The 144,179-nt window shown below is 45.5% G+C and overlaps 4 protein-coding genes across 6 annotated transcripts in view; 2 read left to right on the top strand and 2 right to left on the bottom strand.

The window, feature by feature from the left end:
• Positions 1-21,791: 21,791 nt before the first annotated feature.
• On the bottom strand, positions 21,792-52,635 carry C12H1orf198 (chromosome 12 C1orf198 homolog). Its single transcript, XM_068131760.2, has 5 exons — positions 52,141-52,635; positions 40,545-40,595; positions 39,957-40,426; positions 33,684-33,855; positions 21,792-23,625 (listed from the first exon to the last, which is right to left on the bottom strand). The coding sequence occupies exons 1-5, from the start codon at positions 52,417-52,419 to the stop codon at positions 23,569-23,571; spliced, it is 1,029 nt and encodes a 342-aa protein (XP_067987861.2). The 5' UTR covers positions 52,420-52,635; the 3' UTR covers positions 21,792-23,568.
• Positions 52,636-62,872: 10,237 nt separating this feature from the next.
• On the top strand, positions 62,873-91,882 carry NAA30 (N-alpha-acetyltransferase 30, NatC catalytic subunit). Of its 3 annotated transcripts, XM_068131761.2 has the most exons (4): positions 62,873-64,572; positions 88,510-88,633; positions 88,868-88,923; positions 90,729-91,882. In XM_068131761.2, exons 1-4 carry the CDS (start codon positions 63,934-63,936, stop codon positions 90,864-90,866), a joined length of 957 nt encoding a protein of 318 aa, XP_067987862.1. In that variant the 5' UTR covers positions 62,873-63,933; the 3' UTR covers positions 90,867-91,882. The 3 variants fall into 3 exon arrangements, with proteins under 3 accessions (XP_067987862.1, XP_067987863.1, XP_067987864.1); XM_068131762.2 differs by lacking the exon at positions 88,868-88,923; XM_068131763.2 differs by lacking the exons at positions 88,510-88,633; positions 88,868-88,923.
• A 12,000-nt stretch (positions 91,883-103,882) lies between these two features.
• Positions 103,883-129,113, bottom strand: TRNT1 (tRNA nucleotidyl transferase 1). The gene is made up of 8 exons (XM_068131758.2): positions 129,040-129,113; positions 128,797-128,929; positions 127,434-127,627; positions 122,669-122,807; positions 121,414-121,540; positions 118,048-118,241; positions 116,886-117,130; positions 103,883-104,393 (listed from the first exon to the last, which is right to left on the bottom strand). The coding sequence occupies exons 2-8, from the start codon at positions 128,915-128,917 to the stop codon at positions 104,145-104,147; spliced, it is 1,269 nt and encodes a 422-aa protein (XP_067987859.1). The 5' UTR covers positions 128,918-128,929; positions 129,040-129,113; the 3' UTR covers positions 103,883-104,144.
• Positions 129,114-136,403: 7,290 nt separating this feature from the next.
• The window catches only part of LOC137437443 (glutamate receptor-interacting protein 2-like), a 283,933-nt gene continuing 276,157 nt past the window's right edge, over positions 136,404-144,179 (top strand). The window contains exon 1 of the mRNA XM_068131766.2: positions 136,404-136,613. The gene's annotated coding sequence lies outside the window, so the exon portion shown is untranslated. The remainder of the gene's footprint in view (positions 136,614-144,179) is intronic.

The raw sequence follows: 144,179 nt of genomic DNA, 5'->3' as shown, positions 1-144,179 counted from the left end.
CCCCTCAAACAACACCTCACTGTGCCTCATCCCATCACCATCAAACCTTTTGTCCTCTTCATCCTTCCCTTTCCCCTATCTATGACACACTATCAACAGCTCTCCCTACCTCCCCCTCCTCTCCCCTGTACCCGATGCTCCCTCTTCCTTAACTGCATGAACCTCAAACATCCGGGGCCTTCGCTCAAACCTGATTGATCTCTCCATACTGGTTGCTTCAGACAAACCAGACTTAATCTGCTTAACAGAAACTTTCTTCCTTCAAGATGAATCTCTGATTCCTTAATATCTCTGCCTGGTTACTCCCTCCTCCGTTATTATAGACCTGAGCCTCGTCCTGGTGGTGAGGTTGCTATCTTTATCAAAAACTCTTCCTCCCTCTTCTTGCACTGCCCTCTCTCCACCACACCCCCAAAAGTACCTCTGGCTACAGCATACCCTCCACTCCCACCTTTTGTTTATATGTGTTCTGTACCGTCCTCCACACAGTGATGACTCCATTTACATCTCGCTGTCTGACAACATGGACCAACTTCTATCCAGTCATCCAAACTCTCTCTTCCTCATATGTGGCGACTTCAACTGTCATCATGCCAGCTGGCTGGGTGTGGGTTCCTCTCTCACCAGCCATGGCACCTCAGCAAAGGACTTCTGTGACTCACTGGGACTGACACAATCTGTCAATTTCCCGATCCGGATCTCAGTCAATGGAATGGAGTATCTTCTCTTCAAGACTTGGTTATGACAAACTTCCATGCAAATGTCTGCTGCTCTTCTTCTGCTCCAATCAGTTCATCTGACCATGTCCTTGTTAAAGTGGACATCTCTCTGGCCATTCTCAGAGAGCCTCCTCAGCGTCGACGAGTCTGGCATTTCACTCAGGCAGACTGGCACGGTCTTCAAGCAGCCAACAATCATCTGGACTGGTCTCCCATCTCCACTGCCTCTGACATCAATTCTTCCTGGGAATTCTTCCAAAGTAAACCGCTCTCTCTCATGCACAGATTTATCCCATCTCGTCTTCAGTTGTCACACCCTTCCTCCAGTCCATGGCACACTGAATCTCGTGGTGAGGCAGTTGCCCTGAAACAACTTGCCTTCACCTCATGGAAGGCTAATCCAACTGAAGGCAATCTCAGCTCCTTTCACAAAGCTCGGAACAAGTGTGTCTACCCTTAGGAGAGCCAGGAAACAATATCTCTCCACTCTCAAACCTATCTCCATCCTCCAAATCCTGGTGGCGTCTGGTCAAACCTGTTTCTGGTGTTTGTTCCCCTTCCATCCCCTCCCTTACCTCAAATGGCTGCACATCTGACACTGCATGTGACAAAGCTGAATGCCTCAACTCTGTGTTTGCCTCAAAATCTTGTGCCCCGAACCCATCTCTCTCTCTGTACACACCTTACCCAGTCAAACCCAGCTGCTCCTGGACTCTGTGTCCTTCTCTCCCGACAAGGTGGGGAGGTTTCTGTCAAACCTCGACTCTGATTCTGCAACTGGACCAGATGGCATCAGCCCACGGGTCCTAAAATCCTGCTCTGCCGCTCTATCTCACCTTCTCTTTGTTCTCTTCACATTCTCTTTTGCTCAAGATCATCTGCCTTCAGCTTTGAAATCAGCCAACATTACCGCTTTACACAAAAAGATGCAAAAACCAGATCCTTGCAACTACAGACCAATCAGCTTGCTCCCAATAATCAGCAAGGTCATGCAATTAATCATTGCTTCTGAGATGAAATCCTTCCTCCTCTAAAATTACATTATCTCAGATCATCAATTTGGATTCAGAGCAGGTCATTCTACTTTGGACATCCTGCTTCTATTGTCTCAACAATAGATGGAGGTCCTTAATGCCAAACAGGAAATCAGAGCTGTCTCCCTTGACATACCACGTGCCTTTGATACGGTCTGGCACCCACTCTGCTCAACAAACTCTCCTCCTACAGTATCCATGGAAATCTCCACGCATGGCTTGCGGACTTCCTCTCTGGTCGTAGTCAACGTGTGGCACTGAATGGATTTCTCTAATCTCCCCTTCCTGTTCAGGCTGGAGTTCCCCAAGGCAGTGTTCTGGGCCCTGTGCTTTTTCTGGTCATCATCAATGATCATCATCAACGTCCTAGCGCAGGGTTTCCTGCGCTAGGACGTGGAGGCCTGAGACGAACCGGGACGATTCCTGACGAGGTTCAAGAGCAGCTCGGAGGAAGAGTTTTTCGGAGCTGTTTTCGGATGACGTGCTGATGTCCTTGGACTTCGCGCCAGGCTCTGGGCCGACAAATGTGATATTCAGCAGCATCGATTCAACGAAAAGCCCGACCGAATATCGTCGCTTCGTGGCTGCTTTCCGCCGCCGAAATCCAGCGCGGCTTGGGTGATTCTGCCCCTGTTTGGAGAACACCCAGCGAGGCCTTCATCGGGGCCGAGCGAGCAAGGCTTCCGCTGCCGAAATCCAGCGCGGCTTGGGCGAATTTGCCCGTTTGGAGAACACCCAGCGAGGCCTTCATCGGGGCCAAGCGAGCAAGGGCGTGTCGGGACCTGGTTCGCGCCATTGAACGAGTGGTTCGCGCCATTGACCGAGTGGTTCGCACCAACCGGCGCTGTTTTCGGATGACGTGCTGATGTCCTTGGACTTCGCGCCAGGCTCTGGGCCGACGTGCATCAAAGTCCTTTCCAAGGGTGTGGTGCTGACCGGGCCGCCGTGGTGCTGACCGGGCAAACGTGGCGTGGTGCTGACGGGGCCCCCGCAGCCGTGATGCCCCCCCCCCCCCCCCCAGAATTTCCATGTCTTAAGCGTTTCCCAGTGTATACCCTGGATTAGAATAGGTACACCGTATCCCTGGGTGTCGTAAGAGACGACTAAGAGGGTTGGCGTCAGGAAGGGCATCCGGCCATAAAAACATTGCCTCAAAAAGAGAACCATGACAATTACAACTACATATGGGCAGGGTACAGCCCGAAGTGGAGATCGGTTTCTGAGGTTTGGGACATGGAATGTAGGGACAATGACAGGGAGATCAGGAGAAGTGGTGGAAGTATTAGTCAGAAGAAGAGTGGACATATGTTGTGTGCAAGAGACGAGATGGAAGGGAAGTGGTGTGAGAGTGGTGAAGGGTAGGCATGGGACAGACGTACAAGTTTGTGTGGCAAGGGTGCCTGGAGGGCATGAATGGTGTTGGTGTCCTGTTTTCTGAGGAGTTTGTAGACAGTGTGGTGAGTGTGAAGAGAGTGAGTGATAGGTTGATGATGGTGAAAATGATGATTGGAAAGCTCTTGGTGAACGTCATCTCGGGATATGCTCAGCAGGTTGGTCGGAGCGATGGAGAAGGACAAGTTCTGGTGTGCGATAGAGAAGCTGATGGAAAACGTGTAAGATGAGGAAGTTGTTGTGGTAGGAGGAGACCTAAATGGACATGTGGGAAGGAGTATGGATGGTTTTGAGGGAGTTCATGGGGGTTACAGATATGGTGTGAGAAATGGAGAAGGTGAAAGGATTTTGGAGTTTGCTGATGGAGCTGATTTATTGATTTGTAATACTCAGTTCCAGAAAGAGGATAATAAGCTTGTTACATACACGGCAGGTGGGTCGACGACAACCGTTGACTACCTGATGGTGCGTACGTGAGACAGTGGGCACCTCCGGGACACAAAGGTGATCCTGGGGAGGAGGCTGTTTCACAGCACCACTTGGTTGTCTGTGACATAAGGGTGAAAGCTGCGAGGAGAGCTCGGTGGGTGAAGTACCAACCGAGAATGAAGGTGTGGAGATTGAAAGAGGCGACGGTGAGGGAGGCATTACAAGAGAGGCTGAGTAGGGTAGAGGATGATGTGGTTGAGCTTGAAAGTGGTTGGATGTCAATGAAAGATAGTCTGTTGGGAGCCGTTGGTGAGGTATGTGGATGGACAAAAGGACCACCGAGGCACTCGGAAACATGATGGTGGGATGATGAAGTTGGAAAGAGGATTGACGAGAAGAGGAAGAAGTTCAAGGAGTGGCAGAAGGCGAAGGGTACGGGAGCAGAAACAGCAGAGCATGAAAGTTATAAGGCAGCCAAGAAGGCTGCAAAGAAAGAGGTAGCAAAGGCGCAGGAGGCATGTCGGAAAATGTTCGGAGAACGCTTGGATTCTGAAGAGGGTCAGAGAGCAGTATTCAGGATTGCAAAGCAGATAGCGAAAGAGGTGTGATGTGATGGGGGTGAGTTGCTTGAAGGATGAAGTGGGACAAATCGTTGTGGACCAAGATGGAATTAAAGGAAGATGGAAAAGATATCTGGAAATGCTGTTGAATACAGAGAATGAATGGGATGGCAACAAAGAGAGTAACCCAGTTTTAGGACCGGCAGAGAAGATAACTGAGAAGGAAGTTGTGGAAGCGATTAAAGCAATGAAGAGTAGAAAAGCGGGAGGGCCGACGGGAGTTGTGGGAGATATGTTGAAGGCAGCAGGAAGTTGGGGTGTGAAGAGAATGACAGAGATCTGTAATCTGGCGGTGAAAGGCCGCATTCAAGTGGATTGGGAACTGAGTACCCTCGTCCCTCTATACAAGAGGAAAAGTGACCCTCAAGAGTGTGGCTCGTACCGAGCGATAAAGTTATTGGAGCATGGAATGAAGGTATTGGAAAGGGTGTTGGAGAGGAGGATAAGGAAGAAAGCAAAGATCGACGAAATGCAGTTTGGATTTATGCCAGGAAGAGGAACGACAGACGCACTTTTTATTGTGAGGCAGTTGCAGGAGAAGTACATGGAGAAGAGGAAGAAGTTGTTTCTTGGGTTTGTTGATCTGGCGAAAGCATTCGATAGGGTTCCACGCAAAGTATTGACATGGGCAATGAGGAAGTTAGGAGTGGAGGAATGGTTGATCAGAGTAGTGATGGCAATGTACAAAAGAGCGCGCACAGCTGTAAGGACGAAGGACGGGAACAGTGGTGAGTTTGAGGTGAAGGTGGGAGTGCATCAGGGGTCGGTACTAAGTCCACTACTATTTGTAGCTGTGATGGAGGTACTGGCTCAGAACGTAAAGGAGGGTTTACCGTGGGAGTTGTTGTATGCAGATGATCTGGTGTTGATTGCGGAAAGTATGGATGAACTGAAGGAAAAGATGAACAAGTGGAAGGAATATATGGAGACAAAAGGTCTGAAGGTGAATATCGGAAAGACGAAGGTGATGGCAAGTGGTAAAGCATGTGGTGAGGTGGAAAGAACTGGGAAGTGGCCCTCTGCTGTGTGCAGGAAGGGTGTCGGAGTGAACTCCATTCAATGTACAATGTGCGCTGAGTGGGTTCATCAAAAATGTAGTGGTCTGAGAGGGTCATTAACCAGTGTGGCAGCTACATTCAAATGTAAGGTGTGCACAGAGGGAGCTGCAGATGGAGGAAATGTTGAGTTGGATCTTGGAGACGGCATGAAGCTGGAAGGTGTGAAAACATTTTGATACCTCGGAGACATGCTGAATGGAGAAGGTGGATCAGACTCGGCAACGGTTGCTGGAGTGAGATGTGCATGGAAGAAGTTTCGGGAACCGAGTGGCATGCTGATGAGGAGGGGAGTGTCGTTGAAGCTGAAGGGAAAGGTGTATGCTGCATGTGTGAGAAGTGTTATGATTTATGGGAGCGAGACATGGGTAATGAACGTAGAGCAGCAACGAAGGCTGGAAAGGGTGGAAATGCGAATGGTTCGATGGATGTGCGTAGTATCGTCGAGAGAGAGGAAGACAAATGATGAATTGCGAAAAATGATGGGAATAGAGCCTGTGATTGATGTTGTGAAGAGGAACAGGTTGAGATGGTTTGGTCATGTGTTGAGGAAGGATGAAAGTGACTGGTTGAGAAGAGTGATGGAAATGAATGGAGAAGGAAGTGGAGGACGGGGAAGACCGAGAAAGACTTGGCCAAAGATGGTGGAAGAAGAAATGCGGGCAAGGGGGTTAACAAGGAGAGATGCAGAAAATAGGCCAAGATGGAGAAGATCGTCATGGGGATCGCAAGGCTAACCCCCGCTCTCGCAGGGAAAATGGCCTTAAAATGCATGTTGATGTTGTTGTATCAATGATCTCTCCGACTCTCTGGAAAATCCTCTCTATCTCTTTGCTGATGACTCCACTCTCTGCCGCTCCATACCTCATCCCTCAGATCGGCAGTCTGCAGCCTCCTCACTCTCTGCAGACCTGGACAAATTCACAGACTGGTCAAAAAAGTGGAACATGTCTTTCAAACCTGACAAATCTCACACTCTCACTACGTCTCTCCGAAAATATCGTCTGGAAAACCTTCCCATCTACTTTCTGAACAATCCTCTCCAAGAAGTTCTGTCACTCAAACGTTTGGGTCTCACTATCTGCCATGATCTTTCCTGGGAAAACCACATTTCCAAGCTGGCCTCCAAAGCCAGACGCCGACTGGGCATCATCCGTCGTGCGAAGTCCTTCCTCGGCACACCTGAACTCATCACCATATACAAGGGTTTCATCTGCAGCTCAATGGAATACTGTTTTCCCCTCTGGGCTGGTGCTCCTGCCTCACACCTCGCTCGGCTTCACGCTGTTGAAACCAAAGCTTTCAGAATCATTGGAATCTCCCGTGATGAAGTTGATTGTGAGGGCCTTTCACTCACCCACCGCAGGCAGGTTGGTGGTCTTTCTGTCTTCTACCAACTCCTCTCCGGCCTAGCTCACCCCGCTCTGTCCCCCAAATATTCCTACAGGTCCGCACAAGATCTGCCAGCAACCCTCATGGTTAAACTGCCAAAATCAAGACTCTCTATTCACCTTCACTCTTTCATTCCTCTTTTCTCCCACCTCTGGAACAAACTCCCTCACTCTATTCAATCCCACTCCTTCCTCCAGGTCTTTAAAGCAGCTGTTCACCACCATCTCTTATCTTGCCCCATCCATAACCTTGATCTTTACTGCCCCCGTTAATTCACCCCAGATCCACTTTTTGAAATGCCGACTTCTTTTCTGGAAGTCCGAGCAGTGTCCATGTGTTTTATATCTCAAAATTCCCAGCCCCCCCCCCCCGACCCCTTCCCATGCCTCCTCCCCCCCACAGATCTCCCTGCTCTCAAATGTTGAACTTGTGTGCTTCCCTCTCTCTCCCCATCTTGTCTCCCACTCCCTTTATCTCCTGTTTTATGTCAGTTTGTCTTTTTGCGATTAATGTTAGCTCTTACACGAGCCTCGATCTTGTATACAAACAAAAAAAAAGCTCGGAAAAAAAGAAAAGAAAAAAAGCTTGGATGAAAACTGATGCTTTTTAGATTAAAATTGATGATTTTAGAAATTTGACCTTTGATCTTTTGACGTCAAAATAAGTTTGTTTCCCGATTTAGTGACGTACAAATGCCGTTTTATTTTCAAGTCAATCGGATTTAAAATGGCGATTTTAGAAACTTGACCTCAAAATCGATAGGCTTCTCAATTATTGTGACGACCTCTAAAACTTGGAGAAGTTTCGTGAAGATCGGTTGAAAATTGTGACCTGTAGGGGACTGATACAAACAGACAGACAGACAGCCACCCTGAAGAACACACAAGACCAACCAATATACTGGTAAAATCTTTGATTTTGCAAGTAAACACTCAACCGGAGTGAAAACTGAGTACTCCCTTTCAGCGAGCGTCATCGCCGGGCCCTCTTCGGTGCCCGGCAAAGACGTCATGCAGCGCCTCGAGATGGAATTGGAAAGGAGCGGTGCACAATAAATAATATCATAAATATTACAAATTAATTTATACAAAATAAATGTTTGTATTATGATTGGTGTAAATCATGACAATACAGCAACTTAAGTTCAGTCCGATCATTATCCTCAGTTTGAACAAGCCCGTGCCTCTGCAGCGACGTGTTGTGAGGTGAGCGTATCAACGCTACTCATGTATATAAAGGTGACTTCATGTCCGTGCAAGCGCCGCCCATTCTCCAGGCCACGCCTTCCCCCTCAGCATCACAAGCACCACCCATTAGCCAGGTACAGCATTTTCCTTCACCAGGCCATAAATCGCCGCTATTTTTGTCGCTCTGCATAGTTCTTTGATTTCATAGGCCTCTGGTGTGCATTTGAAGACTGAACAATGCGTCTTCTAGCATTAAATAAAGGTACCGTTTTGAGGAAACAAAGGTAAGGCATGTTTTGTTCGGAGCGATCGCAGCAGCAGTCTCATATACACCAACCAAACAAGGTACGTTCTCCTTCTCATGACGTACCGGTATCTTCGCAGCATGATAATCTTCATCCTGATGAATCAGCACTTACACAGAAAGAAGGAATGCAGAGGAACAAACCAAATCCACAAAAGTCACCTGAGATAATGTACATTAAAAAAACTAAAACAGTGTTTAAAACTGAATAAGGTACCGTATGTTTTCATTCCAACAAAAATAGTTATGATTAATATTTAAAGTTTTTAATTAAAAATCGATCATTTTGTCAGTGTTTTGTTTGCTGTTGAGTTGTCCGGCGGGGTGGGGGGGGGGGGGGGCGGGCGGGTGTAACAATACCAAGCAGACAGCTAGCGCTTGCCAAGCCATCCGTTCTTTAACGGTTTTGATGAAGCGTTTGCATGAATGCCTCAGTAACTTGGCAAGTGTTCCACAAGAAAGGGTAACTGAACACACCACAGATGAATTACACGGTGACGCCATAAACATGCAGACCGTGAGTGACCTCCTTCGGCCATGTCAACAAGATTTCGACCACACACGTGGCAATTTAAACGAGAGCAATGTGACTGTCGCCAATATGCCTCCACATAGTCCCACAGCGGGTAGATGCCCTTGTTCACTGTCCTAAAAACAAACGAGTTTGATTTAAATCCCTTCAGCTGTTTTCAAGTATCACATTTTCACCAGCCATGACAGGTTTCACATCGATCGGTGAAGCTGTTTCAGAGAAGGGCTTTTTTTTTTTAATATCGGCTTTCAAGCCAATATGGCTGCCATACCACATGACATACGACCTTAAAAATGTACACTCTGCATATGTATGGGTAGGGGATCACGTTTGTGAAGTTTAGTGTTGATCGGATAAGGTTCGTTTTTCTATCCAATATGGCTGCCAAACCACATGACCTATGATGTCATCATTTTCAAACTATGTGCAACAAAGGTGTTAGATGATATTTGTAAAATTTCGCATCAATAGGGTAAGCAGTTTCAGAGATATAATTATTTACTATTTTCCTTCAATCCAATATGGCTGCCACACCATGTGACCAATGATGTTTTCGCGATAATCTTTTAATCGCGATGCCTGGTCAATGACACACAAAGTTTCAAGTCAATCGATTTGATGGTTTGGGAGAAGATTCTTTTTTAAGGTTTTAGGTTAAATCCATTATGGCTGCCAAACCGTGTGACCTATGATGTCATAAATTTAATATTTCAATACAAATGGGTCATAGATCATGTGCATGCAATTTCAGATTTTTAGGATAAGGAATTCGATTGAAGTATTTTGGCTGGTATACCACATCACCTATTATGTCATCATTATCATGCTTTTGTTCCCCATTGTGAGTACTTCACAAAGTGCCAAGTTTCAAATTTTTTCATTTAGCGGTTTCCGAGAAATAATAGATATTTTTTTTTTTATTATTTTTTGTATACAAGATCGAGGTTCGTGTGAGAGTTAACATAATCCCCCCCCCCCCCCCAAAAAAAACGGACACATAAAAAAACAGAATAAAGGGAGCGGGAGACAAGATGATGAGAGAGAGGGAAGCACACAAGTACAACAGCAGAGAACAGGAACATCGGAAGATCAAAGGAGAGGGAGAGGGAATTGTTTGCATTTAATCGAAGATGGCTGCCATACCATGTGACCTATGATGTCACAATTATCATAAAAACATTCTGCATGGGTGTCACTCCTACCCTGAAAGTTTCGTCTCAATTGGACACGTGGTTGCTGAGAAAAACGAGGTTTAGCCCGTATGGATGGCCGGACAACCCGAAAACATAATGCCTCCGGCCACCTTCGGGGCGGAGGCATAAAAAGCTTTATTTACCGTCACCAGAAAATACACCAGAACTGAGATAGTCATCCGGTGTAATAAGTAATAACTGGTCGATTTTTTTATTTTTTTTGTATACATAATCGAGGCTCGTGAAAGAGCTAACATTTATCACACAAACAAATTAAAAAGACAAAGACCCAAAGTATATAAAAAGGGGAGCGGTAGACAAGATGGGGAGAGAAGGGGAGGGACATAAACAACATTTGTGAGGGACATCGGGAATGTATGGGAGGGAGAGGGCTTGGGGGGAGGCGGCGTGGGAAGGGGGGGGGGGGGGTGGGAGAAGTATAAACACAAGGACACCAAGGACTTCCAGGAAATAAGTTGGTATTTCAAAAAAGAGGATTTGGGGTGAAATTAGCGGGGGGAGAAAAGCTCAAGGTTTTGGATGGGGGATGGTGGTGAACATAAGAGATGGTGGTGAACAGCTGTTTTAAAGACCTGGAGGGAGGAGTGGGATTGAAGGGAGTGGGGGAGTTTGTTCCAGAGGTGGGAGAAAAGAGGAATGAAAGAGTGAAGGTGAGCAGAGTCTTGATTTTGGCAGTTTAACCATAAGAGGGTTGCAGGCAGATCTTGTGCGACCTTTAGGAATATTTGGGGGACAGAGCCCAGAGAGAGCTGGAGGAGCAAGGCCGGAGAGGAGTCGGTAGGAGACAGAAAGACCACCAACCTGCCTGCGGTGAGTGAGTGAGAGGCCCTTGGAGTTAGCTTCATCACGGGAGATTCAACGATTCTGAACGCTTTGGTTTCAACAGCATGAAGACGAGCTAGGTGTGAGGCAGGAGCACCAGCCCAGAGGGGAGAGCAGTATTCCATTGAGCTGCGGATGAAAGCCTTGTATGTGGTGAGGAGCTCAGGTGTGCCAAGGAAGGACTTCGCACGACGGAGGATGCCCAGTCGGCGACTGGCGTTGGAGGCCAGATTTGAAATGTGGTTTTCCCAGGAAAGATCATGGCAGATAGTGAGACCCAAAAGCTTGAGTGACAGAACGTCTTGGAGAGGTTTATTCAGAAAGTGGATGGGAGGGTTGCCCAGTCGGTCTTTTCGAAGAGATATCGTAGGAGTGTGAGATTTGTCAGGATTGAAAGACATGTTCCACTTGTTTGCCCAGTCAGTGATTTTGTCCAGGTGTGCAGAGAGTAGGGGGCTGCAGACTGCCGATCTGAGGGATGAGGAATGGAGCGGCAGAGAGTGGAGTCATCAGCAAAGAGATAGAGAGGATTTTCAAGAGAGTCGGAGAGATCATTGATGAAGACCAGAAAAAGCACAGGGCCCAGAACACTGCCTTGGGGAACTCCAGCCTGAACAGGAAGAGGAGATGAGAGAAACCCATTCAGGGCCACACGTTGACTACGACGAGAGAGGAAGTCCGCCAGCCATGCGTGGAGATTTCCATGGATACCAAAGGAGGAGAGTTTGGTGAGCAGAGCGGGGTGCCAGACCGTATCGAAGGCACGTGATATGTCGAGGGAGACAGCTCTAATGTCCTGTTTGGCATTGAGGACCTCCATCCATTGTTGAGACAGCAGAAGCAGCATGTCCAGAGTAGAGTGACCTGATCTGAAACCAAATTGATGATCAGAGATCAAGCCATTGGAGAATGAATGAATGAATGAATGATCGTTTTAAGGCCATTTTCCCCACAAGAGCGGGGGTTAGCCTTGCGGGCCCCATGACAATCATGGTTCCCTGTTTGAGGCAATGTTTTTATGGCCGGATGCCCTTCCTGGCGCCAACCCTTAGTCACCTCTTACGATGTGCAGGGATACGGTGTACCTATTCTAAACCGGGGTACACACCGGGATCATTCCCGCATTGGAGAAGAGGAAAGATTTCATATCCGAAGCAATGATGGATTCCATGACTTTGCTGATAATTGGGGGAAGGCTGATTGGTCTGTAGTTGCTAGGATCTGTTTTTGCACCTTTGTTGTGTAAAGCGGTGATGTTGGCTGATTTCCAAGCAGATGGCAGTTCACCTTGAGCAAAAGAGAGGGTGAAGAGAACAGAGAGAGGGAGTGAAAGAGCGGAAGAACAGGATTTTAGGACCCGTGGGCTGATGCCGTCAGGTCCAGTTGCAGAATCAGAGTCGAGGGTTGACAGAAGCTTTTCCACCTTGTCAGGAGGAAAGGACGCAGAGTCCAGGATCAGCTGGGTGCGGTCGATGGATAAAAGTGCAACATTCGGGCCCTACACGCTCATTGTCCAGTGTCTCGGTGACATTCGGTCCATCCGTTGAGATCACATGTCACCGTTTTGTGTGATCCGATTTGTATTGTATTCTGATCTGCTCCCCCCCCCCCCTCCCCCTCCTCCTCCTCCTCCTCCTCCTCCTCCTCCTCCTCCTCCTCCCTTTTTTTCTTTTTCTTTCTCTTTTTCTTTTTCTCTTTCTTTTTCTCTCTCTCTCTCTCTCTCTCTCTCTCTCTCTCTCTCTCTCTCTCTCTCTCTCTCTCTCTCTCTCTCTCTCTCTCTCTCTGGTATTTATGTATCAAGTACACTTCGTTATACTTTTCTTTGGTGCACGTTTGATGATTGTACCTCGTTTCGAGAAACGTTTGAATCCCCTCGTATGAAACCAAACAATAATATTTACACAATTAATATAAATGTATTCACACTCAAGGTAGAAGGTCTTGTTCTTGCATTGAAACAATGACCCAGGAGTATAGTTTCAAATGTGGAGGATGGCGATGGGATTCTAGACTTTACTGCAGTTCAGATGGTCCAATCTCTCAATCACGATTACTTGAATACCTCAATATATTGTCGTGCGAATACCCTCCGGTTAATACCAGGGCTCGCAAATGACCAAACGGATTTAATTGAGGCGATGACCAACTCGGATTCGACTATAAAAGCATGTGAGAAAGAAATGAAGAGGAAGAGGAAGAGGCGGAAGCGCTTCCTTATAGCGATCCAACCGCAGCTCCGATCCTGCAGGGGAATTAACTCAACGAACACAAGATGTTGAATAGAAAGGGAAAATAATGCAAGGGTTTATTTACAAGGAATCGCAGGACAGGGAAATACGAGCCGGTAATAAAATGTCCTAAATCGGGATCCCGCACACCGACTTCCAAATACGAGACAGGGTAATGAATTGCAAAAATAACTGTCCGTCGTGTACGTGTGAAATGTGGTGCGTCTTAACTGTCTGCAGTCTTGTCCACCGTCCAACGCGGCTCCAAGCTCCGGCGCGAGGAAACACTCCACCCGCTTCGCCCACGCACTCCACCAGGCCCGAGCCAACACCCCACTCCAGGCTCGTCGACCGCCCACGAGGTCCATTCGCTCACAGCACCAAAAGCACTGAGCACCGCTCCAAGCACCACGAAGATGGCGAACCAACGACCACCAGGACCTCTCAAGACGAAGAGCCAAGAGCCAAGGACGAACAACGACAAGCGAAGGGCCAGCACAACTCAATACCAAGAGCTAAGCCTCAGCACGACGCAATCCTAGCACGAACCGTCAGCACGACTCAATCCCCCAGAGTGAAGCTTCCAGAATCCTGCCAGTGAGTCCTTTTGTCACTTGGTATGTGACGTCAGTGTTGGCACGCCACCAACCAGAGCGTCGTAGCTTCCGGCCGTCTCCTGGACCGTCTCGCGCCTTCTGCGCCAACCAATCACACGTTCCCTGTGGCGTGGTTACAGCTCGTCTCACGCGATGTTGCTAGGCCAGCAGGTGGTGCAGCTGGCGGCGGCCATCCGGCGGTGCCCCGATCTGGCTTCCTGCCGGTATTCTTCCAAGGTCATTGTAAGGGAAGGGAATTTAATTACTGTTGCGCACTAAGGACCTATCTAAGTGTTTATATGAGTGCGTTGCCATAAGGGACACAGGTTTGACGACAGAGGGGATGACGAACAATGGAATCTTATCCATAATCCCTACACTATTTAGCACGCCCTGTACCCCTCGTAGCGGGGACATCAATACAGCTTATCCCGACAAACTGGACTACACATATAACTTATTACAGGGTAGATTCCCTATCGCGACAGTCGAAGCATGTTACCTATACAGATCCATCTGGCCCGAGATATTCCTTTACCCTTCGACATAACCCGCCCCCCCCCCCCCCCCCAGAACCATAGCTCCTGCAATGTTTACTGCAGGCGCCACCATTCCAGTCTTAACACTTACGATCTCACACTTAATTAACCTACGAAATAAATCAGGAGGGCTGTGGGAAGTGAGCTGGACTTCCTACCTATTCTCCTTAACATGCTAATGCCCTTAACAATCATGCAAATATGTACAATGATTTCATTTTGTCGCTCCTGTGGTGGGAGGAAACAAACAAACAAATACTCAAAATCTACCATAACCACGAAACTTAACCTTAACGAAAACTTCAAAAATTCCAAAACTCTATTAAACATTAATTTGTACATACCCCAGTGTACAGACCGCATCCCCTGGTGGATGCCACAAGACGCAACCTTACCTGTGGGGCCATCCCAATGCACCCTTAAATTTCCACAGGCCCTGTCCAGGCGTTACAGGCGAGTGACATGGCTCGGTGGATTTCGCCCACATTCATACAACACAACCCCTTAACCACTCATACTCATTCCAAAAATCATTAAGGCACAAAAATCATGACCAGCACTTACTTATTGCACCCCCCCCCCCCAACCCCCTGACATAGATGTCACATACGTATGCGTTAATTTCTCAACTAGGCAGCGGGGAGGTACAGCACAAGTAAGATGGTGGGGGCGCTTCAGGCTGTGGTGCCCGAAGTCCCAAACACAAGTCAACCGAATTACAAGTTCATTGCCCCCCCCCCCCACCCCCTTTACCTCTTGGCCCCATGACAGCCAAACAGCCCTTTCCGCCATTACCCCGCCGGTGAGGGTCTCCACACACCAAGCTCCGTTGCCTCCTGCAACGCAGCTACACGGGTCGCCGGGAGTCTCCTTTACCCCACGGCGCCCGACCAGACCCTCCACCGACGAGCTCCAATTTCCAGATACCACTGGCTGCCAGGGGTAATTTTCGCAGAGGGGGGTGACGGGGGACGCAGGCATCGCTCCTCAGAGCTTGATCTGTACCTGCGGACACACACACCTTCCCCACCCACAAGATCCCAAAAACACATTTCCTCACCCGCTGCCATTCCATTCCCAACACATTTCCATAGATGGTACAAAAGAGTTGCCATGGCCTGCCTCATGTGAAATCCCATTCACAGTTAACCACATATTTCCAAAACACAATAATCACTCATACATTAGGTCGAAAAAAATATATTACTCGTCTCTGGTCAGACCAAAGTTCCAGAATTGATGCGGCGATGCGGTTTTTTTTTTTTTGGAAAAGCATGGATTGCAATTATAAAGGTGTTGTTGTTTGTGTCCTCATGCCTTGCGGTCCTCCTCATCTGCCGTGGTGCCGTCCAGAGAGAAATTAAAGACAGCCAATGGGACTTGTAGGCCTTTTTTTGTAAATAATGAACACAAGCTTAAGTTATTTTAAAATGTATTTATTCTGAAAATTATTAAGTTCTTCAAGCATATTATAGACTGTCATTTCGTTCTCGAGATCACCTCGCCGTACCGTTAAACATCCCAATGCGTCGATCGCGTCAACACTGCGCATGCGCAAGTGGTATAACAGGCCGATGGTCTCTCACGATCCCTTCTCCCAGTCCACCAGATTATCACAGACACTTACAACTTCATGCCAAACGAGATGGGATCCAGGCCTAACTAACGAGACCACCCGCAGCTCTCTTGGCCTTCTGGTTGCTTCACACGAACCCGACAAAGAACGTCTTCGTTTCAATAAATTACAATATCCAGCTGATTGGATTCATGACGTCACAGCACACAACACTACTCATATCTTTGGAACGGCTGGTTGGATTTGAAACAACTAAACGTAGTTTTGTAGGGGAGAACCATGCGCGAACGTCGATACCAATGGCGACCCTCACAGACCCGTATTTCCCGAGATAGCGCGCCGGCCCAGCAACAACAGGCATGCGCTGTTGTAGGTACCGTTGGAAATTTAAAACAAAAAAAAATTGTTGTTGTGCAGGGTCAAAATCGATGCGCGCGCTGACCAGAGACCGCAAATATATTTTTCTCGGCCTTATCTCCAACCTCACGACCACATAAAAACACATCACCTCCACACATAAACAAACGCCACCCACAAGACTCTGGCACACATTCCATCCCCCTCACTGGCCATGTCATCACTCTCACTCGCCCCCAACTCCAAATTACATATCCCCCAATTTTCATAAGCAAGTCCTGAAGCCTGGGACAGTAACCATCAAGGCCTTACCCCTACCTTGATGTGCAGGTAATTACCAGTTGGTCAGGTCCAAAAGTGCCATCCACCCACAAAATCCCCAAATTTCTCATTGGACCAATCAAATTCTTCCAAATTTCACTTTTGTCCCCACTATACTGGCAGGTATGTGGGTCCGCATCCAATGGTGATCATCACTACACAACTACCTGTGGCCACGACAGCTCCGCACCTCTACCATGCAAGGGTCATCGGGACAAGCCGAGCAGTCAAAATGCCAACATGGCCCATGAGTGTCCATAAGGGTGCGACCCACCATCCATCCTTCGGCCCCCCCTGTGAGGAACACAGCGGCACCAGCCCCAGCTGGCCAATGTGGTGAGCACCTGCTGCCAACACCACTACCGCACGCACAGCCTCGGCCCTGGGGGAGACGGTCGCAGTGCGTGGCATTCCCCTCACGTCACCTACGCCGCCCTCGTCCCCCAGTCCACAGAACCGAAGCCCCCAGTGCTCACCCACACTTCACCACACCAAGGTCCAGTCGACAGCCATGCTCCACCAGGAGACCCACCCAGAAGACGTGGTCCACACACCTCAGACACCCATAGCACCACGTTGACCCCCAGACTACCCAACCACATCCCCATGACACCGCGTCCCAAATATCAGCACAGTCGCCCCCGCAACCAGTTGAAGGCTGTGTCCTGCTACCTTGTCAATTTTATTCCAGCCTCCAACACTTTGGTCTAAACACACCTGGATCAATAATGGTGTCACTGCTGTCAGTGACCACCATTTCTCCTTACAAAATCCACCCTTAAATTTGCATCTACCCTCAGATTACACATGCCAAACATTTTTCACATTTTCCTAACCTCACCAAAGAAAGATGCTTTGCCATACACATGCCAGCCGAGCATGGCCCATATGCCTGGCACATTACCAATTCCCAATTCAACAATCCCATGGCTCTCTTCCCAAACCGAGAGTCCATAAATAATAACAGAACATCTGTGGAAGGTCACTCTCACACCATCACGTTCCACAGATGCTCCAATGGTTGTCCAGTAGGCTATGTCCATCCCTGTCCATGCAGATTGACCCGCGTCCATAGACCAGCACGGCATGGCAGGTCACCACATGCCGGCTGTCCCAGTCTCAGGGAGAGGGAGCCAGGCCGCATGCCTGGGTGGTCACTACATCAGGCCCAAGTTGGCCGTCCGCGGTGCCACCATCACAGCGTGACCCACAACACCTCCCCCTAGTGTCCCTCAATAAATGCCATCCCAGGCTTAAGAAACCACCTCGGACCCCCTGACTCCTTTGGAGCTGAGCACCATCCTCCATGGGACTGTCCCAGGTCCCCAGTCGCTGGATCAAATCATGGTCCGGCTCCACTACTCGGACCCCCCCTATTGCACTGCACCATTCCAAATTCATCTCCTGGTTGGGGTGTTGTGGCATCCACCCGGCCCCGATAAACCTCCAGGTCACCATGTGGGAAACATCCCCCATTACAATTTTCACATTCCCCATTCACCTCTTGAATTAATTAATGAATGATCGTTTTAAGGCCATTTTCCCCACGAGAGCAGGGGTTAGCCTTGCGGGCCCCATGACGATCATGGTTCCCTGTTTGAGGCAATGTTGTTATGGCCGGATGCCCTTCCTGACGCCAACCCTTAGTCGCCTCTTACGATGCGCAGGGATACGGTGTACCTATTCTAAACCGGGGTACACACCGGGATCATTCATCCCAGCAAGCTGGTACTCAATTTGCCGACCTCGGAAGGATGACAGGCTGAGTCAACCCCCCTGGTGTTAATTTAGCAATTGACCGGGATTCGAACCCAGGATCCTAAGCCGGCACCCTAAACGCTAAGCCAACACCAGGCTTTTGGCACTCCACATTCACCTGTTGGCATTCCCCATTCACCTCTTCACATGCTGCAATCAAATTTTCCCCATTTAAATTTCTACCTTCCCTTCCTTCCCACTGTGATTCCAATTTTTCCATTCCAGGTGCAATTCCCTGCTCCTGAGTCCCATGTGAGTCATTCCTTTGTTCTTTCTTTATCTCATTCATTTGCTCACATGGGGTTTTCGTTTCTTTCATCTGCGCATCCAATCTTTCACTACATCCCCTTATTAGCTCCCTCAATTCATTCCTTCGGGAGTCCATTTTATTTTCATTTCTCCCATCTCATTACTCATTCCTTCCATCCGCTCACTCTGAGCATCCATTTTGTTTTCCAACCCCTTTTTCATTTCCCGCATATTGTTATTCATTTTCTCACTGCTACCGTTTATTAATTCCCTCATAAATTTCATTGAGGCCTGGGCATATATGGGGGCTGTCCCGACGGCGGGGAAAGCTCCACTCCTGCTCTCTACCCCATCTACCTCCGACTCACCCACAAGGCTCAACGCACCTTCCATTCTCCTTTCTTCCATATTGCTTACCTCTTCCATCCGTTAAGAGGTCGCTTTGCCGCGCGACTTTTACCTCAGATATCGATCTAAATTTAATGACGCACCTTTCGCGTCGTGCAGGCCCAATCGACTATACAAAATTTTCGCCTCAGACTACGAAAATTTTTCATCCAAATGCCGGGCTCGATGTACGCCCGACCGTGTCGATCGTAGCCGCGGACAAAAAAATTTGGCCGTCGAGCCCGTATCCTCACTTCTGACACCAGTTGTCGTACGAATACCCTCCGGTTAATACCAGGGCTCGCGAATGACCAAACGGATTTAATTGAGGTGACGACCAACTCGGATTCGACTATAAAAGCACGGGAGAAAGATATGGAGGAAGAGGCGGAAGCGCTTACCTATAGCGATCCAACCGCAGCTCCGATCCTGCAGGGGAATTGACTCAACGAACACAAGATGTTGAATGGAAATGGAAAATAATGCAAGGGTTTATTTACAAGGAATCACGGGACAGGGAAATATGCGCCGGTAATAAAATGTCCTAAATCGGGATCCCGCACACCGACTTCCAAATACGAGACAGGGGAATTAATTGCAAAAATAACTGTCCATCGTGTACGTGTGAAATGTGGTGCGTCTTAACTGTCTGCAGTCTTGTCCACCGTCCAACGCGGCTCCAAGCTCCGGCGTGAGGAAACCCTCCGTCCGCTCCGCCAGGCCCGAGCCAACGCCCACTCCAGGCTCCTCGTCGACCGCCCACAAGGTCCGTTCGCTCACAGCACCAAAAGCACTGAGCACCGCTCCAAGCACCACGAAGATGGCGAACCAACGACCACCAGGACCTCTCAAGACGAAGAGCCAAGAGCCAAGGACGAACAACGACAAGCGAAGGGCCAGCACAACTCAATACCAAGAGCGAAGCCTCAGCACGACGCAATCCAAGCGTGAACCGTCAGCACGACTCAATCCCCCAGAGCAAAGCTTCCAGAATCCTGCCAGCGAGTCCTTTTGTCACTTGGCATCTGACGTCAGTTTTGGCGTGCCACCAACCAAAGCCTCGTAGCTTCCCGCAGTCTCCTGAACCGTCTCGCGCCTTCCGCGCTGATTGGTTCAAGGTTCGCGCCTTCCACGCCAACCAATCACACGTTACCTGTGGCGTGGTTATAGCTCGTCTCACGCAATGTTGCGGCTGGCGGCGGCCATCCGGCGGTGCCCCGATCTGGCTCCCTGCCGGTATTCTTCCAAGGTCATTGTAAGGGAAGGGAATTTAATTACTGTTGCGCACCAAGGACCTATCTAAGTGTTTATATGAGTGCGTTGCCATAAGGGACACAGGTTTGACGACAGAGGGGACAACGAACAAAGGAATCTTATCCATAATCCCTGCACTATTTAGCACACCCTGCTCCCTCGTAGTGGGGACATCAATACAGCTTATCCCGACAAACTGGACTACACATAGAACTTATTACAGGGAAGATTCCCTATCGCGACCGTCGAAGCATGTTACCTATACAGATATACCTGGCCCTAGATATTCCTTTACCCTCCAACATAATATTTACTGCATTTACTGCACAATCTCAGGAGCTGCTGCCCAGCAAACTACCCCACTGAGGTAGCAAGCAGTCTAGCATGGTCAACAGATGTTCAACAAGACCAAACCACTTGGATTGAAGCAAGAATGTGTAATTTGTTCAGGGTGCCGGCGACAACTCGCCTAAATACACCATGCGTGGGATCTTTAATGTCCAATGGTCAGCATGAGGAGACAGGTCCTCTGGCTTAATGTCCCTCTTACAAATGGCGCACTCACCGATGCGTCGCCCTAAATGGTTAACACCAGGATGGCAGTTTATAGGTGCGTCAGGATGCGAACCCACACGAGGACAGCTGAAAGCCAAATCGAGCTAGGCTGAATGTCTCCCCATAGACTGAATGTCTCCCCATAGACTAAGACCACTCTGGGTTAACCTTGAGTTTCCAGTACAATGTCGCCCCCGAGTGGACAAGAAGAAGTGACTCAATCTTCTGAAGTATGAAAATTCAAATGACAACTCCAAAAGCTGAACTCAATGTTGGTCATGCTACTAAACTACTCTACAAACCAATGCCCTGCTACGAGATGTTTGAATGCAATGCAAGAGCAAAAGCATAACAATTTTTTGAATCGAACAATTATATTTATTAAAACGTGCTTAGAATGGGGAATACAAATAATTTGTTTATGACAGCAAAATACATAATAATCACTGGCAATAAAATAATAGTTAAAAGGTAAATAAGTAGTGTTAGAAAGCTGGTCCAAATGCATAAATGATGCACTTTTGCTTATCAGGGAAGGATGAGCACATTTGTCCATAGTCTTTCGACAACCTTTTGCAAATGGGAAAAAACCAACGAAAATTATTTTGCAAACCATTTAGCTTTTTTAAACCAAGCTTGAGGCTCAGACAGCACAGCAGAGAGGGGGAACAATCCCCAATCCACCCCACAGGTTACAAAAATTCCACCACAACAAGATTAAAATTTACCCACAGGTTACAGACATTCCACCAAAACAAGATTAAAATTTAAAACTTATCTTCATTCGCATGTGGAACGGTCTTCCCGACCGTTGTCGAGCATGTGGACCATTGTCGAGCTCTACGCCCTCCAGGATATCAAGTCTGCCGGCCATCGCCACCTCAAGGTCTTCCATTTCCACACCTTCTTACCGCCTTTCACCTGCAAACTCCTCACCTCGTGCCGTGGCGCATCCGTACCCAGATATTACCTTAGTTGTTTTGTGGTGCTATCCAATAAGCCTCGAATACCCATATAAAAATAGTCAATAGTTGTAGCTTTAGACGCGAGGCCTGTTCAAAACACAGCTTTCTCTTCTACGATACAGTTGGGTTAGATCAAGATTTGATCAATGAACGGGCAATACCGCCGATACCCATCTTTTTACGCAGTAGCTCTTACACAAGCCTGGATTCTGTAAACAAAAAAAAATAAAAAAAGGCTTTTATAATGCAACCTTTTAACTGAATTATGTGTACTTTGATCTCTACAAAGTGGTCATGACACACACATGCCAAAACAGTTATATTTGGTGAAATAAAGTTAAACTGATTGATGATTAATTACAATGCCAGCTACAAACAAATGGCTTTTCAGGAATATAGACTTTTAAGGAACAAGGAATATAGACATAAAACAACAAGTTTGGCTGGTCAGAAATGAATTAAATAATCTTGGGGCACAATGGATAAAAAAAAAAATAAGCATCGACATGTCTCGAGATAAGCCAATATTAAAAGACTACAAATACAGTAAAATGCAGTCACTTGAAACTGGCAGGATGGCCGAGAGGTAAGCACACTCGCCTCGGAGTTGTCTTGCCTCGGTATGAATCCCGACCCAGGTATAAATTGTCATTCTTGTGTTTCACAAGCCGGGTGCTTCATCACCATGTATGCCGGCCCTCGGATGGATGTTAAACTGGGGCGTCATGTCTGCTGACATTAGTTGGTGGCCGTTAAAGTTTCCATGGTGTCCTTCACAAAGAGTAGATGAGTTATCGCCGACACTCCAAACAAATTACAAATTCCTGTCCTGACTTCCTGTGTTGGAGTGACGACCTGTACATGATTGTAAGCCGAGCCAAGAAACTGCTGACATTATAGACGACAGAACATGCGTGGTACATGATCATGATGATACCATGGCAAATAAAGTGCCCCATCCTAACCCTCACCCAATGTATATTTCAAAACTGTGACTTCTTTACGATTATTTCAAATGTCATGTCTACATCAACGATATCATTTTAGTATTCAAGATCCATTAATGATTTTAACACAGATCAAAATGAGCAAGTTAAGTGGGTTGCCAAGGAAGAACACGTTGTTCCATCACCACAACCTCCACAGGCCTTTGTACGCAGCGACTAACATTTTAACTATGCGTAAAGTTACAGAAGCAGAAGTGCTTGGAAGGCATCAATGCAAGCAGGTAGGTTTTCTCGTATGTAAAGAAAGCTTCACTGCGTGCCGAACAGGAGCGGCCGATGAGTGCCAAAAACGGAACAGTGAATTACGGTATCCGCGATAAATAAATAAAAAAATCACATAATGGAAGATTCACTGTGAAACTCACATTCATATTGAAACGACCGAGACAAACATTATATAAAAAGTGCGGCTAACTGGTCAAACAGAGGTTTATTACACAATCAGTATTTATCAAGGTTTGCCAAACAAGGCAAACCATTTATGAAGGTCTTTTTTTTTTTTTTTTGTGGCAAGTGGCAAATGCTCTAATGATCATAAAGATACACAAAACCATTCCAACAAAGACCTTCCCATTGGAATGTTTGATTACACAGTGATCTATGAAAAGGGAATGCAATTAAGAGAGGGAGGAAGGAGTAATTAATGCATGACCAGTGTAGTGTGGGTTAAGAATCTCAAGATCTTCATTAGACACTTCTACTTCCATTAAGATAGATAAACAAAAAGGCAAGCGACACATCGGATGGGTCAAGAGGATGGTTTGAACCCAGTAGAAGTTAAGTGGATGTTAAACGTCCAGTGTCGACACACCAAAACAAATCACAAATACCTGCCTTAGTCGAATGTCAGGCCTGGTCAGATTGCTCCACGAAGATTTGGGGGAGAGTAGCCCCCCCAACACCCAGCCAATGACCTCAAAAGGTGGGAATAATTGGAGCCATTGAAGAAAAAGAAGAAGAGGTAAAAGTAAAGAATAGGCGTGGAAGTAAAGAAAGCAAGAAAAAAATGGAAAGCAGGAAATGGAAAGACAAATGGGTTTGTGTGGAAAACAAACATAGTAATGGCACTTCAACCATTACCAGTTATCGAGGAAATCAAAGCCAGTCTTGAGCGTGACTTTGTCGTTTTGATCCTGCACATGACGGGGAACATAAATTCATAATCACAATCACATCAAGCCCACAATAAGTTGACAAAGCAATGAAAACTACAAAAAAGAGAGATGAAAACGAAAAGACAATGAGATGGAAATGACAAAACAAAGCGATGAAAACTACAAAACAAAGTGATGAAAACTACAAAACAAAGTGATGAAAACTACAAAACAAAGCGATGAAAACTACAAAACAAAGCGATGAAAACTACAAAACAAAGCGATGAAAACTACAAAAAAAGAGATGAAAACAAAAAGACAGATGAAAACTACAAAACAAAGCAATGAAAACTACAAAACAAAGCGATGAAAACTACAAAAAGAGATGAAAACGAAAAGACAAAGATGAAAACGACAAAACAAAGCGATGAAAACAATAAAACAAAGCAATGAAAACTACAAAACAAAGCGATGAAAACTACAAAACAAAGCGATGAAAACTACAAAACAAAGCGATGAAAACTACAAAACAAAGAGATGAAAACTACAAAAAAGAGAGATGAAAACGAAAAGACAATGAGATGAAAACTACAAAACAAAGCGATGAAAACTACAAAACAAAGCGATGAAAACTACAAAACATGGCAATGAAAACTACAAAACAAAGCGATGGAAACTTTAAAAACAAAGCGATAAAAACGACTAAACAAAGCGATGAAAACTACAAAACAAAGCGATGAAAACTACAAAACAAAGCGATGAAAACTACAAAACAAAGCGATGAAAACTACAAAACAAAGCGATGAAAACTACAAAACAAAGCGATGAAAACTACAAAACAAAGCGATGAAAACTACAAAACAAAGCGATGAAAACTACAAAACAAAGCGATGAAAACTACAAAACAAAGCGATGAAAACTACTAAACAAAGCGATGAAAACTACAAACCAAAGCGATGAAAACTACAAACCAAAGCGATGAAAACTACAAAAAAGAGATGAAAATGAAAAGACAATGAGATGAAAACTACAAAACAAAGCGATGAAAACTACAAAAAAAAAGAGATGAAAACGAAAAGAAAGAGATGAAAACTACAAAACAAAGCGATGAAAACAACAAAACAAAGCGATGAAAACTACAAAAAGCGATGAAAACTACAAAACAAAGCGATGAAAACGACAAAACAAAGCGATGAAAACTACAAAACAAGGCGATGAATACTACAAGAAAAAGATGAAAACTACAAAACAGAGATAAACTACAAAACAAAGCAATGAAAACTACAAAATAAAGGTGGAAACTACAAAATAAAGGTGAAAACTACAAAATAAAGGTGAAAACTACAAAATAAAGGTGAAAACTACAAAATAAAGGTGAAAACTACAAAATAAAGGTGAAAACTACAAAATAAAGGTGAAAACTACAAAATAAAGGTGAAAACTACAAAACAGAGATAAACTACAAAACAAAAGCAATGAAAACTACAAAATAAAGGTGGAAACTACAAAATAAAGGTGAAAACTACAAAATAAAGGTGAAAACTACAAAATAAAGGTGAAAACTACAAAATAAAGGTGAAAACTACAAAATAAAGGTGAAAACTACAAAATAAAGGTGCAAACTACAAAATAAAGGGGTGAAAACTACAAAATAAAGGTGAAAACTACAAAATAAAGGTGAAAACTACAAAATAAAGGTGAAAACTACAAAATAAAGAGGTGAAAACTACAAAATAAAGAGGTGAAAACGACAAAACAAAGGGGTGAAAACTACAAGACAAAGCGATGAAAATAAAAAGACAATGAGATGAAAACAACAAAAAAAGTGATGAAAACTAAAAGACAATGAGACTGGAAATCGGTCAGAGACCGAGGACTTGCCGGAATGTACATTTTTTTTCAGGGGTGTTGGTTAGAAGGGAATCGGATAATGTTTGACAGAGTTATTAGTAAAAAAAAAACAATTTTTGACCCTAACCCTAACAACCCTAACCCTAACAACTCAGTTACAGATATGGTGTGAGAAATGGAGAAGGTGAAAGGATTTTGGAGTTTGCTGATGGAGCTGATTTGTAATACTCAGTTCCAGAAAGGGGATAATAAGCTTGTTACATACACGTCAGGTGGGTCGACGACAACTGTTGACTACCTGATGGTGCGTAGGCGAGATAGGGGGCACCTCCGGAACACAAAGGTGATCCCGGGGGAGGAGGCTGTTTCACAGCACCACTTGGTTGTCTGCGACATAAGGGTGAAAGGTGCGAGAAGAGCTCGGCGGGTGAAGTACCAACCGAGAATGAAGGTGTGGAGGTTTAAAGAGGTGACAGTAAGGGAGGCATTAAAAGAGAGGCTGAGTCGGGTCGAGGATGATGTGGTTGAGCTTGAAAGTGTTTGGATGTCCATGAAAGATAGTCTGTTGGGAGCCGTTGGTGAGGTATGTGGATGGACAAAAGGACCACCGAGGCACTCGGAAACATGGTGGTGGGATGATGAAGTTGGAAAGAGGATTGACGAGAAGAGGAAGAAGTTCAAGGAGTGGCAGAAGGCGAAGGGTACGGGAGCAGAAAAAGCAGAGCATGAAAGTTATAAGGCAGCCAAGAAGGCTGCAAAGAAAGAGGTAGCAAAGGCGCAGGAGACATGTAGGAAAATGTTTGGAGAACGCTTGGATTCGGAAGAGGGTCAGAGAGCGGTATTCAGGATTGCAAAGCAGATAGCGAAAGAGAGGTCTGATGTGATGGGGGTGAGTTGCATGAAGGATGAAGTGGGACAAATCGTTGGGGACCCAGATGGAATTAAAGGAAGATGGAAAAGATATATGGAAATGCTGTTGAATACAGAGAATGAATGGGATGGCAACATCGAGAGTAACCCAGTTTTAGGACCGGCAGAGAAGATAACTGAGAAGGAAGTTGAGGAAGCGAGAAAAGCAATGAAGAGTAGAAAAGCGGGAGGGCCGACGGGAGTTGTGGGAGATATGTTGAAGGCAGCAGGAAGTTGGGGTGTGAAGAGAATGACAGAGATCTGTAATCTGGTGAAAGAAGGCCACATTCCAGTGGATTGGGAACCGATTACCCTTGTCCCTCTATACAAGGGGAAAGGTGACCCTCTGGAGTGTGGCTCGTACCGAGCGATAAAGTTATTGGAGCATGGAATGAAGGTATTGGAAAGGGTGTTGGAGAGGAGGATAAGGAAGAAGGTGAAGATCGACGAAATGCAGTTTGGATTTATGCCAGGAAGAGGACCGACAGACGCTCGCTTCCTCTTTATTGTGAGGCAGTTGCAGAAGTACATGGAGAAGAGGAAGAAGTTGTTTCTTGGGTTTGTTGATCTGGAGAAAGCATTCGATAGGGTTCCACGCAAAGTATTGACATGGGCATTGAGGAAGTTAGAAGTGGAGGAATGGTTGATCAGAGTTGTGATGGCAATGTACAAAAGAGCGCGCACAGCTGCAAGGACGAAGGACGGGAACAGTGGTGAGTTTGAGGTGAAGGTGGGAGTGCATCAGGGGTCGGTACGAAGTCCAGTACTATTTGTAGCTGTGATGGAGGTGCTGGCTCAGACCGTAAAGGAGGGTTTACCGTGGGAGTTGTTGTATGCAGATGATCTGGTGTTGATTGCGGAAAGTATGGATGGACTGAAGGAAAAGATGAACAAGTGGAAGGAAAGTATGGAGACAAAAGGTCTGAAGGTGAATATAGGAAAGACAAAGGTGATGGCAAGTGGTAAAGCATGTGGTGAGGTGGAAAGAACTTGGAAGTGGCCATGTGCTGTGTGCAGGAAGGGTGTCGGAGTGAACTCCATTCAATGTACAATGTGCACTGAGTGGGTTCATCAAAAATGTAGTGGTCTGAGAGGGTCATTAACCAGTGTGGCAGCTACATTCAAATGTAAGGTGTGCACAGAGGAAGCTGCAGATGGAGGAAATGTTGAGTTGGATCTTGTAGATGGCGTGAAGTTGGAAGGTGTGAAAACATTTTGCTATCTCGGAGACATGCTGAATGGAGAAGGTGGATCAGACTCGGCAACGGTTGCTGGAGTGAGATGTGCATGGAAGAAGTTTCGGGAACTGAGTGGCATGCTGATGGGGAGGGGAGTGTCGTTGAAGCTGAAGGGAAAGGTGTGTGCTGCATGTGTGAGAAGTGTTATGATTTATGGGAGCGAGACATAGGTCATGAATGTAGAGCAGCAACGAAGGCTGGAAAGGGTGGAAATGCGAATGGTTCGGTGGATGTGCGGAGTGTTGCTGAGAGAGAGGAAGACAAATGATGAATTGCGAAAGATGTGGGAATAGAGCCTGTGATTGATGCTGTGAAGAGGAACAGGTTGAGATGGTTTGGTCATGTGTTGAGGAAGGATTAAAGTGACTGGTTGAGAAGAGTGATGGAAATGAATGTAGAAGGAAGTAGAGGACGGGGAAGACCGAGAAAGATTTGGCTAAAGATGGTGGAAGAAGAAATGCGGGCAAGGGGTTAACAAGGGGAGATGCAGAAAATAGGGCAAAATGGAGAAGATTGTGATGGGGCCCGCAAGGCTAACCCCCACTCTTGCAGGGAAAATGGCCTTAAAATGCATGTTGTTGTTATTGTATTTTGGATCAAGTTTTTCGGTTTTCCCAAGATGGCGGCCGAACCACGTGACCAATGACGTCATCATTTTTTTTCTCCACGAGTTTATGCCGACATGGCGCTCAAGAAATTGCATCTTGATTGGATGAAGTATTGTACTTGTCGAATTATCGATATATGATGTCATAATAGAGGCCTTGGGCCTAGAGAGTTAAAAATTGGGCACAGTCTATTCCAGGGCAAGGCAAATATGTGTGTAAAGTGTGGTGATGCTATGTGCAACGATGTAGACTAGTACTGCGCACAAACAGACAGACAGACAGACAGACAAACAAACCAACCAACATACTTGCCGGAATTTTTTTCCGGCAAGTAATGAAAACGACAAAACAAAACGATGAAAACTAAAAGACAATGAGATGAAAACTACAAAACAAATCGATGAAAACTGCAAGACAAAGCAATGAAAACTGCAAGACAAAGCAATGAAAACTACAAAACAAAGCAATGAAAACTACAAAACAAAGCAATGAAAACTACAAAACAAAGCAATGAAAACTACAAAACAAAGCAATGAAAACTACAAAACAAAGCAATGAAAACTACAAAACAAAGCAATGAAAACTACAATACAAAGTGATGAAAACTACAAAACAAAGCAATGAAAACTACAAAACAAAGCAATGAAAACTACAAAACAAAGCAATGAAAACTACAAAACAAAGCAATGAAAACTACGAAACAAAGCAATGAAAACTACGAAACAAAGCAATGAAAACTACAAGACAAAGCAATGAAAACTACAAAACAAAGCGATGAAAACTACAAGACAAAACCATGAAAACTACAAGACAAAGCAATGGAAACTACAAAACAAAGCCATGAAAACTACAAGACAAAACGATGAAAACTACAAAACAAAGTGATGAAAACTACAAAACAAAGCGATGAAAACTACAAAACAAAGCAATGAAAACTACAAAACAAAGCAATGAAAACTACAAAACAAAGCAATGAAAACTACAAAACAAAGTAATGAAAACTACAAAACAAAGCGATGAAAACTACAAAACAAAGCAATGAAAACTACAAAACAAAGCAATTTTTTTTTTTAAGGCCATTTCGTCCCCGCTAGAGCAGGGGTTGGCCGTGCGGGCCCCATGACAATCATGGTTCCCTGTTTTGAGGCAATGTTTAAACAAAGCAATGAAAACTACAAAACAAAGCGATGAAAACTACAAAACAAAGCAATGAAAACTACAAAACAAAGCCATGAAAACTACAAGACAAAGCGATGAAAACTACAAGACAAAGCAATGAAAACTACAAAACAAAGCAATGAAAACTACAAAACAAAGCAATGAAAACTACAAAACAAAGCAATGAAAACTACAAAACAAAGCAATGAAAACTACAAAACAAAGCGATGAAAACTACAAAACAAAGCCATGAAAACTACAAGACAAAGCAATGAAAACTACAAAACAAAGCCATGAAAACTACAAAACAAAGCCATGAAAACTACAAGACAAAGCAATGAAAACGACAAAACAAAGCGATGAAAACTACAAAACAAAGCCATGAAAACTACAAAACAAAGCCATGAAAACTACAAGACAAAGCAATGAAAACTACAAAACAAAGCCATGAAAACTACAAGACAAAACGATGAAAACTACAAAACAAAGTGATGAAAACTACAAAACAAAGCGATGAAAACTACAAAACAAAGCAATGAAAACTACAAGACAAAGCAATGAAAACTACAAGACAAAGCAATGAAAACTACAAGACAAAGCAATGAAAACTACAAAACAAAGCAATGAAAACTACAAAACAAAGTAATGAAAACTACAAAACAAAGCGATGAAAACTACAAAAAAAAGCAATGAAAACTACAAAACAAAGCAATGAAAACTACAAAACAAAGCAATTTTTTTTTTTTAAGGCCATTTCGTCCCCGCTAGAGCAGGGGTTGGCCGTGCGGGCCCCATGACAATCATGGTTCCCTGTTTTGAGGCAATGTTTAAACAAAGCGATGAAAACTACAAAACAAAGCGATGAAAACTACAAAACAAAGCAATGAAAACTACAAAACAAAGCCATGAAAACTACAAGACAAAGCGATGAAAACTACAAGACAAAACCATGAAAACTACAAAACAAAGCCATGAAAACTACAAGACAAAGCGATGAAAACTACAAGACAAAGCAATGAAAACTACAAAACAAAGCAATGAAAACTACAAAACAAAGCAATGAAAACTACAAAACAAAGCAATGAAAACTACAAAACAAAGCGATGAAAACTACAAAACAAAGCCATGAAAACTACAAGCCAAAGCCATGAAAACTACAAGACAAAGCAATGAAAACTACAAAACAAAGCAATGAAAACTACAAAACAAAGCAATGAAAACTACAAAACAAAGCCATGAAAACTACAAGACAAAACCATGAAAACTACAAGACAAAGCAATGAAAACTACAAAACAAAGCGATGAAAACTACAAAACAAAGCGATGAAAACTACAAAACAAAGCGATGAAAACTACAAAACAAAGCAATGAAAACTACAAGACAAAGCGATGAAAACTACAAAACAAAGCAATGAAAACTACAAGACAAAGCAATGAAAACTACAAAACAAAGCGATGAAAACTACAAAACAAAGCAATGAAAACTACAAAACAAAGCAATGAAAACTACAAAACAAAGCAATGAAAACTACAAGACAAAGCAATGAAAACTACAAGACAAAGCGATGAAAACTACAAAACAAAGCGATGAAAACTACAAAACAAAGCAATGAAAACTACAAAACAAAGCAATGAAAACTACAAAACAAAGCAATGAAAACTACAAGACAAAGCGATGAAAACTACAAAACAAAGCGATGAAAACTACAAAACAAAGCAATGAAAACTACAAGACAAAGCAATGAAAACTACAAAACAAAGCGATGAAAACTACAAAACAAAGCAATGAAAACTACAAAACAAAGCAATGAAAACTACAAAACAAAGCAATGAAAACTACAAAACAAAGCAATGAAAACTACAAGACAAAGCGATGAAAACTACAAAACAAAGCGATGAAAACTACAAAACAAAGCAATGAAAACTACAAGACAAAGCAATGAAAACTACAAAACAAAGAAATGAAAACTACAAAACAAAGCAATTAAAACTACAAAACAAAGCGATGAAAACTACAAAACAAAGCGATGAAAACTACAAAACAAAGCAATGAAAACTACAAAACAAAGCAATGAAAACTACAAAACAAAGCAATGAAAACTACAAAACAAAGCAATTAAAACTACAAAACAAAGCGATGAAAACTACAAAACAAAGCGATGAAAACTACAAAACAAAGCAATGAAAACTACAAAACAAAGCAATGAAAACTACAAAACAAAGCGATGAAAACAACAAAACAAAGCAATGAAAACTACAAGACAAAGCGATGAAAACTACAAAACAAAGCAATGAAAACTACAAAACAAAGCGATGAAAACTACAAAACAAAGCCATGAAAACTAGAAGACAAAGCAATGAAAACTACAAGACAAAGCAATGAAAACCACAAGACAAAGCGATGAAAACTACAAAACAAAGCAATGAAAACTACAAAACAAAGCCATGAAAACTACAAGACAAAGCGATGAAAACTACAAGACAAAGCGATGAAAACTACAAAACAAAGCAATGAAAACTACAAGACAAAGCAATGAAAACTACAAAACAAAGCGATGAAAACTACAAAACAAAGCAATTAAAACTACAAAACAAAGCAATGAAAACTACAAAACAAAGCAATGAAAACTACAAGACAAAGCGATGAAAACTACAAAACAAAGCGATGAAAACTACAAAACAAAGCAATGAAAACTACAAAACAAAGCAATGAAAACTACAAAACAAAGCAATGAAAACTACAAAACAAAGCAATGAAAACTACAAAACAAAGCGATGAAAACTACAAGACAAAGCAATGAAAACTACAAAACAAAGCAATGAAAACTACAAAACAAAGCAATGAAAACTACAAGACAAAGCGATGAAAACTACAAAACAAAGCAATGAAAACTACAAAACAAAGCAATGAAAACTACAAGACAAAGCAATGAAAACTACAAAACAAAGCAATGAAAACTACAATACAAAGTGATGAAAACTACAAAACAAAGCGATGAAAACTACAAGACAAAGCAATGAAAACTACAAAACAAAGCAATGAAAACTACAATACAAAGTGATGAAAACTACAAAACAAAGCGATGAAAACTACAAAACAAAGCGATGAAAACTACAAAACAAAGCAATGAAAACTACAAGACAAAGCAATGAAAACTACAAAACAAAGCGATGAAAACTACAAAACAAAGCAATGAAAACTACAAGACAAAGCAATGAAAACTACAAAACAAAGCCATGAAAACTACAAAACAAAGCAATGAAAACTACAAAACAAAGCAATGAAAACTACAAAACAAAGCAATGAAAACTACAAGACAAAGCGATGAAAACTACAAGACAAAGCGATGAAAACTACAAAACAAAGCGATGAAAACTACAAGACAAAGCAATGAAAACTACAAGACAAAGCAATGAAAACTACAAAACAAAGCAATGAAAACTACAAGACAAAGCAATGAAAACTACAAAACAAAGCAATGAAAACTACAAAACAAAGCAATGAAAACTACAAGACAAAGCGATGAAAACTACAAAACAAAGCGATGAAAACTACAAGACAAAGCAATGAAAACTACAAGACAAAGCAATGAAAACTACAAAACAAAGCAATGAAAACTACAAGACAAAGCAATGAAAACTACAAAACAAAGCGATGAAAACTACAAAACAAAGCGATGAAAACTACAAAACAAAGCAATGAAAACTACAAGACAAAGCGATGAAAACTACAAAACAAAGCAATGAAAACTACAAAACAAAGCGATGAAAACTACAAAACAAAGCAATGAAAACTACAAAACAAAGCGATGAAAACTACAAAACAAAGCGATGAAAACTACAAGACAAAGCAATGAAAACTACAAGACAAAGCGATGAAAACTACAAAACAAAGCGATGAAAACTACAAGACAAAGCAATGAAAACTACAAGACAAAGCAATGAAAACTACAAAACAAAGCAATGAAAACTACAAGACAAAGCAATGAAAACTACAAAACAAAGCAATGAAAACTACAAGACAAAGCCATGAAAACTACAAAACAAAGCAATGAAAACTACAAGACAAAGCCATGAAAACTGCAAACAGTCTCAAATTTCTTTCATACATCACAACGAACAGATGAGCCCGCACTGTCATTTTAGAATCCCAAGATGATCCTCATATCTTTTGCTAACAGAGTTATAATCGTCGCAGAACGTCTCAATGAATTATAAAAAGAATACATTTGTGTTTTTGGCCCACAAATGAAAGCTGTGCCAATACAAGCTAAAATTGCGAGAGCAGTCAAACAAACAAACAGCTACAAAGGTCACGCTCCACAATGCAAACCTCAGAGACGACCGGAGCGAACACATCCTCGCCCTGTCCGAGACCGTCCTGCGAGTCCATCGCAGATTTTGGTGGTGTCGCCAGACGTGGTGGTCTCTGTGGCTCAACTGGAAGTAGATTCTCGGAAAGCATCGGGGGTTCCGACCGAGAGTCCGAGTTTTGCCGATTCCATCTGCAGTGGTTGGAACATTAAAGGTGGGGGGGTGGGGGGGGGGGTAGGGTCAGGTGCTCTACCCTTAACGGTGAGCAAATCCCCACATTTTAAAGCAAGCACACATAACAAAGTTACAGTAGAAATTTTAAAAATTTAAAGTAAAATCACCAATGATGGCAGAGGGAGGATTGTTGCTAATACACTGGAGGAGGCAAATCATGGACCAATCAAGCCGAAGCAGTTTCCATGTTGTTGGTGAGGCAAACTAAAGTGTACAAAATGGAGCCTCGGGAGGTCAGAAGTACTACTCGGTCGATTTGCTTTACTTTTACAACCGAGTCCCTCAGCAATTCATGAGGCGCAACTACACCACACTGGTTCTGAACATAGAGGGAAGAAAGAGAAAATACGTTTTCGTGGGACATTGACGTGCACACGTGTAAGAGGGCGACAGTGACGTGTGTATCAGAGGGTGACGGTCACCCTGGGCACGAGGTGCCACAATCATCAGGAAAAGTATGCAATGTCGATTATGAATGCCATAATTTATGCGCATGTTCGATCTGAATTTTTATTTATTTATTTAAGCACCATTGCTAATTTTTGATGAGATTCAAAATGATGTTCGTGCAATGCACCAATAAATGTTCAAGACACAAGTCGATCATTCGGAAGCTCCATTGCGCTTTGGTGAGCTTTGCGTGAACAAAGTCGGCCCGTCGGTGTTCCCATCTGAACACCTGGCTGTTAGCACCTGCAGGGAACCCGAGTTAAAATCCCATATACCATGCGTGTGTTTATCCAAAGTTTCCCGTCGTCTTTGTAATTCATGCAATACGAGAACGGCACTCAGTAGAGAGCATACCTCCACCTGGTTGGCCATATCACTCAATGGTGAAGAATCAATTTAAAAAATTCTACTAACCGGATCAGGATCTTCACCAAAATTGAATCGATTCTTCCTTGTTAGACGCACAACGTGTCCAACAAGTTTCATCCAAATCCGTCCACAACTTTTTGAGATATTTTGTTTACAAACGGATAGACAGACAGACAGGGGTGAAAACACAACCTCCATCCACCTTTGGTGGCGGAGGTAAAAAGCACATTGATGTCTACGTCCCACAGGCCATACAGGTACAAGCACCTTCGTCAGCTTTAAGAGTTAGATCAATGGAGAGGAAAAATATAGAAATAGATTTTCAAATAGATTGCTAACATTTAACTATGTGTCTGGATAGTCCAATTTATCAAATCAAGGAGAAATGATTCCATTTGAAGCTCTGATTATCACAAAGCGTGCACAGTTAAGGCGAGACACACCCAATGGATTAACCTATTGAAACCAATTGTGCTTCAAACGGGACCTCGACTCGTATCGACACTGGTACAGCAGCTTGTACGTGCATCACACAAATGCGACCTAAACAAACTTTCCAAGGAATTCTCCATCTTTGGACAAGCACTTGTTCCATTGAGTTAGAAGCTTTGCTTTTGTAAACCTTCAGTGTAGAGTTTTTTTATGATGCATAAGATTATATATAATCTTCTTCTTCCCCTCCACGGACTCTTCCTTTTACAAGGGGTGAGGTTCAGTGGCACCAAGAGTCAGCTCCTGCCGTGACCACGATACTCCTCGACTCCCCTACCAACCCCATCTTACTAAAATCCCTCTTCCCACAATCCTCCCATCTCAACCGTGGTTTACCTCCTTTCCTCCTACCTTGCTCCCTCAACCTATCCATTCCCTTTGGCATTCTCTCTTCCTCGTCCGCACCAGGTGTCCAGCCCATCTTAGTAAGCATTTCACCAATCTCCCCGCCAAGCTCATGCCATCTCCTCCCTCAGTTCATCCATTCTCCTTCTATCCACCCTCTTCACCCCCGCAATCTCCCTGACGCGGTTGTTCTCACAAACCTGCAGCCTCTGTCAGTCACCGTCTCCAGACCATGAAGTAGGTCGGCATTACACACGACATCAGAGCCTTCTCTTTCAATTTCCTAGATATTGTTCCGTCTGCCATTACTCCCTCCATGCACTCGCACCCACCTGAATCCTCTTCCGCTCCTCTGTCTTGGACTTACCATCCCCAGTCACTGTCCCCTCCCCTCCTAGCCTCTCCACCTCCCCCAGATATTAAAACATATTTTCCTGTAAGATCTTCTTCGCCTTTAACCTGATATTCATTTATTTTCTCTGCTGCCCAACCCACATCACCTCAGTCTTCTCCATACTCTTCTTCAGCCCCTGCTTCCCAAACGCCTCCTTCCACTCCCCCAGTACTTCCTGCATATCCCGCCTACTCTCCACCACAGCAGCCACATAGTCCACATAAAACATCCTCCCCACCAATACCACTCATGTTTACCAGCTCCATCACCATGATAACACAAGTGGGCCGAGAGCGCTTTCCTACCTCAAACCGATATTCGGACAACTCCAGGACTGAACTCCAGCATCCCAGGACCAACCAAAACTCTTCCTTTCGTTCCCTTGTGCATCCCATCCACCAACCTAACTTCTGCTTTCAGCACTCCCATCCATCTCAGTTTTTTTTTTTTTTTTTGTTTTTTTTTGTATACAAGATCGAGGCTCGTGAAAGAGCTAACATTAATCACACAAAAAGACAAACCGACACACAAAACACAAAAAAACAAGGGGAGCGGTAGACAAGATGGGGAGAGAGGGGGAAGGACACAAAAGAGAGGGGAAAGGACACAAACACAACATTTGAGAGCAGGGACATCGGGAGGACTTGGGGGGAGGTGGGAGAGGATTAAAACATATGAACACTGCAAGGACTCTGGGGTGAATTACCGGGGGTAGAAAAGATCAAGGTTTTCGATGGGGGAAGATAAGAGATGGTGGTGAACAACTGTTTTAAAGACCTGGAGGGAGGAGTGGGATTGAAGGGAGTGGGGGAGTTTGTTCCAGAGGCGGGAGAAAAGGGGAATGAAAGAGTGAAGGTGAGCAGAGAGCCTAGACTTTGGCAGTTTAACCAGAAGAGGGTTGCAGGCAGATCTTGTGCGACCTGAAGGAATATTGGGGGGACAGAGCACAGAGAGAGCTGGGGGAGCAAGGCCGGAGAGGAGTCGGTAGAAGACAGAAAGACCACCAACCTGCCTGCGGTGAGTGAGTGAAAGGCCCTCGGCGTTGACTACATCGCAGGAGATTCCAATGATTCTGAAAGCTTTGGCCTCAACAGCGTGAAGCCGAGCAAGGTGTGAGGCAGGAGCACCAGCCCAGAGGGGGGAACAGTATTCCATTGAGCTGCGGATGAAAGCCTTGTATGTGGTGAGGAGCTCAGGTGTGCCAAGGAAGGACTTCGCACGACGGAGGATGCCCAGTCGGCGACTGGCTTTGGAGGCCAGCTTGGAAATGTGGTTTTCCCAAGAAAGATCATGGCAGATAGTGAGACCCAAAAGCTTGAGCGACAGAACTTCTTGGAGAGGATTGTTGAGAAAGTAGATGGGAGGGTTGTCCAGTCGGTCCTTTCGGAGAGACATTGTAAGAGTGTGAGATTTGTCAGGATTGAAAGACATGTTCCACTTGTTTGACCAGTCTGTGATTTTGTCCAGGTCTGCAGAGAGTGAGGAGGCTGCAGACTGCCGATCTGAGGGATGAGGAATGGAGCGACAGAGAGTAGAGTCGTCAGCAAAGAGATAGAGAGGATTTTCAAGAGAGTCAGAGAGATCATTGATGAAGACCAGAAAAAGCACAGGGCCCAGAACACTACCTTGGGGAACTCCAGCCTGAACAGGAAGAGGAGATGAGAGAAACCCATTCAGGGCCACACGTTGACTACGACCAGAGAGGAAGTCCGCCAGCCATGCGTGGAGATTTCCATGGATACCAAAGGAGGAGAGTTTGGAGAGCAGAGCAGGGTGCCAGACCGTATCGAAGGCACGTGAAATGTCAAGGGAGACAGCTCTAATTTCCTGTTTGGCGTTGAGGACCTCCATCCATTGTTGAGAAAGCAGAAGCAGCATGTCCAGAGTAGAGTGACCAGGTCTGAAACCAAATTGATGATCAGAGATCAAGCCATTGGAGAAGAGGAAAGATTTAATATCTGAAGCAATGATGGATTCCATGACTTTGCTGATAATTGGGAGAAGGCTGATTGGTCTGTAGTTGCTGGGATCTGTTTTTGCACCTTTTTTGTGCAAAGCGGTGATGTTGGCTGATTTCCAAGCAGGTGGCAGATGACCTTGAGCAAAAGAGAGGGTGAAGAGAACAGAAAGAGGGAGTGAAAGTGCAGAAGCACATGATTTTAGGACCCGTGGGCTGATGCCGTCAGGACCAGTTGCAGAATCAGAGTCGAGGGTTGCCAGAAACTTTTCCACCTTGTCAGGAGGAAAGGACACAGAGTCCAGGAGCAGCTGGGTACGACTGGGTACGGTGGGTACAGAGAGGGATGGGTTTGGGACACAAGATTTAGAGGCAAACACAGAGTTGAGGCATTCAGCTTTTTCACGTGCGGAGTCAGCCGTTAAGCCGTTTGAGGTGAGGGAGGGGATGGAGGGGATGGAGGGGGAACAAACACCAGAAACAGATTTGACCAGACGCCACCAGGATTTGGAAGAGGGAGACAGATAAGAGAGTTCGGTCTTGAGAATGGTGAGATATTGTTTCCTGGCTCTCCTGAGGGTGGACACACACTTGTTTCGGGCTTTGTGAAAGGAAATGAGATTTCCTTCCGTTGGATTTGCTTTCCAGGAGACGAAAGCAAGTTGTTTCAGGGCAACAGCCTCACCACAAGATTCCGTGCACCATGGACGGGAGGAAGGGTATGACAACTGAAGACGAGATGGTATAAATCTGTGCATGAGAGAGAGCAATTTACTTTGAAAGAATTCCCAGGATGAGTTGATGTCAGAGGCGGTAGAGATGGGAGACCAGTCCAGATGATTGATGGCTGCTTGAAGACCGTGCCAGTTGGCCTGAGTGAAATGCCAGACTCGTCGACGCTGAGGAGGCTCTCTGAGAATGGTCAGAGAGATGTCCACTTTGACAAGCACATGATCAGATGAGCCGATTGGAGCAGAAGAAGAGCAGCAGACATTTTCAGGGAAGTTTGTCATAACCAAATCCAGAAGAGAAGATGCTCCGTTGACTGAGATCCGGGTCGGGAAATTGACAGATTGTGTCAGTCCCAGTGAGTCGCAGAAGTCCTTTGCTGAAGAGCCATGGCTGGTGAGAGAGGTACCCACACCCAGCCAACTGGCATGGTGACAATTGAAATCACCACATATGAGGAAGAGAGAGTTGGGATGGGTAGATAGAAGTTGGTCCATATTATCAGACAGTGAGATGTAGATGGAGTCATCACTGTTTGGTGGACGGTACAACACACATATGAACAAAAGGTGGGAGCGAAGGGGAAGCCGTAGCCAAAGGTATTCCTGGGGGTGAGGTGGAGAGAGGGCAGTGCAGGGCGAGTGAGGAAGAGAGTTTCATTGTGAGGAAGTGAGGAAGAGGACAGTATCACCAATGAATCGTCATTGTCGCCATTCTTTTCCCATATTGAATGTGGAGCCCAAGTTAATAGTGTTAAGTCATAATAATTCTGTGCAGACAGAAGGCTTTTTATGTGTGGCTTTTCGTGCCCTGTAAACACTTGCATTCCTGAATTATATTCCCATTCAAACCGTCTGGTGGTCAGTTTCCAATGATTACACATAGTAAGCTGGATCAGGGAGGTCACCTTTGCCGTTTCGTCACCGGTAGTTAGACGCCAGCATGTAATCTATGGTAAAGCTCGGCCGTATCCTGGAATCGGTTGCACGGTGGGAAGCACAGAACTCCATCTGGTGGGTTTAATTTGCCGGGAAGATTACGTGGGATTTAGACCCTCTATTCTACCCAAATTCAAACTCTCGGACTACGTCTGTGGGTAGTTAACAATCCGTCGCACCGTGGAGTTATCTGCGGTACTGGCGGCTTCAGTATCGCTATGAAGGAAGTAGATTCAAAAACTCTCCTTGTAATCCACCCTGAGGGGAATCCCTAATAATATAATCCATATCATAGGTCAGCAACGTCAGAGCCAATTTAGTCATCATTTGAACTTTTCTTCCGTCCCGCACCCCTCATCCCCAACTAAATGTCCTATGTCAAACCTCGGCAGTTGTTCGACTTCTGATCCTCCAAGCACCAAAGATCCACCACCTGGGATGGTGATGGGTTGCCTTTTGACCCAGGGTGCTTCTTGTCCGGCCTTCTCCCTCCCAGTACCAGAAGAATCAAACCTTCCATTTCGCTCTTGCCCATCACGTTCCAACAACTTGATCTGGCTCGGAGTAAGCGAAGAGCATTCATAATCATCATCACCATCATCAATGCTGCCACTGCTGCCACCAATTCGCACCGATTCTCCTGCCAATCGAGCAGCCAAAGGACCGCTCAGCCCTTTTCCAAACTCCACGCCGTCAGCACCTCCTCTGCGTGCCGGGGATAGCGTCTCTGTAACTCCACCAGATGGAGCATGGCCACGTGAAGGAGCTGGCCGAGTCACCATGTTTGGAGTGGCCTCGGACAGAGATTGAGAACCGAGAGGAGGAAAGTCTGAGAGCGACAGGTCGATCTGACTCTGCAAAGGAACGAGAGCATATGGGGGGAGGAATTTGAATGGGTCACTCAGGTTGAAGAATCATAAATAAACTGGTACTGTGAATGAAAGTCTACCAAAGGCTGTTCAATCAACAAACCTTTGTTTCCCAAGAGAAAGGGGCAGAGTGTTCATCTTGCCATTTTATATCCTGCAAAGCAAAAATCAGGCAAAAAAGAAAACAAGAATTAAAAAATGAACATTAACCCAAGCAGTTGTGATACATGAAAATGTAGGTTAGAGATTTTATTCAGCAATTTTTTTTTTTTTTTTTAAAGAAGGAGAGGTGAGACAGAAGTGAGAATACACAAACAGGTTGTCGGACAAAAAAAAAAATGCAGGAAACATGCGAGAGAGAGCATTGGACGAGTTATCAGGTTCTACCAGATCAATAGAAAAAACATTTCCCATTAGAGTCCATTTTCTACCAATTTTTTGCAATTAAATGTAAAAAAGAAGAAAAAGAAAATATGATGAACCATTAAACGTGCACGCGAGCTCCAAGACTGTCAGTTGCTCTTTGCTTCCTTCATACAAGCACAAGATAAAACGCATAAACACCGGGAGGTTATCACCCTGTGCACACGAAGCAAAAAGTGGGGTTAAGCAATTGGTTCATGTCCATCTGTCCATCTGTCTGTCCGAGTGTACGTCTTATCAGTTTATGATCAAGGAGCAACTAATTTTTTTAATCGAAAGTTGCATTTTTAACATGAATCGGATCATTAACAGGAAGACATGTCTGTCTTTTTACCGTACCTTGGCTCAGAATTCATTCCGACACATTTGCAGAGAGGAGCGAGATAATATTTTACTCTATCTGCCTGTCTGGCAGTCAAACATCGAAAATCATTCAAAACAGGAAAACTTACTGTTTTTTAAATGTCAAAAAGGACACATACAACAGGCACAAAGAACTAATGTAACGTGTTAGATAGGGTGGTGTAATAGACACTGCGCAAAATGGCGGTAAAACACAGAATTTATTTACTTATCCACCTTTCTACCTCTTTAAACCTTTATTTAAATTGAATTATACACTTTAAGACTGTAGAACACAAATCAATGCGATATATAGCATTAGAGTGTGGAACTTTTATCGGGGTGAAGAAGAGGCTGCCATAATGGCTATAGACCAATCGATAAAGCCTCCAGTGTCTAAATTGTCATTCGACATCGTCTTATTAGTGTACATGGGTGGTTGGTGTATAAGACTGCTTCAGTAGCGCTAAACTTCCGGATTTCTTTTAACGATGTTTAAAATAACCATTTTACTGAAATTGAAGTACAGGAGGACCTTGCCATTCACGGCTTTCCCCTTCGCGGATTCGCTCTGTCGCGATGAATTTATCGAGACGAGGTTTGCGGATTCTGGTCAATGTGCTTGGATTTATAATCGAGAGTTGGCAAACTATTTTCTACATTTATTCACCTCATTAACATGGGCCATAAATACAATAACCCCGTGAAAACCTCCAACATAATCACCAACATCTCCACCAAGTTGTCTTTATCGTCGCCATCAACATCGCCATTGAATTGTTGGATCAAGTTTATCATCATTATTATTAAAGGTAAGTTTCATGATGTTAATAACTCAAGCAAATCAACTTTATTTTATGTTCTTAATACAGGAAAATAATACTATATGTTCTTAACTCCTTTATTCATGAAAAGAAATAGCACAACAACAATGTGCACACGTTAATTAAGGGTACAGTTTGGAAAAAAATTAAAAAGTTGAAGTCACTAACCCTATTTTCCCCATTACCTCTGGTGGAACCGGAAGGGGACTGTGTGCGCGTCGTTGGTTGTTATCTCCATTTGCGGGTTTCAGGAGGTGGAACGGAGTCCTCCCAGAAACCAAAGTATCCACCTCCTCTTCGGTAAGGGATCACGGTTCATGGACCAAACTGTTCAACTTTTGTTCCAAAGGCTCTTTTCAGGATCGCCACCAAACCCCGGATTGCCTCCAGTTGTAGTTCATTTGTGGTAATATTCCCGGGGATGGTTTTTAAAATCTCAGTGAGGTTCTTCTTCATCATTGCTGTTGCTCCAATCATCACTGGTACAATTTTGATGCTCTTCAGCTTCCATGATCTCTTGACCTCATTTTTGAGGTCCTGGTATTTCTGCATTCTTTAGGCCAAAATCACTGGGTACTGATATCTCAATCATCAATGCTGTATTTTCCTTTTTGTTCCTGAGTACAATGTCCGGACGCAATGCTTTGTTTTCCATGTTCACGCTTGATGGAATCATCAGGTCGTACGTGAGCACGACGTCCTCATTTTCAATGATTGTCCTTGGATCGTGTTTCCATGAGTTTTCTGGTTCTGGGATGTTTACATTTTTGCAGATATGCCAATGAATCACTTTGCATACTTTGTTGTGCCGTTGTGTGTAAAGTTGTTCCGATAATAGTTTTTTGCATCCTGAGAGCAGGTGACTAGTACTTTCTGTTTCTGTCTTGCAGAATCTACACTTGTCTGTCCGGCTTAGTCCCGCCATCTTTTAAAATCCATTGGTGTCGTGTCCTTGATCTTGGGCATTTATTATGATTCGTTCTCCGTCCCATTTGAGCTGACCTCTTCTTCACCATTCCAATTTTGCCAGACAAAACAAAAGGGTCAATGTTCGTGTGTGTGTGTGTGTGTGTGTGTGTGTGTGTGTGTGTGTGTGTGTGTGTGTGTGTGTGTGTGTGTGTGTGTGTGTCCATCTGAAAATCATAGAAAAATCATATAAAAACAAAAACAGGGTTGGGCATATCTCACGTGTTGGTAGTCCCCAGGTTCAGGTCATCGACAGCTTAAAATTTTCACCTGTTCATGTGCCACAGTGCAAGTGGTTTACTGACCCCTGCTGGGGGGATTATTAGCCATGATTTAAAAAATCTATTTTCCCCAACTTCCCCACACTTCTCCTGAGCAGGTTTATAGGTAGTTAAAATGTGTAGTTTTCCCTTTTGCTTGTTGGACTCGTGGACAAATAAAATAGAGTTTAAAAGCAAAGTATGGCTTGCACAACAGAATCAATAATACAACAACAACAACAGGCATTTTAAGGCCATTTTCCCTGCAAGAACGGGGGTTAGCCTTGCGGTCCCCATGACAATGTTCTCCATTTTGCCCGATTTTCTGCATCTCCCCTTGTTAACCCCCTTGCCCGCATTTATTCTTCGACCATCTTTAGCCAAGTCTTTCTCGGTCTTCCCCCTTCCTCTACTTCCTTCTACATTCATTTCCATCACTCTTCTCAACCAGTCACTTTCATCCTTCCTCAAAACATGACCAAACCATCTCAACCTGTTTCTCTTCACAGCATCCATCACAGGCTCTATTCCCATCATCTTTCGCAATTCATCATTTGTCGTCCTCTCTCTCAACGATACTCCACACATCCACCGAACCATTCGCATTTCCACCCTTTCCAGCCTTCGTTGCTGCTCTACATTCATTACATATGTCTCGCTCCCATAAATCATAACACTTCTCACACATGCAGCATACACCTTTCCCTTCAGCTTCAACGACACTCCCCTCCTCGTCAGCACACCACTCAGTTCCCGAAACTTCTTCCATGCACATCTCACTCGAGCAACCGTTGCCGAGTCTGATCCACCTTCTCCATTCAGCATGTCTCCTAGGTAACAAAATGTTTTCACACCATCTCCAAGATCCAACTCAACACTTCCTCCATCTGCAGCTCCCTTTGTGCACACCTTACACTTGAATGTAGCTGCCACACTGGTTAATGACCCTCTCAAACCACTACATTTTTGATGAACCCACTCAGCGCACATTGTACATTGAATGGAATTCACTACGACACCCTTCCTGCACACAGCACACGGCCACTTCCCAGTTCTTTCCACCTCACCACATGCGTTACCACTTGCCATCACCTTCGTTTTTCCGATATTCTTCTTCAGACCTTTTGCCTCTATGCATTCCTTCCACTTGTTCATCTTCTCCTTCAGTCCATCCATACTTTCTGCAAACACCACCAGATCATCTGCATACAACAACTCCCATGGTAAACCCTCCTTTACGTTCTGAGCCAGCACCTCAATCACAGCTACAAATAGTAGTGGACTTAGTACCGACCCCTGATGCACTCCCACCTTCACCTCAAACTCACCACTGTTCCAGTCCTTCGTCCTTACAGCTGTGCGCGCTCTTTTGTACATTGCCATCACTACTCTGATCAACCATTCCTCCACTACTAACTTCCTCAATGCCCATGTCACTACTTCACGTGGAACCCTATCGAATGCTTTCTCCAGATCAACAAACCCAAGAAACAACTTCTTCCTCTTCTCCATATACTTCTCCTTCAACTGCCTCACAATAAAAAGCGCGTGTCGTTCCTCTTCCTGGCATAAATCCAAACTGCATTTCGTCAATCTTCACTTTCTTCCTTATCCTCCTCGACAACACCCTTTCCAATACCTTCATTCCATGCTCCAATAACTTTATCGCTCGATACAAGCCGCAGTCCAGAGGCTCACCCTTCCCCTTGTATAGAGGGACGAGGGTACTCAGTTCCCAATCCACTGGAATGCGGCCTTCTTTCACCACCAGATTGCAGATCTTTGTCATTCTCTTCACACCCCAATTTCCCGCTGCCTTCAACATATCTCCCACAACTCCCGTCGGCCCTCCCGCTTTTCTACTCTTTATTGCTTTTATCGCTTCCTCAACTTCCTTCTCGGTTATCTTCTCTGCCGGTCCTAAAACTGGGTTACTCTCTATGTTGCCATCCCATTCATTCTCTGCATTCAACAGTATTTCCATATATCTCTTCCATCTTCCTTAAATTCCATCTGGGTCCACAACGATTTGTCCCACTTCATCCTTCAAGCAACTCACCCCCATCACATCACACCTCTCTTTCGATATCTGCTTTGCAATCCTGAATACCGCTCTCTGACCCTCTTCCAAATCCAAGCGTTCTCCGAACATTTTCCTACATGCCTCCTGCGCCTTTGCTACCTCTTTCTTTGCAGCCTTCTTGGCTGCCTTATAACTTTCATGCTCTGCTTTTTCTGCTCCCGTACCCTTCGCCTTCTGCCACTCCTTGAACTTCTTCCTCTTCTCGTCAATCTTCTTTCCAACTTCATCATCCCACCACCATGTTTCCGAGTGTCTCTGTGGTCCTTTTGTCCATCCACATACCTCACCAACGGCTCCCAACAGACTAGCTTTCATTGACATCCAACCACTTTCAAGCTCAACCACATCATCCTCTACCATACTCAGCCTCTCTTTTAATGCCTCCCTCACTGTCACCTCTTTCAACCTCCACACCTTCGTTCTCGGTTGGTACTTCACCTGCCGAGCTCTCCTCGCACCTTTCACCCTTATGTCGCAGACAACCAAGTGGTGCTGTGAAACAGCCTCCTCCCCCGGGATCACCTTTGTGTCCCGGAGGTGCCCACTGTCTCACGTACGCACCATCAGGTAGTCGACGGTTGTCGTCGACCCACCTGCCGTGTATGTAACAAGCTTATTATCCTCTTTCTGGAACTGAGTATTACAAATCAACAAATCAGCTCCATCAGCAAACTCCAAAATCCTTTCACCTTCTCCATTTCTCACACCATATCCGTAACCCCCATGAACTCCCTCAAAACCATCCATACTCCTTCCCACATGTCCATTTAGGTCTCCTCCTACCACAACAACTTCCTCATCTTTCACGTTTTCCATCAGCTTCTCTATCGCACACCAGAACTTGTCCTTCTCTTCATCGCTCCGACCAACCTGCGGAGCATATCCCGAGATGATGTTCACCAAGAGCTTTCCAATCATCATTTTCACGATCATCAACCTTTCACTCACTCTAGTCACACTCACCACACTGTCTACAAACTCCTCAGAAAACAGGACACCAACACCATTCACGCCCTCCAGGCACCCTTGCCACACAAACTATATATTTCTGTCCCTGCCTACCCTTCACCATTCTCACACCACTTCCCTTCCATCTCATCTCCTGCACACAACATATGTCCACTCTTCTTCTGACCAATACTTCCCCCACTTCTCCTGATCTCCCTGTCATTGTTCCTACATTCCATGTCCCAAACCTCAGAAAACGATGTCCACTTCGGGCTGTACCCTGCCCATATGTAGTCGTAATTGTCATGGTTCTCTTTTTGAGGCAATGTTTTGATGGCCGGATGCCCTTCCTGACGCCAACCCCTTCAGTCGCCTCTTACGACACGAAAGGGATACGGTGTACCTATTCTAAACCGAATCAATAATAAGAATCTTTATTGTTCCATATTCAGGGAAATTATTATTTGGTGACACCACAAGTTTGACCATCATAAAAACATAAAACACAAAGGGAATAAGAAAACAAAATAAAAGATATAAAATATAAAATTATGGAAGATGGACGAACCAGCAAAATGGGTAGGAATTCGAATTTAGCATGGTACAAATGACTTTTTGAACATGTTCTTCTTCATCCTCCAAACACAAAAGCGTTTCCTTGATGGCAGTTTTTCAAAAAGTCCGTTGAAGAAGCGACTTTCATCGGTACACACCTGCACTGACTTCCTTTTCAATGCTCGCAAGTATGGAGACTCCATACTGGTTGAAGGTCCACCCACTTTAAATGCCCACTCACTTCGAATCGAACTAATGTAGCAAAGTAATACCAATCGTGGCTCATAGTTTTCAGCACATTAAGCCATATTTTGTGTCGTGGCGAGCCTTTCTCCGGAAAATCAGAAATTCTAAAAACATATGAGAACCTCAAGCATAGCTCGATGCTCTCCCCTTTAGGCTGGCACCCCTGTCGCAGAGGCCCTTGACATCATTGGAATATCCTGTGAGAAAGCTTAAACTCTGGACGTCGAGGGTGATGACCTCGTATTCATTTACTGCTGTCTTGCATCTTCTGCCCTTTTCAAGCTCAGAACCCCACACCCTTCCCCAGATATCTGTATGGTGCACATGGTCTGCCAATAACCCACTTCTGGTGAAACTCCCAAAATCCAAGCTCACTGGCTCCACCCATTTACTCTTCCCTTTTCCATACTGCGTGGAACCAACTTCCTCGGTCGGTTGATTCTCGTTCATCCTCAAGGGCCGTATGATAACTGTTCACCTCCTCAGGTAAGCCTTGTGTTGGCTTAATGGTCAAGATGGCTGGCTTAAGATCTTAGGGTCTTGAGTTGGAGCCCCCATCGTGCCGATAAATTACACCAGGTGGGTTGTCTCAGCCTGCCATCCTTCTGAAGTCAGCAAAATGAGTAAAGTACCAGCTTACTGGAAACAGTGGGCACTGCATCAGCGGCACAGCCACGCTCTCAGCGGTGATGTAACCAACAGCCGCAGGCTGCATACAAAATAATAAATAACCTCCTCTGGTGATGCACTGTCCCCATCCATACTCATATCCTCTACCCTCATTAGACCTCTGAGCCCACCTTTCAAAATTCCATGCTATTGTCCCCCCCCCCCCCCCCCCCCTCCCTGCACCAACCTTTTCAGCAATTTGGAACCAACCGCCATTTCAATCCCCTTTATTGTGCTTGTATCCAACTTGTTCACTCCGGTATTTTTCCTCTCCTTCAAAATATACCCCACCCTGCTGTTGGTGTGTTTTCTCTCTTTCCACTGTAGTCTCACTCCCACGAGCCTCGTCTTTGTGAACAAAATAAATAATTAATAAAAAAGCCCTCGAAGCTCGAAGGATAACTCGGTCGCAACGATTTCCTCAGAATGACACACTTTAAAAAGAAATCTAAGGCTAGTAATGAAGCTGCCACACAAGCGCATACAGCCCAGTACTGGACATGAGACAACACAGGACTGTTAGACAAGACAAACACAGGTACACGCAGCTTTTGGGAAGTGTCGTCGCTCCCCGCGGTACTCTGGGTATTGACAATGCCACAACAATGGCGCCGTTTTTCTCACTGCACTCAGCGGGGTATTTCCTAAGGAGGAATTTCCTCCTCCCAATGGATGCTAACCGATGCTAATATGGGGATTGTCCGTGCTCAACATAAGCAAGGCAGCAGCACATACCATTTTTAAAGTATGACTCGGGCGGGGTTTGAACCATTGACCTCCCAGACTCCGATTGGACGCTCTAACCATTAAAACCACAGCGTCTGGTAACACCATTTACACGCTAAATTAGAAGCACAAAGGAATGAATGAATGAATGATCGTTTTAAGGCCATTTTCCCCGCTGGAGCGGGGGTTAGCCTTGCGGGCCCCATGACAATCGTGGTTCCCTGTTTGAGGCAATGTTTTTATGGCCGGATGCCCTTCCTGACGCCAACCCTCAGTCGCCTCTTACGATGCGCAGGGATACGGTGTACCTATTCTAAACCGGGGTACACACCATGATCATTCATCCCAGCAAGCTGGTACTCAATTTGCCGACCTCGGAAGGATGACAGGTTGAGTCAACCCCCTGGCGTTAATTCAGCGATCGACCGGGATTCGAACCCAGGATCCGAGGATCCCAAGCCGGCACCCTAACCGCTAAGCCAACACCAGGCTTACAAAGGGATTAGACTATTAGATCAAACAAAAAAACTACAACAACATGTAATCAAAAAATATCCCATGGGTATCTTTCACACGATTTCAGACCAGGACCACGGTCAAATAAATCCTGCCTGTAAAAAAAGAAAAACACAAGAACTTTAAACAGACTGCGTTAATTGGACAGAATTGAATACGAGAGAAACGTTTATTGATCACACAACGGATAAAGATCATTCAACACAGAACAAGGAAAACAAAATGACTCATTGCATCGGAAGCCAATGAGACCCTGCACTCGGACTTCCAGGATCCCGCTTTCTGCACATGGTTCGGTGAAAGCCAGAGAACTTCAGGCCGTTTCCATGGCCTCTGTGGGGAAACATTTTTAAAATATCGTTTCTGGCTCGGCCATTCTCAACATTCCACAGATATTTATAGATTTAAAAATTAAACAAATAAACTTTACATTCCAAGTGGACAGAGTCAGACAGAAGCAAGGCTGGTCAGACAGGCACAGCGGAACAGCAGAAGCAGATGAAGAAACCAGAGCAAAATAAGCACATGTGGAGACAGGAAATGAGAAAGATGAAGATTAGGAATATGGTCAGACAAGGAACAGGAACAAATCATGATCTTCCCCAAACACTGCCTTTCAGAAATAAACACATTCTCCCATACCCAGAATGCACCTCAACATTCCCTTCACCTCATCCAGAAAGGAATATTCCCCATCCACGTTCCCAACAAGAAATCAACATTCCCCAACATAGCTGCCATAGAGAGGGTTCCGTTTGGTCGAGACCGATTCTGGGGTGAGCTAGCTAACAAGTGAGCTAACAACTCAGCCCACTCGTCTATCATGGCGATGGAGCTGGTAAGCAGGAAGGTAAACATGAAAAAGATATTCTGGGGAGGATATCCGTCGTATGCGGATTATCTTGTTGTGGTGGAGAGTGGGAGGGAGATGCAGAAATAACTAAGGGAGTGGAAGGAGGCATTTGAGAAACGTGGACTTAAAATGAGCTGGAGGTGATGATGGAGGTGATGTGGGTTGGGGCAGCAGAGACAAGAAATGAATATCGGGTTCGAAGAGATGGAGATCAGACAAGGAAATAGGTTTGAGTATCTGGGGTGGAACATTGACCCGGGGATGGTAAGTCAGATGCAGAAGGGCGGAGGATTCAGGTGGGTGCGAATGCATGGAAGATGGAGGTGTAATGGCAGACAAAGATTTTAAGAAGATTGAAAGGAAAGGTTCAGATGTCATGCATAATGCTGCTCTACCTTTACGGTCTGGAGACGGTGACACCGACAGAAAGACAACCACAAAGGCTGCAGGTGTGCGAGAACAACTGGGTCAGGGGGATTGTGGGAGTGAAGAGTGTGGATCGAAGGAGATTGGATGAACTGAAGGGGGACCTTGGTGTGCAGATGAGATTGCTGGGAAGATTTGTGAAATGCCGGCTGAGATGGGCTGGACATTCGGTATGGATGGGGGAAGAGAATGGCAAAGAGAGCGGATAGGTTGTGGAAACGAGGTAGGAGGAAAAGAGGTAGACCATGGTTGAGATGGGAGGATTGTGTGAAGAGGAATTTCAGTAAGGTGGGGGAGGTAGAAGAGTGGACCGAGTTGGCCGAAGACAGATTAGAGTGGAGGAGTATCGTGATCAAGCAAGGCAGGTGCTTGGTGCAATCAATCAGACCTTACCCTTATAAAGGGAATAGGAGGAAAACAACTAGACTTACTATGAGGAGCGGCTGAAGGAGACAGGACTTTATACATTAGAAAGGAGGAGATTACAAGCGGATCTGTATATATATATATATTATATATATATATTATATATATATATATATATATATATATATATATATATATATATATATATATATACAAAAAACTAACATCATGCACTCCTCCCCAATCACAAACCAACATCATGCATCCTCCCCAATCACAAACCAACATCATGCATCCTCCCCAATCACAAACCAACATCATGCATCCTCCCCAATCACAACCAACATCATGCATCCTCCCCAATCACAAACAACATCATGCATCCTCCCCAATCACAAACCAACATCATGCACCCTCCCCAATCACAAACCAACATCATGCATCCTCCCCAATCACAAACCAACATCATGCATCTCCCCAATCACAAACCAACATCATGCATCCTCCCCAATCACAAACCAACATCATGCATCCTCCCCAATCACAACCAACATCATGCATCCTCCCCAATCACAAAACCAACATCATGCATCCTCCCCAATCACAAACCAACATCATGCACCCTCCCCAATCACAAACCAACATCATGCATCCTCCCCAATCACAAACCAACATCATGCATCCTCCCCAATCACAAACCAAGATCATGCACCCTCCCCAATCACAAACCAACATCATGCACCCTCCCCAATCACAAACCAACATCATGCACCCTCCCCAATCATACAGCAACATCATGCATCCTCCCCAATCATACAGCAACATCATGCACCCCCCTCAATCACAAACTAACATCATGCACCCTCCCCAATCATACAGCAGCATCATGCACCCTCCCCAATCACAAACCAACATCATGCACCCTCCCCAATCATACACTATACAGAAACATCATGCATCCTCCCCAATCATACACTATACAGCAACATCATGCATCCTCCCCAATCATACAGCAACATCATGCACCCCCCTCAATCTCAAACTAACATCATGCACCCTCCCCAATCATACAGCAGCATCATGCACCCTCCCCAATCACAAACCAACATCATGCACCCTCCCCAATCATACACTATACAGAAACATCATGCATCCTCCCCAATCATACACTATACAGCAACATCATGCATCCTCCCCAATCATACAGCAACATCATGCACCCCCCTCAATCACAAACTAACATCATGCACCCTCCCCAATCATACAGCAGCATCATGCACCCTCCCCAATCACAAACCAACATCATGCACCCTCCCCAATCATACACTATACAGAAACATCATGCATCCTCCCCAATCATACACTATACAGCAACATCATGCACCCCCCCTCCCCCCCCCCCCCCCCCCCCCCAATCATACAGCACCCCCACTTAAGTCCTCCTTTCCCTCTCTTCTTTACTAAAGATCTTTGGGATCTCCACCAGCAGGCTTTACCTCCTCTTTGAAATGCACGATCTTCTGCCCAGGTTGAATTTTCATTCTCGGGAAGCATGGCACCTCGGGCCGTCCGTCACCAAGCAGCTGCGCCCGGGTCTTGTAACGCGCCCTCACATCTTCCCTGATCAGAGCCGCATCAAGCAGATCGTCCTGCTCACGGACGTCCAGCTGCTCCCAGCGCGACCCATAACGCCGCCTGAACTCTTCAATATCGGTCATTATACGATTCGCCATTGGGTTCATCGACGCAAAATATTCGCTCGCTCGGGACTCCATCGCTACGTCCGGACCGATCCACGCCCGCTTCACTCCGACTATGACGCTTCTTCATCAACATCAACTTCCCAAGACTCCTAGGCTTCTTCTTCTTCTTCTTTCAATACAATTCGTCCAACAGCATTTTCGTATCTCAAAAGCTATTTTCACGCCATACATTTACAGTAAACAAAATCATGTATACTATCACACTAATAGGCCATGATTCGGTAGGAAGAGGCGGTATTGCAAAAATAATAATAACAATAACAATCAAAACCTTTGTGAACTATACCACCATGGTTTGTATAAGCTGCAGAATATGCAGCGATGGTGGATTTTCATTTCTGGTTGAATTTTCTTTTTCTGAACCAGATTTAATAGTGTAATCGTCGAGAGTGTCCGCTCTGCGTCTGGGGGATCGGTGGTTTCAACTCAGAATGGCCATTCCGGGAATTTTGGTTTTCGATTCGGTTCCGAATACCGTACTTTTCCGGGAATACGAAGTTTAACGTCCATCCGAAGGGGACGAGGGCTGACCAAGATAGCACCCGGCATCGAGGGCTGACCAATATGGCACCCGGCATCGAGGGCTGACCAATATGGCACCCGGCATCGAGGGCTGACCAATATGGCACCCGGCATCGAGGGCTGACCAATATGGCACCCGGCATCGAGGGCTGACCAAGATGGCGCCCGGCATCGAGGGCTGACCAATATGGCACCCGGCATCGAGGGCTGACCAAGATGGCGCCCGGCATCGAGGGTTGACCAATATGGCACCCGGCATCGAGGGCTGACCAAGATGGCGCCCGGCATCGAGGGCTGACCAATATGGCACCCGGCATCGAGTTCGACCAAGATTGTGCCTGACATCGAGGGCTGACCAAGATGGCGCCCAGTATCGAGTGCTGACCACTGAATTAAAAATACGTATATAGAACGCTCATACTCCGTGAAAAGTGTAGCCGCCGTGTCGCCATCTTGGTTAGCATGACTCAACCGACTCGCTTCGCGGATCTCTTGTTTTGAATGTGTCCCAGATTTTAAAAGCCAGACAATTTATTGTTAAAATGCCATTTTGTGCGGCAATAAACTGCTCCAATCGGTTACTGAAGGGTTGTGGAAAGACGTTTCACAGCTGTTTCAAAGACGTTTAATTCATTGTCCATAGTGCTATGGAAGTTGTGAAAAGGAAAGGATAAAGGAAAGTGTTGTAGTAACTGTGATAGGTTTCCTATTGAAAAACGATCGCACAAAAGGTGAAAAAACGCAATCGCTTTTCGCTCTGAATTACGTGCAAACGCATGACGGAAATCACCATCGCCCAGCATCGAGTGCCAACCAAGATGGCGCCCGGAAGCTACATCTCCATCTGTGTGGTGTTAATGGCAATGGTCATTCTATATATTTTCAGTTCAGTGGTGCTGACCAAGATAGCGCCTGGTAGCTACACCGCTGTCTGTGTGTTGTCAATGAGCATGCCATATACGTTTCTGTTCAGCGCATGGCACCCAGACAAAATAATATGGCAGCCATCTTGGTTTTCTGGTCGGAAACAAACTGCCTGGGTTTTTTGCGTCAGATTTCCATTGGCTTTGTTTGGGTTGAGCGTTACTCACGATGAGTTACCGGTACCCCAAAAAATCTAATCAATGTTGAATAAAATATTTTGGGTAAAGCTTAATCAAGCCCACATCACGCACGCACATGGCTCCCTAAAAGATTACAACACAACAACAACAACAATGCATTTTAAGGCCATTTTCCCTGCTAGAGCGGGGGTTAGCCTTGCGGTCCCCATGACAATGTTCTCCATTTTGCCCTATTTTCTGCATCTCTCCTTGTTAACCCCCTTGCCCGCATTTCTTCTTCCACCATCTTCAGCCAAGTCTTTCTCGGTCTTCCCCGTCCTCGACTTCCTTCTACATTCATTTCCATCACTCTTCTCAACCAGTCACTTTCATCCTTCCTCAACACATGACCAAACCATCTCAACCTGTTCCTCTTCACAGCATCAATCACAGGCTCTATTCCCATCATCTTTCACAATTCATCATTTGTCTTCCTCTCTCTCAACGATACTCTGCACATCCACCGAACCATTCGCATTTCCACCCTTTCCAACCTTCGTTGCTGCTCTACATTCATTACCCATGTCTCGCTCCCATAAATCATAACACTTCTCACACATGCAGCATACACCTTTTCCTTCAGCTTCAACGACACTCCCCTCCTCATCAGCACGCCACTCAGTTCCCGAAACTTCTTCCATGCACATCTCACTCTAGCAACCGTTGCCGAGTCTGATCCCCCTTCTCCATTCAGCATGTCTCTGAGGTAGCAAAATGTTTTCACACCTTCCAGCTTCACGCAGTCTCCAAGATCCAACTCCCTAAAAGAATAGCATTGCATAATTTTAGAGTGGCCTCATATTGGGGTTAAGCAATCCATGACTACATGACGAATCAGCTTGTTCTGATACAACCGTGGGGAGGCTGACATGGATGAGAGTTGTCTAGTTATTTTTTAAATAGCACATTAAATGTGTGTTTCCCAATCGGCCCGTTACCGGATTTTGTCACAGGTTGTGACCACAGTGCGGTCATTCTTGTTTAAAGTTTCTCTTCCTGAATTTTTTTTTGCTACTTGTACGTATCACATCATCAGTTACAGTTCCTTAATTTATAACATCTCCATTCCAGCCTAGCCTTAAAAAATCCTTAATTCCCTCAATTCCCACTGCAAACTTTGCTGCCCCTCTTCTATTTAGCATATGGCCATCAATCTGGAAATACCTGTATTCACTTTGACCCTGAAAATATTCCCAATATTTCTTAAAGCTAAAACCTTGCTGCCTCTATTCTTCTTCCAACCAAAGGTGGACCTTTTTTTTTTTTGTATACTGAATCGAGGCTCGTGAAAGAGCTAACATTTATTTCACAAACAAAATATATAAAAAGAGGGAGCGGAAGACAAGATGGGGAGAGAAGGGGGAAGCACACAAACATAACATTTGAGAGCAGGGAGTTGTGTGGGAGGGAGAGGGCTTGGGGGGAACAGGGCGTGGGAAAGGGGGGGGGGAGGCGTGGGAAGGGGGGGGGGTGGGAGAAGTATAACACACAAGGACACCAAGGACTTTCCGGACAGAAGTTGGTATTTCAAAAAAGTGGATTTGGGGTGAAATTATCGGGGGTAGAAAAGATCAAGGTTTTGGATGGGGGAAGATAAGAGATGGTGGTGAACAGCTGTTTTAAAGACCTGGAGGGTGGAGTGGGATTGAAGAGAGTGAGGGAGTTTGTTCCAGAGGCGGGAGAAAAGAGGAATGAAGGAGAGAAGGTGAGCAGAGAGTTTTGATTTTGGCAGTTAGTGGGGCGGCTTAGCCCAAATATTCAAAAGAATTGTGCATTTTGTGATACAAGCACCAAATTTGGCACAAATGTACATTAATATGTTGCGAACATTTTCAGATATTGGGCCACTTGAAATTCCGTAATTTTGTTTTTCAAATTTTTTCAAATTTCGTAATTTCAAATTTTTCGGGTGACACCGTCACAATTTCGGTCTTCGAGGCCGGCCGATAGGCAAAGTGTGACCGGAAGGGACGAGGTTCTCCTGACCACGTGGCCCTCGATCTGGGAAGCGAGAGGCGTTCCATTAGTGGACGCGCCCCTCACGCCCGACTTTTGGGCGGCCCCGGCAGGCCGTTTGTTTTGACGTTCCGTGACAGGCCCCGCACCCCCACCTCCGGGCCGACCGGAAGCTTGTGCTGAGTACATCATACCTGAACAACTCAGTGAGGCAGAACACAGCAGTGCACACCAGGGTGACCCCTTCAGTGCATAAACCAATTAACCTGTCCACTGCAGGGCATATAGAAATGAAGTTATTTTCTGCATATAATAATAATATAAGTTCAGTTCTATATAACAATTTCTGTTATCACCACTACCACTACAACTACCACTACTACAAGCTTTGTCTGGAATTTTGTGGACTAAGACAAACAGACATACAGACAAGCTGGGATCAAAACATTACCTCCTTCCACCGTTGAGTGTAGAGGTAAACATCATGGAAATTATATCATGCCCTAGATTTAATTCATGCTTACCCATGTATTTGCTTCACTGGTTCACAAGGTCTTTTGCATACATGTAATTCAGACTCTCGTCTTCATTGCTGACCACACAATGTTCGCAACATATTAATGTACATTTGTGCCAAATTTGGTGCTTGTATCACAAAATGCACAATTCTTTTGAATATTTGGGCTAAGCCGCCCCACTATATCGGCCGGCCTCGAAGACCGAAATTGTGACGGTGTCACCCGAAAAATTTGAAATTACGAAATTTGAAAAAATTTGAAAAAAAAAATTACGGAATTTCAAGTGGCCCAATATCTGAAAATGTTCGCAACATATTAATGTACATTTGTGCCAAATTTGGTGCTTGTATCACAAAATGCACAACAGGTTTGCTATGCTGCTACACTAAGTTTATCAAATCCAACCAAATACAGGTATATTCCAACCAAATACTTACTTCAAATACAAATTTGGACTTCCAACCAAATACAGGTATATTGCTCTACTCGTGAATCTTGTTCGATTTCCTACTGTCAGTGGAATATCAGGATAAAATTACATCACCACCATTTCCTTTCAGTCATTTACCCAACATCATATATCTATTTTTCAAATCTTCTGAGTAAACCTTCCCTCTACCATTTGCTCCAACATGTACCACAACCAACCTGTTCATGCCCTGACCCGACATGTCGCCCAACCTTCCTTCGAAACAACACAAAAATCGATGTCTCTGTATGATCGTTGCTGCTGTAGAATGAAGAATCCATATATTTAATAGTTTAATCACTGAGAAAAACCATCTCCTTTGCCTCATTCTCACTCATCTCCCCCACAACCCGCACCACCCGTGCACCCCTCCACCTTCAACCTCCGCAACACAACCCCTACTTGTTCCTCCAGCACCCACACTGTCACCCACATCACAGTTCCCCCCACAACCACTGCAACACACCTGCTCTCACCACAACCCAACACCACCCACACCTGCAGCACCCCCACAGAACAGACCCACCCCACAAACGTGACCAACCCTCAACATATCTCCCACACTCCTAACAACTCTGCAACACTGCTATGCCTTTCCTCCACGCATTAACCACAGTCCCTAGGTGTGCCAAGTATACACATTTCCCACAGCAAGGACCCCCCTATCCCATCCCATTGCCACAAATGTTGTCACTGCGCACATAAAACACCCATCACACTGTTTATAATCACTAATGTACAACATGGTACCAGGAACATCCTCACTCTTTCCTTTTTCTTCTCTCTTTGCATCCTTTTTTTCTTAAATCTTTCTTCTTTTTGGTGTGTCTTGCTTGCTTCCTTCATCATAGACTCACAATGGACCACACAATCACCACAAACGAACCTTGAACACTAACTGGAATACACGACTTTTGAAATGACGTAAACTGTCCAAGAATGCTCAGTGTGCAGAAACTCCTAGCATCCGGGCAGCCAAACCATGTCCATATGGGAGCCAGATAAAGAATGTTACCTAAAATGGTTCCCAAAGCTTCTAAAAGAAGCCAAAAATACTTGGAAACGTACTTGATAAAAAGGTGTGCCTCTGCACATTGAAAGAGTTGGAGAACTTTCTGAACTCATCAAAAAGCTCCCCTTATTGCAAACTCATGAAAATCTGGAACGATGCAAGGCCCGAAGGTTCATAGATGGGCACGTTCTACCCAAACTTTCAACAATCCCTGCCGGTGACTGGACTTTGAACCTTGCTGAATTACCTCATGTGAATGTGGCAGGCTTGGCGATTTATTTATGGAGGTCTTCAATTGGAAAGACGATGCCATCATTACCTACATTCAGGCAGACTTCCCAGAGGTAGACACCATATCTGGTTTGGTTGCTTCTGAACACTGATTGGAAGGTCGTATATGGGGCTTGTCAGTGAACAGGGTAAGTTTAAAATGATTATATTTACTATTAATCATGTCTGGGAGAGGATTGCGGGGGAGGGCATGGTTGGGAGTTGTCTGGGCTGTGGGTGCCGTTATAGATATACGAGTAAAAAGCCCGTCAAATATGATGCATTGGAACAGTATATTCGACGATGCAGCCTCGTAAGCGTGCCAAAGTCTGAAGCCTCATCCTAGTCTGAGGTGTGCTTATATAATCTTTATTTATTAGACATCATGTGGATGTAAATGAACACTCATTTTACCCTGCACACGTTGCACATCAAGTACAGCGAATTTCTCTTCCCTGCACCTTGTATTTATTGTTATAAAAAAACCGCTTCTGTACACCGCCCTTGAGGCTCGGTTTGCAAGCCACCGTCTACAATTCCAGGAGAAGAGACATAATTACTCTTTTATAGGAAATGTTTTTCGAGTTTGTTTTATCCTCTCAAATAGGCTGTAGTGAACACACATTCGTGGTAAAAGATTGACCTTTAAAACCTCCCCTTATGAAGGAGGACAGACATCTGCACAAATACACAAACACACAAATGACTGTGTTTTATATGGAAGATATTTTTTGTTTGGCTTCGGGGCCACAAGAGAAAATATACAAGATTTTTGCATCTGCTGGTAAAAGAAGAAGTATCCGTGTGTGTGTGTGTGTGTGTGTGTGTGTGTGTGTGTGTGTGTGTGTGTGTGTGTGTGTGTGTGTGTACAGGTAATTGTGTTAATAGTGAGAGATGGCAGAGATTGGGCCTTGTCAGATTTCTTAAAGATTTTCTTCAAGGTCTTAACATTTTTATCTGCCGACACATTACTTGCAGGATGATATGGCGGACAGTGTGTGATCTATGTCATTCAGCTTTAAAAAAAAAAGAAGTTTTCAATCAATCTGCCCAAAAGTGCAGCAACTCAAACCTTGCAAACAGAGATCTCAGCACCATGATTGTAAGCACTCACTGTGCTACTTCCTCTAGGAAATACTTCCACTCATTTTGATCAAGTCAACTGTACTACTTAAAATTTTTGACTTGATTTTAGTAAAATCCACATGTGAAGCCTTGGCGTGGTTGTGTCGCCCATGACAACAGTAAAAGCACACCAGTTTCTGGAGATTCTTGATAATCTGCACAATTTGTGCATGTCATAACCAGGTGTCCTTATCAAATCCAGGTCACCATACCAAGGATCTTGCTTGAGCTTTCATCCGACATATACCAGGATGATTTTCCTGCAACCCGGCCAGCATGTATTGCTGTAATGTGGATAGTATTTCTTCTCGTAGGATCGCAGCCATCTGGCTTCAATGGATAGCTCATCTCTTCAACAAAAATCTGGTCTTGGCTTTACGGATGAGGGATCTTAGAGTCCTGTGTTCACTCGGTTTGAGATCGTAGGGTCCTGAGTTCGCTGGTTTGAGATCTTAGGGTCCTGAATTCACTGGTTTGAGATCTTCAGGCCCTGAGTTCGCTGGTTTGAGGTCTTAGGGTCCCGAGTTCGCTGGTTTGAGATCTTAGGGTCCTGAGTTCGCTGGTTTGAGATCTTAGGGTCCTGAGTTCACTAGTCTGAGATATTTGGGTCCTGAGTTACTGAGTCCGCTGGTTTGAGATCTTAGGGTCCTGCGTTCGTTGGTTTGAGATCTTATGGTCCTGAGTTGTTATTATGATTATATTATATATGATTATATTATGTTGTTATTATGAACTTGTTCAGTTGTATTGTTATTACTAGCAACGGTACCTGCCCTAAGGGCGTGGCTTCAATTCGGAGGCCCAAATGAAAAGGCAAAATATCAGAAATTGAAGGCATTTTTTTATTTTAAACGATTTATATAAACATCCATTAAATCATATTACACACAAATCATCAAAATTTAAACAGTATTTGTAGAATTTCAATAAAAGCCACATCACTGTTCATATCGGTAAATATTATTCCATCTTGTTTGGAGAAATTGAAAAATTGGAAAAATTGGGAAAACAATATAGCCTATTTTACTCCAGGGGGTCCCAGGATTACCCACCCAAAATTTCGTTGCGATCGGTTGAGCCGTTTTTGTGGTACCTGGGAACAGAAAGACAGACATTTGATGAATTATAGTAACTAGAGTCTGACTCACATCAATATAGGAGAAAACAAGGAATAGTTAATAAAATAACTCTTGGCAGGTCAAAAAGAAAAATGAAAAGGATATAGCCAAGAATATTTAAAAAAACAGCAAGACATTATTTAAGTATACAGTCATACCCCGTTTTACGCCACTTTGACCTACGTCAAATCCGACTTTACGCCACTCTTCTAGAGTAAATTTCAGTTCAGCGAACGTCATTATGTGCAACTTTACGTCACTCCTACGGACGTGGAAAAAATTTTTTTCCCTTAAAAATATATTTAAAATAAATAAAATAGTACATAAATTAACAATAAAATAAGCTAAAAAACAATTTAAAATACAATAAAAAGTACATTTAAAATATTTTAAAATGTACGTACAGTATACTGTACGTATGCGCAGCTGCTGGTTCTCATTCAAAACAGAGGCGACTTAAAGTCTTCCTTTACTGTTCCTGTTCAACACTGCAGTATCCACCTCCCCTCGCATCCGGAATCTTGGCATCATCTTTGACCAAACCCTCTCCTTCGACAAATACACTAAACAGATCACAAAGACAGCCTTCTTTCACCTGAAAATCATCGCCCGTCTCCGTCCATCCCTCTCCTCCATGGCTGCAGAAACCCTCATCCATGCCTTCATCACCTCCCATCTGGACTACTGCAACAGCCTCCTCTATGGTTCACCCTCACTAATCACCAATAAACTCCAATACATTCAGAACTCCGCTGCCCGTCTACTCACCCATTCCCGGACCCGTGACCACATCACCCCCGTCCTTTATAAGCTTCACTGGCTCCCCATCCCCCAGAGAATCCAGTACAAAATCCTCCTCTTGACCTACAAAGCCCTCCATAACCTGGCCCAATCCTACCTGACTGACCTCCTCTCCAGACACACTCCCACCCGCGACCTCCGCTCTGCTGGTACCAACCTCCTGACCCCCCCCCCCCCATCCGGACCAAATTCAGATCCTGGGGGGACAGGGCCTTCTCCATCGCTACTCCCACCCTCTGGAACTCACTACCTCACACCATCAGAGACTCCTCCTCACTCACCACATTCAAAACATCACTCAAGACACACCTGTTCAACACTGCATTCAACATTTAACCCACAGCATTTAACCCCTGACTATCTCTTCTCCTTCTCCTTCCTTTTGCTTTGATTATATACCTATTGATTTTTGTCTTTTTGCACTTGTTTTTTTGTACTCTGTCAAAGCGCCTTTGGGCTTCTTGAAAAGCGCTATATAAAATAAATGTATTATTATTATTATTATTATTATTATTATTACTGTGTCTGTGTTAGCCATGGGTCCTAAGAAGGATAGTGCTAGTGTTTCCAAGCGTAATGTGGTTACGATGGAAGATAAGTTAAATCTGATTAAAAGGTATGAAAAAGGTGAAAATGTCGGTGATAGCGCATAGACCTTATCGCGAATCGGAACCGTAATGCGTCATGGGATCGGAAAGGGGCAATAGTATTTCGCTTTGGATTAGGACAAAGCACCGTCTCCCAAGTTTTGTTCGCAAGTGTACAGCCAATATGTCAAGACCTACTCTCAAGTGCCTTATTGGTATTACACCTAGCAGAACAATTTCATACATTTCCAAACCTACAGGAGGAAACACGTCGGACAAAAAAATTGTAAAGATGATGAACATTGTGGACAAGTTCCAGCCCGGCGATATTTGTATGGCCGATCGAGGTTTCAACATTGAGGAACTGTTCTTGCATAAGCAGGTTGTTTCTCTTCTCCAATGGGAACCCCCCTTTCCCTCAAATATTTCTTTAAATCGCTGGATTTTAATGCCAAAAAACGCTGAATTTCTTTCACATTAGCCATCTTCCTTTCCATAAACACAGCGTCGACCGTAGACAGACGCTTCCTCTTCTGGGTTCGTGTTTACCTTTGCCCCCTTTTCGATCCCATCATGCTTTGCGGTGGAGCGCCCTCTGTTGATATTTACCGATTCGCGATAAGGTCTATGCCTTAGGGCTGCCACGGTCGACGGTATCGACCATCATTCATGATAGGGAACGTATTCTCACATACGTCACTGAAAAAGCGCCGCCGGCTAAGACTGCTAAAATGTGTGTTTGTGTTCAGAAGAGACGCCATGTTTAAGGTGAATAACATAATCTTATTAATTTTACTTATTATTCTTTACAAATTCATTTATTAATTGTGTTCATTACTCATTAAAAAATATGACTAAAATGTGTTTTTAGTGTTCTTTAAGGTTTAGCGATAGTTATATACTTTCGCGAGTTATTTACTCTCGTTTTACGGTGTTTGTCTTCATTTTAAGGCTTTTTTTTTTTTTTTTTTTTTTTTCAAGATCGAGGCTCGTGAAAGAGCTAAAAGGCATGAGGCCCGGTTTACGTCAAAAACCGAGTTACGTCACGGCTTATGGAACCAATTAATGACGTAGGCCGGAGTATTACTGTACTAGCAACGGTACCCACCCTACGGGCGGGGCTTCAATTGGGAGGCCCAAATGAAAAGGCAAAATATCAGAAATTGAAGGCTTTTTAAATTTTAAACGATTTATATAAACATCCGTTAAATCATATCACACGCAAATCATCAAATTCTATACAGTATTTGTAGAATTTCAATAAAAGCCACATCACTGTTCATATCGGTAAATATTATTCCATCGTGTTTGGAAAAACTGGAAAATTGGAAAAACTGGGAAAACAATTTCGCCTATTTTACTCCAGGGGTCCCAGGATTACCCACCCAAAATTTCGTTGCGATCGGTTGAGCCGTTTTTGCGGTACCTGGGAACGGAAAGACAGACAGAAGGACATTTGGTGAATTATAGTAAGAAGATGAACCTACATGCACTGCATCCCAAACGAGGTCTGTCACGTCATGATGACGTAATGACCTATCTTTCGAGGAATCCCTCCCACCTCAACGAGTGCCGTGACGTAATTTTGCGTTGGAGTTCTGTCTCGCTGTTCTTGTGACACAATTAGATTATGAACGAGGTATTTAAAACATGAATAATTTGCAGCACAAGTTGGCAAAAAAATAAAAGAAACGACGTTTTCACTTGAGCACGTGTGCGCGCTTTACGGCACTTTGCCGTCGAGCTGGCGGACTGTCGCAAAGTCCCGACAGATGAACCGGCCCGCTAGTCGAGGCGGGCCCTGTTCTCGGACCGGGATCGACTTTTTATCAATGCGTTTAAGGTTTACTCCGCACCCTCGGTCCTCTCATCCCATGGCGGTGGTTAAAGGCAAACCCGCTTAAGGCGCCCGCGGCTTCGAGAGGCCGACGCCTGCATCGTGCATGTGCGAGTTCGCGTGACTCGCTTGTCGGACCTCGTTCTCGGACCCCTTTGCCCCGGTCCCGCATCGGCCGCGCGTCCCGTCGACCTCCCAGCGGTCGAGCATGGCCGGGACTCGAGCGGCAGAAGCCCCGGCTCTGGAGGAGCTGAGGTCGGCGCCCAAACGACCCAAGGACGAATCGGAAGCGCGTTTCCTACCTCCACCGATGCATCCGTCGTCCCTTCCACTCCACGATCGTTCGGAGCCGGTCGTCCGCTCCAAACACGCCGCCTCACCCGGGACCTGCGGCTGCAAGGAGCGCCGGAGGCGGCGCGGGATCAACGGATGCGTGGTGTCGGGGACGTGGACCAAGGGGGACGTCCTGCTTCCTCTGAGCCCGTCGGGCGCGTTGCTCCAAAGGTCGGAATCCCCGTCCGAGGCCGACGATAACCGCCAAGAGACGTCGTCCGCTCGGACCGGCCACACGTCACGCTCGGTCACAGAGGCTCCTTCCGATGATGGGTCGGACGGTCTCGGTACCCCGGAAGGTGTGCGGTTATCCCGGGTTTTTGGGGACATGAGCTTGAGAGACCCCTGTGGTAACGGGGACAGCGAGCACCTTGCGCTGGTGCATTACATCGGGTACAGCTCGGAACTGCAGATGCCTGATATCATGAGACTCATAACGAAAGACCTTTCTGAGCCATATTCCATTTACACTTACAGATACTTCATTCACAACTGGCCACAGCTGTGCTTTTTGGTGAGTTCTTCTTCACTATGCACTTTACCCTCTCGAAGTACGTACTGCATCATACTCACGATGACGTAAAGACGTAAACGCTGCGACCGCGACGTCAGATGAAACATAAATAAATAAATAATCCTTTTGAATGCTCTTTTGAGAAACTTTTCTGATTTGGGAACCGCAATGACTTTTGATTCTCTAATTGTGTGCGAGCACTTTCTGTACAGATTAAGTGACGTAATCGAACTCTTCGAAGTGGTATTTTTTCGTGGTACTTGAATTAATGACGTCACGGTTGAATGAGGTTGCGTTTGGATGGCAACGATGATTTAAATCACTGAACTTGGAATTCCTGTTATGAACATTTTTGTCCACTTATGTTATACTTCGTGTTATCTATCGATGTATCGATGTATATATCTATGCATATATGTATCTATATATGTATAAATCGATGCATATATGTATCTATCTATATATGTATATATCTATGCATATATGTATCTATCTATATATCTATCTATATATGTATCAATGTATATATCTATGCATATAATATATGTATCTATCTATATATTTATATATCTATCTATGTATCTATCTATATATGTATAAATCGATGCATATATGTATCTATCTATATATGTATCAATGTATATATCTATGCATATAATATATGTATCTATCTATATATTTATATATCTATCGAAATATGTATCTATCTATGTATCTATCTATATATATCTATGCATATATGTATCTATCTATATATGTATCAATGTATATATATATATATGTATCTATTTATGTATCTATCTATATATGTATATATCTATATAATCTATCGATGTATCAATGTATATATCCATGCATATATGTATCTATCTATATACAGACTTGGCATTTAATATGGAATATATTTTTTTTTCTTGACTTGGGTTTACTTTCTTAACTCAGTATATCAATCTGGTGAGTTTCTTTTACACTTTGGTGATTTATTTGTTAAAAGAACCATGTCACTGATTGTCTGTCTCAGCAAGAAGTCAACAACAGCATTATATCAAAGGTGGCGTGGCAAAATGTACGGACAGGTGCATTTGATGATTGGCTTCACAGTCGGGTATACAAGGGTTGTTGCGTTCTGGATTAGTGGAAAACAACTGCTGCACATCTCCAAAAGTTATTGCCGCTTCCTCTGGAGATGGTCCGTCAACTCGACAATGCTGTTTGTCATGGAGTGGTGCCTTTACGAAATTACGGCATGAAAGAGCGTGCTATTGCTCGGCAGTATGGCATCACAAGCTCAGGTGTCAAAGATCCTGAAACTAAATGGTCAGAGGGGTGTCCCGATTCCAATACCGAGGCCAGGACGTCCCCGCAGAACCACAAGGAGGGATGATCGCCAGCTGCACCGGTTAGTCCGCAATGGCCGTACCAAGTCAGCTAATCGGCTTAGGGCTGAGTGGCAGCAACTGACAAATGTGTGCTGTATCCAGAAGGCGAGTCAACCAACGACTGGTTCAAGCAGGCTATCATGCCAGGCGTCCCCTGAGAAAGCCACGCCTGACCAGACAACACCGCCAGCGCCGATTGCAGTGGGCCAGAGAGCACCGTCAATGGCAGCCAGGACACTGGAATCACGTGATCTTCAGTGACGAGTCTAGATTTCTGGTCTATCGTCAAGATGGCCGCGTCCGAGTGCGCAGACAAGTGCATGAAGCCTACAACAAAGATTGTATAGTGCCAAGAGTCCAAGCTGGAGGTGATGGAGTGACCGTTTGGGCTGCTTTTCATGCAGGGGGGCAAAACTGACCTGGTTGAACTGGTTCAGGTTTCCATTCAGAACAAGTGCAGGACCACTCTGGAAGAAACATTGCTTCCATTTGCTCGTGCAGCCTTTCGAGGAAACTTTGTCTTCCAAGATGACAATGCATGGCCTCATCGTGCTCGCATGATCCAACACTTTCTTGCTGACCGTGGTGTAGAGCATATGGAGTGGCCTGCCATGTCCCCGGATATGAATCCGATAGAGAACTTGTGGACAGAATTAACACGTCAAATCGACCACTTGTACCAGCAGCCGACCGCTGTGCGTGAATTGCAGCAGGCTATTGTCACTGCATGGTAAGCGATTCCTGTCCAAACCTTGGCAAATCTCATGAACAGCATGCCTCAACATGCATGTGCTCTCCTGAATGCTCGTGGGGGTTACACGAAGTGTAAGTAAAACTGTAATTTTACTGTCCGTAATCCCAGTCGTAATTTAACTTTTGTTTTTGTTAAAAAAATTTTTGGCTAATGTGCAAAATAAAGAGATACTTCTGGAAAACGTACAGAAGTTTAACACAGTACTGTCCGTGAATTGAGTTCGATATCAGTTTACATCACTTTCAAGGATCAATTTATTTGTTTCGAAATGTCAAATGTGGTTTTTGTTTCTTTTAAAGGTCACATTAACAAAATCTAGAATAATTTTCAACATAATTCCAATGAACTTTTGGTTCTAAGTCATCTTGAAAAGTAAGTTCACCCCCACAAAAAAATATTCCATATTAAATGCCAAGTCTGTATGTATATATCTATGCATATATGTATCTATCGATCTATATATCTATCGATGTATCAATGTATATATCTGTGCATATATGTATCTATCTATCTATATATCTATCCATCAATGTATATATCTATGCATATATGTATCTATCTATATATCTATCGATGTATCAATGTATATATCTATGCATCTATGTATATATGTACGTGTCTATCTATATATCTATCTATCGATGTATCAATGTATATATCTATGCATATATGTATCTATCTATATATGTATATATCTATGCATATATGTATCTATCTATATATCTATCTATCGATGTATCAATGTATATATCCATGCATATATGTATATATCTATGTGTCTATCTATATATCTATCCATCAATGTATATATCTATACATATACATACATTTCGATCGATGGATCTATGGATCTCATCCTTCCCGCCATTCCTGCTTGGAAACCCCATTAGTGTACGTGAGTTTGTTCTGTTTGTCTTGTCCCTGGGTATAAGTAAGAGTGTTTAAGGATTTGCGCTTTCTTCTTCTTCTGTATATTGCTTTCGTTTCTCCTTTGGTTTCTTTGGTTTTGTATAGTAGTTAATAAATACCTGTTCCTTCTTATTCTTTGGCTTCTTTCTCGTCCGATCGCTTTAGTGATTTCCCCATTGAGTACCTGTGGCGCGATTTCGGCCGAACCGCTTATAATCGGGTTTAGTCTTTTGTTAACGGCCCGCGTCGCTCGGCGCAATCCATCAATTACGCTGCGGCTCGGGCGTGAGTATTTCCTTGCGTACCGGAAGGCGCTGGTACTTAGGTCATAGGACGAATCGGCCTACTACCCTATTCAGCGCTGACCGGGCGTGACGTCATACCCCCAGGATATATATATATATATATACACTAGCCGAAAGCACCCGGCCTTGCCCGGGTTCCTTTTGAATCAATTTACTACTATAATTCAGCTTTTAATTGCAAAATGGGCCCAGCCCGGCCGAGGCGGCCTCGACCGGCCTCACCACCAAGCCTATAACCTTTCCGGGGCCCGTCCCGACATTTTTTGTTTTAGAGGTTTCCTCCTGTCTTTCACCGTTCAGGAGATTAGCGCATGCAGACAAACATACAAACAAACAAACAAAAGCTTTCTTTTATATATATATATATATATATATATATATATATATATATATATATATTCAAAACACACCTGGTCACAAGTGTGCCGCACTGACCGGGTCCTCAGTCGAGGTCCTCAGCATCATCCCGTTTCGGCCCTTCAACCTCGATACGGTTAGCTAAGGTGGGCCAGCAGGGGCACATGCACATCCACATGCAGCAACTACACCTGGATGCGTACATACCCCCACCCCCAGCCAGTGCGAATGCAGACAACAACACCTCCGCATCCAGAATCCACAACACCAAACAAACATGGTGGAACACTCAAACACCCACCTTTATACCCTTCACCACTCACCAACAAAACACACGAGATCATTCATACACACACAACACCAACCAACCACCGACCCTTAAAACATACACCACTCAACATACAAAAACACACTCATGCAAAAATTCATTCATGTAAAAACATACACCCTCACCCACTCACTCACTCAAATACACAAAATAAGAAATAATAATAGTAACAACAACAAAAAAAAACACACACACAACCAACCTACACCGTTCGACGTGCCTCCATAAACTTCCTCCATATCCAAAATGAGCCTTTCAAGGCAACCTGGGCCACCTTGTCACACATCCTCCTTCTTTCTGTCCCACACACTCCAAGCCGAGCAAGAAATGCAGAAAAGGAATTGCCAATATACCCTTTACACCCCACCTAAATGGCTGACACAAAACTCGCCAATCCTTCTCCCGGCACTCTGCCTCCAGCTCACTGTACTTTCCTCTCTTCCTCTCGTGCACCTCCTCCATGTTCTCTTCCCAAGGTACCGACAACTCCCCTAAGATGACCTGTCTCGTTGCACTAGACCAAATGACAATGTCAGGCTGCAACTTTGTCACACAGATCTCCCCTGGGAATACCAATTGTGGCTTTAGGTCTGCCACCACCTGCCAATCACAAGCATCTGACAGACAGCCCTCTTGCTTTCAACCTCCTCCTCTTTCCACCTCTTACCACTTGGCCCTCTGACAAACCACACCTCTCCCCCATCAGTCTCCTTCTCCACTCTTCTCTCTCTCGACCTCAGCACCTCTTGTTGCACCATCTGCACCACCACCGCCAGCACCTGATCATGTCGCCACCTGTATTGTCCTGCTGCCAATGCGACTGAACATGCAATCAGTGCATGCTGCACCGTTCCCACACCTCCACACAAATAACATCTCTCCTCCTGCAACAACCCCCCAATCTCAAGTTTACTGGTGACGGAAGCACATCATACGTTGCCCGCAACAGGAAATTCAACAATATTGGCTCCATCCTCCAAATCTCTTGCTACTTAAACATCCTCACCCGCACACCTTCCCACCTAGTCCAAGCACCTTGTTGTGCCTGACCGACTGCTTTCACAAATCTCCCCTCCTCTTCCTTTCTTCTCACCTCCCTCACAACCATCTTCCTCCTCTCTTTCACACATGCCTTTCCCCATTGCTCATGCTTCATCCACCCCAAGCCATGCTTCCAGTGCTGTACCATCCCCATGACCTCCTCCTGTTGCAACCGCTCCTCCATCTCGTCCACCTCTGCTCTTACATTCCACTTCCGACTTCCCTTCTTCTCTGGGAGAGCATTTTTTACCACTGCATCATTTGAATCCCGCAACATCATGAACTCCCGCACCCTCACCACCTTAAACTCCTCGGTTAATGATGTCAAGGGAAACTGGAGTTTCCACCCTGACCATAAAAGGCAATGTTCGTCAAACAGCGTGGCACTCCCAACCACCTCCTCACAAACCCGCTCACCACAACCTCCATCCTCTCTGCATGCCCAATCGCAATATCATACATCATCAATGGCCACAATACCCGGTGTGTACCCCAGTTTAGAATAGGTACACCGTATCCCTGCGTGTCGAAAGAGGCGACTAAAAGGGTTGGCGTCAAGAAGGGCATCCGGCCATAAAAACATTGCCTCAAAAAGAGAACCATGACAATTACAACTAGATATGGGCAGGGTACAGCCCGAAGTACCCCGTGGGGGACCCCATTCCCTCTCGTCAAAACTCAAGGTGGGGAACCCGATCGAAGCAAGGGTGGAATTCACTCCATTTATGACGACGAAAAGTCTGATGCCCGACGTGGAGATCGGTTTCTGAGGTTTGGGACATGGAATGTAGGGACAATGACAGGGAGATCAGGAGAAGTGGTGGAAGTATTGGTCAGAAGAAGAGTGGACATATGTTGTGTGCAGGAGACAAGATGGAATGGAAGTGGTGTGAGAATGGTAAAGGGTAGGCAGGGACAGAAATACAAGTTTGTGTGGAAAGGGTGCCCAGAAGGCGTGAATGGTGTTGGTGTCCTGTTTTCTGAGGAGTTTGTAGACAGTGTGGTGAGTGTGACGAGAGTGAGTGAAAGGTTGATGATGGTGAAAATGATGATTGGAAAGCTCTTGGTGAACGTCATCTCGGGATATGCTCTGCAGGTTGGTCGGAGCGATGAAGAGAAGGACAAGTTCTGGTATGCGATAGAGAAGCTGATGGAAAACGTGAAAGATGAGGAAGTTGTTGTGGTAGGAGGAGACCTAAATGGACATGTGGGAAGGAGTATGGATGGTTTTGAGGGAATTCATGGGGGTTACGGATATGGTGTGAGAAATGGAGAAGGTGAAAGGATTTTTGAGTTTGCTGATGGAGCTGATTTGTTGATTTGTAATACTCAGTTCCAGAAAGAGGATAATAAGCTTGTTACATACACGTCACATGGGTGGACACAACCGTTGACGACCTGATGGTGCGTAGGCGAGATAGGGGGCAACTCCGGGACACAAAGGTGATCCTGGGGGAGGAGGCTGTTTCACAGCACCACTTGGTTGTCTGCAACATAAGGTTGAAAGGTGCGAGGAGAGCTCGGCGGGTGAAGTACCAACCGAGAATGAAGGTGTGGAGGTTGAAAGAGGTGACAGTGAGGGAGGCATTAAAAGAGAGGCTGAGTAGGGTAGAGGATGATGTAGTTGAGCTTGAAAGTGGTTGGATGTTAATGAAAGATAGTCTGTTGGGAGCCGTTGGTGAGGTATGTGGATGGAAAAAAGGACCATCGAGGCACTCGGAAACATGGTGATGGGATGATGAAGTTGGAAAGAAGATTGACGAGAAGAGGAAGAAGTTCAAGGAGTGGCAGAAGGCGAAGGATACGCGGGCAGAAAAGGAAGAGCATGAAAGTTATAAGGCAGCCAAGAAGGCTGCAAAGAAAGAGGTAGCAAAGGCGCAGGAGGCATGTAGGAAAATGTTCGGAGAACGCTTGGATTTGGAAGAGGGTCAGAGAGCGGTATTCAGGATTGCAAAGCAGACAGCGAAAGAGAGGTGTGATGTGATGGGGGTGAGTTGCTTGAAGGATGAAGTGGGACAAATCGTTGTGGACCCAGATGGAATTAAAGGAAGATGGAAGAGATATATGGAAATACTGTTGAATGCAGAGAATGAATGGGATGGCAACAAAGAGAGTAACCCAGTTTTAGGACCGGCAGAGAAGATAACCGAGAAGGAAGTTGAGAAAGCGATTAAAGCAATGAAGAGTAGAAAAGCGGGAGGGCCGACGGGAGTTGTGGGAGATATATTGAAGGCAGCGGGAAATTGGGGTGTGAAGAGAATGACAGAGATCTGCAATCTGGTGGTGAAAGAAGGCCGCATTCCAGTGGATTGGGAACTGAGTACCCTCGTCCCTCTATACAAGGGGAAAGGTGACTCTCTGGACTGTGGCTCGTATCGAGCGATAAAGTTATTGGAGCATGGAATGAAGGTATTGGAAAGGGTGTTGGAGAGGAGGATAAGGAAGAACGTGAAGATTGACGAAATGCAGTTTGGATTTATGCCAGGAAGAGGAACGACAGATGCGCTTTTTATTGTGAGGCAGTTGCAGGAGAAGTACATGGAGAAGAGGAAGAAGTTGTTTCTTGGGTTTGTTGATCTGGAGAAAGCATTCGATAGGGTTCCACATGAAGTAGTGACATGGGCATTGAGGAAGTTAGGAGTGGAGGAATGGTTGATCAGAGTAGTGATGGCAAAGTACAAAAGAGCGCGCACAGCTGTAAGGACGAAGGACGGGAACAGTGGTGAGTTTGAGGTGAAGGTGGGAGTGCATCAGGGGTCGGTACTAAGTCCACTACTATTTGTAGCTGTGATGGAGGTGCTGGCTCGGAACGTGGAACGTAAAGGAGGGTTTACCGTGGGAGTTGTTGGATGCAGATGATCTGGTGTTGATTGCAGAAAGTATGGATGGACTGAAGGAGAAGATGAACAAGTGGAAGGAGTGTATGGAGATGAAAGGTCTGAAGGTGAATATCGGAAAAACAAAGGTGATGGCAAGTGGTAAAGCATGTGGTGAGGTGGAAAGAACTGGGAAGTGGCCATCTGCTATGTGCAGGAAGGGTGTCGGAGTGAACTCGATTCAATGTACAATGTGCGCTGAGTGGGTTCATAAAAAATGCAGTGGTTTGAGAGGGTCATTAACCAGTGTGGCAGCTACATTCAAGTGTAAGGTGTGCACAGGGGGAGCTGCAGATGGAGGAAATGTTGAGTTGGATCTTGGAGACGGCATAAAGCTGGAAGGTGTGAAAACATTTTGCTACCTCGGAGACATGCTGAATGGAGAAGGTGGATCAGACTCGGCAACGGTTGCTAGAGTGAGATGTGCATGGACGAAGTTTCGGGAACTGAGTGGCGTGCTGATGAGGAGGGGAGTGTCGTTGAAGCTGAAGGGAAAGGTGTATGCTGCATGTGTGAGAAGTGTTATGATTTATGGGAGCGAGACATGGGTAATGAACGTAGAGCAGCAACGAAGGTTGGAAAGGGTGGAAATGCGAATTGTTCGGTGGATGTGTGGAGTATCGTTGAGAGAGAGGAAGCCAAATGATGAATTGCGAAAGATGATGGGATTAGAGCCTGTGATGGATGCTGTGAAGAGAAACAGTTTGAGATGGTTTGGTCATGTGTTGAGGAAGGATGAAAGTGACTGGTTGAGAAGAGTGATGGAAATGAATGTGGAAGGAAGTCGAGGACGGGGAAGACCGAGAAAGACTTGGCTAAAGATGATCGAAGAAGAAATGCGGGCAAGGGGGTTAACAAGGGGAGATGCAGAAAATAGGGCAAAATGGAGAAGATTGTCCTGGGGACCGCAAGGCTAACCCCCGCTCTTGCAGGGAAAATGGCCTTTAAAATGCCTGTTGTTGTTTGTTGTATTAATGGCCACAATACTCGTGCCATCAATCCAAACTTCAAACACCATACCTTCAACTTACCTGGCAAACCACATCCATCAATCCTCTTCAAACCTCTCAAAAGCTCGTTTCTGACCTCCTCCACTCTTCCCACATCATTCAACTCCACTGTATACCATCTTCCCAAACTCTTCACAGGGGCCTCCACCAATGATGGAACCACCTCCCCTCCCAGCTCAAACCTGTGCATGTTATCCACCACTCCTCGTCTCACTACCACACTCCTCGACTTTCTTGCCCACCGCATCAACCTTTCCAGTCGTTCCAGTACCTCTACTGCCTGCATCAGCAGACTGTTGGACAACTGTCAGGTCATCCATGAAAGCAAACATTGCTGGCAACCTCTGACCTGGGGCTAGCTCCACTTCTTTCCCATGTTCACTCACCGCACGTATCAACAACTCCATAACCAGCACAAACAAAATCGGGGAGATGGTACATCCCATCGGGATCCCCACTTCCAACTTCTGCCACTCTGTTACATAGGACTGTCGCAAACCGCATCCAAAACTGATCATAATATGCCATCAAAAAATCCCTAAATCTCCGTGGCACCCAAAAGAAATCCATGGCATACCTGATCAAGGCATGCGGCACTGACCCATATGCATTCTCCAAATCCAGCCATACCACCGCCACACCCTTCCTTTGCCGCTTTGCCTCCTGCAACACTTGCCAGACCATTGCCGAGTGTTCAATGCATCCTGGTGATCCTGGTATTCCTGCCTTCTGCACAGAACCATCCACAAAACCTTTCCCTCTGATGAAGCCTGAGAGCCGTGCCGCAAAGACACTCATCAATATCTTCCCATCTACATCGAGCAATGATATTGGTCTAAACTGCTCAAGTGTCACAGCCTCCTCCTGCTTTGGAATATAAACTCCTTCCGCCCTAGTCCATTGACTGGGCACCACTCCTTGCCTCCATACCACCTTCAGAGCCTTCCACAGATACTGCCTGATGCCGTCACAACTCTTAAACACCTTGTATGGCACTCCACTTGGTCCTGGAGCCGATGCTGCCCGTGCCTTCCTCAAAACTGCCTCAATCTCAGACATCTTTGGCTCTGACAAATCAAATGCAACACCTGGCTCTGTCGGTCTCACCAATCCTTCGATGTCCTCCACCACTTCGTTCCTCCTTGTGTCTGCATACGTGACACGCAGGTGACCTTCCAACTCTTCCTTTGGTACCTTCAGTACACCACCTCGAGACGGCTCCAACAGATCCTTCATAAACTGAAAAGGCTTCTCAAAGATATATATCTATGGATAAGATATATAACTATATATATATATATATATATATATATATATATATACTGAGGAACGGGCTTATTTTAGCTGAGGCTAATGACTGCATCTGAGTTGCTGTGTTGTCATGATTTACACCAATCATAATACAAACAATTACTTTGCACAAATGTATTTGTTGTGTTTGTGATATTACATTTTTATAGGCAATTTAGGTTGAATGTTTTTTTTCCAAGAAAGAACCCCTCAGCACACATTGGGGAGGGGTAGGTGCAGACTGGAAGTTTGGGACGATTACACCTCACCACCACGTAATTCAAAACACCTCACCACCACGTAATTCAAAACACCTCACCACCAAGTAATTCAAAACACCTCACCACCAAATAATTTAAAACACCTCACCACCAAGTAATTCAAAACACCTCACCACCAAGTAATTTAAAACACCTCACCACCAAGTAATTTAAAACACCTCACCACCAAGTAATTTAAAACACCTCACCACCAAGTAATTCAAAACACCTCACCACCAAGTAATTTAAAACACCTCACAGCCATAAAACACGTAATGAAAACACCTCACCACCACAAAATTAAAAACACCTCACCACCACGAAATTGAAAATACCTCACAGCCATCAAACACGTAATAAAAACACCTCACAGCCATCAAACACGTAATAAAAACACCTCACAGCCATAAAACACATAATAAAAACACCTCACCACCACGAAATTAAAAACACCTCTCAGCCATCAAACACGTAATAAAAATACCTCACAGCCATAAAACACGTAATAAAAACACCTCACAGCCATCAAACACGTAATAAAAACACCTCACCACCACAAAATTAAAAACACCTCACAGCCATAAAACACGTAATAAAAACACCTCACAGCCATAAAACACGTAATAAAAACACCTCACCACCACAAAATTAAAAACACCTCACAGCCATAAAACACGTAATAAAAACACCTCACAGCCATCAAACACGTAATAAAAACACCACCACCACAAAATTAAAAACACCTCACAGCCATAAAACACGTAATAAAAACACCTCACAGCCATAAAACACGTAATAAAAACACCTCACCACCACAAAATAAAAAACCTCACAGCCATAAAACACGTAATAAAAACAACAGCCATAAAACACGTAATAAAAACACCTCACCTCCACAAAATTAAAAACACCTCACAGGTAATTATAAATACCTCACCACCTCACCACCTCGTCTACCGCTCCTGTCTCCCTCTTCCAAATCCTGGTGGCGTCTGGTCAAATCCGTTTCTGGTGTTTGTTCCCCCTCCATCCCCTCCCTTACCTCAAACGGCTACACAGCTGACTCCGCACGTGAAAAAGCTGAATGCCTCAACTCTGTGTTTGCCTCTAAATCTTGTGTCCCAAACCCATCCCTCTCTGTACCCACCATACCCAGTCGTACCCAGCTGCTCCTGGACTCCGTATCCTTTCCTCCTGACAAGGTGGAAAAGTTTCTGTCAACCCTCGACTCTGATTCTGCAACTGGACCCGACGGCATCAGCCCACGGGTCCTAAAATCCTGCTCTGCTGCTCTATCTCACCCTCTCTCTGTTCTCTTCACCCTCTCTTTTGCTCAAGGTCAACTGCCATCTGCTTGGAAATCAGCCAACATCACCGCTTTGCACAAAAAAGGTGCAAAAACAGATCCTAGCAACGACAGACCAATCAGCCTTCTCCCAATTATCAGCAAAGTCATGGAATCCATCATTGCTTCGGATATGAAATCTTTCCTCTTCTCCAATGGCTCGATCTCTGATCATCAATTTGGTTTCAGACCAGGTCACTCTACTCTGGACATGCTGCTTCTGCTGTCTCAACAATGGATGGAGGTCCTCAATGCCAAACAGGAAATTAGAGCTGTCTCCCTCGACATATCACGTGCCTTCGACACGGTCTGGCACCCCGCTCTGCTCACCAAACTCTCCTCCTTTGGTATCCATGGAAATCTCCACGCATGGCTGGCGGACTTCCTGTCTAGTCGTCGTCAACGTGTGGCCCTGAATGGGTTTCTCTCATCTCCTCTTCCTGTTCAGGCTGGAGTTCCCCAAGGCAGTGTTCTGGGCCCCATGCTTTTTCTGGTCTTCATCAATGATCTCTCTGACTCTCTCGAAAATCCTCTCTATCTCTTTGCTGATGACTCCACTCTCTGCCGCTCCATTCCTCTTCCCTCAGATCGGCAGTCTGCTGCCTCCTCACTCTCTGAAGACCTGGACAAAATCACAGACTGGTCAAACAAGTGGAACATGTCTTTCAATCCTGACAAATCTCACACTCTTACTATGTCTCTCCGAAAAGATCGACTGGACAACCCTCCCATCTACTTTCTCAACAATCCTCTCCAAGAAGTTCTGTCGCTCAAGATTTTGGGTCTCACTATCTGCCATGATCTTTCTTGGGAAAACCACATTTCCAAGCTGGCCTCCAAAGCCAGTCGCCGACTGGGCATCCTCCGTCGTGCGAAGTCCTTCCTCGGCACACCTGAGCTCCTCACCACATACAAGGCTTTCATCCGCAGCTCAATGGAATACTGTTCTCCCCTATGGGCCGGTGCTCCTGCCTCACACCTAGCTCGGCTTCACGCTGTTGAAACCAAAGCTTTCAGAATTATTGGAATCTCCCGCGATGAAGCTATCTCTGAGGGCCTTTCACTCACTCACCGCAGGCAGGTAGGTGGTCTTTCTGTCTTCTACCGACTCCTCTCCGGCCTTGCACCCCCAGCTCTCTCTGTGCTCTGTCCCCCAAATATTCCTACAGGTCGCACAAGATCTGCCAGCAACCCTCTGATGGTTAAACTGCCGAAATCTCGGCTCTCTGCTCACCTTCACTCTTTCATTCCTCTTTTCTCCCGCCTCTGGAACAAACTCCCTCACTCCCTTCAATCCCACTCCTCCCTCCAGGTCTTTAAAACAGCTGTTCACCACCATCTCTTATCTTCCCCCATCCAAAACCTTGATCTTTTCTACCCCCGCTAATTCACCCCAGATCCACCTTGTTTGAAATTCCAACTTCTTTCCTGGAAGTCCTGGCAGTGTCCATATGTTTTATACCTCTCCCACCGCCCCCTTCCCATGCCCCCCCCCCCCCCCCCCCCAAAGCCCTCGCCCTCTCTCAGATCTCTCGATGTCTCCATGTCTCTCGGTCCCTGCTCTCAAATGTTGTGTTTGTGTCCTTCCCCCTCTCTCCCCATCTTGTCTACCGCTCCCGATGTTATATGTTTTATGTGTCGGTTTGTCTTTGTGTGTGATTAATGTTCGCTCTTTCACGAGCCTCGATCTTGTATACAAAAAAAATAAAAAAAAAATAAAAAAAAAAGCCATAAATAAAGCACGAAATTAAAAACACCTCACAGCCATAAAAACACGTAATAATAACACCTCGCCACCACAAAATTAAAAACAACTCACAGCCATAAAACACAAAATTAAAAACACCTCCCAGCCATAAAACACGAAATTAAAAACACCCCACAGCCATAAAACACGTAATAAAAACACCACCACCACAAAATTAAAAACACCTCACAGCCATAAAACACGTAATAAAAACTCCTCACAGCCACGAAATTAAAAACACCACCACCACGTCATTTAAAAACACCTCATCACCAACTAATTCAAAATACCTCACCACCACATAATTAAAAACACCTCACCACCACGTAATTATAAATACCTCACCACCATGTGATTGAAAAACACCTCACCACCACATCATTTAAAAACACCTCACCACCACATAATTCAAAATACCTCACCACCACATGATTCAAAACCACCACAACGTTATTAAAAACACTTCACAACCATGGAAACAAAAGTTTGAGGGAGTCGTTAAGTGACAACAGACACTGCCCAGATGTGTAGATATCTATCTATAATTCCAGTAATCTCTGTGTGTATGTTTGTATGTTTGTATGTTTGTATGTCTGTGACCGCTGTTTCTCGACAACCACGGGTCCGATATACTTTAAACTTGCCAGGTATATTGCTGGGGACCCGAGGATGTGCCTTTTCAAGGTTTCATATTAATCGGACAAGTAGTTACCGAGCTATGTCCAAAAAACGATTCAACCAATCAGAGAGCAGCGAGTTATCACGTGTGCCGAACGTGGCGAACAGACTCTGCCTCGGACGGCACATTTGAGAGCGTATTCATTTATTTCACGTTGGCAAACTATGTTGGCGTTAAACTATGTTTTAAAACTAATTAAAACTACTATCTATAATTCCACGGGTCCGATAAAAAACACCGTACTCGCAAGCCGTTCGCTTTGGACCAAACCATTTCATGTAAATAGAGGGGGGGGATTGTCACCGTACTCGCAAGCCGTTCGCTTTGGACCAAACCATTTCATGTAAATAGAGGGGGGGGATATAATTTTAGATATATATATAGTACGGGCATGCCCTAGTATAGATAAATGACTGTACCCGAGTTGCCGTTTTGTCATGGTTTAAAGCAATCATAATTCAAACAACCAGGGCATGCCCGTACTATATATACACAAAGAATTAAGTTAAGCACCCCTACACAACGAATTAAGGTAAGCACCCCCTAATATATATTCTTTGTGTATATGTATACATTGGCATATATTCTAAGGTATGTGAGATCAAATAATGATTGGTATGACATTAGCAATTATCCATTGATGAAAGTGAGTGATCAAAGTGAAAAAAAGTGATTGGTTGAGTCAGTGATCCGATCACGTGGGTCCTACACACGTTATTGACGCAAAGATCGCTAGAGGTCTTCTCAGAACAATGACTGTACGTTAGAAAACATACACGTCATCCACACTGTCCGTGATGGACCTATAGCTCCATACTTAAATTGAGGTGAAAATATGCCTAAAATTCCCAAAAAATTTCACCTTAAATTATTCAGAATAAAATATTGAAAACGGCATGATTGTTATGTTTTTATGTGTCCATAATATCACTTCTCCAGAAAATATAGCAATATCATGGGTATATTACACTGTTTTGACGACAACAAACTTGTAATGTGCGAGGTTGTAAAAAAACGGGGGGGGGTGCTTAACTTAATTCTTTGTGTATATATATCTAAAATTATATCCCCCCCCCCTCTATTTACATGAAATGGTTTGGTCCATTCGCAAAGCCAAAGCGAACGGCTTGCGAGTATGGTGACAATCCCCCCCCCCTCTATTTACATGAAATGGTTTGGTCCAAAGCGAACGGCTTGCGAGTACGGTGACAATCCCCCCCCCTCTATTTACGTGAAATGGTTTGGTCCAAAGCGAACGGCTTGCGGAGTTTGGTAAAGAAATCGCCATAGCGTGCACAAACGCGCAGGAAAGCGAAAGAATCGCAAATTAGTTTTAATTAGTTTTAAAACATAGTTTAACGCCAACATAGTTTGCCAACGTGAAATAAATGAATACGCTCTCAAATGTGCCGTCCGAGGCAGAGTCTGTTCGCCACGTTCGGCACACGTGATAGCTCGCTGCTCTCTGATTGGTTGAATCGTTTTTTGGACATAGCTCGCTAACTACTTGTCCGATTAATATGAAACCTTGAAAAGGCACATCCTCGGGTCCCCAGCAATATACCTGGCAAGTTTCAAGTATATCGGACCCATGGTTGTCGAGAAACAGCGGTCACAGACAGACACACAGAGATTACTGGCATTATAGATAGATTATTTTGCACAAATGTATTTGTAATATACGTGATATCACATTTTATAAACAATTGAAGTTAGAAAAAAAAATTTCCCCAAAAAATATTGATAAATTTTTCAAAACAAATACCCTTAGGACATACCGACGGGAAAGATATGTGCATACCAGAAGTTTGGTACGATTTCACAAAAGTTTGAGAAAGTAGTTCAGGAGACAACACAAGACAACACAGGACAGACGCTGCACAGATATATATATATATATATATGGATGTATATATCTTACTATATATATATATATATATATATGGATGTATCTATCTAACTATATATATATATATATATATATATATATATATATGGATGTATATATCTTACTATATATATATATATGGATGTATCTATCTAACTATATATACAGACTTGGCATTTAATATGGAATATTTTTTTTTTTCTTGACTTGGGTTTACTTTCTTAACTCAGTATATCAATCTGGTGAGTTTCTTTTACACTTTGGTGATTTATTTGTTGAAAGAACCATGTCACTGATTAATCTGTCGCAGCAAGAAGTCAACAACAGGATTATATCACAGGTGGCGTGGCAAAATGTACGGACAGGTGCATTTGATGATTGGCTTCACAGTCGGGTATACAAGGGTTGTTGCGTTCTGTCTTAGTGGAAAACAACTGCTGCACGTCTCCAAAAGTTATTGCTGCTTCCTCTGGAGATGGTCCGTCAACTCGACAATGCTGTTTGTCATGGAGTGGTGGCTTTACGAAATTACGGCATGAAACAGCGTGCTATTGCTCGGCAGTATGGCATCACTCAAGTTCAGGTGTCAAAGATCTTGAAACGAAATGCTCAGAGGGGTGTCCCTACTCCAATACCGAGGCCAGGACGTCCCCGCAGAACCACAAGGAGAGATGATCGCCAGCTGCACCGGTTAGTCCGCAATGGCCGTACCAAGTCAGCTAATCGGCTTAGGGCTGAGCGGCAGCAACTGACAAATGTGCCTGTATCCAGAAGGCTAGTCAACCAACGACTGGTTCAAGCAGGCTATCGTGCCAGGCGTCCCCTGAGAAAGCCACGCCTGACCAGACAACACCACCAGCGCCGATTGCAGTGGGCCAGAGAGCACCGTCAATGGCAGCCAGGACACTGGAATCACGTGATCCTCAGTGACGAGTCTAGATTTCTGGTCTATCGTCAATATGGCCACATCCGAGTGCGCAGATAAGTGCATGAAGCCTACAACAAAGATTGTATAGTGCCAAGAGTCCAAGCTGGAGGTGGTGGGGTGACCGTTTTGGCTGCTTTTCATGCAGGGGGCAAAACTGACCTGGTTGTTCTGAATGGAAACCTGAACCAGTTCAAGTACAGGGCCATTCTGGAAGAAACATTGCTTCCATTTGCTCGTGCAGCCTTTCGAGGAAACTTTGTCTTCCAAGATGACAATGCACGGCCTCATCGTGCTCGCATGATCCAACACTTTCTTGCTGACTGTGGTGTAGAGCATATGGAGTGGCCTGCCATGTCCCCGGATATGAATCCGATAGAGAACTTGTGGGCAGAATTAACGCATCAAATCGACAACTTGGACCAGCAGCCGACCTCTGTGCGTGAATTGCAGCAGGCTATTGTCACTGCATGGCAAGCGATTCCTGTCCAAACCTTGGCAAATCTCGTGAACAGCATGCCTCAACGTGTACGTGCTCTCCTGAATGCTCGTGGGGGTTACACGAAGTACTGAACTGTAATTTTACTGTCCGTAATCCCAGTCGTAATTTAACTTTTGTTTTTGTTTAAAAAAAAATTGGCTAATGTGCAAAATAAAGAGATACTTCTGGAAAACGTACAGAAGTTTAACACAGTACTGTCCATGAATTGAGTTCGATATCAGTTTACATCACTTTCAAGGATCAATTTATTTGTTTCGAAATGTCAAATGTGGTTTTTGTTTCTTTTAAAGGTCACATTAACAAAATCTAGAATAATTTCAACATAATTCCAATGAACTTTTGGTTCTAAGACATCTTGAAAAGTAAGTTCACCCCCACAAAAAAATATTCCATATTAAATGCCAAGTCTGTATATATATATATATGGATGTATATATCTTACTATATATATATATATGGATGTATCTATCTAACTATATATATATATATGTATATATGGATGTATCTATCTAACTATATATGGATGTATCTATCTAACTATATATCTATGGATTGATCTATCTATATATGGATGTATCTACCAATGTTTCTCTTTGTCTATCTATGTATCTATCTATGTATTTATGTATCTGTCTATCTATCTATATCTCTTTGTCTATCGATATCTATGTATCTATCTTTGGTGTTTTCATGATGATAGGGCTGTTCCACAGTTTTATCCATATGGCACGAGTGAGATTTGTTTGAATTTTATTTTTGTTACCTGCACAAGCACAACACCTGTCAGATAAAATCGAAAGTCATTGTTGACTTACCAGAGACTAGTTGATTTATTTTTTCCAACTGTCCTTACTTATAAGCCTGGTGTTGGGCTAGCGGCTAGGGTGCCAGCTTAGGATCCTAGGATCCTGTGTTCGAATCCCGGTCGATCGCTGAATTAACACCAGGGGGGTTGACTCAGCCTGTCATCCTTCTGAGGTCGGCAAATTGAGTACCAGTTCACTGGTAATTCCCTGTTTTTCGTAAAAGGCGACAAAAAGGGTTGGCGGCAGGAAGGGCATCCGGCCATAAAACATTGCTTCAAAAAGGGACCAACAAAAACAACAACCACGGTGCCCGAAAAAGGCCAACCCCCACTTTGCAGGGAAAAATGGCCTCTAAAGGAATTTTTTTTTTGTCCTTACTTATAAGCATCTTATATTAGCTTACTAATTATTACATCTTATACTTGTAAATTAGCTTACTTAAAAATCACTAATGTATTTTTTGTATTTTTTTTGTATTCAAGATTGAGGCTCGTGTAAGAGCTAAAAAGAGTATTACTGAACGTGTAAACGTGTAAATGAGTATTACAACCACTTACGATATTATATACTGTTTATCCATACACACAAGCAAGAATATTCGTGATGGGGAAATGTTTAAGTAAATATCAATTTCAATTGTTCAATGGACTTTTATTGGTCATTGGTTCAATGGTTCAATGGACCCTGGTGTTGGGCTAGCGGCTAGGGTGCCGGCTTAGGATCCTAGGATCCTGGGTTCGAATCCCGGTCGATTGCTGAATTAACGCCAGGGGGGTTGACTCAGCCTGTCATCCTTCCGAGGTCGGCTAATTGAGTACCAGTTCACTGGTAATTCCCTGTTTGTCGTTAAAGGCGGCAAAAAGGGTTGGCGTCAGGAAGGGCATCCGGCCGTAAAACATTGCTTCAAAAAGGGGACCGAAACAACAACAACCACGGTTCCCGAAAAAGGCCAACCCCCGCTTTGCGGGGAAAAATGGCCTCTAAAGGTGGTTATATATTTTTTATAATGGACTTTTAAAAGGTTAATTGTGTTTCACTCTTGATTTAACACAGAGCCAACACTCTGAGATACTTATACCACCCACCACACAATGGTGGTGCAACATCAGGCGATGGAGGTTGGATTTGTGTTAAAAGAGTAAAATATACCTATTTTAAATTGTTTTACTCCATGAAGATTTGTATTCAATCCACTTTAATCTAGATGTTCATGGTGATTTTAAAGATTGCTGGAAGGGACAACAAAATGACCGACTATATTCCGTCAAAAAAAGTGAAATGAAAATACAAAATAACCAATCAGCAGCTTCTCATATGTACTGTGGAAAGTCGTAAACGGGAGACAGACAAATGCACAGACAGACACCACAGTTTGCACGATATACACACACATCGGTGTCCGACAGGATGTTGCAGAGCTAAAACATTTGCATCTGAGCAGTCTCGTCTGGGTTCTAGTCTTGACCCAAGTACAAACCATTTCCAGGCTGCATCCCAGGCCAGGTGTTGCATTGTAAAGTGTGCCATGCCACGGGCGGACTTTAAATGGGCGGCCTGTCCGCTCGCATTAGTGGGTGGACGTTAAATACCCCACGGTGTCCTTTGCAAAGAGTAGGAAAGCTATCACCGGCACCATGAACAAATCCTCAATTCTTCCCCTAATCTACAAGGGGCACTGCAGCAGCGGAACAACGATGTCAGCAAATGAAGCTATTGTGTGTGCTGCAGATGAAAGGTGTCCCATTGGCTAATAACTAGTGAACGTTAAATAGACCGGGGGGTCTTTTTGACGAAGAGGAGGTGAGTTATCGCTGCTCCTGGAAATGATTCCCAATCCATGTCCTGGTCCTCACCATCCCACACTTGGCAAGCATGGCGATTGTGGCAAATATCCCTCGGCAAAAGTTCAGTGAGGCCTTCCTTCATTCTGCAGTGGATTCAAATAGGCTGGAAGAGAGAATGAGGAATTGTACATAGAATGGTTCACAAGTGATGTTATAACTCTGACCTACCCTCTATAACTCTGACCTGCACTCAATATAACTCTGACCTGCACTCAATATAACTCTGACCTGCACTCTATAACTCTGACCTACCCTCTATAACTCTGACCTACACTCTATAACTCTGACCTGCGCTCGATATAACTCTGACCTGCACTCGATATAACTCTGACCTGCACTCGATATAACTCTGACCTGCACTCGATATAACTCTGACCTGCACTCTATATAACTCTGACCTGCACTCTATAACTCTGACCTACACTCAATAACTCAGTTACGTGTTCCTCTACGATCTCCTGGTCTCGGTACACCTCCGAACCCCGCGAGGAGCCACGGCAGAAAAATATGTTACTCTGGGTTATAAATCAATAGTGAAACCACACCAATGATTAATAAATGAACAAATAATATATTGAAAATCACACAAGAATAACGGTACAACAAATGGCAATTAAGAGTGCACTCTATATACCATCAATAAAGTCAGATAACTCACTGCGCTCCCAGCGAGTGAAACTGACACTCGTCAATGTCTCTATAACCTTTTCCAAGGCGAATGTGATTCGCTCCAGCGGTCACTAGAACGATATCCAGTCGAAGCCCGACTCTCGCCCTCCAGCCGATATTCGAATCGCGTACAGTTGACAATGGTGATCGCCCTGCCGAAACTGTACAACGGCGCCATTCAGAGGGGCACCTTCACCGCTCACTCAGCGAACCGCAACGTAATTGGAGACGAAGCGGTCACACACACACATCCCCGACAAACGGTAGGATGTTGGGGTGAAGATGACGCGAAGCAAAACATTTGTAGGTGTCCGAAGCGCGGGGTTCAAAATGGCCGACGGCTCTTACTTGAGCCGATGCGACTAGGCGAGGATTCATCGAAATCTCAGCGCCCAAATCTGACTACGCAGATTTTCCACTCCAGCGTAATTCCTATCGCCGGATGTCCCTTCAAGGAACTCAAAATTCCCTCGTGACTTTCGGTAGACCTGGCTCGCTGTGGAGCCTTGATGTCACGCGTCTTCAACTTTGCTCGCGCCGCCTCTTCCTCTTCACCTCCTCGTCTTCTCGTTCAGTTTCCTGTATCATTTTAAGTTCCTATGTCTCTCCGAAAAGATCGACTGGACAACCCTCCCATCTACTTTCTCAACAATCCTCTCCAAGAAGTTCTGTCACTCAAGCTTTTGGGTCTCACTATCTGCCATGATCTTTCTTGGGAAAACCACATTTCCAAGCTGGCCTCCAAAGCCAGTCGCCGACTGGGCATCCTCCGTCGTGCGAAGTCCTTCCTCGGCACACCTGAGCTCCTCACCACATACAAGGCTTTCATCCGCAGCTCAATGGAATACTGTTCTCCCCTATGGGCTGGTGCTCCTGCCTCACACCTGGCTCGGCTTCACGCTGTTGAATCCAAAGCTTTCAAAATCATTGGAATCTCCCGCGATGAAGCTATCTCTGAGGGCCTTTCACTCACTCACCGCAGGCAGGTAGGTGGTCTTTCTGTCTTCTACCGACTCCTCTCCGGCCTTGCTCCCCCAGCTCTCTCCGTGCTCTGTCCCCCAAATATTCCTACAGGTCGCACAAGATCTGCCAGCAACCCTCTGATGGTTAAACTGCCGAAATCTCGGCTCTCTGCTCACCTTCACTCTTTCATTCCTCTTTTCTCCCGCCTGTGGAACAAACTCCCACACTCCCTTCAATCCCTCTCCTCCCTCCAGGTCTTTAAAACAGCTGTTCACCACCATCTCTTATCTTCCCCCATCCATAACCTTGATCTTTTCTACCCCCACTAATTCACCCCAGATCCACCTTGTTTGAAATTCCAACTTATTTCCTGGAAATCCTGGCAGTGTCCATATGTTTATACCTCTCCCACCCCCCCCCCCCCTTCACATGCCTCCCCCCCTTCACATGCCTCCCCCCTTCACATGCCTCCCCCCCAAAGCCCTCTCCCTCCCACAGATCTCTCGATGTCTCCATGTCTCTCGGTCCCTGCTCTCAAATGTTGTGTTTGTGTCCTTCCCCCTCTCTCCCCATCTTGTCTACCGCTCCCGATGTTATTTGTTTTATGTGTCTGTTTGTCTTTCTGTGTGATTAATTTTCGCTCTTTCACGAGCCTCGATCTTGTATACAAAAAAAAAAAAAAAAAAAAAAAAAAAAAAAAAAAAAAAAAAAAATAAAAGTTAACCTTTTTAACTTTAGATAGCTGTTCCTGAATAATAAACCTTTTGAGAATAATAATAATACAAAATATCAGAAATATGTTAAGTGGATGAAAACCACAACAGCGGAAGTGACGAATCCGTAGCATATCCAGCACGTATCAGCAGTATCCAGCACACTTCCTACACTCTATAACTCTGACCTACACTCTGTATAACTCTGACCTACACTCTGTATAACTCTGACCTGCACTCTATAACTCTGACCTACACTCTATATAACTCTGACCTGCACTCGATATAACTCTGACCTGCACTCGATATAACTGACCTGCACTCTATATAACTCTGACCTGCACTCTATATAACTCTGACCTGCACTCTATATAACTCTGACCTGCACTCTATATAACTCTGACCTGCACTCTATATAACTCTGACCTGCACTCTATATAACTCTGACCTGCACTCTATATAACTCTGACCTGCACTCTATAACTCTGACCTGCACTCTATAACTCTGACCTGCACTCTATAACTCTGACCTGCACTCTAACTCTGACCTGCACTCTATAACTCTGACCTGCACTCTATAACTCTGACCTGCACTCTATAACTCTGACCTGCACTCTATAACTCTGACCTGCACTCTATAACTCTGACCTGCACTCTATAACTCTGACCTGCACTCTATAACTCTGACCTGCACTCTATAACTCTGACCTGCACTCTATAACTGACCTGCACTCTATAACTCTGACCTGCACTCTCTCAATGAGAAACACCCTTGTACAGTTTTTTTCTGGGCCAAAAACTGAAAACTAGAGAAGACGTAAATTTTTGTTTGAGAACATTATTTTGTGTACCAATCTTACATGTGTCCACATTGAAGTATTCCCACCTTCATGTATTTTGTTTTTTTTTAGCAACTAATTGATATAATACACATTTTATTTACATTATTGATGCAAAAACGAATGTTGTTAAAACCACTCGCAGCAAAAAGAGTTGTTTTTGTTTGCCACGTATTGTATTTATATAGATTGTCTTTGCATGAGACTTGCTGCCCAATGTGTATATGTCAAGGGTCCATGGGCTCTATTCTGGGAGCCATTGGCTTGGAAGGGGTGGGCATGGGGATGTGGGGGTCAGTCAGTTGTGGGTGTTGGAGGAGGGTGTGTTGGCTGGCTCGGAGTGTGCACCTGTTGAATTGAAGGTCATTTGTTTGAATACTACTTTTGTCAAGAATCACATGTTTAGAATGTAGCTCTTTACTTGATGCATTTGATGTACCTAGTCCTGGTGTTGGCGGGAGGGGTGGGGGAGAAAGAAACCGGAATTAATTGATGTTCTTTGCGTCAGGCTATGGCTGGGCTGGAATGTGTCGGTGCCATCGTTTGCAAGCTTGATACGCACAAGAAAATGGTCCGTAGAGGCTACATCGCCATGCTTGCTGTCGACTCAAAGTACAGGAAGAGGGGCATAGGTAGGAATTGCAGTGCAATGTGCAAATATCACGCGTCTTGGTTTCTGATGTACAAAAACCTTATGGCTAATGACTATTTGGTCACACTGGCAGGTGTTCAGGGTACTGCATGTCGTTTGTAAAGTTTTATGATTGGAGTTGTTGAAGGAAACCTGGTTGGAAATACTTCAGCGGTGGCATTGTTCTGGCTTAAACAAAATATTGATCACTTATCCATTTCTACCTTCTCCATAGGCACTAACCTCGTAAAGAAGGCGATCAATGCGATGGTGAAAGGAGACTGTGATGAGGTAGGCCTCGAAATGATCAACTTTGGACTTGGATGCTCAGATTAAGCGATGCCTAGCTGGAGTTTGTTTTCCGTTCTTGTTTTGAAGCCTTGATACACAAATAATTAACTTGTACTCAACAAAATCGGAGCATTGGATGAAAGGCCAATCTCTCCACATAATGCAGTGTTCATCAAAGTATTCAAATTGTAGATCGTCCCTCGTTCAAATCCCCATCCTCCTCGAATCGGTATCGGTCGGTGCTGCTGAATCTAGCTGTTCGTCTTCCCAGCGGCTGTCACAGCAGGCATTTGGCTTTTGCTCAGGGTGCCAATACTCAATTGAATGTCACCGAGGTCTTTAATGTCGACCAGCCGGACGGCCGGCTTCCTGCCCTCTTCAGAAAAGCCTGCGTGTTGTATAATGGAACATCCTGCAATTCTACTCGTATTTAGATGTTGCATAGTCAACATTTTTTGGCTTTTAAGGAAAGTAGAATAACATAAAAAATAAAAATAAAAACACCTTTAGAGGCCATTTTTCCCCCGCAAGCGGGGGTTGGCCTTTTTCGGGGACCGTGGTTGTTGTTGTTTTTCGGTCCCCTTTTTGAAGCAATGTTTTACGGCCGGATTCCCTTCCTGCCGCCAACCCTTTTTGTCGCCTTTTTACGACAAGCAGGGAATTACCAGTGAACTGGTACTCAATTAGCCGACCTCGGAAGGATGACAGGCTGAGTCAACCCCCCGGCGTTAATTCAGCGATCGACCGGGATTCGAACCCAGGATCCCAGGATCCTAGGATCCTAAGCTGGCACCCTAGCCGCTAGCCCAACACCAGAGCTAGATGCAAATAACAATGTTATGCACCGCTATTTTCATATTCCATCTGCAGGTGCTGCATGACGCATCAAATCCTCAATTTTCATCCAATTAACTTGAAATTTGAATAGGATTTTCATATCAGCAAATTGAATTCAACCACCAACTATTTTTGAGATCAACATTGGCCATAAAGATCAACATAGGCCAAATTTCTAAAATTGTCAATTTACATCCAATTAACTTAAAATTTCAAGATGATTTGCATATCGGGTCACTGAATTGAACCACCAATTATTTGTGAGTTCAAAAGGATGCTCTACTGAGTGCTATTCTACTTTATTCTCTTTTGCCAAGTGTCGCTCTGAGTGATTTTTCATTAAATTTATTGATGATTAGATTAACCCCTTAATTAATTTTGAAAAAGTTAGATTCGGATGAAACGGTGGTGGTTTAGCCAATTGATTAAGAAATTAATTATTTTACCATTATTATTTATTTATTTTCATGATTATGCATTTATTTATTTTCTTTCTCGTCTGGGAAATCTCAGGCAACTTTTGAGCGAGGAAGCTGATATTCGGCCATGACAGTGACCAAGTGATTTGGCTATAAAGAATATTTTTGATTTATTGATTAATCAACTAATCGATTAATTATTTAATTATTCGATTAATTAATTAATTTTTTTATAGTTAGATTCGGATAAAGCAGTGGTGGTTAAGGTATGCTATTAGCCAATTGATTAAGAAGTTAATGATTTTATGATTATTCTTGATTTATTTTAATTATGCAATTAATCAACTCGCTCCCTCCAAAATGCTTCTCCATGTGCTGCACTGTGGCATTGCCGAAGGCGCCCCGGCCATGTTGTGCGCTAGAAGATATGTTATTTATATATGTATTTGGCATGGGGCGGTGTATTTTAAATGTAACTCTACTTGTTTAAATTATATTTTCATAAGTTTGGCCTTTGATCTAGCACTGCATTTGTTTGCATTTCCAAAGGTCGTGCTGGAAACTGAGGTCACCAATAAATCCGCTCTCCGGCTCTACGAAAACCTTGGTTTTGTCCGCGACAAGCGTCTCTTCCGCTACTACCTGAACGGTGTGGATGCGCTTCGGCTTAAGCTGTGGCTCCGATGAAAGTGTTTGCAGAGGAGCAAGGGACGCGTCCGTTGGTCCTCGGGATCCAGGACTGGCCAAGCCAGAATGGCAACTGTCGCTCGGCCTTGTGCCCTCATCATGAATCACATCTTCTCCATAACCTTCCAGAAACTTTCGCGATGCGAGTGTAGAGGATTGGAGGAGCGGAGGAGGATGGATTATTTTTGTCCTATTTTGCTGTTTTATTTTAAACTTTGTTTTTTTTTGTGAGCAGGGTGGGTTGTTTTATTTTTATTTGTTTATAACTTTTAGGACTGGCTGGTCCAATGTATTTTTTTTTCTTCATCTTAGATTTGATTGCTTGGCTGATCTTGTTTATTTGCCTTGTGTGAAACATATGCAGGGTGTTTTTCCAACTGTTTGTTTAATAATATTATATTGGCTGGAGATAGTTATTCATCCTTCCCACCCCCAGCCTTTAGTGATCTGCTTTCTGCTCATCCAGGATGCAAAAATGTTAACGTGAGCATTTTGTCTTTTTCATTCAGCACAAGTTGTAACGTTTTGTTGTTTCTGATTTGCAGAATATGAAAGCAGATTCCACTACATTAATTTTGTTCATTTTTGGCACAGTACCATTCCTCCCATATCTCACCCCCATTTCTCGGCCTCTGGCTTATGGCAAACACTTTGCAGCAGCAGCATTCCCTGTGCAGGTTAAACTGGTTTTTCTTTTCTCTACTTTCGTGCTTTTCCTTTGGATGATTTCAAAGTGCACTCTGGTCTCTTTTCTAGCAGACTTGAAGGTAATTTTAAGTGCTTTATCAATGTTTAAGTTGAGGGTGTTCACTAAATAAAGCATGGTGAGAACGTTTTATTTTCAATGGACAAGATGGAATATGCTTGGCTTTGGGAAATGCAATAGAAATTGTGGGAATTTTTCGTTCCAGCTGTTACAAAAGAGGGATCTCTAAGATTCCTGAAATTATCCAACAAATCGATATGTTTGGTTCGGTGTAATTGGTTAAAATAAACTTTGAAATCCATTGCTCCCACTTTATTACCTCCCCGACTTGTTTGTTTCTATATTCTTTCCTTCCTTCCTTTGCCTCTTCCATTCCCCCATCCAAATTTATATTTTTCCATCAACTAACCCCAGGTGAGCTTGAAACTCAGTTGAGTGGTACATGAAAATGAGGTAATGGTTCATTCCATACACAAACTATTTTACTAAACTGTCCAACTGTAACATTTAATAGTAACTGTCTGACCAATTGTTGATGGAAGCTTTTATATTCCGATATTCCGATGTTATGGTTGTGCACCACCCCCACTCCCTCTCTCCTGGGTAGATGTCCATGATTAATTTCCTCTACAAATTTATTTCTCTCACATATCCGTCATGAAAAGTATGAAGTTAAGTGAGCAGTCAAAGGGCAGAGGTTAACCACCTTTAGAGGCCATTTTTCCCCGCAAAGCGGGGGTTGGCCTTTTTCGGGAACCGTGGTTGTTGTTTTTTGGTCCCCTTTTTGAAGCAATGTTTTACGGCCGGATGCCCTTCCTGACGCCAACCCTTTTTGCCACCTTTAACGACAAACAGGGAATTACCAGTGAACTGGTACTCAATTAGCCGACCTCGGAAGGATGACAGGCTGAGTCAACCCCCCTGGCGTTAATTCAGCGATCGACCGGGATTCGAACCCAGGATCCTAGGATGGCACCCTAGCCGCTAGCCCAACACCAGGGTTTAAAGGGCAGAGGTTAAGTTGTACATTTTAGGAAAATCCCACTTTGCATGTGGATTCGATAAACCACAGTGGTGTTGTAGCACTCTTAATCCAATAAGCTTCGTGGACCATGCTGTTTTAAATGCAGAGATGCTCTTTGTAATAAATTGATGTTCTTATTTTGGTTTGCTTTATATGCAAGATCTAGCTCTTTGTGCCTCCGCCGACGAAGTCGCCGGAGGCATTATGTTTTCGGGTTGGCCGTCTGTCCACCCGTCCGTGATAGGTTTTCGTTACCACGATAACTTGAGAATGGCTGAAGGGATCCAAGTCAAACTTGGTTCAGGTATGTATGATGATGTAAAGATGAACTGATTAGATTTTGTTGTCAAAGGTCAGAGTCTCTTTAGTCGCCTCTTACGACACGCAGGGATACGGTGTACCAATTCTAAACCGGGGTACACACCGGTGTACCCCGGTGTGTAGGAGTTGCGGTGTAGGAATTGAAGTGTCTCGTCCTCTCGCCATCCGCAACTCCTACATTGGTGACCCCGTCTTGCTCTCGACGTTTGAGCTTCAAACGAACATGGCGACAAGCACAGTAGGAGTTGAGGATGACAAGAGGACGAGACACTTCTTAGCTGATCAAAGCTCCTTTATTTCCACAGAACTCCTCGCGACCGGAACTCATACAGCTTTTATAATGCCAAATCCCTCTTCGGGGGGGGGGGGGGGGGGGGGGGCGTGGCTCGCGAGGTTCCTCACGGGCCTCCCGAGGCTGCTGAGGTTCCTCACGGGCCTCCCGAGGCTGCTGAGGTTCCTCACGGGCCTCCCGAGGCTGCTGAGGTTCCTCACGGGCCTCCCGAGGCTGCTGAGGTTCCTCACGGGCCTCCTCAGTAAAGCGTGACGGTGTCCGCCAGCGGCGGAGGCTCGACGGGGCCGGTGTCCCATGCGGCCGCACCACATTGCTGTCTGGCGGAGAAATACTTGTCTGCTTTCCTGGCCAGGGCACGGAAATCCTCAACAGCCGATTTGGCCAGGGCTGACCGTACCAGTCCTGGCAGCTGTTGCAGGAACAGTTCTTTGAAGAGGAAACATAGTCGGTGGCTGCCCAGGAGAGACATGTGGTCCATAGGCTCCGACGGCTTGGAATCGCCCAGCCCGGGTAGAGAAAGTAGTTTTCGGGCGCGCTCTGCCTCAGTGCGCTCGACGGTTACGAGCAGCAGCACTTTTAGTGTCTCGTACTTGCGGTTCTTGTCGTTCCCAAAACTCCGGCAGTTTAATCGAAACTGCGCTTTTCGCCATGTTCGTTTGAAGCTCCGAAACGTCGAGAGCAAGACGGGGTCACCAATGTCGGTATGAATTGTGTCGAATCATCTCTGCATTTTCTTTCCCAGGTTTGTTCAAACCATCGGCTAATTTACACATTTGGCGGGTCATCCACACCTACCATTGGTTCCCAGATTCTACCAGGTGAGTCCAGGGTAAACTCAGACAATTTGTGATCCCTCATCGCGAAATTCATAGTGGAAACTCAGACAATCTGTGATCCCTCACCGAGGAATTGCGGACATCGAGTGAGGTCTACAAAGAACTGGACAGAAAACTCGGATTCATATCGAAAGTTTGCTCTTTACGCCAGACGGAGATGATCAAAGCGACCGGTGCGCAGTGGATGCACATTTATCCACGGAGTTTTAAAAGGGGGGAGGGGGGGGGGGGGGTCGCAGATGAATTCTGCCATTTTAAGTCAAATCCTGATAAGGATGGTGCTACATCTTCCCAAAAGATGTTAAAGTTGAGGGATCTCAGCCTGTCTAACTCTTTCCCCATCGTTTACATTTGTCAGAGAATGTACCTGTGCATCCCTGTGTCAAACTGCTCAGAGGAAAGATATTTTTCAGTTCTGAAATGGTTGAAGAATCATCTGTGATCAACAATGGACCAGAAACAACAATACCATGAATCAATGAAGGTGCAAAGCAGCCCTCCCTTTATACAGTCACTTGAAAAAGTAAGTACATGTAAAGTTGTGACTTTTTCAACATATTTCAACATACAGCTATTTGATCTTCATTTCAACAATATTGATAGATAAAGGTGATATAATATAACAAATATCATGAAACATTTACATTTTGAAGTCCATTGTATAATTGAAATAAACATAAATGCAAATTTCGCATGTGGAAAAAGTCAGTACACCCTTGGCTCTAATAGGTGGTATTGCCCCATTTGGCAGAAACAACCTCAAGTAGGCATTTCTTATAACTGTCTACCAGTCTCTGACCGACTGGGAGAAATTTTTGCACACTCCTCGATGCAGAATTCTTTCAGCTGTGCGATGTTTGAGGGGTTTCTTGCATGCACAGCTCGTTTCAAATCCTCCCACAACATCTCAATGGGATTTAGAACCAGGCTTTGACTTGGCCATTCCAGAACCCTCCATTTCTTTCTTTTCAGCCATTCCTTGGTGGATTTACTGGTATGCTTAGGGTCATTGTCATGTTGCAAGGTCCACCTTCGGTTGAGCTTCAACTTTCCGACAGATGGCCTCACATTATCCTCAAGCACCCTCTGGTACAATGAAGAATTCATAGTGGATTCTATGATGGTGAGCTGCCCAGGCCTTGATGTAGCAAAGCTGCCCCAAACCATAATATTTCCACCACCATGCTTTACAGTTGGTATCAGGTTTTTGTGGTCAAATGCTGTCTTTGGTTTTCGCCAAACATGTCTTCTGATACTGTGACCAAATAGCTCTACCTTTGACTCATCTGTCCAGAGCACATTGTTCCAGAAGTGCTGGTCTTTGCCTCGGTGTTCATTGGCAAACTTTAGTCTTGCCCTGATGTTCTTTCTGGACAGCAAAGGTTTCCTCCTGGCACACCTCCCATGTAGATCAAATTTGTGCAGCCTCTTTCTAATGGTAGACTCGTGCACTTTGACATCAACAGTGGCAAGAGCTACCTGTAGGTCCCGTGATGACATTCTGGGGTTCTTTGAGACTTCTTTCAGCATCTTGCGGTCTGCTCTCGGGCTGAACTTGCTGGGGCGGCCTGGCCTGAACAAGTTGGCAGTTGTTTGGAATCTTCTCCACTTGTACATGATCTTCCGCACAGTCGAATGATTGATTTCAAATTGTTTGGAGATCCTTTTAAATCCCTTCCCAGACTCGTCGGCATCTATAACCTTCTTCCTGAAGGCCTCGGAGAGCTCTTTTGATCTAGGCATAGTGACACCGCACACTTCAACAACAAAGAGCAAACCAAACTAAATGTCTGAGGTTTAACTAAGACAGATTCCTCCAAGATCCTCTCCAACGATGTTTTAATCATTTGCACCTGAGCTGGTGCACCTGATTCTAATTTTAGGTATTTGAAGTAGTGATAAATGTAGGGGTGTACTTACTTTTTCCACATGCTAAATTTGCATTTATGTTTATTTAAATTGTCCAATGGACTACAAAATGTAAATGTTTCATGATATTTGTTATATTATATCACCTTTATCTATCAGTTGTTGAAATGAAGATCAAATAGCTGTATGTTGAAATATGTTGAAAAAGTCAAAACTTTACATGGGGTGTACTTACTTTTTCACGTGACTGTATAACGGATCGTTTCTCTGTATGCAACTTTAACATGGGGACTGAGAATGCGTTTCTCGGCTTCTACTGGACAAAATCGACTACAAATTTCAGAAGTAAATAGTTTGCACATCGAGGTAATATGTCCCAAATTTCAGCAATGTCCGTTTCCGCATTGTTGAGTTTTATTTTGAAAACGCTGAAATTCACGTTGGTGTCTGTCCGGTCCGAACATCCAAAATGTTTTGGCACTCATATCTCAAAGGCTATGCATTGAAACTTGCTGAAACTTGCAATTTCCATCGAATTAATGGCTTTCAAAACAAATTCCACCTAAATGCCATAGTTTTTGCTTTAAAATTAAATATATACAACTATATATACAAATATATATCTTCTTCGATATATATATAAAAGAACGTTTTTATTTGCACGCGCTAATCTCCTGAACGGTGAAAGATAGGAGGAAACCTCTGAAACAAAAAATGTCGGGACGGCCCCCGGGAAGGTTATCCATTAGGTGGCGAGGCCGGTCGAGGCCGCATCGGCCGAGCTGGGCCCATTTCGCAATAAATCTTCTTTCAAATTTCTCTTGAAGTACAACTTATGCACTTAATAGGAATATCTGACTGATTGCAACACATGCTTTCAAAATTCTCTCTCGCGGGGCCCGACAGAAGAAAGAACAAGGAATCGTTGAGCACGAACTGATACTGGGCTCGCGTCAGACCTATGCACAGAAGATTAAATTCATTCAAAAAGAACCCGAGCAACGCCCGGTGCATTCAGCTAGTATTATATAAAAAAGATATATATACACACTTTATATCTCTTACGACAAAAAAATCTAATGTGCTGGCCCAATGGCCTCATGGATAAAGCATCAGACTCCAAAAATGGGGATTGTGAGTGAATCCCATCTGGGTTGATTTTTTTTCCCCTTATTTTTTCAAGTCTTTTATATCGTCTTCAATAAAGTCTTGTATGATGAACAAATGCATTTTGTTCGTATTTAAAATGTATCTTGTGAAAATTGCCAGGGGCATACAAAAGGTCCCATTATATGGTGTCTCATATGGCAAACTATACAAAAGAAGGGACATTCTTGCGAAAAATTTTAGGGGCACAGAAAAGGCCCCTTTATATGAGATGTGGCATGTGGCAAACTATAGAAAAGAAGGGACATTCAAAAAATTTCGGGTGCATGCTGGACTACCCTTGTGTTCTTAGGAGGAACCAAGTAATGCTTAAGAAAAGTTCATATAAAGGGATGCCCTACATACAGTCACGTGAAAAAGTAAGTACACCCCATGTAACGTTTTGACTTTTTCAACATACAGCGATTTGATCTTCATTTCAACAATATTGATAGATAAAGGTGATATAATATAACAAATATCATGAAACATTTACATTTTGTAGTCCATTGTATAATTTAAATAAACATAAATGCAAATTTCACATGTGGAAAAAGTAAGTACACCCCTACATTTATAACTACTTCAAATACCTAAAATTAGAATCAGGTGCACCAGCTCAGGTGCAAATGATTAGAACATCGTTGGAGAGGATCTTGGAGGAATCTGTCTTATTTAAACCTCAGACATTTAGTTTGGTTTGCTCTTTGTTGTTGAAGTGTGCGGTGTCACTATGCCTAGATCAAAAGAGCTCTCCGAGGCCTTCAGAAAGAAGGTTATAGATGCCGACGAGTCTGGGAAGGGATTTAAAAGGATCTCCAAACAATTTGAAATCAATCATTCGACTGTGCGGAAGATCATGTACAAGTGGAGAAGATTCCAAACAACTGCCAACTTGTTCAGGCCAGGCCGCCCCAGCAAGTTCAGCCCGAGAGCAGACCGCAAGATGCTGAAAGAAGTCTCTAAGAACCCCAGAATGTCATTACGGGACCTACAGGTAGCTCTTGCCACTGTTGATGTCAAAATGCACGAGTCTACCATTAGAAAGAGGCTGCACAAATTTGATCCACACGGGAGGTGTGCCAGGAGGAAACCTTTGCCTTCCAGAAAAAACATCAGGGCAAGACTAAAGTTTGCCAATGAACACCTAGAGAAAGACCAGCACTCCTGGAACAATGTGCTCTGGACAGATGAGTCAAAGGTAGAGATATTTGGCCACAGTACCAGAAGACATGTTTGGTGAAAACCAAAGACAGCATTTCACCACAAGAACCTGATACCAACTGTAAAGCATGGTGGTGGAAATATTATGGTCTGGGGCAGCTTTGCTGCATCAGGGCCTGGGCAGCTCACCATCATATAATCCACTATGAATTCTTCATTGTACCAGAGGGTGCTTGAGGATAATGTGAGGCCATCTGTCGGAAAGTTGAAGGTCAACCGAAGGTGGACCTTGCAACATGACAATGACCCTAAACATACCAGTAAATCCACCAAGGAATGGCTGAAAAGAAAGAAATGGAGGGTTCTGGAATGGCCAAGTCAAAGCCCGGTTCTAAATCCCATCGAGATGTTGTGGGGGGATTTGAAACGAGCTGTGCATGCAAGAAACCCCTCAAACATCGCACAGCTGAAAGAATTCTGCATGGAGGAGTGGGCAAAAATTTCTCCCAGTCGGTCAGAGGACTGGTAGACAGTTATAAGAAACGCCTACTTGAGGTGTTGTTTCTGCCAAAGGGGGGCAATACCACCTATTTGAGCCAAGGGTGTACTTACTTTTTCCACATGCGAAATTTGCATTTATGTTTATTTAAATTATACTTATTACAATAAATTATTATAATAATATTTAAATTATAATATTTAATAATTATTTATTAAATTATAAATTGAAATTATTTAATTTAAATAAAAAATAAAAAAAATTCTATATTAATTCTTTCTCTCCTCCCGGACACGTGCTTGTTCGCTCTCCTCCTCGTCTCGACTTGTGCCCCGCCCCCTATATCTCTTTTCTTCAACCTCTGCTCCTGCTTTCTCAAATCCACGTTCTCACTTCGAGACTTTTCCCAGATTGTTTTTCATGGTTTTGTTTAACTATTATTTAAATATGTTTAAACCGCAGCCGTGATGCTGACGCCCCCCAACCCTCCCCCCCCCCCCCCCCCCCCCCAGAATTTCCATGCTTTAAACGTGTGTACCCTGGATTCGAATAGGTACACCGTATCCCTGCGTGTCATAAGAGACGACTAAGAGGGTTGGCGTCAGGAAGGGCATCCGGCCATAAAAACATTGCCTCAAAAAGAGAACAATGACAATTACAACTACATATGGGCAGGGTACAGCCCGAAGTGGAGATCGGTTTCTGAGGTTTGGGACATGGAATGTAGGGACAATGACAGGGAGATCAGGAGAAGTGGTGGAAGTATTGGTCAGAAGAAGAGTGGACATATGTTGTGTGCAAGAGACGAGATGGAAGGGAAGTGGTGTGAGAATGGTGAAGGGTAGGCAGGTACAGAAATACAAGTTTATGTGGCAAGGGTGCCTGGAGGGCGTGAATGGTGTTGGTGTCCTGTTTTCTGAGGAGTTTGTAGACAGTGTGGTGAGTGTGACTAGAGTGAGTGATAGGTTGATGATGGTGAAAATGATGATTGGAAAGCTCTTGGTGAACGTCATCTCGGGACATGCTCCGCAGGTTGGTCGAAGCGATGAAGAGAAGCACAAGTTCTGGTGTGCGATAGAGAAGCTGATGGAAAACGTGAAAGATGAGGAAGTTGTTGTGGTAGGAGGAGACCTAAATGGACATGTGGGAAGGAGTATGGATGGTTTTGACAGAGTTCATGGGGGTTACGGATATGGTGTGAGAAATGAAGGTGAAAGGATTTTGGAGTTTGCTGATGGAGCTGATTTGTTGATTTGTAATACTCAGTACCAGAAAGGGGATAATAAGCCTGTTACATACACGTCAGGTGGGTCGACGACAACCGTTGACTACCTGATGGTGCGTAGGCGAGATAGGGGGCACCTCCGGGACACAAACATGATCCCGGGGGAGGAGGCTGTTTCACAGCACCACTTGGTTGCCTGCGACAAAAGGGTGAAAGGTGCGAGGAGAGCTCGGCGGGTGAAGTACCAACCGAGAATGAAGGTGTGGAGGTTGAAAGAGGTGACAGTAAGGGAGGCATTAAAAGAGAGGCTGAGTAGGGTCGAGGATGATGTGGTTGAGCTTGAAAGTGGTTGGATGTCAATGAAAGCTAGTCTGTTGGGAGCCGTTGGTGAGGTATATGGATGGACAAAAGGACCACCGAGGCACTCGGAAACATGGTGGTGGGATGATGAAGTTGGAAAGAGGATTGATGAGAAGAGGAAGAAGTTCAAGGAGTGGCAGAAGGCGAAGGGTACGGGAGCAGAAACAGCAGAGCATGAAAGTTATAAGGCAGCCAGAAAGGCTGCAAAGAAAGAGGTAGCAAAGGTGCAGAAGGCATGCAGGAAAATGTTCGGAGAACGCTTGGATTCGGAAGAGGGTCAGAAAGCAGTATTCAGGATTGCAAAGCAGAGAGCGAAAGAGAGGTGTGATGTGATGGGGGTGAGTTGCTTGAAGGATGAAGTGGGACAAATCGTTGTCGACCCAGATGGAATTAAAGGAAGATGGAAAAGATATATGGAAATGCTGTTGAATACAGAGAATGAATGGGATGGCAACATAGAGAGTAACCCAGTTTTAGGACGGGCAGAGAAGATAACTGAGAAGGAAGTTGAGGAAGCGATAAAAGCAATGAAGGGTAGAAAAGCGGGAGGGCCGACGGGAGTTGTGGGAGATCTGTTGAAGGCAGCAGGAAGTTGGGGTGTGAAGACAATGACAGAGATCTGTAATCTGGTGGTGAAAGAAGGCCGCATTCCAGTGGATTGGGAACTGAGTACCCTCGTCCCTCTATACAAGGGGAAAGGTGACCCTCTGAAGTGTGGCTCGTACCGAGCGATAAAGTTATTGGAGCATGGAATGAAGGTATTGGAAAGGGTGTTGGAGAGGAGGATAAGGAAGAAAGTGAAGATCGACGAAATGCAGTTTGGATTTTTGCCAGGAAGAGGAATGACAGACGCGCTTTTCATTGTGAGGCAGTTGCAGGAGAAGTACATGGAGAAGAGGAAGTTGTTTCTTGGGTTTGTTGATCTGGAGAAAGCATTCGATAGGGTTCCACGTGAAGTAGTGACATGGGCAATGAGGAAGTTAGGAGTGGAGGAATGGTTGATCAGAGTAGTGATGTCAATGTACAAAAGAGCGCGCACAGCTGTAAGGCCGAAGGACGGGACCAGTGGTGAGTTTGAGGTGAAGGTGGGAGTGCATCAGGGGTCGGTACTAAGTCCACTACTATTTGTAGCTGTGATGGAGGTACTGGCTCAGAACGTAAAGGAGGGTTTACCATGGGAGTTGTTGTATGCAGATGATCTGGTGTTGATTGCAGAAAGTATGGATGGACTGAAGGAGAAGATGAACAAGTGGAAGGAATGTATGGAGATGAAAGGTCTGAAGGTGAATATCGGAAAAACAAAGATGATGGCAAGTGGTAAAGCATGTGGTGAGGTGGAAAGAACTGGGAAGTGGCCACGTGCTATGTGCAGGAAGGGTGTCGGAGTGAACTCAATTCAATGTACAATGTGCGCTGAGTGGGTTCATCAAAAATGTAGTGGTTTGAGAGGGTCATTAACCAGTGTGGCAGCTACATTCAAGTGTGAGGTGTGCACAGAGGGAGCTGCAGATGGAGGAAATGTTGAGTTGGATCTTGGAGACGGCGTGAAGCTGGAAGGTGTGAAAACATTTTGCTACCTCGGAGACATGCTGAATGGAGAAGGTGGATCAGACTCGGCAACGGTTGCTGGAGTGAGATGTGCATGGAAGAAGTTTCGGGAACTGAGTGGTGTGCTGATGAGGAGGGGAGTGTCGTTGAAGCTGAAGGGAAAGGTGTATGCTGCATGTGTGAGAAGTGTTATGATTTATGGGAGTGAGACATGGGTAATGAACGTAGAGCAGCAACGAAGGCTGGAAAGGGTGGAAATGCGAATGGTTCGACGGATGTGCGGAGTACCGTTGAGAGAGAGGAAGACAAATGATGAATTGCGAAAGATGATGGGAATAGAGCCTGTGATTGATGCTGTGAAGAGGAACAGGTTGAGATGGTTTGGTCATGTGTTGAGGAAGGATGAAAGTGACTGGTTGAGAAGAGTGATGGAAATGAATGTAGAAGGAAGTAGACGACGGGGAAGACCGAGAAAGACTTGGCTAAAGATGGTGGAAGAAGAAATGCGGGCAAGGGGGTTAACAAGGAGAGATGCAGAAAATAGGGCAAAATGGAGAAGATTGTCATGGGGACCGCAAGGCTAACCCCCGCTCTCGTAGGGAAAATGGCCTTTAAAATGCATGTTGTTGTTGTTGTTGTTGTTTATTTAAATTATACAATGGACTACAAAATGTAAATGTTTCATGATATTTGTTATATTATATCACCTTTATCTGTCAATATTGTTGAAATGAAGATCAAATAGCTGTATGTTGAAATATGTTGAAAAAGTCAAAACTTTACATGGGGTGTACTTACTTTTTCACACGACTGTATATCAGCTAAAATACATTTACTTCTTCATGCAGCTGTATGAATCAAATTGGCACCCCAAATTGACCTGGAGGATGCGATTCAATTGCCAGTCTAAACAGTGGCGCATTGTTGGTTTGTACGGTGGCAAGCCAACTCCCGTTTGAGGTCATGTCACCACGGTGGCAGCTGGATGCGACCTCACTGGCCAATGTCAGGCTGTGAGCGAAGGATGATCAAGGGTGTGGGCATGGTTGTTGAAAAAAGGCCACACAGAAATGCAGAGAGGAGTACAAGTACTTCATCCACTGCTTGATGGAGTACCACTCTGTCCATTGGGCTTGTAACCCTGCCTTACACCTTGCTTAAGGAAACACCATGCAAAGCAAGACCTTCAAGATCATTGGAATCGTCCACCTTGAAGTTGAACATCTGTGCCTCTCACTTTCACATCGCAGACAGATCGGTATTCTCTCAGTCTTCGACCACCTCCTATATGGCCTTGCACCATCTGCCAATTCTGTACTGCCTCCCCACCCCCTTCTGCCCCCCACTCCCTTCTCCCAGGTTTCTGTAGACCACGAGGTCTGCCAGTAACCCCCTTGTGGTGAAACTCCCAAAATCCAGAATCACTGCTCAACTGCTCACCTCCACTCACTCATACCTCTTTTTTTTTTCCACAGCTGTTGAACCAACTTCCTCGGTGTCTTCAAACTCATTCCAACCCCCATTCTCCATCCCTCCTTCCACCCACCTCCCAACATGCACTTTTGAATCTGGTGTAAAATAACGTTTTCAACTCATGTTGCAAATAATATCTGTTTCCCTTTTTTAACATTCCAATTAGTCTGTACAAACACATTACTTTTGGAAATTTAACATTAAAACTCAAAAACGTAACAGTGTAATCGAGCTTTCTGGCTACAAGTTTAAAGTAACACCTCCACTTGCACGTTTCTGCATCTAGATTGTGATGGAAGCCGCCCCCCCCCCCCCCCCTCTCTCTCCTCCAAAACATGCTCAAAACCAAACAGCAAATAAATACATATATATAAAAAGTACATTTTGTGCAATATTGACAATGAAGTAAAGTACACTAGCTATTTACACTTTATTCCATTGGAGAATGGGAAGGGAGGGTGAGAGGTGAATGAGGGGGGAGGGAGGGCAAAATGTACATGTAACGTTTCATTCTGTAGTAGCAATTATCATGACTTCAAAAAAAACCCTAAGCCGCACTTAAAAGGTTATTTATTGGTTGAAGTAATAAAATGGGATAATTATTTCAAGTGGAAAGCTGGGAAATGGATTTGGGTATGTCTCATAATACATTAAGTGAGCAATATGAATGAAGGTCGCTTTGAGCAAAAATGTAAACAAACAAACCTAGACGCAAATGATTTAAAAAATAAAATAAGAGTGAGAACCAAACTACAGACAAGGCAAAGATTAGAATCAAACACAAACTAAGTACCCAAAATGAAGATAAGAAGACTTCAGCGGAACACGTTGTCCAGCAAAATCTCTTTATCTGCCGTGTATCCACTCTGCTTCCACAGCTGCCTCAATCGTTGCAGCTCGATGCCAATTTCCTTTCCAGAGGTGATTCCACGAACACGCAGATCGTGACCGCTGACGGGGAAGCACGGCACTATCCACTGCTGCAGGTCCGAAAGCAGGCTGCGCTCACCTTGGTATTTCAGCAGTTCATAGGTTCGCTCTCGTGTGAGTGGATCACGTGATTGCTGATAAAATACAAGGGCAGTAAATAAACAAACATCCCCCCCCCCCCCCCCCCCCATTCCACCAAAATGCACAGTTTACACAAGCGGCAACAGTAATCCCAAACAACACATTCATAACTGTCAATGCGCTGCCGTTTTTATTTTTAAACATGAGTTGATCCTCCTGGAGTCGGCAAACAACAGGGGGGAAAGGTAAGTCGACAAGGGTTTTAGAGAGGAAAAGTCAAAGAAAAAAAGCAAAACAAAACATGCAAACAGTATTAGGCTATGAGCCAAGGGGGTTGGTCGGTACCATACAGATGGAGTAAGGCTCATTGTGATTTTTAGCAAGATATATGTCCCTAGATATGAAAAAAAAGTGATAGCGGTGTATAACTCTCGGCCATCTCTGTGTTATCACCCGAAATATTATTATACGGCCGCTTCGCTTCGCCAAAAAATGTGATATTTGCTAAAATTGGAATAAATATGTTTTTAAGGACCACAGAGTGCCAATAATTTGGATACTGGATGCCAACTTATATAGTAATAGAAAATAGAACATTTGTGGGGGTTATTTATCAAAATATTGATATAATGACAAAAAATGTTAAATTTAGTGAAAAAGTGGTCGAAATCGCTTCGAGTTCAGAATTCACATTGTACATTTTTGTCAATATTTCAAAAATGAAAACTCCCAGAGTAACATTTGACCCCTCAAAATCTTCGCAAGGAACCACTGCATTGGAATATATCATTACTTTGTAATATGGTGGTTGTTTGGGGCACATATTTTGGCAAAGTTCAAAATATGTTCAACCATACCCCCTAATTTTGATATTTTGGAACGAAACAGCTTTTGAACATTTTAGGTTTATTCGTCTACTACTTTTGGTATCTGTGTAATTTTTGGTATTAGCTAGTATCCTAAAGTAGGTTTGTAACATCAGCTACATTATATTTCACAATGCATGCAAACTTGCTCCACACTCTAGGTTTATCATTATCTCTCGAACAAATACGATCTCGATCTCGATCTCGGCACTCTGTGGTCCTTAAAAACATATTTATTCCAATTTTAGCAAATATCACATTTTTTGGCGAAGCGAAGCGGGCGTATAATAATATTTCGGGTGATAACACAGAGATGGCCGAGAGTTATACACCGCTATCACTTTTTTTCATATCTAGGGACATATATCTTGCTAAAAATCACAATGAGCCTTACTCCATCTGTATGGTACCGACCGGTCAATTTGGGGGGTCTGGCTCATAGCCTATATGACAAGGGCACTGCAAAGGGGAAAAAGGTTCGGCCAAGCAATTTAGTGAGGGTAAAAGAGTGGGAGTGGACAAAATAGGCCGGGGATTAGTGGTTCTAACGTTCAATTTTGTTAAATACATCATTTGAATAAGTGCATTTCATTTTGAATATTAGATCAGCATGTATCAAGTGTAAATCTGCAGTTCCACACTCAATATTCCACCACATACGGCTATTATTTAGCCCAAGGACACAATCATTATCTAACCAATCTCATCTAACCACAATAACTGAAGGATTTCATTATGAGAGTCATTATTTAAAGGGAAAGATCCCTATAAAGAACCACTCAAGCATGCCATTGTTGATCAACCAGGTGATTGAAATGAAGTTCCCGTTACATAATCAGCCATTACAATTGAAGAAACGTGTTTGTAAAGCTGCACATTTAAAAAAAATGAAAGTGATAAGTTTATTTTGATGTTCAGTTTATATATATATATATATATTGTTGGGGTTTTGAGAACCCTGCACTAAGTAAATTGTTGTAAATATACCCTTTGTAAATAATTCCCTTTGTAAATACCTCCATTTCATTGTTAAGATCAAAGGTCGTCCCCTAGTTAGTCAATGAACAACACGTAGCGAACCATAGGCCCTCTTCGTAGTTATTTCATTATTATGTGTTTCAGGTAAGGCTGTGTTTCCAATAGTTGAATCGACGTTGCATTAATCAAATAAGATAGGTCCCTTTCGTTCCCTTCAACACCAGTGCGAATGGTTTTCTACAACACCAGTGCGAATGGTTTTCTACAACACCAGTGCGAATGGTTTTCTACAACACCAGTGCGAATGGTTTTCTACAACACCAGTGTGAATGGTTTTCTATCCTCGATGGCAGTAAGGGTTCTTTTACCAGCAAGCCAGAACTCCATTACGCACGAGGCCAAGGACAGGAAAAAGAGTGCGGAACGCCGAGGAAGAGGCGTGGCCCTGTCATCAACCCGCCAGGGGCGTGGTCGGTAAGCCCTACCGGCCAACCAGCACTGCGGTGAGCGAACCGGTAGGCGTGTTCTCGGAGCTGGCGGCTTGATACGGCCAACAGCAATAAAAGCAACTAAAAGGGACTGCTTCGAGAGAGTCGGTGGAGAATTGGAGTTGGGAGAGAAGATGAGTGATCCCGCTGAAAGAGACAGAGGAGGAAGAGCCGAGAGGACAAAGAGAGGAGTGATCCAGCCGAACCGAAACAGAGAGATGTGAGGGGGTGCTCGTATTGCGGCAGTAGGCCGAGACCCTCTAGGCCCTATTGCCGGTCGGTGAGACGCGAAGCTGTTTGCCGGGTTTCGCCTCGAGCCCGGAGCGTGAACCGCGAGCGTGGACCTCAACGCCTGAACCATCTGCCCCGGACCTTCCTCCCGAACCATCTGCCTGGACTCTTCTCCTCCTGCCATCATTACCATTGCCATTTCTCCCATTCGTGTAAGTGTGTTCGCTCTGTCTGTATTGTCCTGGGGATAAGTTAAGCCTGTATAGTTAAGAATTGCCCTGTGTATCTGCTTTCTCTTCTGTAAATTACTTTCGTTCCTCCTCTTCTTTGGTTTTGTATATTATTAATAAATTCCACCTGTTCCTTCTTATTTTTTGGTTTCATTCTCATCCGATCGCTTTAGTCCCTTCTGTCGATTGAGTACCTGTGGCACGATTTGGCCAACGCTCAGAATCGGGTTTAGTCTCTTGATAACGGCTCGAACCGCGGATTGCTAAACCGCTCGGCAAATACCATCTTGTCCGTGGTTCGAGCGGTACTTGTCTCCCTGTTTTGCGGAGGGATTGATAAAGGTATTCGGGATAACACCTGGACCAATAACCTTGATCAATCCCACCCCGCAAAAGAGCGTTACGAGTACCAGGACCGGTCGGACGGCCAGCTTAACAGGACAATGGGGATTAACCCCCCCTTGCTAACAGGAGTGCCATCCCCCAGATCTGTAACAATATATATATATATATATATATATATATATATATATATATATATATATGTGTGTGTGTGTGTGTGTATATGTATATATACTATACAACCAAAAGCATGCAGACACCCCTTCTAATTAGTGTATTCAGCTGTTTCAGCCACACCTATGGCTGACAGGTGTATATAATCAAGCACACAGCCATGCAATCTCCATGGACAAACATTGGCAGTAAAATGGGCCGTACTGAAGAGCTCAGTGACTTTCAACGTCGCACCGTCATAGGATGCCACCTTTCCAACAAGTCAGTTCATCAAATTTCTGCCCTGCTCAAGCTGCCCTGTCAACTGTAAGTGCTGTTATTGTGAAGTGGAAACGTCTAGGAGCAAGAACAGCTCAGCCGCAAAGTGATAGGCCAGACAAGCTCACAGAACGGGACCGCCGAGTGCTGAAGCGTGTAGCACGTAAAAATAGTCTGTCCTCGGTTGCAACACTCATGACCGAGTTCCAAATTGCCTCAGGAAGCAGCGTCAGCACAACAACTGTTCATCGAAAGCTTCATGAATGGGTTTACATGGCTGAGCAGCCGCACATAAGCCAAAGATCACCATGCACAATGCCAAGCGTCGGCTGGAGTGGTGTAAAGCTCGCCGCCATTGGACTCTGGAATGGTGGAAACACTTTCTCTGGAGTGATGAATCACGTTTCACCATCTGGCAGTCTGACGGACGAATCTGGGGTTGGCAGGTGCCAGGAGAACGCTACCTGCCCGAATGCATAGTGCCAACTGTAAAGTTTGGTGGAGGAGGAATAATGGTCTGGGGCTGTTTTTCCAGGTTCGGGCTGGGCCCTTTAGATCCAGTGAAGGGAAATCTTAACACTACAGCATACAATGACATTCTTGATGATTGTGTGCTTCCAACTTTGTTGCAACAGTTAGGGGAAGGCCCTTTCCTGCTTGAGCATGACAATGCCCCCGTGCACAAAGCGATTTCCATACAGAAATGGTTTGTCAAGATCGGTGTGGAAGAACCTGACTGGCCTGCACAGAGCCCTGACCTCAACCCCAATGAACACCTTTGGGATGAATTGGAACGCCGACTGCGAGCCAGGCCTAATTGCCCAACATCAGTGCCCGACCTCACTAATGCTCTTGTGGCTGAATGGAAGCAAATGCCCGCAGCAATGTTGCAGCATCTCATGGAAAGCCTTCCCAGAAGAGTGGAGGCTGTTAGAGCAGCAAAGGGGGGACCAACTCCATATTAATGCCCACGATTTTGGAATGAGATGTTCGATGTTTGGGTATCCACATACTTTTGGTCATGTAGTGCATCTCCACATGTGGGTGAGTAGATTTCAGGAGATGGAATGGAGACCTACCAGGTGTGTGGGCAAGTATCCTTGGTGTATCGGCGTGTATCTTTTTTTTAATTATCACCTCATCTCGAATTGGAATTCCAGATAAAGTATCGTCATCGTCCACCGTCCTTTCACAAGTCTCCTATTTCAACTTTTCCAGCCAAACCGCTGGGCCGATCCGGCTGAAATTTGGCAGCAAACTTCCACTCCTGACTGGTAACGGGGACTGCAAAGCTCATTCCATTCCTGTCACTTTAAGGAAGTTAAAATGGCAGACTTAGTAAATTCCTTCAAAAATCCTCTTATCCAGACCCACCAGTCAGAATGCTACAAATTTGGGTGACATTAGACCAGGGCCTAGGTAAGCGACAAGTCCAGTGGTCCAAATTTTAATATAATTGTTTCTGCATAGAGATTAAAATTTATTTCAAGACTTTTTCACAGTTCTTCTTTTTTACCCTCCATATGGTAAAAGCATCTAGAACCTCTATATAGTAAAGCCTGAGACATTGCTATTTCATATAAACTAGGGCATGCCCGTACTATATATATATATCTAAAATTATATCCCCCCCCTCTATTTACATGGAATGGTTTGGTCCATTCGCAAAGCCAAAGGCAAAGCGAACGGCTTGCGAGTACGGTGACAATCCCCCCCCTCTATTTACATCAAATGGTTTGGTCCATTCGCAACGACCACAGAACCCCCCCCCTCTATTTACATGAACTGGTTTGGTCCATTCGCAACGCCAAAGCGAACGGCGAACGGCTAAATCGCCATAGCTCGGTAACTACTTGTCCGATTAATTTCAAACCTTGAAAAGGCACATCCTCGGGTCCCCAGCAATATACCTGGCAAGTTTAAAGTATATCGGACCCGTGGTTGTCGAGAAACAGCGGTCACAGACAAACATACAAACATACAAACAAACATACACACAGAGATTAGTGGAATTATAGATAGATAGTTGGCCTCAAAATACATTAAATAGGGATTATGGGATGCTTAAAACCTGAAATTCAACAAAAAAAATTTAAACCACAAAACAAGGAGGCAATATCAGGAAAATGAAAATAAGCTGGCTTATTTGGGGTGTTCCAGGCTGTCTCCATCACACCAAACGGTCCGGTCTGGAGAGGACGCTGGCGTTACTTGTTCGCCGCTTCTCCGACTGGGTCATTGTACATAGTCTGCTTTTCTGGTGGTCATGGCGGCTTTTTGGCCGTTGGGTCTGCTCCCTGCTCGGTCCCGGCTCTGCTCCTGGCTTCGCCTGCCAGGCTCTTCCACTGTTGCCTCAGGCCCACTCCCGGACTGTCCTGCGCCTTGTCTGCCGCTCCGGCCTTTACTGTTTTGCTTGCCGTTTCTCCGACTGGGTCATTGTACATAGTCTGCTTTTCTGGTGGTCGTGGCAGCTTTTTGGCCGTTGGGTCTGCTCCCTGCTCGGTCCCGGCTCTGCTCCTGGCTTCGCCTGCCCGGCTCTTCCACCGTTGCCTCAGGCCCGCTCCCGAACTGTCCTGCGCCTCGTCTGCCACTTCAGCCTTTACTGTCTTGCTCGCCGCTTCTGGCAAACCACTTCCACTGGCAAGGCCTACTCGTCCTCCTCGACCTTGGCCTTGTCCTCATCCCCTTCGCTCCTGCCTGACATGGCTCTAAGGTACTCCGCTGCAAGGCTACTTCTGCTCAACACTTACTCCACCCCATCATGCATCTCTGCAATCAAATACCATGGACTCCTGCGACGACCCAGATATATTCATAGAGGCTCTGGTCGTAAGTTTGTTTACTTACAAACAGGTCACTTCATTCCCGTACTCTGGTCGGCTCAGCGCACTCCCACTCATCGTCCCAGCGCACCTGGTCACAGAAATGCACACGCTCGCACCTCCTGTGTGCAAACCCTGGCTAAATCACCTGAGTTCATCCCCACCGTACAAACAAACATGAAGCTCACTCTGTTCAATATCCGGTCCCTCAACAACAAAAGCCTCATCCTGAACGACTACATTCTGGATAATAAACTGGACTTTCTCTGTCTCACTGAAACCTGGCAACAACCTCTGGACTACTTCTCACTCAACCTCACTACACCCAATGGATATTCATACTTCAATAAACCACGCTCGGAGGGCCGAGGTGGTGGAATTGCCGTAATACACCGACAGGACATCAAGGACATCAAGACCAGCCTCATCTCCATCTCATCTGCTCCATCATTTGAACACCTGGCTTTTAAACTCTCTGGTCACACGCAGTCAGTCATGGCTGTCGTCTACCGCCCTCCCAAACCACACCCATCATTCCTGTCTGACTTCTACTTTCTGACCCAGCTCTGTTCCCTCTCCCCCTCAATCCTCCTCCTCGGTGATTTCAATATCCACATGGACTCCACTGACCCCACAATAACCACTGACTTCACTGATTTACTCACCTGCTTTAACCTCACTCAACATGTCAACTTTCCTACCCATAACCGTGGGCACATTCTGGACCTTGTCTGTTCGACTGGATTAATTTTGCACCATCTCTCTGGCTCTGAACTCACCCTCTCTGACCACTTAGCCATCACTATGACCATCAACATCCCCACCCCAGCACCAAGGCATTATCGCACTATCAACTTCCGTAAGCTAAACGCTCTTTCACCTACCTCATTCTCATCCACCCTCTCTGAAAAAATGTCCACTTCTCCCTTCGTTGACCTCCACACCCCTTCTGACCTCACCGACTACTACAACCACACTCTCTCCTCCTGCCTTGACCAGCTTGCGCCTATAAAAACCAAAACAGTTTCTTTCACCCATTCTGCTCCCTGGTTTACCCCTGAACTCCGCCTGATGAAAACTCGTGCTCGCCAACTTGAAAGACTCCGCAATAAAACAGGTCTCACAATTCACTCCCAAGCCTACAAGGACCATCTACAGCACTACAAAGATGCCCTCTCCCGTGCCCGCTCCGCCTACTACTCTCAAATTATCCACGATGGCTCTGGAAACCCAAAAGCACTCTTCTCTACAATAAACAAACTCCTCAGCCCCCTGAACACCACCACCCAGTCATTCACAGTAGAAAACTGCATCTCCTTCCTTTCATTCTTCCAAAGCAAAATTGACAACATCTATAACAGCTTAACCACCACCGCACCCGCTCCCCCTCAAACCACCTGCCCCCCCTTATCCTGCCAACCCCTGTCTCAGTTCTCCCGTCTCCCCTACTGACCTCTCTGAACTCCTCATAGAAATGAAAACTGCCACCTGCACTCTTGACCCCATCCCCTCCAGCTTTGTCAAGGCCTCCCTTCCTGCTCTCTCTCCACTTATCACTGCAACAATAAACTCCTCCCTGTCTACAGGCATCGTCCCACCATCCCTCAAAATTGCTGCTGTTACCCCCATTCTGAAAAAACCTGGACTAAACCCTGACACCCTAAACAACTTCAGACCCATCTCCAACCTACCCTTTCTGTCAAAAGTTTTGGAACGCGCTGTAGCCACTCAACTCAAACATCACCTCTCTGCCAATAACCTGTATGAAACATTCCAATCCGGATTCCGCTCCAACCACAGTACTGAAACTGCTCTCCTCAAAATCACCAACGACCTTCTCCTCTCCTCCGACGCCGGCAACCTCAGCATTCTCATCCTCCTCGACCTCAGCGCCGCCTTTGACGCCATCAATCACACCATCCTCCTCACCCGACTTGAAACCACCTTTAACATTACCGACACTGCCCTCTCTTGGATCAAATCATACCTCTCTGACAGACGCCAGTTCATCTCCATCAATAACTGCAAATCCCCCACTGCTCCCCTCCCCCAAGGTGTCCCCCAAGGTTCAGTTATTGGCCCCCTCCTCTTCATCCTGTACCTGTCCCCCCCTTGGTCACTTAATCCGCCGTCATGGTCTCCAATTCCACTGCTTCGCCGATGACATCCAGCTTTTCATCTCCACCAAGTCCATCTCCACCGCCACCCACTCTATCCTGACAAACTGCATCACTGAAATAAAATCCTGGCTTCAAATCAACTTCCTCAAACTTAACGATGATAAATCTGAAATAATCATCATTGGCCCAAAAACGCTCACCAAATCCACCCATAACTTTGCCCTCAACATCGACGGTTTCCCAGTATCCACCTCCCCTCACATCCGGAATCTTGGCATCATCTTTGACCAAACCCTCTCCTTCGACAAATACACTAAACAGATCACAAAGACAGCCTTCTTTCACCTGAAAAACATCGCCCGTCTCCGTCCATCCCTCTCCTCCACGGCTGCAGAAACCCTCACCCACGCCTTCATCACCTCCCGTCTGGACTGCTGCAACAGCCTCCTCTATGGTTCACCCTCCATAATCACCAATAAACTCCAATACATTCAGAACTCCGCTGCCCGTCTACTCACCCATTCCCGGACCCAGGACCACATCACCCCCATCCTTTTTAAGCTTCACTGGCTCCCCATCCCCCAGAGAATCCAGTACAAAATCCTCCTCTTGACCTACAAAGCCCTCCATAACCTGGCCCCATCCTACCTGGCTGACCTCCTCTCCAGACACACTCCCACCCGCAACCTCCGCTCTGCTGGTACCAACCTCCTGACCCTCCCCATCCGGACCACATTCAGATCCTGGGGGGACAGGGCCTTCTCAATCGCTGCTCCCACCCTCTGGAACTCACTACCTCACACCATCAGAGACTCCTCCTCACTCACCACATTCAAAACATCACTCAAGACCCACCTGTTCAACACTGCATTCAACATTTAACCCACAGCATTTAACCCCTGACTATCTCTTCTCCTTCTCCTTCTCCTTCCTTTTGCTTTGATTATTTACCTATTGATTTTTGTCTTTTTGCACTTGTTTTTTGTACTCTGTCAAAGCGCCTTTGGGCTTCTTGAAAAGCGCTACATAAAATAAATGTATTATTATTATTATTATTACTAGGGCGTGCCCGTACTATATATATATCTAAAATTATATCCCCCCCCCCTCTATTTACATGAAATGGTTTGGTCCATTCGCAAAGCCAAAGCGAACGGCTTGCGAGTACGGTGACAATCCCCCCCCTCTATTTACATGAAATGGTTTGGTCCATTCGCAAAGCCAAAGCGAACGGCTTGCGAGTACGGTGACCATACCTTGGGAACCACTTGTCCGATTAATTTCAAACCTTGAAAAGGCACATCCTCGGGTCCCCAGCAATATACCTGGCAAGTTTCAAGTATATCGGACCGGTAGTTGTCGAGAAACAGCGGTCGCATACAGACACACAGAGATTACTGGAATTATAGATAGATTACTTAATAAAGCAGAACTTCTCATGACCTTTTCCATAGCTCAATGTTGTACCGCATACCCTTGTACGATGTATCGCATGCCCTTGTATGCTGTTGTACCGCTTACCCTTGTATGCTGTTGTACCGCTTACCCTTGTATGCTGTTGTACCGCTTACCCTTGTATGCTGTTGTACCGCTTACCCTTGTATGATGTTGTACCGCATGTCCTTGTACGATGTTGTACCGCATGTCCTTGTACGATGTTGTACCGCATGTCCTTGTATGATGTTGTACCGCATGTCCTTGTATGATGTTGTCCCGCTTGCCCTTGTATGATGTTGTACCGCATACCCTTGTATGATGTTGTTTAACATACCCTTGTACGATGTTGTTTCACATAACCTTGTACGATGTTGTACCGCATACCCTTGTATGATGTTGTTTCACATAACCTTGTACGATGTTGTACCGCATACCCTTGTATGATGTTGTTTAACATAACCTTGTACGATGTTGTTTCACATAACCTTGTACGATGTTGTTTCACATAACCTTGTACGATGTTGTACCGCATACCCTTGTATGATGTTGTTTAACATAACCTTGTACGATGTTGTTTCACATAACCTTGTACGATGTTGTACCGCATACCCTTGTATGATGTTGTACTGCATACCCTTGTATGATGTTGTACCGCATCCCCTTGTATGATGGTGCACCCATTTCACTCGTGTCTTTCCTAGATGGAGTGGAACCCAAAGCTCAGAACGTCTTTACCATTTCACAACAGAAAGCAGAAGCACAGTATCTGCTGCTGTTTCATTGCAGGTACGATTATGCCGTCTGTTATCGACAACCTAGTTACCCTGCGCTCACGAATCAAAAAGCAGGGCTAGGCATTCGGTTGCGTATGTGCGTAAGTGTGGCGTACGTGCATGTCTGCATTTTAAAAATTCATTTTCTCGGCAATTGTTGGTCCGATTGACACAAAATTTTACCATAGAAGTGCCTCTGCCTGTATAATTTTTTATTCACAATTATGACCTCACAGGTCACGTGGTACAGGATCCATCTTGGGAAAACCGAAAAACGTTGCACCTCGACATCTCCAAAATCGCTCCATGGAAAAAATAGAAACGTGGTTCATTGTAAAGAACTCCGCATGGGGAATAGGTGTCGTTAATGATGACATCATTTGTGCCTTAATTATGATTATGATATAATTCGACAGAGACAACACTTAGTCTCATTAGTTTGAAATTTATTGAGCGTGACCTACACAACAATTATATTGGAGACTAGAACGCCACTCAGGAGAGCGCATACTCCCGCCGTGGGTCAAGTTGGAATAGTACGATTTCACAAAAGTTTGAGGGAGTAGTTCAGTGACAACACAAGACAAGACAACACAAGACAGACACTGCACAGATATATATTTAGAATATATAGAAGATAATGTTAAAGAAAAAACAAGGCAATTTCACTTACATTTTCGGATTCAGCGTTCAATTCTATATAAGTGAGTGTATTTTGAGGCATGTGAGACTTCAAATAAAATTGTAAGCCAGGAAAAACGTTCGTTTCATTCCTTCGGGATACAACATGTGAAACTGGCCCAAACGTCAAAACAAAACTCGCTCATTTTAAGTCGTACAAGCTAATGCGACCACTCATTCTTCTGGGAAGAAACCCGTGCACATGCTTGTCACACTTATAAGTCACCTAAGTCTTTATAAGTTCATCAAATACTGACACCGCGATTGACATTCGCTGAAGTAAATGTTGATATCTCTTCTGAGGTAAAAAAACAACAACAAAAAAACCAGTTTTAAAGCATTATATGTATCAAACGATACATTTTATGAAACGGGGAAACCTAATACACACTTTGGTGGTTTTAAAATGACAGAATATGTCTCTATTAAAAATTTAAAAAAAGAACCTTGAAGACGACGCTGCTAACAAAATACACCGCTCTAACGCATAACCACGAGTTTAAACTACATTTACAACAAATATGAAAACTATTTTCATATGACAATGTTAAATATAGAATATATAGAAGATAATGTAAAAAAAAAAAATGAGCCCTATCTTCCAATGGTAAACAATCCTTCAAAAAATTCCTGGATCCGGAATAATATCCTGAGCTTCACCAAAAACTAATCAATTCTTCCTTATCCCAAGGGCAATCATCCCACCAACTTTCATCCACATCCGTTCAGAACTTTTCCAGATATCTTGTTCACGAACACACGAACACACACACACACGGACACGATCGAATGCATTACTCCCTGGCGGGGGTAAATATAAATGTATAATGTCGTCGCTCACATGGTCTGGCAGCCATATTGGATCAAAGAAAAAAACCCTCCAAAATCAGAAGAGTTGGCTCGCACCAAGTTGACTGCAGAGGGTAAGTATTCTATCAATACCATCTAGTTTTTTTTGTCTAGCTGCCACTTTTTAACAGTACCCCTCCCAAACTTGTTCAGGATGCACATGTGAAGGTGGAGAAATGAGGAAGCACAGAATGAGGAGGCTCATGAATGGATTGAAGAAGGGAACGGGGGTGAAGAAGGGATTAACGCAAACAAGCCATGAAGAAGAGAAAATAATAAATAAATTCCAGACTTACATTTATAAGGTCCTTGTATGGCTCCAATGGATCCTTTTCATCACCAGGACGTATGTCCCTTCGGTATTTCAACAAAAAGATAGCCAGATTCTTCTCTTCACGAGAAATCTTTAAACGAAGGTCGAGCTTTTTCACATCCTCCTGGTTGTTGAACAGCGCCGACAAGATGGTCATCGGCCTGGGCTGAAGGTTGAGACTCCTCTCACAGACCATAAGCATCTCCTCCAAACTTGAGACAGGTAGGCCTATGGAAGACAATATAACAATATCAGAATGACAAACTTGTAAATAAATTCATATGTACATTGTACACGTGACGTTGCCATATCAAGATAGATCTCCCCTCTCCACCACCCCCAGCCCCACATCTCCCCAGCATTCCCCCCAGAATTCAAGTCACCCCCAAAACAACAAAACACTTCCTTCCTACAATTTGAAGGTGGGGAAATATAACTAATACCATACCACATACACGTGATTAAAACTTAAATTTGTGTGGTAAGGGTTCTAAGGGCAAGGTTATACGCTGCCTGGTACTTCTGATAGGAGATGGACATGACCACAGAAGAATGAAATGAATGAATGATCGTTTTCAGGCCATTTTCCCCGCTAGAGCGGGGGTTAGCCTTGCGGGCCCCATGACAATCATGTTTCCCTGTTTGAGGCAATGTTTTTATGGCCGGATGCCCTTCCTGACGCCAACCCTCGGTCGCCTCTTACGATGCGCAGGGATACGGTGTACCTATTCTAAACCGGGGTACACACCGGGATCATTCACCCCAGCAAGCTGGTACTCGATTTGCCGACCTCGGAAGGATGACAGGCCGAGTCAACCCCCCTGGCGTTAATTCAGCGATCGACCGGGATTCGATCCCAGGATCCCAAGCCGGCACCCTAACCGCTAAGCCAACACCAGGCTAAAGATCACAGAAGAAATGCACAATATTTAAAATAGATACAAAATCATAAAAACTGCACGGTGGGGTCAACAACAGACCACCTCTTCCATGTTTATTGCAAAGTTGCTCATTACAGAAACCAGATATGGAGTTTGTATTACAGTGACAATATAACAACAAAGAAAATTACAAGCAATTTAAAAGGTCACGTGAGAAGAAAAACAATGCCAAAAACACAAACTTCAATGAAGACCTCATCATACCAATGCAAGGAGCCACACCCAGTGAATACACAAGGCCGAGCAAGTGTGAGACATGATTTCCCAAAAGGGTTTTCTTGACCTCCAACCAGATGCGCTCTCCGGAAATATTGGCCAGACCTCTGGCATTTTCCCGAATGGCCGACAGCGTTTTCTCTTCATGCTGCTCAACATCTGCAGCCACCATGCCATAAAACCTGACACGCAATTAGCGAATTAACAAATGTTGTCAATCTGAATGTTACCAATTCTACGAATTGACATTGAAGCCTGCAACCAACAACTGTGTTAATTACACAAACCTCAAAGACACGTATTATTAGAGTATACACAGTATCGCAATTCAGGACCACACCGGAAAAATATTGAGGAATATTCAAATGAATTAACAGAATGGAATTGAGAAAGGCAAAGGTGTACCGGCCTCTGTCTAAATAAATCTGTCTGTCTGCCTACCTTACCCTGCCCGAGCGTCTGCACATCCACTGTACGCAGTCTGCAAATGATACATGTTTACCTCCGCCACCAAAGGTGGATGGAGGTTATGTTTTCACCCCTGTCTGTCTGTTTGTCCATGTGTGAACAAAATATCTCAAAAAGTTGTGGACGGATTTGGACGAAACTTGGTGGACCTGTTGGGTGTCTGACAAGGACAATTCGATTCGATTTTGGTGAAGATCTGAATATGGATTCGGATATGATAATTATTTAATTTTTAAGTGATTCTTCACCATTGGGAGATTGGGCCAAAAACGATACATAGCAAAATATCTTTAAAAGTTATGGATGGATTTGGTCGAAACTTGTTGGACAGGTTTTGTGTGTGACAAGCTATAATCGATTCCATTTTGGTGAAGATCCGGATCCAATTAGTAGAATTTTTTAAGTGATTCTTCACCATTGAGTGATATGGCCAACCAGGCTGAGGTATGCTCTCTACTGAGTGCCGTTCTAGTTATGACTGCTACCACTCACTGTACATTGGTAATAAATGACGAAAACCCCACAAGCAATTGTATAATTATACCACCATAAAACTGAGAAACACCAGCAACCTTGGAGGAGCGATCGTACCGTGGCACGATCATGTGTCGTGTGGTCTCGTGACCCTCCGCGAGCAGTGGCAACGCTCCATCGGGCAACCTTTGTTCATGGATATTTTTGTTTATGAGCTTTGTGTTATATCAGTAACAAAAATTTTTTTTTAGCTTTCTCACACAACCTGGAAGTACTAAACATTTATACGAGTGAGCGAGTCAGGGGTTAGAAAGAGCATTAAATAGATAATACAGTCGGACCCCGAAATTATTGAGGAATAAAACACGCATTTTAAGGCCATTTTCCCTGCTGGAGCAGGGGTTAGCCTTGCGGGCCCCATGACAATATACTGGAAAATACATTCCTGGAAAATGCCATGTCGGAATGGCAAATGTGGGGCATTGTTTCAATGGGAAAAGGGGGGAGGGAGGGCAGGTTCCCAGCAGTTCTTGATTCATGGAAAATCCCGCGAACGTCGAGGAAAATCCGCGAACGTCGAGGAAAATCCGCGAACGTCGAGGAAAATCCACGAATGTCGAGGAAAATCCGCGAACGTCCAGGAAAATCCGCGAACGTCCAGGAAAATCCGCGAACGTCCAGGAAAATCCGTGAACGTCGAGGAAAATCCGCGAACGTCGAGGAAAATCCGCGAACGTCGAGGAAAATCCGCGAACGTCGAGGAAAATCCACGAACGTCGAGGAAAATCCACGAATGTCAGGGAATTGTTTCAATGGGGAAAAGGGGGAGAGCTAATTGCACTAATAGATGTGGTGGAGGATTTTCATTCTGTACAGTAACTGACAAGATCATGTGGCGGATGATGTGTGATGCACCTGGTGGGATATCCTGCAAAGCTATGTTCACAGTGTGAATGGTGGGATATCACGCGAAGCTCGCTTATAGCGTTGCTAAAATATTTTTATGTGGCCGCAAAAAGCCATTAAAATGTGTAGCACACGGCCGCATATGAGAAGCAGATCATGCTCGCAGCTCGTGGAAGATATATTTTTTGCTCATGTCCCGTTGCTTTGTGCGTGGCTGGTGGAAGATATGTTTTAGAACTGTGTCATGCTCACGGCTCATGGAATCTTTAGCTGCGACGAGCAGCTCTATGAGAGGACCACGTTGTTGTTCTTGTTGTTGGGGTGCCTTTTTGAATAGCGCATGCGCATACACTCGGACGTGCGTTGGTATGAGGTAAGAACATCGCGGAATAAAATCGCGATTTGTTTGAAGAAACCAGAATACATTTAGCAACAAAGACAACATGAATGTTTTAATATCAATCTCGTTTCACAGAACTTGACACAAATTAGGTGTAATTATTGAATGGCGCATGTGCATACACTCTGACTTCTCCTACCGACCAAGCCTGTTTCAAATTATCCCTCTGCCACCCAGAATTAACATTAACTAGGGCATGCCCGTACTATATATATATCTAAAATTATGTCCCCCCCCCCCCCTCTATTTACATGAAATGGTTTGGTCCATTCGCAAAGCCAAAGCCAAAGCGAACGGCTTGCGAGTACGGTGACAATCCCCCCCCCCCCCTCTATTTACATGAAATGGTTTGGTCCATTCGCAACGACCACAGAACCCCCCCCCCCCCCTCTATTTACATGAAATGGTTTGGTCCATTCGCAACGCCAAAGCGAACGGCGAACGGCTAAATCGCCATAGCTCGGTAACTACTTGTCCGATTAATTTCAAACCTTGAAAAGGCACATCCTCGGGTCCCCAGCAATATACCTGGCAAGTTTCAAGTATATCGGACCCGTGGTTGTCGAGAAACAGCGGTCACAGACAAACACACACACACACACACACACACACACACACACACACACACACACACACACACACACACACACACACACACACACACACACACACACACACACACACACACACACACACTACTGGAATTATAGATAGATAAATAACATTAATGAATTAACATTAACATTAACAGAAATAACATTCACATCCATACATTATATGTAATCAGTTGATGAAGCATGTTGCGTCGCAAAACAAAGGACAAGACCATAACTGAAAGACAAAGACGCTAGTGCATGCGTATAATTTAATGACTGGTCGAATTTGGTAGCGCATATTGCAACGGATATCCTCATGATTCTACACGTCGCAGCTGGTGACCACACTGTGGTCATTTTTCTCTTGTTTTAATTTGGGTCCGTGAAAAAGCAGGACACAGGGCCGCGAATGTAGAAGCAGGTCGCACTTTGTCAACCGCGAATATGCAGAACCTGCAAATGTCGGGGTACGACTGTGCTTTAAAACCTGTAGGGAACTTTTGATCCTACCTGAAGTATCTGAGGATACGAAGGTAGTCTTCTTGGATCCGCTTCTCGGGGTCACCAACAAATCTGACCCTCTTGTTATGCAAATCCTGAAGGCCATTAAAGTAATCGTAAAGATTTCCATCCAGGTCTGGGGTGTGGGGTGGGGAGTGAGAGAATCCACGAGATGATAATATAAAAGTTTCCTGGAAATGATCAGTGCAAATACAGCAAAAAAAAAACAGGGACGAGTAGCAAAAGTGACCGGAAAACCCCACCCCATCCCTACAAGTGCAAGAGCAAAAATTTATGCAAAAATCACAAGATTGAAATAAACTCACCAACAGCATTATTACCTCTGCCACCAAAGGTGGATGGAGGTTATGTTTTCACCCCTGTCTGTTTGTCTGTAAGTTTGTCTGTGAACAAAATATCTCAAAAAGTTGTAGACGGATTCGGACGAAATTTGCCAGAGATGTAGCGTATGTGACAAGGACGGAATGATTAGATTTTGGTGAAGATCCGGATTCGGATCCGGATACTAGAATTTTAAAAGCGATTCTTCACCATTGGGAGATAGGGCCAAAAACGATGCATTGCAAGATATCTCAAAACGTTGTGGACGGATTTGGACGAAACTTGGTGGACCAGTGGGTGTCTAACAAGGACGATTCGATTTTGGTGAAGATCTGAATATGGATTCGGATATAAGATTTTTTTTTTTTAAAGCGATTCTTCACCATTGAGTGATATGGCCAACCAGGCAGAGGAGTGCCATTCTAGTTTAGTTTTTGTGATACTCTTCAGGGTCCAAAATTGCAGTTGCAAACTTGCACAAATCTGGATTTTTGATGGTGCATGTCGAACTTCCAAACTGCGTGCAGTGTACACATAAAAGAAAACGCCCATTTTGTTGACAAGTAACCCAATAACTTTCCATTCTGATTTATTTACCACTCTCATTGATGTGGGAACATCCGTAATCGCTGATACGGACAACCCACCCTAAATTCAATGGACACAGACAACCCACACCATTTTTTTTTTGACCCCTGCTCTTTGGAAAATATTTTTTCTTTGAATTTTCAGAAAAACTTTACAAACATATCCGAGTAATAATTTACCTGTTGAGGTGTTTCTATAGTGATCTTGAGAACCATTATTTTTATTTTCCCCACAAATCAAAATATAATTTCAGACGACTTCAGACATCACGATATATTTTGTGGGGTGGGGGCGAGGAGGAGGCGGATGGGGATAGGAAGCGGGGATTGGGCACCTAAGAACATAGAGTTGATGGTGAGATCTCTTCGTTCAGCATCCGTCACCCAGTCTTTCGTGAACTCGACTTTGGCATGCCTACCATCTGTTTGCATGTCCACCCTCAGAGTTGTGATTTCAAAATTCTCTTCACAAACCTACATGCAAACACAAGGACAGCAAAGCACACATGAGATAAAGGGCATGTTGGGACTTGGTAACAAAAAAATAGCTTCGTAACCGGTTCGGTAATTTTGCCAAAAACTTTTCTTTTTTTTTAATTTGTATATTTACCACGTTCACCACTGAAAGCTAATTGGTGAAGAAAACCGCATGAGCAGTCAGCCATATTGTGGTGACTTTCTATTTGCATACCAAGTTTCCTATGGAGGGTATAGAATGCATATGTTTACACATGCTTTAAAAATTTTTTTTATACAAGATCGAGGCTCGTGTAAGAGCTAACATTAATCACAAAAAGACAAGCTGACACGTAAAACATAAGATAAAGGGAGCGGGAGACAAGATGGGGAGAGAAGAGAGAGGGAAGCACACAAGTACATTTGAGAGCAGGCACATCGGGAGATCTGTGGGAGGGAGAGGGCATGGGGGGAGGAGGCACGGGAATGGGGGTGGGGGGGGGGGAGGTATAAAACACGTGTACACTGCTAGGACTTCCAGGAAAGAAGTTGGTATTTCAAAAAGGTGGATCTGGGGTGAATTAACGGGGGTAGAATAGATCAAGGTTTTGGATGGGGGAAGATAAGAGATGGTGGTGAACAGCTGTTTTAAAGACCTGGAGGGTGGAGTGGGATTGAATAGAGTGAGGGAGTTTGTTCCAGAGGCGGGAGAAAAGAGGAATGAAAGTGAAGGTGAATAGAGAGTCTTGATTTTGGCAGTTTAACCATACAAGGGTTGCTAGCAGATCTTGTGTGACCTGTAGGAATATTTGGGGGACAGAGCACAAACAGAGCTGGAGGAGCTAGGCCAGAGAGGAGTCGGTAGAAGACAGAAGTATAATGTTGTTGAAGTTGAAGTATAATGTATAAGTATGAAGTATAATGTTGTTCAAGTTAATTATTATTCATGTTGAAGTATAATGGTGCAGTATGACTTGGCCTATGTAAGAATCGTTCAGGTTACTTAAGCAAATGCAATGACTCGCCCAAAAACATCCAGGAAAGCAACTTACAGCTCTCGCACATTTTACAAATACGAGTCTTCATGGAACTGGAAATTTTGTTGCGACTACGTTTTCACGCTGAGCAACATGAAAATGTGTTTGAAAGTTTTAAATTTTGCAGAGTGAGCACAAGAGACATAAGAATGTCAACGATGTTTATTATGTGAAACCCTGGCAAAAGTTTACGGAGGAATAAAATAACTTGCGGTGCAACTGGAATTGAAGAGAAACAGATATCATCATACTTTATTATACACCAAGGTTTACAAATCTGGTACAAATCATGTGGAACAAATGTAAAACTTAAGTTATAAAACTTGTTATAAAATGAAGCATTGGACAGAACCAATGAAATCATCATAAGTATATTATTTGACTGTAGATTTGACAGTTGGTCTGTCGCTCTGAAGCTGTGTTTGTCCAGGGTGGAGCTTCGGTGGCCTGACCCCGCCCACAATTCTAACCTCAAAGAAAAATATAATCGCCACCATTTTGGTCGCTACTTGTATGCCTCAGAGGCCCCGGTTCTATATTTAAAAGCTGAACAACACATGTTCCATCATGAAATAAAGGTATGTGTTTAGGAAACAAAGGTATGCTTTGATTACAAACGATGCAGAGGAAATACGGTAACGCATGTTTTGTTCAGGAGCGATCAAGGCAGCGGTTTATTAAACACCACCCAAAGAAAACTTTCCCACAATCAAGAGCGGTCCACCCGCAACCCCTCCTCATGAAACTCAAAACCCAGAACCACTGCTCACCTCCACTCATTTGTTCCTCTTTTTCCCCACCTTGGAACAAACTTCCAGACTCTTCTTCAATCTTTCTTCCCTTCAGATCTTCAAGAGAGCTGTTCACCTCCATCACGGATCATCCCCTATCTAAAGCGATGATCTTTTCTACACCCGTTTAAACCACTCGTTTCTGGATTCCCTACAACCTGGATCCTACAACCTACACCCTACAACCTACAACCTACAAACCCTACATTCCCTACATTCCCATTCCCTACCCCTCCCCTACCCTACATTCCCTACCCCGAACAATTCCCTACCCCTCCCCTACCCCGAACAACGTGTCGTCTATTATGAAAGAAAGGTCATGAACAAAAGAAAATCGTCATGATTAATATTTGAAGTCTTTAATCCCACTATAAATTTGCAATTGGTCACTGGCTTTGACACCAATACAAATTTTACGATGGACCTAATCTTGGCATCAAAAAACGACATAAATCGAACAAATCGTTTCAAACAGAGTGCCGTGCCCCCATTAGAGCGTTTAAATTGGATCAGATGTGCCAATAAATGTGAATTATTTCTCCCAGATTGTTGGCCAGATGCCAGAAGACGACATTTGCATTTTTGCTGGATTTTCCTAAAACTGTTTAATACAATTCCATGCACGCACGGGCAACTTCAGTTGTAACTAAAAAATTCCAACCTGTGCTTTTGATTTTCACCCGAGTTTTCAAGGCTGAATAGTATGTGAATACAGGATTTACAAACAAACTGTTGTTTAAAAATATATAAATTGTATACTAAGTCGAGGCTCGTGTAACAGCTAACACATAAAACATATAATAAAGGGAGCAGGAGACAAGAGGGGGAGAATGAGAGGGAAGCACGACAACAGTATATAACAGTGACATCGGGAGATCTGTGGAAGGGAGAGGACTGGGGCGGGTTACATGGGATAAACAAGATGGACGCTACAGGGACTTTCAGGAAAGAAGACGGGATTTGAAAAAGGTGGATTTGGGGTGGATTAACGGGGATAGAAAACCAAGTTTTGGATGGGGGAAGATAAGAGATGGTGGTGAACAGCTGTTTTGAAGACCCGAAGGGAGGAGTGGGATTGAAGTTGTTTCACTTGTGCATGGACATTCACATGTATGAAATAAATTAGTCCATGTGGCAAGTTGGAGGCGACGAAAAGCAGGTCGATAGGAATCAAAAACGGGTTTTATTTCATGTATTTACTTTTACCAAATGTGGTAAAAACACTTCAATTCACCGTCAGTGACAGAAAATACACCAGAATACCAAGATAGCCATTTATTGACGAGTAGTGATAACGAGGTTCCAAGTAAGAGAATTTCACAATCGACGATTGTGTGTCAAATATGTAATGATCAGCGTAAGAATATCCTTTCGCTTTTATGAGTGTGAGGGGAGAGGGGCAAACAGTGTTTCAGTGGTAGCAAAGATGGGATAGAATTTAGAGGAGGAGCCGGAGACTTTGTGGATGGGTGAGGGGGGGGGGGGGGGGAGAGTGAAGATGGGAGAGAATTTGGAGGAGTAGGTTGAGACTTTAGGGGAGGGGGAAGGGGATGAGGAATTGTGGTGGAAGGGGGGTAGCGGGGTATTGGGGAGTGGATTGAAGCCTTTGGGTTGGGAAGGGGAAGTTTGAGGGCTTGGGACTTGGTAGGGGGGCTTGATGACTGGCGCTTGTCCCCCCCGAAGACCACTGGCCCTAAACTCACCTTCCCCCCCCCCCCCCCCTCCCTCCGCAGGACCACCGACAAAGATGAAAACACCCCGATGCACGAACTGGCTTCATGCTGATCCTATGTATCAGGTCTGGATGTAATCAAATCAGAACTCTCTCTGGGCTCTGTCCCCCAAATATTCCTACAGGTCGCACAAGATCTGCCAGCAACCCTCTTATAGTTAAACTGCCAAAATCAAAACTCTCTGCTCACCTTCAATCCTTCATTCCGTTCATTCCTCTTTTCTCCTGCCTCTGGAACAAACTTCCTCACTCCCTTCAATCCCACTCCTCCCTCCAGGTCTTTAAAACGGCTGTTCACCACCATCTCTTATCTTCCCCCATCCAAAACCTTGATCTTTTCTACCCCCGCTAATTTCACCCCAGATCCACTTTTTTGAGAAATACCGACTTCTTTCCTGGAAGTCCTAGCAGTGTCCATGTGTTTTATACCTCTCCCACCCCCCTCCCCCTTCCCATGCCTCGTCCCCCCAAGCCCTCTCCCTCCCACAGATCTCCCGTTGTCCCTGTTCTCTACTGTTGTACTTGTGTACTTCCCTTTCTCTCCCCATCTGGTCTCCCGCTCCCTTTATAATATGTTTTTTATGTGTCAGTTTTTTTTTTTGATTAATGTTAGCTCTTTCACGAGCCTCGATCCTGTGTACGAAGTACCAAAGCACATCTGTTCTATTATTCGTAAACCACAGGCTTGGAGGTTTGGAGTGGGCAGGGGATTGACGTCTCCAGCTTGGAAGGGTGAGGACGTGGGGTTTGAGAGGGGGGGTTGATGACCAAGTCACAATGTGCATTGCGTGGATGTTCCGCGGGTCCCGGCCAGCAATAGATATTGCACCAAGCGGACCAAGTGGCAGGTTTGCAAAAGTAATAACAATAATGATGGTGATAAAATGGGGACGTGTAAAGGCCATCAATTACACGGAAGGTATTACACAGACAAAAATCACAAAATGCAGTGTAAAGGTCCAGAGAAACATCGTCTACGTGTAAAGGTAGAAACCTTTCTCGAGCTAAAACGCACGGATTAACTGCGGATCCGTGGGAATAAAAATAAAACATGAGGGAAAGGAAGATAGAAAAAGATGCTTGCCCGAGCAGTGACGGTGCCATGCTTCTCCCCAATGGCATTGATGATGCGAATACCCTCAGAGGAGAGCATCGCTTTCATCTCCTGTGGCAAAGCTGTCGTGGCAAAGTCCACATCGTGCGGCTGCTTGCCACTGAGGAGATCTCGCACGGCACCGCCAGCAATACGAAGCTCAAAGTGGTGCTTGGTAAACAACTCTGTTAAAGCAAGTGGACACACGATTAAAGTCATTCATGTACAAGTCACCAAATCACACAATTTAAACACACAGCAAATAATCATGTTTCTGATGACGCAGGTCATGCAGAAAGTAAAACGGGTAGTCTTAACAGGTAGTCATGTTCGGAGTTCGCCAGAGGTTTGTCTCGAGTGATTACCTGAACTGTGAAGCCGCCACAACATGTTCATAGCAATGGATTTGAGGTTTGTAAAGCAGCGTTGTGTTCAACAGAGCAATGACAATAATAGTACAAACACTTGGTTACACGAAGTCCTTCACAAAATGTATTTGAAGCATTCCATGCTGTTTGTGAATGAACGGATCGCATCAATTATTGCTTACAGGTGTTCAAGCGGAGGTGAGGTGTGGCTTAAATTAAGGGAAGTCATTCACTTCACATGTACAAGTATATATTGGCAGCATTTAGGGAAGAGCTGTTACACATAAATCACATAAATCACACACACACACACACACACACACACACACACACACACACACACACACACACACACACACACACACACACACACACACACACACACACACACACACACACACCTGCGAGGACTCCGTCACACACACACACCTGGGAGGACTCCGTCACACACACACACCTGGGAGGACTCCGTCACACACACACACCTCGGAGGACTCCGTCACACACACACACCTCGGAGGACTCCGTCACACACACACACCTCGGAGGACTCCGTCACACACACACCTCGGAGGACTCCGTCACACACACACCTGGGAGGACTCCGTTCCAGTCCACCTTCTGAAACCCGTATATGGCGATAACATTAACAACCAATGTGAATACTACAAACGAACTACAGTAGGAGTCTGTCCGGGCTCAATGACGATCCGGAAATGATCCCTCGGAACAAACGATGAAAACAACAAAACTTTGTCTCACCATGAATCGTGATTATTTACCGAAACGGAAGGGGGTCCTGGGGGTCCTGAGGTCCTGGGGGTCCTGGGGGTCCTCCGTTCCACATTGAAAACCCACAAATGCAGATTACAACCGAAGACAATAAAACGTATTTTCTAATCTCATGGGGTAAACTAAACCCAAGTTACGGACAGTAAGATTACAAAGAAGCAGATTTGTGTGAACGATTATGGAATCATTGTTACCGGCGATCTGTTTGAGGCCTTCGGTGAACAAGGCCTGGAATTGCTCCGTGTCGAGCCGCAAGGCCGCTGGAGGGTGGCTCATAGCGACACACAGTCCTCTCCGGAAAAGGTGCTTCCACATCAGGTAGACCACCTATGGAACAACCATTAGCCGCTGGATCATTTCATATGAATATAGAGCAATCCCTACCAAACGTGCGACTATCAAAACGCCTCAAAGCGGAAATGAAGCTGCTTCCTTACCGGACATACGTCATCACATAAACAAACGCTACTTCAGGCGTATAGTTGTTGTAGAAGTTGTTTTTCTTGTTGTTGTTTTTTCCCGGAATCGAGGACGAGTTACGTTATCAATACCTGGTTTTTATTTTCCTAGTTTAGTTTTACTGTGCTCCGTATCATTGCGCAATATGTCGAGGATCTTTGTCTTTGAAGAGTTTCCGGATCGGAGGATGTTTCTGTGTTCTTCCGGTATTCCACATCGTCTGTCTTTCCATGTTGCACCGATTCGACATTTTCCGGGACAAATTTCACCCTCTGCGAATTTTCATGGAGGAGTGAGGGAAGAAGCATGTATTAGGGAGATGATGAGGGGTCGCGTCCTCCACGGGGGATGATGAGGGGTCGCGTCCTCCACGGGGGATGATGAGGGGTCGCGTTCTCCACGGGGGATGATGAGGAGTCGCGTCCTCCACGGGGGATGATGAGGGGTCGCGTCCTCCACGGGGGATGATGAGGGGTCGCGCCCTCCACGGGGGATGATGAGGGGTCGCGTCCTCCACGGGGGATGATGAGGGGTCGCGCCCTCCACGGGGGATGATGAGGGGTCGCGCCCTCCACGGGGGATGATGAGGGGTCGCGTTCTCCACGGGGGATGATGAGGAGTCGCGTCCTCCACGGGGGATGATGAGGGGTCGCGTCCTCCACGGGGGATGATGAGGGGTCGCGTCCTCCACGGGGGATGATGAGGGGTCGCGCCCTCCACGGGGGATGATGAGGGGTCGCGTCCTCCACGGGGGATGATGAGGGGTCGCGTCCTCCACGGGGGATGATGAGGGGTCGCGTCCTCCACGGGGGATGATGAGGGGTCGCGTCCTCCACGGGGGATGATGAGGGGTCGCGTCCTCCACGGGGGATGATGAGGGGTCGCGTCCTCCACGGGGGATGATGAGGGGTCGCGTCCTCCACGGGGGATGATGAGGAGTCGCGTCCTCCACGGGGGATGATGAGGGGTCGCGTCCTCCACGGGGGATGATGAGGGGTCGCGCCCTCCACGGGGGATGATGAGGGGTCGCGCCCTCCACGGGGGATGATGAGGGGTCGCGTTCTCCACGGGGGATGATGAGGAGTCGCGTCCTCCACGGGGGATGATGAGGGGTCGCGCCCTCCACGGGGGATGATGAGAGGTCGCGTCCTCCATGGGGGATGATGAGGGGTCGCGTCCTCCACGGGGGGTGATGAGGTCGCGTCCTCCACTGGGGAGAGCTCCTTGAGGATCGTGCATGAAGAGGAGTTACAGTCACGTGAAAAAGTAAGTACACCCCATGTAAAGTTTTCACTTTTTCAACATATTTCAACATACAGCTATTTGATCTTCATTTCAACAATATTGATAGATAAAGGTGATATAATATAACAAATATCATCAAACATTTACATTTTGTAGTCCATTGTATAATTTAAATAAACATAAATGCAAATTTCACATGTGGAAAAAGTAAGTACGCCCCGACATTTATCACTACTTCAAATACCTAAAATTAGAATCAGGTGCACCAGCTCAGGTGCAAATGATTAGAACGTCGTTAGAGAGGATCTTGGAGGAACCTGTCTTATTTAAACCTCAGACATTTAGTTTGGTTTGTTCTTTGTTGTTGAAGTGTGCGGCGTCACCATGCGTAGATCAAAAGAGCTCTCTGAGGCCTTCAGAAAGAAGGTTATAGATGCCTACGAGTCTGGGAAGGGATTTGAAAAGATCTCCAAACAATTTGAAATCAATCATTCGACTGTCAGGAAGATCATCTACAAGTGGAGAAAATTCCAAACAACTGCCAACTTGTTCAGGCCAGGCCGCCCCAGCAAGTTCAGCCCAAGAGCAGACCGCAAGATGCTGAAAGAAGTCTCGAAGAACCTTAGAATGTCATCACGGGACCTACAGGTAGCTCTTGCCACTGTTGATGTCAAAGTGCACGAGTCTACCATTAGAAAGAGGCTGCACAAATTTGATCTACATGAGAGGTGTGCCAGGAGGAAACCTTTGCTGTCCAGAAAGAACATCAGGGCAAGACTAAAGTTTGCCAATGAACACCTAGGCAAAGACCAGCACTTCTGGAACAATGTGCCCTGGACAGATGAGTCAAAGGTAGAGCTATTTGGCCACAGTACCAGTGTGGCGGACACGAAAGCCCACTGGCGTGGTGACATCATTCCGCGCACCAAGTGGGCGGCGGCCACGCCCTAGGGGTAGGCGTGGCCTCAGGATATACACCGGGCGCGCAGCCCGGGGCGCGCCAGTGCTACAGTGACCTCTTGTCAATAAAGACACTTTTGTTTTAACCGCGTTGTCCACTTCCTCCTTGGTAGCAAGTCGCGCACGTAGCACCGTGCCTCATTGGTGACCTCCGACGTTCTGGTCAGCCGTCACTGACCACCCGAACCCGCCACAGCCATGGCAACCAACGCGGTAGCGATAAAGCTCCCCGAGTTCTGGGAAGCTCAGGCGGAGATCTGGTTCCTGCAGGCCGAAGCCCAGTTCAGGCTTCGATGCATCACGGCGGACGAGACACGCTACTGCCACGTGGTCGCCTCCCTCTGGGCTGGCGCGGCCGCCCGCGTCGTGTCGGTCCTGAGGAACCCACCGGCCGATGACAGGTACGACGCGATCAAGCGTCTCCTCGCCACGTTCGGCCTCATGGTGGACGCACGGGCCGATCGACTCTTGGACCTCCCCGAGCTCGGTGACACGCGACCGTCGGTCCGAATGGACCATATGCTGTCGCTCATGGGCGACGAAACCCCGAACGCTCTATTCCGGGCGTTATTTCGATGCCAGCTGCCGGCACGAGTACGCCTCGCGTTGGCCGGTTCCGTGACAACGGAGCCCCGCGCGCTCGCGGCCGAGGCCGACAAGTTCTACGCGGCTTTGGACACGCAGGCGAGTTTCGGTGCGGCCGTAGCGGCTCCCGAGCCCGAAACTGCTGCGGGTGCCCACCCCTACTACGCGACGCACCGCGTAGCCGCTGAACCTCCTGCGGGTGCCCACCCCTGCTCCGAGGGGTGCCTCGTGGCGGCCGCCACGCCCCGCCCACCACCACCGCGGAAACCGCGGCCTCCGGCTTCGCCCCAAACCTGGTGCCATTTCCACGCTAGGTTCGGCCACGAGGCTCGGCAATGTGGCCCGCCGTGCTCATTCGGCAGGTCGGGAAACGCCCGGGCCGGCCCTCGGTAGTGGCACTGAGCGCCGGCCGATTAAACAGCCTCCTGTACATAACGGACACCTTATCCGGGCGCCGTTACCTGTGCGACACGGGAGGGCAGGTAAGTGTCGTTCCCGCCGGTACGTCCGACAAGCAGTCCGCGGGCCGGGGCCCCACGCTGCTTGCTGCCAACGGTACGCCCATTCGCACGTACGGAAAACGCTGCCTTTCTCTGCGGTTCGGAGGAGGGCAGGTTTTCCGATGGTCGTTCGTGACTGCCGACGTGCCTATGGCACTGCTCGGCGCGGACTTCCTCTGTGCCAATGGCCTGTTGGTCGACGTCAAGCACAGACGGCTTGCCCAGGCTGAGACATTCAGCTCGCTCGCTTGCGCGCTGCCCGCCTCGTTGAGCAGCTCACGGAGCGGCTCATCGAGCGGCTCGCCGAGCGGCTTGCTGAGCGGTTCGGTTCCGGCCAGGTTCATCTTCACGCTTCCGGCAGCGGACAAATTCACCCGCCTCCTCGCCCGTTTCCCAGCCCTCACAAGGCCCACCTTCTCGGCGGGGACCGTCAAGCACGGGGTGGAACATCACATCCCCACCGCCGGGCCAGGGGTCTACGCCCGGGCACGCCGCCTCGAGCCGACGAAGCTCGCGGTAGCTAAAGCGGAGTTTGCTACGCTGGAGCGGCTCGGCATCGTGCGGCGCTCCGAGAACGCTTGGGCGTCGCCGCTCCACATCGTGCCCAAGCCCGGCGGGGGATGGCGACCGTGCGGGGACTACCGCTGTCTCAACGACGCCACCACCCCCGACCGCTACCCCGTCCCCAATATTCAGGACTTTTCCGCCCGCTTGGCGAATATGTCCTTCTTCTCGAAGGTGGACCTCATACGCGGTTACCACCAGGTCCCCGTCAGGCCGGAGGACATCCCGAAGACGGCTGTCATCACGCCGTTCGGTCTTTTCGAATTTCTTTGGATGCCCTTCGGTTTGAAGAATGCGGCTCAGGCGTTCCAGCGCCTCATGGACAGCGTCTTGCGCGACTTGGATTTCGTCTACGTCTATCTGGATGACATCCTCGTCGCAAGCGCATCCCGCGAAGAGCACCTACACCATCTCCGCACGCTCTTTGAACGTCTGGGCCAGCACAGCCTGATTGTGAACCCCGCCAAGTGCCGGTTCGGTGTCGCCGAAATCGACTTTTTGGGGCACCGCGTCACCAGGCACGGGGCCGTCCCCCTACCGGCCAAGGTGGAGGCGGTGAAGGGGTTTCCGCGCCCCCGCACGATCAGGGGGCTCCAGGAGTTCCTGGGCATGGTAAACTTTTACCACCGTTTCCTGCCCCGCATCGCCCAGCTCCTGCGCCCCTTGCACGAGGCCCTCCGAGGGAAGCCGGGCAAAGGTAACGTCACCTGGACCGAGCAGATGGACGCGGCGTTCGTGAGCGCGAAGCTCGCCTTGGCTAACGCCACCATGCTCCCGCACCCGGCGCCCGATGCACCGATCGCCCTCACCACCGACGCCTCGGACTACGCGGTGGGCGCGGTGCACGAGCAATGGGTGCGTGGAGCTTGGCAACCGCTGGCGTTCTTCAGCCGGCAGCTTCGCCCGCCCGAACGCCGGTACAGTACCTTCGACCGCGAGTTGCTCGGGCTCCACCTGGCGGTCAGGCACTTCCGCCATCTGCTCGAGGGCCGTGCGTTCACGGCCTTCGTCGACCACAAGCCACTGGTGTTCGCGATGGGCAAGGTCACTGAGCCGTGGTCGGCCCGGCAGCAGCCTCACCTCTCGGCCGTGTCCGAATACACGACGGACATCCGGCATGTCGCGGGGAAGGACAACCCGGTGGCGGATTGCCTTTCCCGGTCCGTTGCCCATGCGGTCCACCTCGGCATCGACTATGCCCCGGATGGCGGCGCACCAGGCCGCCGACCCCGACATCCAGGCCTTGCGGACCGCCGTTACGGGCCTCCGCGTCACCGAGGTGCCGTTCAACCGAGGTGCCCGCGGGCACGGCCCTCTGGTGCGACGTCTCCCTCTGGCGGCCTCGCCCCATCGTGCCCGCGGGCTGGCAGTGCCGGCTTTTCGACTCTATCCACGGCCTGTCCCACCCGAGCACGAGGGCCTCCCAGAGGTTGATCGCCGACAAGTTTGTCTGGCATGGCCTCCGGAAGGCCGTCCGCGGCTGGGCCAGGACGTGCCTCGCGTGCCAGCGCGCGAAGGTGCACCGACACACCCAGGCCCCATTGGCCCCGTTTGCGGTGCCGGAACGTCGGTTTGACCACGTTCACGTGGACCTGGTGGGACCTATGCCCTCCTCGCGGGGTTTCACCCACGTCCTGACCATGATGGACCGCACCACCTGGTGGCCGGAGGCCGTGCCTTTGGCATCAACGATGGCGGTGGACGTCGCGCAGGCCTTCATCGCCACCTGGGTCGTCCGGTTCGGTGCCCCCTCGGACATCTCGTCCGACCGCGGCCCCCAGTTCACCTCGGAGCTCTGGGGGGTGGTCGCGCGGGGGCTTGGGGTCCAGCTGCACCGCACCACGGCCTACCACCCCCAGGCTAACGGCCTGTGCGAGCGGCTCCACCGCTCGTTGAAGGCCGCGCTCCGGGCCACCCTCCGCGACGGCGGCTGGGTCGACAGGCTCCCCTGGGTCCTGCTGGGCCTCCGGACGGCGCCCAAGGAGGACCTGCGCGCATCCGCGGTGGAGTTGGTCTTTGGACAACCGCTGCGGGTGCCGGGCGAGTTCCTCCCCGACCCCACGGCAACTTGGTCCGCGGCGCAGGAGCGCTCCGCGCTGCAGGAGACTGCCCGGAGGTTCGCCCCGGTGCCGACGGCACACCACTGGCACCCACCCACGCACGTCGCCCCGGAGCTTCACACCGCGGAGTATGTCTTCGTCCGGCACGACGCCCACCGGACACCACTGCGGCCCCCGTACGACGGGCCTTTCCGCGTGCTGGAGACCGGGGTGAAATACTTCACCTTGGATATCGGCGGTACTCCCGACCGCGTCTCGGTGGATCAACTCAAGCCGGCCCACCTCGACGTGGACCACCCACCGCCGGTGGCTCGGCCCCCGCGTCGGGGCCGCCCCCCGGCGGGCGGACCCCGGCACGCCGCCCCCCGGTCCGGCACCCATCCCGGGTACAGCCGGGGGCATCCCAGCTAGCATCCCTGCACCCCGGACGCCGCCAGTCGCCAGAGGGCGCTTCGGCCGGGTCATCCGTTTGCCATGCAAACTGGCCCTCCAGGTGCGCAGGAATTCTGGGTGGGCGCGTGTGGCGGACACGAAAGCCCACTGGCGTGGTGACATCATTCTGCGCACCAAGTGGGCGGCGGCCATGCCCGAGGAGTAGTCGTGGCCTCAGGATATACACCGGGCGCGCAGCCCAGAGCGCGCCAGTGCTAGTGACCTCTTGTCAATAAAGACACTTTTGTTTTAACCGCGTTGGCCGCTTCCTCCTTGGTAGCAAGTCGCGCACGTAGCACCGCGCTTCACCAGAAGACATGTTTGGCGAAAACCAAAGACAGCATTTGACCACAAGAACCTGACACCAACTATAAAGCATGGTGGTGGAAATATTATGGTTTGGGACAGCTTTGCTGCATCAGGGCCTGGGCAGCTCACCATCATATAATCCACTATGAATTCTTCATTGTACCAGAGGGTGCTTGAGGATAATGTGAGGCCATCTGTCGGGAAGTTGAAGCTCAACCGAAGGTGGACCTTGCAACATGACAATGACCCTAAACATACCAGTAAATCCACCAAGGAATGGCTGAAAAGAAAGAAATGGAGGGTTCTGGAATGGCCAAGTCAAAGCCCGGATCTAAATTCCATCGAGATGTTGTGGGTGGATTTGAAACGAGCTGTGCATGCAAGAAACCACCTCAAAAATCGCACAGCTGAAAGAATTCTGCATGGAGGAGTGGGCAAAAATTTCTCCCAGTCGATGTCAGAGACTGGTAGACAGTTATAAGAAACGCCTACTTGAGGTTGTTTCTGCCAAAGGGGGCAATACCACCTATTAGAGCCAAGGGTGTACTTACTTTTTCCACATGCAAAATTTGCATTTATGTTTATTTAAATTATACAATGGACTTCAAAATGTAAATGTTTCATGATATTTGTTATATTATATCACCTTTATCTTTCAATATTGTTGAAATGAAGATAAAATAGCTGTATGTTGAAATATGTTGAAAAAGTCAAAACTTTACATGGGGTGTACTTACTTTTTCACGTGACTGTAGCTTGGTCAGTAAAGCAGGGACGAGTCGGACTTGTTCAACGTGGTCAAGGCCCAAGAGGAGCCTGAGGATAAATTCCATATTAATATTATAATCTCGGTGCTGGAAGGCTCCAAATTGTTAACCTTTGACAACCTGATTAAAGGTAAGAGCCCCACTTCCCTCCCTCCCCTACTTCTCGTGTGTATAAAGAAGGTCCGCATTGTTGACTGAACGCCTCCGAGTTTAATCTCGATCGGCTATCCATCCGCAGGGGTGTTAACCCCGGGAACACGACAGTATATTCCGGTAATTATTTTCCAGAACAAAACTCTTCGTTCAAATTCAGACAAGGCTGGGGCCCTGGGTCATCATTTCTCTGACGGTTTTGGTGACACTAACGGGGACAAAATGAGTTTAAAACCCACAAGCTCCAATTTTCAGAACAATACAAGGACATCACCAATGATAAATCGGCCTCTAAATTCCCCTCACAATCTGGATTTTACTCTCTCGGAACTTAAGCAGGTCATTGCGAAGGTTAGGAGTGGTGCCCCAGGTCCTGTTTGGTTAACCTACCTCATGGTCAAGCACTTGGATGCCAGTGTGTTGAGAGTGTTTCTTACACTATTAAATAAGTTTGGGAGTTAGGGAAACTTCCCAGGGACCAGAAACACTCCAATGTAATTCATATCCTTAAAGATAGGAAAGACAGTTCAACTCCATCATCTAATCATCCAATTTCCCTCACCTCAGTTGTTTGCAAATTAATGAAGAAGATGGGAAATAATCACTTGGTCTACTTCCTGGAAAAATTAACTTCATTGACATTGACATGTTCACTCTTGGAACAAAACAACCTCCTGCATAAATGTCACTGTGAATTTAGAAAGGGACGGTCCACTGTTGACCATATCACTTCTCAGGCAAATGAGACAAGGAATTCTCTAAAATCTGAATCGTCAGGAGTTGCTTCTTGGGGTGTTCCTTGATATTCACAAGGCATATGACTGTGTGGAAAGAGGGCTTCTCCATAAGTTACACAACCTTAGGATTAATGGTTGAATATTTTTGGTGGAATAGGGACTTCTTATCTAATATATCCTTCCAGGTAAGAGTTGGTCCTCTCCGAACCTCTCCTCTCCTCAGTGTTCCACATGGATAAGGGGATTCCCCAGGGTAGCAGCCTGAGTCCTACTCTCTTCAATAACATGATTAATGATGTAGGTTCCTACCCTAGACTCTACAGCAAGATCGCTCTGTTTACGGACGACATTGCCATGTGGACTCGGTGTAGGAATTTGGCCCTTTCCAGGACAAAAAAATAAATTCAGAATGATATCGGTCGAGTGGAGCAATAGGCCCAAGAGTGGCGGTTTAAGCTGGCTGGTGTTAAATCAAAATTTATAATGTTCTCCCGTAAGAAAAGGACTGCAGACATGCCGGTGACAGGGAATGGTACATTCCTTAAGGCGGCAGCTGAAGTGTCCTTTCTTGGAATTATTTTTGATGGGATTAATGTGGACCTCCCATGTAAAGTAGTTGACTGTAAAATGTGCCAACAGCTTAAATTTATGACGTTGCTCATCACGTACTGATTGGGGAACACATAGGGAAAGTCCCTTACACAGTACCTTCAGAAAGTAATTACAACCCTTGACTTTTCACATTTTGTTGTTACAGTTTGAATTTAAAATGGATGAAATAAACAATTTGTCACTGATCTACACATTATACTCCATAATGTCAAAGTGGAAATTTGTTCAGGAAATTCTTACAAAATATTTAAAAATGAAAACATGAAATATCTCGAGTCAATAATTATTCGACCCCTTTACTATGACGCTCCAAATTGAGCTCAGGTGCATCCAATTACCGTTGATCATCCTTGAGATGTCTCTGCAACTTGATTGGAGCCCACCTTTGGTAAATTCAATTGATTGGACATTATTTAGAAATAAGCACACCTTTCTATATAAGGTCCCACAGTTAACAGCGCATTTCAGAACAGAAACTCTCCCATGGAGTACAAGGAACTGTTTGTAGAACTCTGAGATATAATTGTGAGGAGGCTTAGATCTGAGGGAGGGAATAAAACAATTTCTAGACCTAGAGTGTTGAAAGTTCCAAAAGCACAGTAAGCTCCATCATTAGGAAATGGAAAGAATAAGAAACTATCCAGACTCTTCCTAGAGCTGGCCATCCACAAAACTGAGCAACCGGGCAAGAAGGACCTTGGTCAGGGAGGTGACCAAGAACCCAGTAATCACTCTGGCAGAACTACATAGTTCTTTAGCTGAGATGATTGAACCTGCTGGAAAGACAACAATATCTGCAGCACTTCACAAATCCAGGCTTTATTGGAGAGTGGCCAGACGGAAGCCACTCCTGAGAAAAGAGCACATGACAGCATGCCTGGAGTTCATAAAAATGCACGTGAAAGACTCTAAGAGCATGAGGGAAAATATTATGTGGTCTGATGAGACGGAAATTGAACTCATTGGCCTGAATGCAAAGCACTACATCTGGCGGAAACCAAGCACAGATCATCACCAATCCAACACCATTCCTACCGTGAAGCATGGTTGTGGCACCATCATGCTATGGGGATGCTTTTCAGCAGCAGGGACTGGGAGAATTGTAAGGATAGAGGGAACAATGATTGGAGCCAAATATAGGCAAATCCTTGTGGACAACTTGCTTCAGAGTGCAAACTACCTTAGACTGTGGCCTCGTCGGCTGGGATCGTGCTCGCTCTGTCGGCTAGGGTCGCGCTCGCTCTATCGGATAGGGTAGCGCTGGCCTCATCAGGTGGGGTCATGCTCGCCCCGTCAGCAGGAGTCGTACTCACCTCATCGGCTGGGATTGTGCTCGCCCCGTCGGCTGGGGTCATGCTCGCCCCATCAGCTAAGGTCGCGCTCGCTCTGTCGGCAGGGGTCATGCTCGCTCTGTCGGCAGGGGTCGTGCTCGCCCTGTCAGCTGGGGTCACGCTCGCTCTGTTGGCAGGGGTCATGTTCGCCCCCTCAGCTGGGGTTGCGCTCACTCTGTCGGCAGGGGTCATGCTCGCCCCCTTAGCTGTGGTCGCGCTCGCTCTGCCGGCAGGGGTCGTGCTCGCCCCCTCAGTTGGGGTCACACTCGCTCTGCCAGCAGGGGTCATGCTCACCTCCTCAGTTGGGGTCACGCTCGCTCTGTCTGCAAGGGTCGTGCTCACCCCGTCAGCTGGGGTGGCGCTCGCTCTGTCGGCAGGGGTCGTGCTCGCCTCCTCAGCTGGGGTCGCTCTCGCTCTGTCGGCAGGGGCATGCTCGCCCAGTCAGCTGGGGTCGCTCTCGCTCTGTCGGCAGGGGTCGTGCTTGCCCCCTCAGCTGGGGGTCGCACTCGCTCTGTCGGCAGGGGTCATGCTCACCTCCTCAGCTGGGGTCGCTCTCGCTCTGTCGGCAGGGGTCATGCTCACCCCCTCAGCTGGGGTCGCTCTTGCTCTGTCGGCAGGGGTCGTGCTCGCCCCCTCAGCTGGAGTCGCGCTCGCTCTGTCAGCAGGGGTCATGCTCACCCCCTCAGCTGGGGTCGCGCTCGCTCTGTCGGCAGGGGTCGTGCTCGTCCCTCAGCTGGGGTCACGCTCGCTCTGCCGGCAGGGGTCGTGCTCGCCCCTTCAGCTGGAGTCGCGCTCGCTCTGTCGGCAGGGGTCGTGCTCGCCCCCTCAGCTGGGGTCGCTCTCGCTCTGTCGGCAGGGGTCGTGCTCGCCCCCTCAGCTGGGGTCGCTCTCGCTCTGTCGGCAGGGGTCGTGCTCGCCGCCTCAGCTGGGGTCGCTCTCGCTCTGTCGGCAGGGGTCGTGCTCGCCCCCTCACTGGGGTCGCTCTCGCTCTGTCAGCAGGGGTCGTGCTCGCCGCCTCAGCTGGGGTCGCTCTCGCTCTGTCGGCAGGGGTCGTGCTCGCCCCCTCAGCTGGGGTCGCTCTCGCTCTGTCGGCAGGGGTCGTGCTCGCCGCCTCAGCTGCGGTCGCTCTCGCTCTGTCGGCAGGGGTCGTGCTCGCCCCCTCAGCTGGGGTCGCTCTCGCTCTGTCGGCAGGGGTCGTCCTCGCCCCTCAGCTGGGGTCGCGCTGTGGTTTCACGGAGAAGTTTTCATTTTCTCACGGGAATCAGATGGAATGGTCGAGGAATACATCGAGCGTTTGGGGACGAAACTTCGTGTGTTTGAGCAGTTTGGACATTGGTAAGTGTGCTTATTGAACAATCCCAGGACCCAAGGCAAGTGTTTTTGACATTGGATGTCCAGCGTGAGTGGGATGCTTTAAATTACTTCGGAGTAAACGGAAATGCATTTCCTCCTTTTGGCTTCGATCATAAAAACGCTGTGATCGTAATCAGACCATGCAGCGTCTGTTTACTCATTTAACTTTATAATGAAAGGCCTGCTCCTTTTACTCTATGAGGTCATTGTATCATGATACATACCTACCTACATACCGACATACATAACTACATACATACCTACTACATACATAACTATATACATACATAACTACATACATAACCATATACGTTCATAACTGCATACCTACATGCATAACTACATACATACTGTAACTATATACATAACTACATACATAACTACATACCTACATAGCTACATGCATACCAACATACATAAATACATACATCCATAACTACATACCTACATACAGACACAACTACATACATAACTACATACAGACATAACTACATATATAATACCTACCTACATACATACATGCATACCTGTATACATAACTACATTTATAATACCTACATACATGCATACCTGCATGCATAACTGCATTCATAATACCTCCATACATGCATACCTGCATACATAAATACATGCATATCTACATACATACCTACTGTATATACATACATATATAATACCTACATACATACCTACATACCTGTATACATAACTACATTTATAATATCTGCACACATGCATACCTACATACATAAATATATGCATACATATATACATACATACATACATACATACATACGTACATGCATACATACATACATACATACCTACATACTATCATGTGACTACTCTCTGAACACCGCAGGGTGACACAGATGACCAAACGAGCTTTAACTCCGAAGCGTTCAATTCAATGGCGGACCGTCCTTGTACGCATGGGGAGCAAGTGGGGGAGAAGCCATAAGCGCCTACCTGCACGGTCCACCCGACGTCCTCGACCCTGCAATACCGTAAATCAACTCAAACCGACACGGAATTAAAATGCACAAAAATACCGGCTTTATTAAATAAGATGTCGGTAACAAGGAAAACACAATAAAAATAAATTCCTAATTGGAGCACTCCCACACAGACTCAAACACAAACAATGGGGAAAATAACTGTAAAAATAAATATATGTTTGTGTGGCACTTAGCTCTAATAATAATAATAATAATAATAATTCATTTATTTTGTATAGCGCTTTTCCAGAAGCCCAAAGGCGCTTTGAATCGTCTCTTGAACCTCATCAGGAATCGTCAAAACCGCCGGCTGCACTGCCGTGGGCGCGAACTAGGCCTCACACACCCTCGTTCGCCCAGGCGCGCTCGTCTTCATCGTCCGTGCACGGGAAACCGCAGTTCTCGGTCCGCAGTTCCTCCTCACGATCACGATGAAGATGTTGGAACACGACCGTTCACCGCCGAATCCAACAACCGAGAAATACAAATCGTGGCTGCTCCCACTGTGAATGTCCCTCGCTCAAGAGCGCACCGTATATGTCCCAGTTCTTTAAGAATGTTCCTTGCTCCGGAGCACCCCAACACAATAGAGAAAGCCATGACGAAAGCGAGAGAAGAAGGAGACAAAATGTCGGGACACGACTGTTCGTGATGAATCTTCCTTGCACAAGAGGAGAAAATGTCGGCCGAGTGTTCCTTTATACTTTATAGTCAAAGCTCTGACGTCATCTCACGACGTCTCCGTGTCCGCTCCTATCAGCGAGTCACATCTTACCAGTCCTTGTGCCAATCAAATCCCGGACCAATCACTGCTCTTCAGGGTGTGGCTCCATGGCGCAGCCTGATTGAGGTGGTGATGTAGCGGTTGCGGCACCAGCGGTAGTGTTCGATGCCCGGTTTCCGGTTGGTTTTTAATTAGTGTGGTTAATGGGCGATTTCTTACAAGGAGTGTGTTCTGCTGGTGTCATAAGGAACAGAGGAAAAATAACAGAGGCCATTACATACAGGGGATTAATTTACCCATAATCCCTGGCATATTAACAAACCCCACCCCTCTCATGGGGACAAAGATACACTTACACAACATCCGGTCTCAACGAATTTCCTACTTATTAAATGGGGTTTCTTCTTCTTCACGACAGTCAGAGCACACTACCTATTCAATTCTACCTGGACTAAGGTATTGCCTACCCCCTACAAAAGTAACAATACATACATACATACATACATACATACATACAAACATACATACATACATGCATACCTACCATCACTACAACATCGCACGCAACTTTACGACTCGAAAGTTTCATAGATTCCACATGAGGAAAGAGAATTTGTATCTCACCCCGTGAAGTTGCCACTTTTGCTTTTATCAATCTTATAACGACTTTATAACTTCCTTTCCTATTCATTGGAACATGCGTCATATGAAGGAATGGTATTATAAGGAGCAAATGTGTGCATGTGGCTTCACTTCACCGAGTCACCTTTTCCTAGTGACACTGATTTTTGTACATAAATATGTAACCCACGGATGCATTGTTAAACATCTGAATTACCTACAAAGGACAGAGGCTGGGCGTCGGCTGGGCGTCGGCTGGGCGTCGGCTGGGCATCGGCTGGGCGTCGGCTGGGCGTCGGCTGGGTGTCGCCGATTCATGGGGACAGACACACACAATTTGTCCAAATCCTTGTGCTTGCACGTGTTCGTGTACAACAGCTATCCTCTTGTTCACACTGAGCTGAGCATGATCCATTGACAAATACACGGTACATTGTTTTACAGTCTTGCCAAAGCAGGTGTCCCCCAATGTCCAGTGCCGGCAAAGATCAGCACTACTTTATAATCGATGTTAATGTTGCTGTTTATTTTTTAAACCTCACGTTCATGTGGTACATGACAAAGAGTGACCGATGATGCCAAAGGGGAAGTGTCGAAATATACTTTCCAACAACTACTCGATTGTGGATGAATGTAACTGATATTGCTGAAAGCAAAACCGATAGTCTAACAACGGCGCAGCCGGGCTTGGATCTGCTGAGTGGGGGATCTGCTGAGTGGAGGATCTGCTGAGTGGAGGTACTGCTGAGTGGGGGATCTGCTGAGTTGAGGAACTGCTGAGCGGAGGGTCTGCTAAGTGAAGGGTCTGCTGAGTGGAGGATCTGCTGAGTGAAGGGTCTGCTGAGTGGAGGATCTGCTGAGTGGAGGATCTGCTGAGTGGAGGATCTGCTGAGTGAAGGGTCTGCTGAGTGGAGGATCTGCCGAGTGAAGGGTCTGCTGAGTGAAGGGTCTGCTGAGTGGAGGATCTGCTGAGTGGAGGATCTGCTGAATGGAGGTTCTGTTGATTGGAGGATCTGCTGAGTGAAGGATCTGCTGAGTGAAGGGTCTGCTGAGTGAAGGGTCTGCTGAGTGAAGGGTCTGCTGAGTGAAGGATCTGCTGAGTGAAGGGTCTGCTGAGTGAAGATACTGCTGAGTGGAGGTACTGCTGAGTGGAGGATCTGCTGAGTG

The sequence above is a fragment of the Myxine glutinosa genome, chromosome 12 (assembly GCF_964187855.1).
Source record: "Myxine glutinosa chromosome 12, kmMyxGlut1.1, whole genome shotgun sequence".
Lineage (NCBI taxonomy): Eukaryota > Metazoa > Chordata > Myxini > Myxiniformes > Myxinidae > Myxine > Myxine glutinosa.
This window is presented reverse-complemented; position numbering and strand designations above follow the sequence as displayed.

Coding starts and splice junctions, on each gene's coding strand:
- C12H1orf198 (XM_068131760.2), bottom strand. CDS start 52,419: ATGGAGTCCCGAGCGAGCGAATATTTTGCGTCGATGAACCCAATGGCG. Junction 40,596..52,140: donor TCGTGCATTTCAAAGAGGAG/GTAAAGCCTGCT, acceptor TTTGCTTTGCAG/GATATAAAATGGCAAGATGA. Junction 23,626..33,683: donor TCGCTCCGGTCGTCTCTGAG/GTTTGCATTGTG, acceptor CGTCATGTGCAG/GATCAAAACGACAAAGTCAC.
- NAA30 (XM_068131761.2), top strand. CDS start 63,934: ATGGCCGGGACTCGAGCGGCAGAAGCCCCGGCTCTGGAGGAGCTGAGG. Junction 64,573..88,509: donor GGCCACAGCTGTGCTTTTTG/GTGAGTTCTTCT, acceptor TCTTTGCGTCAG/GCTATGGCTGGGCTGGAATG. Junction 88,924..90,728: donor TGAAAGGAGACTGTGATGAG/GTAGGCCTCGAA, acceptor GCATTTCCAAAG/GTCGTGCTGGAAACTGAGGT.
- TRNT1 (XM_068131758.2), bottom strand. CDS start 128,917: ATGTGGAAGCACCTTTTCCGGAGAGGACTGTGTGTCGCTATGAGCCAC. Junction 122,808..127,433: donor ATGGCACCGTCACTGCTCGG/GCAAGCATCTTT, acceptor GTTTGCATGTAG/GTTTGTGAAGAGAATTTTGA. Junction 118,242..121,413: donor CGTATCCTCAGATACTTCAG/GTAGGATCAAAA, acceptor ATTGCGTGTCAG/GTTTTATGGCATGGTGGCTG.